Source organism: Entelurus aequoreus, linkage group LG10, assembly GCF_033978785.1.
Source record: "Entelurus aequoreus isolate RoL-2023_Sb linkage group LG10, RoL_Eaeq_v1.1, whole genome shotgun sequence".
Classification (NCBI taxonomy): domain Eukaryota; kingdom Metazoa; phylum Chordata; class Actinopteri; order Syngnathiformes; family Syngnathidae; genus Entelurus; species Entelurus aequoreus.
The window spans coordinates 32,357,658-32,500,157 of record NC_084740.1 but is presented as its reverse complement, the minus strand read 5'-3'; the positions used below and the strand labels follow the sequence as shown (position 1 = coordinate 32,500,157).

The 142,500-nt window shown below is 40.1% G+C and overlaps 4 protein-coding genes and 2 long non-coding RNA genes across 10 annotated transcripts; 4 read left to right on the top strand and 2 right to left on the bottom strand.

Annotated features, from left to right (window-relative positions):
- The first annotated feature begins 4,992 nt into the window (after nt 1–4,992).
- On the top strand, nt 4,993–5,961 carry LOC133658472 (claudin-4-like). Its single transcript, XM_062060548.1, has one exon. The coding sequence runs from the start codon at nt 5,119–5,121 to the stop codon at nt 5,773–5,775; it is 657 nt and encodes a 218-aa protein (XP_061916532.1). The 5' UTR covers nt 4,993–5,118; the 3' UTR covers nt 5,776–5,961.
- A 20,190-nt stretch (nt 5,962–26,151) lies between these two features.
- On the top strand, nt 26,152–27,229 carry LOC133658471 (claudin-3-like). Its single transcript, XM_062060546.1, has one exon. It carries the CDS (start codon nt 26,244–26,246, stop codon nt 26,889–26,891), a length of 648 nt encoding a protein of 215 aa, XP_061916530.1. The 5' UTR covers nt 26,152–26,243; the 3' UTR covers nt 26,892–27,229.
- A 21,742-nt stretch (nt 27,230–48,971) lies between these two features.
- LOC133658467 (THAP domain-containing protein 5-like) lies at nt 48,972–67,918 on the bottom strand. Its single transcript, XM_062060544.1, has 5 exons — nt 67,666–67,918; nt 56,752–56,935; nt 54,313–54,959; nt 51,621–51,807; nt 48,972–49,286 (listed from the first exon to the last, which is right to left on the bottom strand). Exons 1-5 carry the CDS (start codon nt 67,737–67,739, stop codon nt 49,185–49,187), a joined length of 1,194 nt encoding a protein of 397 aa, XP_061916528.1. The 5' UTR covers nt 67,740–67,918; the 3' UTR covers nt 48,972–49,184.
- A 137-nt stretch (nt 67,919–68,055) lies between these two features.
- LOC133658469 (uncharacterized) lies at nt 68,056–99,188 on the top strand. Of its 4 annotated transcripts, XR_009827474.1 has the most exons (6): nt 81,626–81,818; nt 85,576–85,683; nt 98,461–98,556; nt 98,785–98,880; nt 98,953–99,046; nt 99,117–99,188. It is a non-coding gene; the product is annotated as an uncharacterized LOC133658469 (long non-coding RNA). The 4 variants fall into 4 exon arrangements; XR_009827473.1 differs by lacking the exon at nt 81,626–81,818 and adding an exon at nt 68,056–68,107 and having other exon boundaries at nt 98,461–98,880; XR_009827472.1 differs by having other exon boundaries at nt 81,603–81,638; nt 98,461–98,880.
- Nucleotides 71,853–110,254, bottom strand: ppp5c (protein phosphatase 5, catalytic subunit). 2 transcript variants are annotated; one of them, XM_062060542.1, is made up of 14 exons: nt 110,180–110,254; nt 84,105–84,175; nt 79,388–79,629; nt 78,872–79,019; nt 78,676–78,797; nt 78,531–78,596; nt 76,857–76,955; nt 76,676–76,781; nt 76,470–76,612; nt 76,264–76,351; nt 73,368–73,408; nt 73,101–73,279; nt 72,938–73,019; nt 71,853–72,853 (listed from the first exon to the last, which is right to left on the bottom strand). In XM_062060542.1, exons 1-14 carry the CDS (start codon nt 110,209–110,211, stop codon nt 72,791–72,793), a joined length of 1,482 nt encoding a protein of 493 aa, XP_061916526.1. In that variant the 5' UTR covers nt 110,212–110,254; the 3' UTR covers nt 71,853–72,790. The 2 variants fall into 2 exon arrangements, with proteins under 2 accessions (XP_061916526.1, XP_061916527.1); XM_062060543.1 differs by lacking the exons at nt 84,105–84,175; nt 110,180–110,254 and adding an exon at nt 81,506–81,657.
- LOC133658470 (uncharacterized) lies at nt 99,260–99,853 on the top strand. Its single transcript, XR_009827475.1, has 3 exons — nt 99,260–99,359; nt 99,431–99,525; nt 99,597–99,853. It is a non-coding gene; the product is annotated as an uncharacterized LOC133658470 (long non-coding RNA).
- Nucleotides 110,255–142,500: the final 32,246 nt, after the last annotated feature.

Sequence of the window (142,500 nt, the reverse complement as noted above, 5' to 3'; positions counted from 1 at the left end):
ATGTATAAAAAACGTAAGTCTGAAGCTGTTGAAAAATTTAAAGCATTGAAAATAAATAAAAATTACATATGTTTTACTTACAAAAATGTTTGAGCTTAACAGTTTTGAATTAAGTCGACTCAAGGGTTAAACACTGCAAGGTTAATTATTCGTCAGCTTTGCCTCTAAATATGCAGGAAACTTCCCTTCATTGATCACACGATTGTGCGTCAAACGCGCTGCGTTTGTTACTTCATATTTCACTCACAATGCAGCATTTTTGTGACTATGAGAAGGTGTGAAGCAGTAGCAGTCGTAAAGTTGCATAGTGCATAAATCAACCGGGGGTCAAATAAACCTTTTAAAACATGACGGCCTTCAAAGTAAGGACACTGATAAGACCCCCGTCCCCGTCCCCTCCACCACCTGGCACTATTGTGCGCACAGATAATTGTTACAATCGCCTTTTGCAGTCCCCGGATATTAAAATCCCCTTTTTGGCTACACGAGAAAGTCAAATTATTAGTAGCAACTCTCAGAACGATACAGTAGCACAATAAAAAAATGTGTTAAATGAATGCCTTAAAAGTGAACGCTATCATTTTTGTAATGTTTTTGTCATATTGGATCTCATTAGATGAGTAATGTTGTCTGCTGGTGTTTACCAGGAACACCAGTTATCAGTACAAAGCCTCCCTTCATAAAAGTGATGACGCTCAGTCTATCTCAACATGAAAGATTCTTTATGAAGGAGGAGCTGGTGCATGTATCCTATTAGCTTCAGATTAACGCTGTGTGCGTGCGTGCGTGTGTGTTTTGTAGACTTGAGGTGCTTGGTTGTGTTTGCGCTGCAAGTCAAGTGTGCAAGTGAAACACTCCACTGATGAGCATGAGTGGAGGCCTTACACCACAAGTGTCCAAAGCCTGTTTTTTTTGACTGGCCCACAGCATATCTTTAAAAATACAATTCAAGTACGTTAACTTTAAAAAAAAGAAAAAACAATTGCAAAAATGCCAATGTTGAGACGAATACAATAAACCAGTGGTGTCCAAAATGTGGCCTGGTGGCCATTTGTAGCCTGCAGCTCTAGTTTTGTTGGCCCGCAGGATATTGTCAAAATAAAATCAAACAAAAAAACAGCATTTAAATGTAAGATAAAAGAGCAAAATAATGTAATGTAATAAGAGATGTCCGATAAATACCGATATATACAGTCGTGGAATTAACACATTATTATGCCTAATTTTGTTGTGATGCCCCGCTGGACGCATTAAACAATGTAACAAGGTTTTCCAAAATAAATCAACTCAAGTTATGGAAAAAAAATGCCAACATGGCACTGCCATATTTATTATTGAAGTCACAAAGTGCAGTATTTTTTTTAACATGCATCAAAACAGCCGCTTGGAATTTGGGACATGCTCTCCCTGAGAGAGCATGAGGAGGTTGAGGTGGGTGGGGTTGAGGGTAGCGGGGGGTATATATTGTAGCGTCCCGGAAGAGTTAGTGCTGCAAGGAACCCCTTGCAGCACTTGTATTTGTATTTGTATTTGTTCTGTTGTGTTTATGTTGTGTTACAGTGCGGATGTTCTCCCCAAATGTGTTTGTCATTCTTGTTTGGTGTGGGTTCACAGTGTGGCGCATATTTGTAACAGTGTTAAAGGCCTACTGAAACCCACTACTACCGACCACGCAGTCTGATAGTTTATACATCAATGATGAAATCTTAACATTGCAACACATGCCAATACGGCCGGGTTAACTTATAAAGTGCAATTTTAAATTTCCCGCTAAACTTCCGGTTGAAAACGTCTTTGGATGATGACGTATGCGCGTGACGTAACCAGTGAAACAGAAGTATCGGTACCCCATTGAATCCAATACAAAATAGCTCTGTTTTCATCTCATAATTCCACAGTATTCTGGACATCTGTGTTGGTGAATCTTTTGCAATTTGTTTAATGAACAATGGAGACTGCAAAGAAGAAAATTGTAGGTGGGATCGGTGTATTAGCGGCGGACTACAGCAACACAACAAGGAAGACTTTGACTCGGATAGCAGACGCGCTAGCCGACGCTAGCCGCCGACCGCACGGATGATCGTGGTGAAGTCCTTCGTCCTTCCGTCGATCGCTGGAACGCAGGTGAGCACGGGTGTTGATGAGCAGATGAGGGCTGGCTGGCGTAGGTGGAGCGCTAAAGTTTTTATCATAGCTCTGTGAGGTCCCGTTATACTAAGTTAGCTTCAATGGCGTCGTTAGCAACAGCATTTTTAAGCTTCGCCAGGCTGGAAAGCATTAACCGTGTATTTACATGTCCCTGGTTTAATAGTATTGTTGATCTTCTGTCTATCCTTCCAGTCAGGGATTTATTTATTTTGTTTCTATATGCAGTTAAGCACGATGCTATCACGTTAGCTCCGTAGCTAAGTTAGCTTCAATGGCGTCGTTAGCAACAGCATTGTTAACCTTCGCCAGGCTGGAAAGCATTAACCGTGTATTTACATGTCCATGGTTTAATAGTATTGTTGATCTTCTGTCTATCCTTCCAGTCAGGGATTTATTTATTTTGTTTCTATCTGCATTCGAGCCCGATGCTATCACTTTAGCTCAGTAGCTAAAGAGCTTCGCCGATGTATTGTCGTGGAGATAAAAGTCACTGTGAATGTCCATTTTGCATTCTCGACTCTCATTTTCAAGAGGATATAGTATCCGAGGTGGTTTAAAATACAAATCCGTGATCCACAATAGAAAAAGGAGAGAGTGTGGAATCCAATGAGCCAGCTTGTACTTAAGTTACGGTCAGAGCGAAAAAAGATATGTCTTGCACTGTATTCTAGTCCTTAACTCTAATGTTCCTCATCCACGAATCTTTCATCCTCGCTCAAATTAATGGGGTAATCGTCGCTTTCTCGGTCCGAATCGCTCTAGCTGCATTGAAAACAATAGGAAAATATGAGGAGGCGATCAACTGACTACGTCACGCTACTTCCGGTAGGGGCAAGGCTTTTAATACCAATACCAAAACTTGCAATCTTTATCGTCGTTGTTCTCTACTAAATCCTTTCAGCAAAAATATGGCAATATCGCGAAATGATCAAGTATGACACATAGAATGGATCTGCTATCCCTGTTTAAGTAAAAAAAAATCATTTCAGTAGGCCTTTAAAGTTGTTTATACGGTCACCCTCAGTGTGACCTGTATGGCTGTTGACCAAGTATGCCTTGCATTCACTTGTGTGTGTGAAAAGCCGTAGATATCATGTGATTGGGCCGGCACGCAAAGGCAGTGCCTTTAAGGTTTATTGGCGCTCTGTACTTCTCCCTACGTCCGTGTACCACTCCGTACAGCGGCGTTTTAAAAAGTCATAAATTTTACTTTTTGATACCGATAATTTCCGATATCACTTTTTAAAGCATTTATCGGCCGATAATATCGGACCTCTCTAGTTTTAAGCGTTATTTTACAGAATAAAAAAATATCCAAATGGCCCCCGCATGCTTTGACTAGAACAATTTGAACTCCCCTGTTTTAGGTAATACTTAAAGGCCTACTGAAACCCACTACTACCGACCACGCAGTCTGATAGTTTATATATCAATGATGAAATCTTAACATTGCAACACATGCCAATACGGCCGGGTAGATTAGTAAAGTGCAGTTTTAAATTTCCCGCGAAATATTCTGCTGAAAACTTCTCAGTATGATGAAGTTTGCGCGTGACGTCACTGATTGTGCGGACATATTGGGACACCATTGTGGCCAGCTATTAAGTCGTCTGTTTTCATCGCAAAATTCCACAGTATTCTGGACATCTGTGTTGGTGAATCTTTTGCAATTTGTTTAATGAACAATGAAGACAGCAAAGAAGAAAGCTGTAGGTGGGAAACGGTGTATTAGCGGCTGGCTGCAGCAACACAACCAGGAGGACTTTGAGTTGGATAGCAGATGCGCTACCGTGAGTACGCAGCTTTGGCTTCCAAACATTTGATCGCTTGCCCGTCCGTGCGTGCCGCTATGTGCATGTCACGTACGTAACTTTGGGGAAATATATGTGCTGTATGAACTTTACGGAGGTGAACAGTACTTTGGGCTGTGGGATTGAGTGTGTTGTGCGGGTGTTTGATTTGTATTGGTGGGTTATATGGACGGGAGGGGGGAGGTGTTTGTTTTGCGGTATTAATTTGTGGCATATTAAATATAAGCCTGGTTGTGTTGTGGCTAATAGAGTATATATATGTCTTGTGTTTATTTACTGTTTTAGTCATTCCCAGCTGAATATCAGGTCCCACCCGCCTCTCACAGCATCTTCCCTATCTGAATCGCTTCCACTGCCCTCTAATCCTTCATTCTCACTTTCCTCATCCACGAATCTTTCATCCTCGCTCAAATTAATGAGGTAATCGTCGCTTTCTCTGTCCGAATCGCTCTCGCTGCTGCTGGCCATGATTGTAAACAATGTGCAGATGTGAGGCGCTCCACAACCTGTGACGTCACGCTACTTCCGGTACAGGCAAGGCTTTTTTATCAGCGACCAAAAGTTGCGAACTTTATCGTCGATGTTCTCTACTAAATCCTTTTCAGCAAAAATATGGCAATATCGCGAAATGATCAAGTATGACACATAGAATGGACCTGCTGTCCCCGTTTAAATAAGAAAAATTCATTTCAGTAGGCCTTTAAAGTTTATGAAAAACTTTGATTTTACAGTAAACAAAGGTGGTATAATACCGACAGTTCGACCATTTTATAGAATTGTTGACCGGCGTTCTAAATGTTGGAGCCCTGAGGTTCCACTGTCGTGGTTGACCAGTACCAGACACCCGCGGGTGCTGTTGTTCCCTTTCAATCATTCATGGGCCGCTTCTTGACCGCGTCAGTTACTCTTTAACTAATCCCGACTTGTGATAGCAGCTTTGTGTGTACTCTCCCCTCACCCAAACAGGTGGGAGCGCCACTGAGGGGTTGAATGATTAAGCCGAGGTCATTTCTTGTGCCAAGGCTGCGTTTTGGGACGCTCCGCCACAGACGGACAGTTTGAACTCTTCACCGGCCAATAATCAAGAGACTCCACCTTCCGCCGAGAGCAAACGTGCCGTCTATATGAGCGAGCGGCACGCTGACGGCACAAAGAGAAGATGCCTTCAGCGGGACAGGAGATACTCGGAGTGACGTTCGCCGTCCTGGGATGGAGCTTGTCCATTGCGTCCTGCGCTCTGCCCATGTGGAGAGTGTCCGCCTTCATCGGGGTCAACATCGTGACGGCCCAGACCACCTGGGAGGGCATTTGGATAAACTGCGTGGTCCAGAGCACGGGCCAGATGCAGTGTAAAATCCACGACTCCATGTTGGCCCTCAGCGGGGACCTCCAGGCCGCCCGCGCTCTTACCATCATCTCCATCGTGGTGGGCCTTGTGGGCCTCCTGCTGGCCATGATGGGCGCCAAGTGCACCAACTGCGTGGATGAGGAGCGGGCGAAAGCGCGGGTGATGATCGCGGCCGGGGCGGCGTTCCTCTTGGCCTCTCTGACCCAGCTCATCCCGGTGTCGTGGTCGGCGCACACCATCATCCTGGAGTTCTACAATCCGGCCATCCCCGAGCCCCAGAAGAGGGAGATCGGATCGGCTCTTTACTTGGGGTGGGCCGCGGCGGCCTTTCTGCTCATCGGCGGCGTCATCCTGTGCTCCAGCTGCCCCGCTCAGCCCGAGAAAAGGTACGGGCCTCCGTCAAAGATCATGTACCCCCCGACCAGATCCATGGCCCCCAGCGGCTATGAGCAGAGGGACTATGTCTGAACTGGAATGGACTTTTCATGGACAAACTGTAACTTTGTACCCACTCTTTCTTTGACACTGTGTTACAAACTAGTTTTGATGAACTCACTGTTTTGATACAAAAAAAAAAAAATGGAATCAATACTTGAATCAGTTACGAATTGGATCAAATGATTTTCTTGTTTAAATAAAGATTTTTTTAAGGGATTTTTGGATGCCTGAATCTTAATACTTCATTTTAGCAAGACATTTTGGACAACTGTATGCCTAAAGCAGGGGTGTCCAAAGTGTGGCCCGGGGACCATTTGCGGCCCGCAGCTAATTGTTTACCGGCCCGCCACACATTCTGGAAATGCTATTGCAAAAATAAATAAAAAACATTAAAAAAAAGTGGAGTGGGGTGAAATCTAACTAGAAAAAGTTGCAATGTTGACACAAAGTTTCCATGCAGGCTGTTTTTTTAATTTTGTCTATATTTATTTTGCCATTGCTAAAAAAAACAAAAAACAAACCTATTCAAGGCTCCAATTATTTCAAATATTTCACTTTAAAATGTTTTATGTGGAAAATATTGCATACATTGTGCGGTTGCCATACAAAAACATCAACGTTTTCTTTGACAAAAGAGCATAAAACATTGATTGATTGATTGATTGAGACTTTTATTAGTAGGTTGCACAGTGAAGTACATATTCCGTACAATTGACCACTAAATGGTAACACCCGAATAAGTTTTTCAACTTGTTTAAGTCGGGGTCCACTTAAATTGATTCATGATACAGATATATATTGTCATATATACTATCATCATAATACAGTCATCACACAAGATAATCACATTGAATAATTTACATTATTTACAATCAGGGGTGTGGGGGGGGGGGGGGTAGGATATGAGATATAAGAGTTGATTCTTTATTCGAATCCCGTCCCGACCAGAAATGCTCCGTGGGACATCACAAGAATTGACATCACGTAGCTCAGACCTGGGCATTCTGCGGCCCGCGGGCCGCATCCGGCCCTTTGTGCGTCCCTGTCCGGCCCGCGTGAGGCCAATTATAAATTACAAAATACATTTAAAAAAGTATCTATGTCGAGTGTGCAATACAACGGTGCTGCTTTTGTTTTGAAAATCGTTATTTGTATTACTTCCGTGTGGACGTATGCGTGATTGTGAGTGAATGTGAACAACTGCAATTACAAAATAAAGTTGAAAAAACATCTATGTCCTGCGCGCAATACAACTGTGCTGCTTTTATTTTGAAAAGTATTATTTATGGGCGTGTGTCCGTGTGTAACCTGCGAGTGAAGGTGCACAGCGACAAGTGATGCACGGTTTACACCCGAGACGCCAAAAAGAGAAAAGTTGATGAGGAATGGCGTGTTTTCAACAACACATGAACTGCAAAGCAACGTCCCCTCACCTAAGGTGCGTGCCTGCGCAATTGCGCACTGCTCAAGCGTCCGCTGCGCGCAGCAAGTATATGCCCCGCACCAAATCAAATCCCATCTGAATTCTAAGCAAAATAAACATATTTATTCTATGGAATTTTGCAATGCAACTTTGAGTGACAGTGACAACAAGCGGCCCTAACGGTGTTCGTCAACACCGTTCAATTATTGTAACGTCTATCCAGATGCTTCGAGGACAGGAATTATATCGATCACTTTATTGAACAAAACTGTTTATATTCGGACATAACCACACCAAAAACATGAGTAAAACAATTCTATCTCGAAAAACTAGTCATTTTCTGCCGTACAAACCAGGCCAAAACCAACTTGTCATCTGTCACCAACACGCATAGCACTAAACCACTGGTGCGTTTAAGGCCACACAAAAAGTCGGACAACTCAAACACCACACAAAGTTACACTATGACTCCTCAGTCATACGTGTGCTTATTTTACTGTCATTTATTATTAATGTTAATTTATATATATTAGTCATGGAATGCTGTTACACACACTATGTTGAAGTATTACTATTATTATTATTATTATTTATCTTACGGTATATATAAAAAATAATATTGAGCAAAATTTAATTGAAATATTGTCGATGTGGCCCTCCAGCAGTGCTCGGGTAGCTCATGCGGCCCCCGGTAAAAATTAATTGCCCACCCCTGACGTAGCTCAATCATTAGGCGCAGATACCGAAAGCAGGAAAACAATAGACGGGAAAAAGTGCTCCAAGGTGTAATAAAGTTCAAAACAAAAGCTATCATCCATCGAATAACTTTACTGAGAGATTTTAGCAGGGTAAAACACATGACGAACACTTTTACGACCAACCGGAAACATAGCAACCAGGCTAGCAACGCACCTCCTTTACGGCAGCTGTCGCAACGTTCTTAAAACAACCGCAGCACATACATATATATACAACATATCTCCCTTTTTTAACTTTTGTTTTTCTTTCCTTGTAAACAAAACAAAATCACACTGTAGATGTGTTGTCTGTCTAATTATTAATAATGCAGACGAGGCGTGTTGGCTGAGTTCTTGACGTTTACTTTCACAGCGTGGCAACATGCAACACTTTTCGGGGCTACCGCGCATGCTCGTAACTCCCGTTGCATGCTGGGTAGTGAAGTGAAGTGAAGTGAATTACATTTATATAGCGCTTTTTCTCAAGTGACTCAAAGCGCTTTACATAGTGAAACCCAATATCTAAGTTACATTCAAACCAGTGTGGGTGGCACTGGGAGCAGGTGGGTAAAGTGTCTTGCCCAAGGACACAACGGCAGTGACTAGGATGGCGGAAGCGGGGATCGAACCTGCAACCCTCAAGTTGCTGGCACGGCCGCTCTACCAACCGAGCTATACCGCGAAGTGTAGTTGTTATATTCTCTCGCTCATAACATTTTTCCCCCTATAAAGAAATAATGTTAACTCAATAAAGTGTATTTCTTTTTTTAGCTTTAACTTTTCATTTTTTAGCATTGTAACCACATTTGCAAAGAACTTTTCTCTTCATAGAATTTTCTTTCAATAAAGAAATAAAGTGCAAAAATGTCAAAGCATCATAACAAACAGTTATGTCAAATAGCAGCAGAAGTGCACTTTTTGGAGAGCTGTATTATTTTCAGTTTTGTGCCCAAGGGACTGATTTTATTTAACACTATATTATTATTTATACACCTATAGTGATCACAGAGACAGGTTGTTTTTGTGTTACTGTATATATTTGTTTCTCTGAAAAATCCCACTTAATATACTTTGGGTAACAACAGTCAATATTTATTTATTTTATTTTATTTTTTTAGGTGGGTAACAGTCAATATTTATTTATTTATTAGATTTTATTTTTTTATTATATAATAAAAGTGAGCTTTTGTTAAACCAAATATTGTGTGTTTTTTTCCAACAACCTATATGGACTCGATAAGAGAATCGATAAGGAATCGGTTCGATAAGAGGATTCGATAATAGGCTCGAACTCGATAATTCCTTATCAAACATCATCCCTAGGGAGGTGTAGTGGATTTTATAGACTAGGCTCAGTGCAACAAACAAAATAATAGTTCAAACGTAAAATCGACAGATATATCTGAAGTTGATCTCGTAACTTAAGTGTTGAAAGTAAAAAAAAAACCTAATAAAAATGTATCACTTTATGAGGGGGGCACCTTTTGGATCCCAAATATATTTAATGGGATTTTATTGATCTTTTCACTGTGATTACTCAAAAATAATAATGAATTAAAATCAATGGTGTCCTGCATTATTGATCTTTTTAAGGCTCTAATTACTTCACATCAAACATTGCTTTCTGAATGTTTTGGGCAGTGGGGGAAATACTGCATATTTCAGTTTTATTATAAAAACAAAGTTGTCTTTGACAGAAACGGCATAAATCCTTTTAGTTTTTTTAAACTTTATATCAACATGAAGTTGATATGCTGTAGAGATTTACTGTAAGCGTTAAATAAATTAAAAAAAAATAATAATTTGACTTGTTTTTAATATTTTAATGACTTCGACCCTTTATGGTCCCCGGGAGCCCTAAAGGTAAAAAAAATAAAAACTAATCCATATATTTTGTTATGGTTTGAAAATGAAAAATATCAAAAGGGCCCCAGCATGCTTTAATTTTTCTGTGTGCGGCCCTCAGTGGAAAAAGTTTGGACACCCCTGGCCTATGGGGACGGCCCATTTCTGCCACCATTAAGACCTGTGTGGATGGGTGTGGTTCAGTTTTAATACTGACAGCAGTTTTTAATTTACTTTTAGTCATGATCTTGTGACCAAAATGTATTTCAGTTTTAGTCATCTAAATTGATTTGGTTTAAGTCAACTAAATTCCTCTATATTTTAGTCGACTAAAATGACAATAAATTATATAATATATAAAGTATTAAGGATAAAGCATCTCTGAAGGTGTCTTAAAACCACTTTTGTTAAAAAGTTATTTCAGAGCTTTTGAGAAACTGAAAGACTTGCACTACATGAATATACCAATAAGTACATTTCACACTAACCTTACTGTGTGTTTTTATTTGAGCTAAAAATAAGCATTTGTTGAATAATATATGATGAAAATGGTCATATAAGGAAACAGACTAGTTTGAGTCTATATTGTGTATAACTACACTGATTGGCATCTCTTGGCATCTGTCTTGTATAAATACAGCAAGCAATGTTATAAATCTAAAACACACACATATATATATATATATATATATATATATATATATATATATATATATATATATATATATATATATATATATATATATATATATATATATATATATATATATATATATATATATATATATATACCAGAGGTGTGGACTCGAGTCACATGACTTGGACTCGAGTCATGAATTTGATGACTTTAGACTCGACTTGACAAAATGTAAAGAGACTTGCAACTCGACTTAGACTTTAACATCAATGACTTGTGACTTCACTTGGACTTGAGCCTTTTGACTTGACATGACTTGCTACTTTCCCCAAAACCTAAAGCTTAAAAAGTTATTTGGGAGCGCTCCGTAGCTTTCATTTTGTACGTGTCTGTCTATCAGCGTGTGTGCTGCGTGTCAGCGTGTGTGCTCTCAGTACAACAGCCAATCAAATTAGATCTACATTGTTTTCATCACACAGCATTGATCCAATCAAATTGCAGGACAACCAATGAACAAGAGTTGTCAAACAACGCGGCAGTGAGAAAGATTTATACCAAAGTTGGTTTCGTTCGGGTATAAAAAGTACGACTTGGTCAACGAATTGCCGTATGCAAATCACGCAGTTCGAATATTACAGACGGAGACGCAACAACTTCCAACTTCGTTCGACATTTGAAGTTGCACAAAGAAGGGTAAGTTTTGAATGTAAGATAACGTTTATTGGCTAAGTAACATTACTTTTATTTGCTGTGTAGTTAAATGAGTGAGGCTGTAAACTCACTGCTAACGTCATAACCATAGACATCTTATAAGGGTACACAGCATTGAGCGCTACTGCCTACTGGCGCAGACGAGATGCGGGGCCGCCATCTTGGAGTGGTGATCCGCTCCACTCAGTGCAATTCATTTGGCAGGAGCAATGAACTGTCAACGCATTTAATTCATTTTACCTCACTGAATACCACTCATTTTCACGCGCTTTTTTGTCATACGTGTAGCTATGATAACGGACACATGTTTTATTATTCATAGTTTGCTTAACAGTAATAGAATATTCTTATACGCTATAAGTGACCAAACGTCCGAGATTTAACCTGGGAATATAATCCCAGAGAAGGGGGGGAAAAAACGGTCAGCTATTTTTAAATTGAAGAAACAATATGATTACGTTATATATACATGCTACATAAACAATGTATGAATACATTAGATATCTATATATTTTATAGACCGTATCTCTGTTGCTGCAGCAGCAGAGAGTTTATTCTGTCGTGACACTTTGTATTGATATTTTGTATTACATTCTTCCCTTAAATTATCATGTTTACAGTGATTGTTATATATGTATTTTTTATGTATGTCGCTTTGGATAAAAGCGTCTGCCAAATACTTAAACATATATAAACACCTGAAAGTCTTTATATCTGCTAAAACCACCAATCTGTTTCACTAGATTCAGAATAAAACCAAATTCTGTTTTACCCAACAATGTTAGTATTTGAATATTGTTACTTGAAGACTTATTCCTGGTTACAATTATACTGTTAAGAAAGTATTGTCTTATATTTTGCCTAAAATGAGAATGCATTATAATCAATGGCGGCTGGTGAATTTTGTTTTAGGTGGGGCAGAAAGTTTGTAAACCAAACCCCTGTAGGGGCGTCATCCTCCCCCAGAAGATTTATTTGTGATTTTCACATACAAATATTGAAGATCTTTGCTCCTTCTCAACTCTGTGGTAATGTTATTTTCATAAAATACAACCAATAGTACATTAATGTTAAATCTTACTTGTGAAAAGTAATCCCCCGATTCCTATTTTCAACAGTCCGCTCATTTGAGCAGGAAAACGCTGAACACCAGCCCGGCATCTTTGTTTTCTACCTGTCAACTGTCAGTTTAGGCTGCTCGCCGGCTCCTCATCACCACTTCAAGATGCAAATTGCTCGCGTCACAGCAACCAATATTGCGTCTACTTATAAGATGTTTATGGTTATAACGTCAATTCAAACACGGCAATATGTTGCGTCCACTGCAGTTTGCTACCTTATTCATACTTTTTGTCAAGTGATTTTTTAAGCAGGGTTGCATGAGGTACCTATACATAACGTTACGTTAGTCAATGTATCACACACAGTAACATAACGTTAGACGGCGGTCAGCAGCACCGCGTATTTTAGCCACCTACAAAAAGACAAACATAGTCAAATAAAGGTCAGTTAAAATATATACTATATTAACAATATGTGTACATATTGCATAGGGCCCTGACATCTAAAAAGTACAACTCTGTTCATTGTTATGTTCATGTATTTGTTATGTTTTTCATGTGTACGCACACATCAACACACATACAGTATGAGATGAGATCAATGAGATAAGGTAAGAACAGAATAGAAACTGCTGTGGAACTAGTTACAATGCAATATGCCATGGAAATACAATGTTAACACTTTTGTACAAATAAGTACAGTTGCACTTGTTTTTGCAAATGTGTTTATTCTGTAAAGGAATGAGTTAAATGTTTAAAATTGTTTAAACTATTAAAATGACTGGTTAATAGTGCTATTATGAATTGCAATGTCAGTACTATTTTCTTTCCTGCTATTTCAAATGCACTTGTTTTAATAAATAAATACAGCGGTTTAAAAGCATACACAATCTGTGTAAAAATATTAGTCTGTGGTCAAAAGGACTTGAAAGGACTCAAAACTCAAAATGCAGGACTTGTGACTTGACTTGAGACTTTCCAGTCTTGACTTTGGACTTGACTCGGGACTTGCCTGTCTTGACTCGGGACTTGACTCGAGACTTGAGGGCAAAGACTTGAGACTTACTTGTGACTTGCAAAGCAATGACTTGGTCCCACCTCTGATATATACATACCTGTCTTTCTTTATGTGCTAGCTTGAAAAATGACCAATCTGGTGTTTTGGCTTGTCAAGTTGTGCGATTAATAACTGAACATTGTGCCGAGGACATCGATTAAAGTGCACTAAACAGGTATTTAGCTTATTAAATTGGTGCACAAGCTTGCCTATGGTGTACAAAAGTAGTGATAGAGTAAGCGGTCTTGCTCCTGCTCTACCTTCTTACTAACATTAATTCAGTACAGTATGAGTGATTTTTAAAATATTAGCTTCGGCCTGCTTAATGTTGCGAAAATGTTAGAGTTCAAGTAGGTTGTATTTTTACCGGAGAAAATAGAGCCGCGTACGTGTCTTGTTGTTTACCACGGCAAAGGTAAAGGGCGTCCATATTTGAGATCGACCAATTTTTTTTTTTAGAGCCGATGCCAATACTGATTATTAGTAGTCAAGGAGGCCAATAACTGATATTAGGAGCCGATTTTCATTTGCAGCAAAATTTTGCTAAACATCAATAGTATATTCGTCTGTTGACAAGGCCGTCTGAGCACGGCAGCTTAGCAGAAAGGAGGTCTGGTTATTACTAACTTACTCTGTACTTTTTTAAAATACTAAATACTAAGGATGTCCGATAATGGCTTTTTTGCCGATATCCGATATTCCGATATTGTCCAACTCTTAATTACCGATACCGAAATCAACCGATACCGATATATACAGTCGTGGAATTAACACATTATTATGCCTCATTTGGACAACCAGGTATGGTGAAGATAAGGTCCTTTTTAAAAAAAATAAAAAAATAAAATAAGATAAATAAATTAAAAACATTTTCTTGAACAAAAAAGAAAGTAAAACAATATAAAAACACTTACATAGAAACTAGTAATTAATGAAAATGATTCAAATTAACTGTTAAAGGTTAGTACTATTAGTGGACCAGCAGCACGCACAATCATGTGTGCTTACGGACTGTATCGCTTGCAGACTGTATTGATATATATTGATATATAATGTAGGAACCAGAATATTAATAACAGAAAGAAACAACCCTTTTGTGTGAATGAGTGTAAATGGGGGAGGGAGGTTTTTTGGGTTGGTGCACTAATTGTAAGTGTATCTTGTAGTTTTTATGTTGATTTAATTAAAAAAAATAAAATAAAAAAATAAAAAAACGATACCGATAATAAACAAAAACGATACCGATAACAGGCAAACTGGAAACAGCTTACAGCATACAGCACACAGGAACCAGGAAACAGCTAACAATACTCCAGCACTGACTGGAGGGCGAGGCAGGCTTAAATAGTAGCCGGCTGATTGACACCATGTATGGCCAGGCTGCCAATCAGCCGCAGGTGAGGGGAAACAGCGCTCAGGGAGACAAGCAGGAAACTGAACCAAAAATAAAAGCGCTGACAGGAAATAAAACACAAACACACAGGAAAAACTCAAACATAACCAACCTGTCAGTGACAAGCCTGACATACTGGTATCATATGTGTATATATTGTATCTGCTGATGTATTTATGTTGTAGTTGTTTGTATGTTTATATATGTGTATATATATATATATATATATATATATATATATATATATATATATATATATATATATATATATATATATATATATATATATATGTATATATATATATATATATATATATATATATGTGTATATATATATATATATATATATATATATATATATATATATATATATATATATATATATATATATATATATATATATATATATATATATATATATATATATATATATATATATATATATATATATATATATATATATATATATATATATATATATATATATATACAGTGGGGCAAAAAAGTATTTAGTCAGCCACCCATTGATTTTCAATGGGTGGCTGACTAAATACTTTTTTGCCCCACTGTATATATATATGTAAATATATATACACTACCTTTCAAAAGTTTGGGGTCACATTGAAATGTCCTTATTTTTGAAGGAAAAGCACTGTACTTTTCAATGGAGATAACTTTAAACTAGTCTTAACTTTAAAGAAATACACTCTATACATTGCTAATGTGGTAAATGACTATTCTAGCTGCAAATGTCTGGTTTTTGGTGCAATATCTACATAGGTGTATAGAGGCCCATTTCCAGAAACTATCACTCCAGTGTTCTAATGGTACAATATGTTTGCTCATTGGCTCAGAAGGCTAATTGATGATTAGAAAACCCTTGTGCAATCATGTTCACACATCTGAAAACAGTTTAGCTCGTTACAGAAGCTACAAAACTGACCTTCCTTTGAGCAGATTGAGTTTCTGGAGCATCACATTTGTGGGGTCAGTTAAACGCTCAAAATGGCCAGAAAAAGAGAACTTTCATCTGAAACTCGACAGTCTATTCTTGTTCTTAGAAATGAAGGCTATTCCACAAAATTGTTTGGGGTCACCCAAACTTTTGAACGGTAGTGTATATATATATATATATATATATATATATATATATATATATATATATATATATATATGTATATATAGATATACCTGTCAGGGTAAATAGCATCTCAAAGACCTCAACGGTGGAAGTGGCGGAGGATGACACTGCATGTCACAACGGCACTGAAGGCGGATGAAGGCTGCAACAGAGGGTGGTCTCCAGTCGTCATGGATCCATGCCACTGGATCAAGGCCCCTCTCTGCCAAGGACCGTGTGGTGGCTGCAGGCGCACCAGTCTCCCCACGCTAAAAGACGTCACGCGCAGGCGTCCTCCCGAATGGGAACCCATCCATTCTGAGGACAGTCATACTCGACTACGAGTGACTGCCGATGATGATGATGATATATATGTATGTGTGGGAAAAAATCACAAGACTATTTCATCTCTACAGGCCTGTTTCATGAGGGGTTTCCCTCAATCATCAGGAGAATCTCCTGATGAGTTAAAACATTTTCTTGAATAAAAAAGTGTCATGTCTGTTCATGTTTTTGTTTTGGCCATGTGTCTGTTTTTTGGACTCTTTTTAGTTCCTGGTTGCACTTCCTTGTTTGGTTTGGTTTCCATGGTCACCCATTAGTTTTCACCTGTCTTGTCACGCACCTGTTTCACGTTTCGAGTCACACACCTGTTTTCACTGATCATGTCACTGTTATTTAAAGCCTGTCTTTTTCTGTTGGTCTTCCTGGCGACATCACCTTCTCCACACAAATTTATGCTCTGCACCTGTTTACCCTAGTTCTTGTTTCATCTCATGCCAAGTAAGTTTTGATTTAATGTTTATAGTTTTTATGCCCAAGTGCATGTCTTTTGTTTTTCATAGTCAAGTTTTTACCTCCGCTGGGAGCGCCTTTTGTTTATACCTTTTTTGAGTTTTGTTAGTGTAGAATAAAATCATGTTTTTACCTCCACGCCATGTTTGCTTCAGTTCGTTTGCATCTCGGGAAAGCAACCCACGCAGGAAACTGCATCATAGTCCATGTTCTGACATTATGTCGCCAGCAAAAAGCTATCCCGCAAACGACTGGCAATCGATGGAGGAAGGAAAGTGGGAGGCACTAGGAGCCATGGCGGATCAAGACCTCATGTGGAGTCCAAGCGGAAAACTTATTCCGATAAGCTCCGTGTGGCCCAACGACGTTGGCAGGTCGCTCCATTCCCGGAAGCGCCGGCAAAAGCGGAAGCCATCAGGAAGAGCTTCTCCGAGCCGGCAGGATGCGTCATTCCTACAAGCTCCTCCCACTCCGGGCGAAAGCAGGCTGCTGCCAGCCCTGCTGCTCCAGGATGACGTCACGCCATCACCAGAGGATGACATCACAGCTAAAGATTTTTTTTCTTTGAACTCTTTTACTTTCGATCACCTGCCCTCAACAAAGGACTCTGTTTCTTTGATCAAACATTATCAGAACATGATTTTGGACATTAGAGCAAGTTCCTCACAGTCACCCAGTTTTCATGCCCCGCCCCCCAGGACTCAAGCCACGCCCAAGTCACAAAAAAAAAAATTTTTCACCCACTCATCCCAGGTACAAAAAGAAAGACATTTTGGACAATTTATAGGGGAGGATTTTACCCCCCTCCTGACCTCCCTCCACCCACCCCAAAAAACGGTTCCAGACAGCGGGGAGCGCGTCTGGTATCCGCTCCTTGAGGGGGGGGCTAGGGCTGAGAACGTTTCAGGTGGGGTGGCTCAGCATCACCATGCCAAGCCACAGCCTCCAGCACGGCCGCCACCACCAGTCTTTCGGCCCGCCAAGCCACAGCCTCCAACACGGCCGCCGCCACCCAGCTAGGCCACCTCCACCGAAGCCACAGCTAGCACCTGTATCAGCACCAAGTCCAAGGCTAGCTCCAGTGCTGCCGGTAGCAGCACCACGCCAAGTACCAGCACCACGCCAAGAACCAGCACCACGCCAAGTACCAGCACCACGCCAAGCACCGGTACCAGCACCACGCCAAGCTCAGGTAGCTGCTCCACGCCGCCAAGCTCAGGTAGCTGCTCCACGCCGCCAAGTGCCGCCAGTAGCTGCTCCACGCCGCCAAGTGCCGCCAGTAGCTGCTCCACGCCGCCAAGTGCCGCCAGTAGCTGCTCCACGCCGCCAAGTGCCGCCAGTAGCTGCTCCATGCCAAGACTCAAGCCAAGACCCACCAAGCCAAGACTCAAACCAAGACCCTGACCCCCGAAGCCAAGACCAAGACCCTGACCCAAGCCAAGACCCTCCAATCCGCCAAGAACCACGCCGTCAAGAACCACGCCGCCAAGTACCGCCATGCCAAGACCCCCCAAGCCGCCAAGAACCACGCCGCCAAGACCCAAACCAAGAACCACGCCGCCAAGAACCACGCCGCCAGGACCCACGCCGCCAGGACCCCCCACACCAAGACCAAGACCCACGCTGCCAAGACCAAGACCCACGCTGCCAAGACCAAGACCCACGCTGCCAAGACCATGACCCACGCTGCCAAGACCAAGACCCACGCCAAGACCAAGACCCACGCCAAGACCAAGACCAAGACCCCCACGCCAAGACCAAGACCCCCGCCAAGACAAAGACCCTCGCCAAGACCCTCCAAGCAGCCAAGACCCTCCAAGCGGCCAAGACCAAGCTTCGCCGCCCGAAGTGCCACGCCAAGCTTCGCCGCCTGCTTCGTCTGCTGCACCCGCACCTGCGGCTTCAACGCCTGCAATGACGACGACGCGCCTGCCTCCTCGCCTGCCACGGTTGTGGCCACTACCTGGTCGTCCGCCACGCCAAGTGTTCCCACCTCTTCGTCGGCCACGCATGTGGCCCTTCCCGGGTCGCCCGCCTCGCCTGTGGTGGCGGCGTTCCACTCGCCGCCGCCACATGACTATGCCTCAGTGGATTCGGGGCCACTTGGCCTGGCGACCCACCGCCATGTCCCCCTCCCGCCCTCCCATGACTCTTGATCCTGTTTTGTGTTTTGTTTTTTGGACATCTGGGATCTGTCCGTAAGGGGGGGGTTCTGTCATGTCTGTTCATGTTTTTGTTTTGGCCATGTGTCTGTTTTTTGGACTCTTTTTAGTTCCTGGTTGCACTTCCTTGTTTGGTTTGGTTTTCATGGTCACCCATTAGTTTTCACCTGTCTTGTCACGCACCTGTTTCACGTTTCGAGTCACACACCTGTTTTCACTGATCATGTCACTGTTATTTAAAGCCTGTCTTTTTCTGTTGGTCTTCCTGGCGACATCACCTTCTCCACACAAATTTATGCTCTGCACCTGTTTACCCTAGTTCTTGTTTCATCTCATGCCAAGTAAGTTTTGATTTAATGTTTATAGTTTTTATGCCCAAGTGCATGTCTTTTGTTTTTCATAGTCAAGTTTTTACCTCCGCTCGGAGCGCCTTTTGTTTTTACCTTTTTTGAGTTTTGTTAGTGTACAATAAAATCATGTTTTTACCTCCACGCCATGTTTGCTTCAGTTCGTTTGCATCTCGGGAAAGCAACCCACGCAGGAAACTGCATCATAGTCCATGTTCTGACAAAAAGAAAGTAAAACAATATAAAAACAGTTACATCGAAACTAGTAATTAATGAAAATGAGTCAAATTAACTGTTAAAGGTTAGGACTATTAGTGGACCAGCAGCACGCACAATCATGTGTGCTTACGGACTGTATCCCTTGCAGACTGTATTGATATATATTGATATATAATGTAGGAACCAGAATATTAATAACAGAAAGAAACAACCCTTTTGTGTAGATGAAAACCCCTCATGAAACAGGCCTATAGAGATGAAATAGTCTTGTGATTTTTCCCACACATACATATTACGCTCTACCACGGTATCGAGCACTATTTTTTTTGGATAATCTAATTAAGACATATATATATATATATATATATTATTATGATTGAATTTTGTCTTTGTCAACATTTTGTCTCATTTTTATTTGTCAACTATAGTGTCAATGAATTTCGTCATTGTTTTAATCAACCTGCATTTGTTTTGATTAGTTATCGTCCTATTATAGTCAGGGGAAATAGGTTGTTGACGATAACTAAGACAAACATCTTTAGTCAGCAACATTTACACTGGTTTGGCTCGTTTAACTATACGCCACCTTCTAACTTCACGTGTGACAGAAGGCTAAAGCGGGATATTCATATTAAAATGGTGAAACGGGTGCAAAAATAAACAGAGGCTTCGCTACACGTGCACGAACAGCCGTCCCGCTGACTGTTTGCTCCGAGATAACAAGAACGTCCGTCTGCTTTGTCTGCTTACTGACAAAGGACCTGTTTCATGGTCGAGGGAAGGGAGGAGGGGCACTATAGGAACCAAACATCAGACACCAAGGTAGGGAAGGGAGGGGGGGGGGTATATCTAGGGAGATGGTCATTAGTCCAAAGAATTTCAAGGGCATCCCGCAGACAGACAGCGATTAAAGGCCATAGAACACTGTTGGCAGGTGAAAGCTCCAAAGTTCCCCTGTGAAACTGGAGAAAACATTCGACCTTCCATGACTTCGAAACAAATCGAAAATTAAATGTGTCGCCTTCAAATTCATTTGTGGATAAATGATGTCATCGCTCTTGTTTTTCCAAACAAAAACCAACATGCGCGAGACTTTTTCCCCATTGTGCATGTGTAGGAAACAGAGGAATGTGGAATTGTAACTGCATATAAAGTCTCTAGAAACACTAAATAACGCCATATTTTTTATTTTGCCATATAATGTACATGTTTCACACTCCCAACTAAAAACTAATCTACAAAACCCAAAACCAGTGAAGTTGGCACGTTGTGTAAATCCTAAATAAAAACAGAATACAATGATTTGCAAATCCTTTTCAACTTATATTCAATTGAATAGACTGCTAAGACAAGATATTTAATGTTCGAACTAAGAAACGTAATTTTTTTTTGCAAATAATCATTAACTTAGAATTTAATGGCAGCAACACATTGCAAAAAAGGTGGCACAGGGGCATGTTCACCACTGTGTTACATGGCCTTTCCTTTTAACAACACTCAGTAAACGTTTGGGAACTGAGGAGACACATTTTTGAAGCTTTTCAGGTGGAATTATTTCCCATTCTTGCTTGATGTACAGCTTAAGTTGTTCAGCAGTTGGGGTATTTTAGGCTTCATATTACGCCACACATTTTCAATGGGAGACAGGTCTGGACTACAGGCAGGCCAGTCTAGTACCCGTACTCTTTTACTATGAATCCACGCTGTTGTAACACGTGGCTTGGCATTGTCTTGCTGAAATAAGAAGGGCTTTGATTGATTGATTGAAGCTTTTATTAACCTTGTAGATTGTTATAGTAAAAATAGATTAAGCTTTGTCAGTGTGCCGTGTGTTACCTAGTTTCCCCTAGGGCAGGGGTGTCCAAACTTTTTCCACTGAGGGCCGCACACTGAAAAATCAGAGCAAGCGGGGGCCATTTTGATATTTTTTTATTTTAAAAACCAATACAATATATGTATAAAAAATATACATTAAGGCCTCCACTCAGGCTTGATCCTGGGGACCCCAAAGGGTTTTGGTCCAAAAAATATTTAAAATGTGTCATTATTCAGTATTATTATCTCTAGATCAACATTAGGTCTATCTGTCAATATAACGTTTTTAAAGATTTAAGTCGTATGCTCGTTTTGTCAAAGAAAACCTTGTTTTTTTATCGAAAAAAAACACAAAATATGCAATATTTTCACCCAATAAAATTTTTAAGAGGAATATTTCAGATTATATAATAATTGGAGCCTTAAAAAGGTCAATAAGTTATAACACCATTGATTTTAATTCATTATTATTTTTTGAGCAATGACACTTAAAACAAATCACACAAAAATTATTGGGGAACCAAAAGGGTCCTACTCATTAAAGTGTTAAAAAATAAATTATACATTTTTTTACTGTTTACTTTTAACACAATAATCTCGAGATCAACTTCAGATCTATCCGTCAATTATACGTTGTGTTGTTGTTTATGTTTTTTGTTTGTTCGTTTTAGGCCCTTCTTTTTTTTTTTAAAAAAAAAGCTACATTTTTTATATGGCAAACATAAAATATGCAACATTTTCCCCAAAACATATCTCACAGTGCAATATTTAATGTGACGTAATTGGAGCCTTGGATAGGTCAATAATTCATAATAACATTGATTTTGATTCATTATTATTTTTTAAAGAAAGAAACAGCCTGCATGGCAGCTTTGTGTTATTAGAGTAAACATTGCAACATGTTCTTGTTACATTTCACCTGTTTGCTCTTTCATACCACTTTTTATGTTTTTAATTTTTTTAATCGTATTTTAAAATGGGCCGCGGGGCCATTAAAATATGACCTACGGGCCGCAAATGGCCCCCGGGCCGCACTTTGGACATCCCTGCCCTAGGGCAACAACATCAATATATGTTTGATGAAACGTGATTATATGCATGGGTGTATGTATGCATATGTGCTTGTATATGTACAGTATGTTAGACTTAGACATAGACTTCCTTTTATTGTCATTCAAATTTTAACTTTACAGTACAGATAAGAACACAATTTTGTTGCATTAGCTCGTTGTAGTGCAGGTTAAAAGAGCATTAAGGTGGGATATACTGTAAATAGATTACTGTACAGATAAATATATTACACTTTTGCATATGCATCCACGTTTATGGATGTATGTTATATTGTCTTTATATTCCAGCGAGTTAATCCATTTGTGGGGGGGGGGGAATTGAGGGGATTATTATGATGCGTTCAAGAGTCTTATGGCAGAAGAAGCTGTTACAGAACCTGGAGGTTCTGCTACGGAGGCTGCGGAACCTCTTTCTAGAGTCCAGCAGTGAAAACAGACCTTGGTGGCGGTGGGAGGAGTCTCTACAGATTTTCTGAGCCCTGGTCAGGCATTTGGCTTTTTTACGATTTCCTGTATGTACAATATGTGTGTATGTATAATAGACGATACGTTTAACAATTTTTATTTCTACGGTCTACATATTTTAACACACATAACGTAGGATTCTCTTTCCATCTTGTGTCTTTGCAGCCTGAGCACCAATCTTTTTTCACAGATGTGTGCGTAACTGTCAGTTTGGACGTACTAAATAAAAAGCTAAACAGCACTGGCAAAACGGTGATGATAAATCACACGGCGTGTGCGGTATGATATATTTGCATCTTCTAGTCTGGTATGGCGGGTGTTCTGAAGAGTTTTTATTTGGCATATTCACGGCAACTGGCACACTAAATGGGTTTGGCTCCTTAGCAATCCACTTTTGCACACGTTCAGCAGATCCGCTTGGCGCGTGCTATCAGGTTCGCACGTGTTTTAGTACACGCAAACCTTTAGTGAATCAGGCCCTTAGGTCAGTGTTTTTTAACGATTTATTGATTGATTGAGACTTTTATTAGTAGATTTCACAGTACAGTACATATTCTGTACAATTGACCACTAAATGGTAACACCCCAATAAGTTTTTCAACTTGTTTAAATCGGGGTCCACGTCCACGACTGTGCCACGGCACACTAATGTACCGTGAGATATTGTTTGGTATGCTGTGGGACATTATGTCATTTCACCTAATTGGGTTAAAATATTTTATGCAAACCAGTAATTATACTCCACAAATAATGTGCCGTTGTTGAGTGTAAATTAACCTGGAGGTTCTGAAAATGACATCATTTCTGTGATAACGAACCCTGGCCGCAGTTCTGTTAGGTACTCATCTGGACTGTGGAACCATTGGCACACATGTTTGTATGTCAGAAACTGACATTTGGGCTTTATGTTTTATTGTTTTTATGTTTTATTGTTTTGTTTTTAATGTTTTATTGTTTTCTTTTTAATGTTTTGTATTCTAATAATAATAATATATTTTACTTGTAAAAAGCACTTTACGTTGAGCAAGTAACCTCAAAGTGCCACAGTGTTAAAAAAAATAAAAGGAGAAAAAAAAAATAGTAATAATAATAATAAAAGATCATACAAATAAATAAAATATAAAACTAGAAACAGCCCTATAGCTAGAACCAGCATACATATCTATAAAAATCTATAAAAAGGCTTTTTTAAAAAGATGGGTTTTTAAGCCTTTTTTAAAAGCATCCACAGTCTGTGGTTCCCTCAGGTGGTCAGGGAGAGCGTTTCACAGACTGGGAGCAGCGGAGCAGAAAGCCCGATCTCCCATAGTCCGTAGCTTTGTCCTTGGAGGTTGGAGGAGGTTAGCCTGTTTGGAGCGGAGGTGTCGTGTGGAGGATTTGGGGGTGAGCAGTTCTTTAAGGTAGACGGGGGCATTTCCATGGAGGCACTGGTGAGTTAGTAAGGAGATTTTAAATTCAATCCTGAGTGGAACAGGAAGCCAGTGAAGGGATTTGAGAGTTTGTGTGATGTGGTCATATTTCAGCACTCTCATCCGGATCCTAGCAGCACTATTTGTAGTTATCTGTACTATTCTGTTTTTATATGTTTAATGGATCTTAAGGTCTGCAATAAAGATAAAAAAAAAGGGGTATATTGTCTAGAGCTCGGCATATCAGTAGGTGGCAGCAGGTAGCTAATTGCTTTGTAGATGTCGGGAACATGGTTTGTCATGATCACAATGTGCGGGAGGCAGCATGCAGGAAAAAAGGTATCTAACGCTTAAACCAAAAATAAACAAAAGGCAAGTGCTGCTAAGAAAAGGCATTGATGCTTAGGGATGGCTATGCAAAATGAAACTAAAACTGAACTGGCTGCAAAGTAAACAAAAACAGAATGCTGGACGACAGCAAAGACTTACAGCGTGTGGAGCAGACGGCGTCCACAAAGTACATCCGTACATGACATGACAATCAACACCAAAATAGGAGCGCAAGACAAGAACTAAAACACTAAACAGGAAAACACCAAAAACCTCCAAATAAGTCACGGCGTGATGTGACAGGTCATGACAGTACACCTACTTTGAGACAAGCGCTATAGTGATGCATGCTTGGTTATGGTTTGAATTCATATCCAACAATTGCGAGAACGACTTTTTACTGTCGATATCGGCTGCTGAGTTTCATTTTTGAATGTTTTCTGCTGGTGGTGTGCCTCTGGATTTTTTCAATCAAAAAAATGTGCCTTGGTTCAGAAAAGGTTGAAAAACACTGCCTTAGGAGTTACCAAGTGCAATAGTCCAGTAGTTGACAACAATTGTGACTCTAAAACAGGGGTATCCAAAGTGCGGCCCGGGGGCCATTTGCGGCCTACAGGTAATTTTTTAACGGCCCTACGGCACATTCTAAAAATACGATAAAAAAAAATAAAAAACATAAAAAGTAGCATAAAAGAGTAAACAGGTGACAATAAAATGTTGCTATGTTGACTCTAATAACACTAAGCTGTCATGCAGGCTGTTTCTTTCTTTAAAACATAACAATGAATCAAAAACAATGTTATAATGAATTATTGACCTATTCAAGGCTCCAATTAGGTCACATTAAATATTCCACTTTGAGATATTTTTTGGGGAAAATGTTGCATATTTTGTGTTTGCCATATAAAAAACTATGTTGGTTTTTTTTTTTAAAGAAGGGCCTAAAATGAACAAACAAGGAACATAATAAACAACAATACAAGTTATAATTGACGGATAGATCTGAAGTTGATCTCGAGACTATTGTGTTAACAGTTTTTTAAAAAATTACGATTTATTTTTTAACACTTTACTGAGCAGGACCCTTTTGGATACCCAATCATTTTAGTGGGACTTTTTTTTTTTTTTAAGTGTCATTGCTCAAAAAATAATAATAAATTAAAATCAATGTTGTTATGAGTTATGTTATGAGCTCCAATTATTTTATAATCTGAAATGTTCCACTTTAAAATTTTATTGGGGGAAAATATTTCATATTTTGTGTTTTTTCCATAAAAAACTGGGTTTTCTTTGACAAAAAGGGCATACAACTTAAATCTAAAAAAAAAAACAACGTTATATTGACAGATATACCTAATGTTGATCTAGATATTTAAACTTTGAATAATAATAATAATAATAATAATACTAAATAATGACATTTTAAAATTTTTTTTTTAACCTAAACCCTTTGGAGTCCCTGGTATCAAGCCTGAGTGGAGGCCTAAATGTATATTTTTTATACATAAATTGTATTGGTTTTTAAAATAAAAAATATCAAAATGGCCCCCGCTTGCTTTGATTTTTCAGTGTGCGGCCCTCAGTGGAAAAAGTTTGGACACCCCTGCTCTAAATGGTTGTTGCATTTGCCATCCCTCAAAAAAAGGCCTCACTGTGGCCCATTGTGAAGCTGCTCATGAAAGCTGAGAGTCTCTCCATGTCCTTCCTCCTCCTTTTTCTGGTGATGTCAGCTCCTCCAAGGACTCCTCCCATCCACCTGGTGCCGCTTTATAAAGCATGGTGCTCCCATCCAGGCTACACACACACGCAGCGCCGTCACCCATGCGCAGGCTGCAAACCTCCAAAGTGCCCGACTCGCCTCAGCCGTGACACCCGTGGAGCGTCGGCAGAAGGAGACGGAAGATGTCTGCGGGCTTGGAGTTGATCGGCATCTCCCTGTGCATCCTGGGATGGATTATCGCCATCGTGGCGTGCGCCCTCCCCATGTGGCGGGTGACGGCCTTCATCGGCAGCAACATCGTGACGGCGCAGATCATCTGGGAAGGCCTGTGGATGACCTGCGTGGTCCAGAGCACGGGGCAGATGCAGTGCAAGGTCTACGACTCCATGCTGGCGCTCTCCCAGGACCTGCAGTCGGCCCGCGCCCTCACCGTCATCTCCATCTTGTTGGCCATCTTGGCCGTGCTCGTCGCCATCACCGGCGCCAAGTGCACCAACTGCATCGAAGACGAGGCCTCCAAGGCTAAGGTGATGATCATCTCCGGGGTCTTCTTCATCGTCTCGGGGTTCATGCAACTCATCCCCGTGTCCTGGTCCGCCAACACTATCATCAGGGACTTCTACAACCCCCTGCTGACCGACGCCCAGAGGCGGGAGCTGGGCGCCGCGCTTTACATCGGCTGGGCGGCTGCCGCCCTCCTGCTTCTCGGCGGCGGGCTCCTCTGCTGCTCCTGCCCGCCACGCGAGGCCAGGTACAACAACTCCAGGATGGCGTACTCGGCCTCGCGATCCGCAGGCGGTCCGGGGCTGGAGAGGAAGGACTATGTGTGAGCGTGGACCCGGAAAAAGACAGTTTCCTTCCAGAATAACACGAGACTCCGCCATGAAGGAAGCCTTTTATTTTGTCTCGAAAGGAAGGAAACAGAAGCCGTGTTTATTTCCTTCAATCACGTAATTGACTGAACATTTTCACCCCGCTTCCAAAAACACACCTAATTTTCATCGACAGCATGACGTCATCTCAAGAGGAGGTGTAAAAAAACCCGGAGAGCTACTTTTTTCTAATAACAACAATAATAAAAGAACAAATAATAACACCTCATTGTTCACTGATATCAACCCACACTTTGTGTACTGTCTATAACTTTTTCAATAAACGTCATCTTTCAAGCTTGTGTTTCATCTTGTTTCTTTTCAACTTTGCAACGATGGTAATATATGCCGTCTCCTACCAGGTTTGAGGTTAAACACAGACTACAAGTAATGAGCTACAGCATTTGTTTACAGGTGCACTGCAAAAAATCAGTGTTCAAAAACAAGAAAACAAATTACAAAAATTAGGGGTATTTTATTTGAACTAAGCAAAATTATCTGCCAATAGAACAAGAACATTTGGCTTGTCAGGACTTTCCAAAACAAGTAAAATTAGCTAACCTCAATGAACTCAAAAATACCTTAAAATAAGTATATTCTCACTAATAACAACTGTGCTACTATATGAGTACATATTTTCTATTGTTTCATTGAAAATAAAACAGGCTGATTTGGCTGTCATTTGTTTTAATATGAGACACAATTGTGTCAAAATCATGATTTTTTTTTTACATGCTTGAAATAAGAAATTATGACTTTAAAAAAGTAGTTGTATACTTGTGAGAGTTGATGACACAGTTTATATTCTAGTTTCAAGCATGTTTTACTCAATATAGGTCATAAAATCTCAGCAAGTAGCTGTAATATCTTACTGAGATCATTTAGGACCAAAACCCTTAAACAAGTAAAACACTCTAACATAAAATCTGTTTAGTGAGAAGAATGATCTTATCAGACAGAAAATAAGCAAACATCCCCCTTATTTGAGATATTTAATCTTACTTCACCCTTGCTCCTGATGGGTGCTGGTTAGCGCCTTGCATGGCAGCTCCCGCCATCAGTGTGTGAATGTGTGTGTGAATGGGTGAATGTGGAAATACTGTCAAAGCGCTTTGAGTACCTTGAAGGTAGAAAAGCGCTATACAAGTATAACCCATTTATCATTTATTTATTTACTTAGATTTCAGTTTTTGCAGTGTGAAACATAAAGCAGGGGGTGTCGAAACTGCGGCTCATTTGCAGCTATTTTTTTTTAACATCTGGTAACACATTTTTAAATATTATTGCAAAACAAAACATTAAAAAGTGGAATAAAAGAGCAAACAGGTGTAATGTGACCAGAAAATGTTGCAATATTGTAACACAAAACTGCCATGTTGGCAGTTTTTTACTTAAAAAAATTCAAAACTTCCATCCATCCATCCATTTTCTACCGCTTGTCCTTATAATCAACATATAGATCTGAAGTTGATCTAGAGATTTAGGCGTTGAAAGTAAAAATAATATTTATTGATGTATCACTTTTTTAAAACAATTTCATGAGTGGGGCTTTTTAGTCTGATTTCTTTTGTTTTTTTTTGTCATTGTTCAAAACATAATAATAAACTAAAAGTAATGATGTTATGATTAGTTTTTATATTCAAGGCTCCAATTACTTTACATTAAGTATTCCACTTTGAGCATTTTTTTTGAGAAAAATACTGCATACCGGTATTATGTGTTTTTTTATTATGCAGTTGGGAGAGTGGCCGTGCCAGCAACCTGAGGGTTCCTGGTTCAATCCCCACTTTCTACCAAACTCGTCACATCCGTTGTGTCCTTGAGCAAGACACTTCACCCTTGCTCCTGATGGGTGGTGGTTAGGGCCTTGCATGGCAGCTCCCGCCATCAGTGTGTGAATGTGTGTGTGAATGGGTGAATGTGGAAATAGTGTCAAAGCGCTTTGAGTACCTTGAAGGTAGAAAAGCACTATACACTGCAAAAACTGAAATCTAAGCAAGATTAAATATCTCAAATAAGGGTGATATTTGCTTATTTTCTGTCTGATAAGATCATTCTTCTCACTAAGCAGATTTTATGTTAGAGTGTTTTACTTGTTTTAAGGGTTTTGGTCCTAAATGATCTCAGTAAGATATTACAGCTTGTTGCTGAGATTTTATGACCTATATTGATTAAAACATGCTTGAAACTAGAATATCAACTGTTGTAAAGCTGTGTCATCAACACTCACAAGTATAAAACTGCTTTTTTAAAGTAATAATTTCTTACTTCAAGGATGAAAAAAAAAATCATGATGCCGAGCGCATATCATTATGTCAAGATAATGGCACTAGCATTTACTTAATTTAAGAATATTTTTCAACATATTGAGCAAAAAGGTCTCTTTTTTTTTCTACCAAAAAAAATGCACTTGTTATTAGTGAGAATATACTTATTTTAAGGTATTTTTGGGTTCATTGAGGTTAGATAATTTTACTTGTTTTGGAAAGTCTTGACAAGCCGAATTTTCTTGTTCTATTGGCAGATAATTTTGCTTAGTTCAAATAAAATATCCCTAATTTTTGTATATTTTTTTCTTGTTTTTGAACACTGACTTTTTGCAGTGTACAAGTATAACCCATTTACCATTTTTCCCAATTAAATAGGATTTTTGACAAAAAATGGCATAAAACATAAAAATAATTAAAACTTTATGTCAACAGACAGACCTGACGTGGAATTATAGTTATTTCAGCAGTGAAAGTAAAAAAAAAAAAAGAAAAGGTAATTTATGCCCTATTTTTAAGACTTTAATGACTGAGTCTTTTAGGGTCCCGGGACCTTTAACATACACCAAAATAGAGGGAAGCCTGAAGGGTTACAATATATATTATATTGGTTTTGAAAATGAAAAATATCAAAATGGCCCCCCATGCTTTGTTTACATCATACAGTATTCACAGTGTTTCACTTTTTTGTTATTCCAAAATGTAATAAATACATTTTTGTTCTCAAAATTCTCCACACAATACCCCATATTGACAATGTAAAAAGGTTTTTAAAATATATTTTTTTGCATATTTTTTTAGAAATAACACACAAAATATCACACGTACATAAGTAGTCACATCATTTGCTCAATACTTTTGTCGATGCACTTTTGGCAGCAATTACAGCCTCGAGTCTTTTTGGATATCAAATCGAATCAAATCAAATCAAACTTTATTTGTATAGCACTTTTCACATGCACAGGCAAGTGGCCAGCACAAAGTGCTGTACAAAACAAAACAAAACAAATACAAATAACAATAATAGAAGAAGAGAAGAAAACACCCACTTGCACATACAAACACACACATACAGCACTATTGACAAGGCAAAAACAAAACATGGCGTGGCACTGAGGATTTGAGGTGAAACGCCACCTTTGAGGCATCAACACTCGAGAATAACTCAAATTAACGTGGTACATGTACATATATTTTATCACGTTTTATACTATATACATACACACATACATATATATGTATACATACATATATACATACATATATATGTAAACATTTAAATATAAATAACACAATAAAATAATAAAAAACAAATCATTAGTGAAACGCCTGATTAAAAAGGTGTGTCTTTAGCCTTTTTATTTTATTTTATTTAAATTAACGCTCTCTGCAGTCCTGAGGCTCTCTGGCAAGCTGTTCCACAGGTGGGGGCCATAGTGGCTGAATGTCGCCTCACCTTGGGTCTTTGTTCTGGAATTCGGTAAAAGCTAAAAGGCCAGTGCCAGAGGACCTCAGCATCCGCGAGGGTTGATACGGTAAAAGCAGGTCAGATAGATGAGAAGGCCATTAAGACATTTGAAAACTAATATTAGGACTTTAAAATCCCATGCGAGGGTCAGTTGCATAAATCCGGTGGCCATGGATGAAGTGCTGGCTGTCCCGAGTCGGGACCCCGGGTGGACCACTAGCCTGTGCATCGGTTGGGGACATCTCTGCGCTGCTGACCCGTCTCCGCTCGGGATGGTTTCCTGCTGGCCCCACTATGGACTGGACTCTCGCTGATGTGTTGGATCCACTGTGGACTGGACTTTCACAATATTATGTCAGACCCACTCGACATCCATTGCTTTCGGTCTCCCCTACAGGGGGCGGGGGGGGTTACCCACATATGCGGTCCTCTCCAAGGTTTCTCATAGTCATTCACCGACGTCCCACTGGGGTGAGATTTTCCTTGCCCGTATGTGGGCTCTGTACCGAGGATGTCGTTGTGGCTTGTGCAGCCATTTGAGACACTTGTGATTTAGGGCTATATAAATAAACATTGATTGATTGATTGATTGATTAAAATCCACCCTGAAGAGGACGGGGATTCAATGCAGCGACTTTAAAACTGGTGTAATGTGCCTCCGCCCTCTGGTCCTCGTCAGCAGGTGTGCAGCTGAGTTAAGATGGCACACCTATCTTTGGGCAGTTTCCTCTTTGCAGCACCTCTCAAGCTCCATCAGGTTGGATGGGAAGCGTTTGTTTTCATCCAGGATGTCTATAATTATTAGTGCATCCATTGGGGGTTAGTAGATCCGTCAATCTGTGACGTCACACACGGCCCACTGTTTAAAAAACAGACTGCATAGCACATATTATAAGTCGTATTTCATCAACATTGAAGGATCTTAGCCTGAGCCCCAACTCCTCGAACCTGACTTCAACCTAAGCGCAGTGGATTGTGCAGGTGTACCTAATGAAGCGGCCCGTTTGTCGACGGAGCATCGTCAGCCAGAGTGTCACACCCAGGAGGCGGGAAGCTGAAATATTGATGGACGCCTGATACAGTCAACATGTTGTGGTATCATCTTACTCGCGTATCGATGACAACAAAGACAGAGCTCGACACAGGCGGTGACGGTCACGGTAATTAAAGATGACTAAACACATCCCACCCTAAGCAACAACTATAATAATCATTCAAACACACTTTTGCTGAGCTCTGATCTTGCCACCTAACTGACAAACCACGATAAGATCCATTCAAATGATAAATGTAATATTAACTTGAAATATTATTCTATGTTTAGTACAAAACGACTACGTTAATATTAGTTATAGATAATGCTAGGAAGACCTCTTAATACAACTGCAATAATTAAAAATATTAATGTGTGCATTATTTAAATTATTATTAGTAGTAGTATATTATATTATTATATATCATATTAATATTATTTTATTATTTATTTGTTTACAACAGAGAAATAAATAAAAAAATATGAGGAACCCACTTCAATAATTGAAATATTTTAAAGGACAATTAATTTAGCTAAAGAACCAACAGAAGTGACTAAATATAAAAATGCAACAATATTAATCTGCATGACTTTTGTTGTCTTAAATCGCGCGTCGGGCTGGCGCGTGACCTGATCACCGTGACAACCTGTGACATCACCGAAACAGCCCTCAAGGTGTGCCTAATAATTCGGTTGGAGTACATATCGGTGACGGTAAAATTGCACCTCAATAAATCAATGAATGCTTAAAAAGTATATTTATTTTACTCGTTCTGTTAAAAAAAATTTGACTCTTATATCCTACAGATTCATATATCAATAACTTGTTTCTTCACTTCTTTATAATTTGCGTGATATTTCTCATTTGGAATGTTTCTGCTGGTTTGTGTGGCAATTTTTTTTGTTTGTGCCGTTACCGTTTTTAAGTTATTTTAAAATACATTTTCTAAAGACTGACATCATGCACAAACTCTCCACAAACATTTGTTTGTGCTGCAAACATCTTTTGTCTAACTATTATAGATTTGATATTATTGACTATTGCCTCCATGGAAATGCCCCCCTCTCCCTCAAAGAACTACTCACCCCCAAATCCTCCACACGACACCTCCGCTCCGGACAGGCTAACCTCCTCCAACCTCCGAGGACAAAGCTACGAACAATGGGAGACCGGGCTTTCTGCTCCGCCGCTCCCAGTCTGTGGAACGCTCTCCCTGACCACCTGAGGGCACCTCAGACTGTGGATGATTTTAAAAAAGGCTTAAAAACCCTTCTTTTTTTTAAAAAATCATTTTTTTTTAGATATATGCATACTAGTTTTAGCTATTTGGCTATTGTAATTGTAATTTTTTTTGTTATTATTTTTTTATTATCTTTTTATTTTAATTTTTTTTAATACACTGTAGCACTTTGAGGTTGTTTACTCAATGTAAAGTGCTTTTTACAAATAAAATCTATTATTATTATTAGGTTATTAACGTGTTATTATTCATAACTAGCCCCACCACCTTGACAAAACCCACCCAAACTCCTCCCTTATGTTGTGTTGCTAAACTATTATAGTCTATATATTATTAACTACTATTTATTATAGTTAATAGCATAATAACTACAGTTTTTGTGTGATTAACGTTTTGATTCACAACCCCCAAAGACAGGGGTCACCAACCTTTTTGAAACCAAGAGCTACTTCTTGGGTACTGATTAATGCGAAGGGCTACCAGTTTGATACACACTTAAATAAATTGCCAGAAATAGCCAATTTGCTCAATTTACCTTTAACTCTACGTTATTATTAATAATTAATTATATTTACACTTAATTGAACGGTTTAAAAGAGGACAAAACACACAAAAAATGACAATTACATTTTGAAACATAGTTTATCTTCAATTTCGACTCTTTAAAATTCAAAATTCAACCGAAAAAAAGAAAAGAAAAACTAGCTAATTGGAATCTTTTTCAAAAAAATTAAAAAAATAATTTATGGAACATCATTAGTAATTTTTCCTGATTAAGATTAATTTTTGAATTTTGATGACATATTTTAAATAGGTTAAAATCCAATTTACACTTTGTTAGAATATATAACAAATTGGACCAAGCTATATTTCTAACAAAGACAAATCATTATTTCTTCTAGATTTTCCAGAACAAAAATTTTAAAAGAAATTCAAAAGACTTTGAAATAAGATTAAAATTTTTTATTTTATAGATTTGACAGAATATTTTTTTTGAATTTTAATCATAATAAGTTTGAAGAAATATTTCACAAATATTCTTCGTCGAAAAAACAGAAGCTAAAATGAATAATTAAATTAAAATGTATTTATTATTCTTTACAATAAAAAAAATAAATTTACTTGAACATTGATTTAAATTGTCAGGAAAGAAGAGGAAGGAATTTAAAAGGTAAAAAGGTATATGTGTTTAAAAATCCTAAAATCATTTTTAAGGTTGTATTTTTTTCTCTAAAATTGTCTTTCTGAAAGTTATAAGAAGCAAAGTAAAAAAATTTATGAATTTATTTAAACAAGTGAAGACCAAGTCATTAAAATATTTTCTTGAATTTTCAAATTCTATTTGAGTTTTGTCTCTCTTAGAATTAAAAATGTCGGGCAAAGCGAGACCAGCTTGCTAGTAAATAAATAAAATTAAAAAAAAGAGGCAGCTCACTGGTAAGTGCTGCTATTTGAGCTATTTTTAGAACAGGCCAGCGGGCTACTCATCTTATAAATAATAAATGATAAATGGGTTATACTTGTATAGCGCTTTTCTACCTTCAAGGTACTCAAAGCGCTTTGACAGTATTTCCACATTCACCCATTCACACACACATTCACACACTGATGGCGGGAGCTGCCATGCAAGGCGCTAACCAGCAGCCATCAGGAGCAAGGGTGAGTGTCTTGCCCAAGGACACAACGGACGTGACTAGGATGGTAGAAGGTGGGGATGGAACCCCGGTAACCAGCAACCTTCCGATTGCTGGCACGGCCACTCTACCAACTTCGCCACGCCGTCTTGTCCTTACGGGCTACCTGGTGCCCGCGGGCACCGCGTTGGTGACCCCTGCCTAAAGACCACCACCACCACCACCGTGTCAAAATCTCCCCAGACTTGTCCCAAACATTTGTGCTGCAACATTTTTTCTTTCATTTTCACTTGGTGAAACATTCAATCACAGTGTTACTGTTCCAAACTGTGTGTAATGATACAGCGGCCAAAAATATTTAAAAAAATCTTGTTAAATGAAACCTCTGCCTTGTTTTTAACGAATACTTAGGCCTACAACGCTATCGTATTATAATGTTGGTCATTATGGTTGAACTTGGATAGCCAAGTGTTTTCTGAGGTGGTACTTGGAGAAAGAAGTTTAAAGGCCTACTGAAATGAATTTTTTTTATTTAAACGGGAATAGCAGATCCATTCTATGTGTCATACTTGATCATTTCGCGATATTGCCATATTTTTGCTGAAAGGATTTAGTAGAGAAAATCGACGATAAAGTTCGCAACTTTTGCTCGCTGATAAAAAAAGCCTTGTCTGTACCGGAAGTAGCGTGACGTCACAAGCGGTAGTGCTGCTCACAATTCCCGTTTTTTACAATGGAGTGAGAGAGATTCGGACAGAGAAAGTGACGATTACACCATTAATTTGAGCGAGGATGAAAGATTCGTGGATGAGGAACGTTACAGTGAAGGACTTGAAAGGCAGTGATGGACGTATCTTTTTTCGCTCTGACCGTAACTTAGGTACAAGCTGGCTCATTGGATTCCACACTCTCTCCTTTTTCTATTGTGTATCACAGATTTGTATTTTAAACCATTTTAGATACTATATCCTCTTGAAAACGAGAGTCGAGAACGCGAAATGGACATTCACAGTGACTGAACATGTAAATACACGATTAATAATTCAGCTTTGCGAAGCTAAAAACATAGAAGCTAACCTAGCTACGTAGCCAACTTGATAGCAGCAGTCTCAAATGTAGATAGAAACTAAATTAAAAAAAAACCTGACTGGATGGATAGACAGAAGACCAATAATACTATTAAACCATGAACATGTAAATACACGAGTAATAATATTCCGCTTGGCGAAGCTAAAAAAACAGAAGCTAACCTAGCAACGTAGCCAACGCGATAGCGCCAGTCTCAAATGCAGATAGAAACTAAATTAAAAAAAAACCCTGACTGGATGGATAGACAGAAGATCAATAATACTATTAAACCATGAACATGTAAATACACGATTAATAATATTCCGCTTGGCGAAGCTAAAAAAACAGAAGCTAACCTAGCTACGTACCCAACGCGATAGCGCCAGTCTCAAATGCAGATAGAAACTAAATTAAAAAAAACCTGACTGGATGGATAGACAGAAGATCAATAATACTATTAAACCATGAACATGTAAATACACGATTAATAATATTCAGCTTGGCGAAGCTAAAAAAACAGAAGCTAACCTAGCTGCGTAGCTAACTTATATGCGGCGGCGGGCGTTGTACGCTTTTGACGACACCCCGGCCGCCATCAGAGTCGGCAAGAAACATATATTTCCCCAAAGTTACGTACGTCACATGCACATATCGACACGCACGTACGGGCAATCGATCAAATGTTTGGAAGCCAAAGCTGTACTCACCATAGTGCGTCTGCTATCCTGCTCAAAACACAACACAACCTCCTGGTGTTGGTGTTGCTGTAGTCCGCTGCTCCACCGGCTCCAACTTTCTTATATGCAGTCTCCATTGTCCATTAAACAAATTGCTCAATCGCTTTATTAACAAGCGGTAACTGGTTGTAGTTCAAAAAGTAACGCACACACATACACGAGCTGCTGTTAGCCAAAAGTCACGATCACACACACTCAAGTTCTCCGCCAACTCACTCGCGCATGCGCGTTCCCCAAACCCTTAAAGACAGTACACTAATGCAAATATCACGGATATTACAGTATTGTACTTAGCCGCTAAGACACCGATCGATCCCACCTACAACGTTCTTCTTTGCAGTCTCCATTGTTCATTAAACAAATTGCAAAAGATTCAGAATACTGTGGAATTTTGTCAAAGAAAACAAGAGGCTTTTCTATCGGGTCCGATGGGGTCCAACCACTTCCGTTGCTTTTGTGACGTCACGCGCATAAATCATATCCAAAGGAGTTTTTCAACCGGAAGTGTGGCGGGAATTTTAAAATTGCACTTTATAAGTTAACCCGGCTGTATTGGCATGTGTTGCAATGTTAAGATTTCATCATTGATATACAAACTATCAGACTGCGTGGTTGGTAGTAGTGGGTTTCAGTAGGCCTTTAAGAACCATTGTTTGAACCATTATAGTTGTTATGTTTTTAATGAATGCAGCTGACCGAAAGGGACAAGCGGTAGTAAATGGATGGATGGTTGGATGTTTCATTATTCAAAACCAGCCCCCCTGACCTTTTTAAAACTGACCCAAATGTGTCCCATCTGTTTGTGCTGGGTGGAGATGTAATTTTTATTTATTTTTTGTGGATTATTTTTGTTTTTTGTTATGAACACGTTATTATACGTAACCAGCCCCACAAGATAAAAACTATAATAGTTGGACAAAAAGTTTTGAAGCACCAACTTATGAATATTTGCAATGATAAGGGGGGCCTACTTCACACAGGTGTCACAATGTGGTCTACATGCCGACACAGCAGACCTCAGTCAAACAACAAACATCCTCTTCTTTGCCTTGTAATTTTGTGTGTGCATGCGTGTGTGTGTGTGTGTTCTTGTATTTGTACCCTTCTTGAGACATCAACAGGGAAAAGTACCTTCCATATGAGGACCGGTGAACAAGTTAGGACATAAATAAATCATGGTCCCAGTACGGAAAACCATTGCATCTAATAGAGAATGTCTCATTTGCACCTCTGGTGGTGAAATCCATCAACATTAGGGTGGTCCCAAAAAGTAGGGATTTTTCTAATTGACTGTGTCGGTTTTAAAAGTGCCCCCTCTCTGGTCAACATATGAAATAACAAGTGTGTGTAAAAATTTGAAGTGCTCCCCCTCTGGCCAACATATGTAAGACATTGTGTGTAAGAAATTGAAATGCGCCGCCTTTGGCCAAAATTAATTTGAAAATAAAATAAAGTATGTATATCGAGACATGCTGTAATAACTTGAAATAATGAAGATTAAAAACCAATTGCAAAAAAACCAAACAAACAAAAAAAAAAAAGACTAAAAGCTTACCTTTTTTATATTTGCATAGTATGTATATATTATTAATGTTGTAAATACAAATCTTTATATATCTAGAAAGGGTGGTCCTAAAGAGGTAGGCATTTTTCGGAGGTCACAAGAAGGTAGCAAATGCAAGAATGTGTGTGTGCGTGCGTGTGTGTGTGTGTGTGTGTGTGTGTGTGTGTGTGTGTGTGTGTGTGTGTGTGTGTGTGTGTGTGTGTGTGTGTGTGTGTGCTCCACTGCCTCCACGGACCCCCAGGCATGTTTGACCAGTGTTAAGCTAATCATTGACTCTCACTGCACCCAAAATCACTTCTCGCATCTAAAAACACATGTATATTATTTTTATATAAATTATATTATATTATTATTATATATTATATTTATGTATATTATTATTATATTATATTTATGTATATTATATTACACTATTATTATTATATTATATTTCTGTATATTGTACCATATTTATGTATATTATATTATATCATATTTATGTATATTCATTGATGAGCTGCATGAGATCGACGCCGTGAAAGCAACACATTCCGAGTGAGTGGTCTCCTGCAAGGCGGCATTGTGTGTTTCTGGTCACGTTTGGTCAGCTATGGTCAAATGCTGCAGGTCACATGACCGAAACCGGGGAATGTGGAGGGCCGGCATGTTGCCTGGCACCTGAAGCTGGAATGAAAAAGAAACTTCCCTCCCCCCACCCATCCAGTGAAAACACACAAGCTCACTCCGTCTAGTAAAAACCCACTAAATGTTGTCACCTGCAAAAGTGTTTATGTAAACAATATAACTTGCTTTTTCTCGACGTCTCTCAGACCGGCTGACTGACGTCCACGTAGCTGAGATCGAAACCGAAACTATACCCTTGGCTTGCATATTTATTTGGGACTTTGTCCAGACAGAGAGGGAGAATGATGATAACAAAAATGTTTAACCTGCACCAGTTTGTTGACATATTTTCTGTCAAATATTTAATCACCATTAATCAAATTTTCTCCGTAGATAACTCATAATTATTCACAAAGCTTTGTTTTACTACTACTAATGATCATTCAGTCATGTTTAAGTTTTTAATAGTATCAACATGGCACTGGACAATTTAAGTTTAATTAGGTATGATACTTTGTAAACAGCTCAATGCAAAATGGACACAAACACTCTTTTACAGACACACAAACTTTGATGGGGGAGTTTGACAGCTAAAATACATTAATGAAGTGGTCTAATAAATATAACATAAATTCATGAAAACAAAAATGTGTTAAATTATTAATTAATTAATTATTGAAATAGCTAAATGTACTTTTATATTAAATACATCCATAACCCATTTAATAACACATTTATGTGTTCGATTTCAAATATAATTATTGACACGTTTAGGTAATTATATAATTATTATAATATATATATATATATATATATATATATATATGTATTATATAATAATTATATAATTATTTAAACGTTATTATATATATATATATATATATATATATATATATATATATATATATATATATATATATATATATATATATATATATATATATATATATATATATATATATATATATATATATATAATAATTATATAATTACCTAAACGTGTCAATAATTATATTTGAAATCGAACACATAAATGTGTTATTAAATGGGTCATGGATGTATTTAATATAAAAGTGTCATGTCTGTGTTCATGTTTTTGTTTGGCCATGTGCTGTTTTGTTTTTTGGACACTTCCTTGGTTCCTGGTTTCACTTCCTTGTTTTGTTTGTCACCATAGCAACCATTAGTTTCACCTGGTTCACATTGTCATGTCACGCACCTGTTCACGGTTAGTCACGCACCTGTTTTCACTTATCATGTCACTATATAAGCTTTTCTGTTTCTGTTGTTCGTCCTGGCGACATCACACCTTGATCTTCTCCACACATTTATGCTCTGCATCTGTTTACCATAGTTCTTGTTTCATCTCATGCCAAGTAAGTTTTGTTTATTGTTCATAGTTTTGTGCCCACGTGCATGTCTTTTGTTTCATAGTCTAGTTTTCTACTTCCGCATTTGTGCGCGCCTTTTGTTTGTACCTTTTTGTTTGAGTTAAAATATTAAACATGTCCTCACCTGCACGCCACGTATGGTCCAATTAATTTGCACCACGGGAGAGCAAACCACGCCACAGACCAAGTCGTGACAGATGTCGCCAGCATAAGATTTCTCCCGCAAGATTGGACAAAGGAACGTGGGAGGTCCTGCGCGCCATGGAAGCCGAGACACTCCGCCATTCCCCCATGGAGCGCAGGGATCTCATGTGGGGTCCGACCGGCAAACTGGTGCCGATCAGCTCCGTTTGGCCCGGGGACGTTGGCACGTCATCCCTGTCCCGGAAGCGGCGCTCCAGACCGAGGACGTCAGGGAAGGTGAGCGGACAGCACGCTGCGCTCCTGCAAGCTCCTCCCCCTCCGGGCGGAAATGGGCCACAGCCTGCCCGGCTTAGCCAGGATGACATCATAGACCAAGATTTTTTTTTCCTGAATTCTTTTTCTTTTGATCACCCGCCCCCCAGGACTCAAGTCACGCCCATGTCACAAAAAAAAAATTTCTCACTCACAAAGTCCCAGGTAGAAAAAGAGAGACTTTTTGGACAGTTTGGAGGGGAAGATTCTACCCTCCTCCCGACCTCCCTCCACCCACCCCAAAAGACGGTTCCAGACCGCGGGGAGCGCGTCTGGGATCCGCTCCTTGAGGGGGGGGGCTAGGGCTGGGAATTGTTCAGGTGGGGCGGGTCAGCTTCGTCATGCCAAGCCACAGCCACCAGCACGACCCCCACCACCAGTCTTTCGTCACGCCAAGCCACAGCCTCCAGCACGACCCCCACCACCTGTCTTTCGACCTGCCAAGCCACAGCCACCAGCACGGCCGCCACCACCAGTTTTTCGACCATGCCAAGATCCACATGCTCCACGCCCAGCTCCACGCCAAGCGCCACCAGTACCTGCTCCACGCCAAGCGCCACCAGTACCTGCTCCACGCCAAGCGCCACCAGTACCTGCTCCACGCCAAGCGCCACCAGTACCTGCTCCACGCCAAGCGCCGCCAGTACCTGCTCCACGCCAAGCGCCGCCAGTCGCAGCTTCACGACGCCAAATGCCGCCAGTCGCAGCTTCACGACGCCAAGTGCCGCCAGTCGCAGCTTCACGACGCCAAGTGCCGCCAGTCGCAGCTTCACGACGCCAAGTGCCGCCAGTCGCAGCTTCACGACGCCAAGTGCCGCCAGTCGCAGCTTCACGACGCCAAGTGCCGCCAGTCGCAGCTTCACGACGCCCAGTGCCGCCAGTCGCAGCTTCACGACGCCCAGTGCCGCCAGTCGTAGCTTCACGATGCCCAGTGCCGCCCGTGCCTGCCCCACGCCGCCAAGTGCCGCCCGTGGCTGCCCCACGCCGCCAAGTGCAGCCCGTGGCTGCCCCACGCCGCCAAGTGCTGCCCGTGGCTGCCCCACGCCAAGACCAAAGCCAAGACCAAGACCCGCCAAGTAACCAAGACCAAGAACCGCCAAGTGACCAAGAACCGCCAAGTGACCAAGACCAAGAACCGCCAAGTGACCAAGACCCGCCAAGTGACCAAGACCAAGAACCGCCAAGTGACCAAGAACCGCCAAGTGACCAAGAACCGCCAAGTGACCAAGACCAAGACCCGCCAAGTGACCAAGACCAAGACCCGCCAAGTGACCAAGACCAAGACCCGCCAAGTGACCAAGACCAAGACCAAGTCCAAGACCAACCATGCCAAGTCCAAGACCAACCATGCCAAGTCCAAGTCCAAGACCAACCACGCCAAGTCCAAGTCCAAGACCAACCACGCCAAGTCCAAGACCAAGACCAACCACGCCAAGTCCAAGACCAAGACCAACCATGCCAAGACCAAGACCAAGACCCCCGCCAAGACCAAGACCCCCGCCAAGACCAAGACCCCCGCCAAGACCAAGACCCACGCCAAGACCAAGACCCTCGCCAAGACCCGCCACGCCAAGCTTCGCCGCCTGATGCGCCACGCCAAGCTTCGCCGCCTGCCATGATGACGACGCGCCTGCCTCCTCGTCTGCCACGAAGGTGGCCACTGCCTGGTCGTCCGCCACGCCAAGTGCGCCCACCTCCTCATCGGCCATGGATATGGCCATTCCCGGGTCGCCCACCTCGTCAGGTACAGCGGCGGTCTACGCGTCGCCGCCACCTGATCCTGCCCCGGTGGATTCGGGGACACCTGGTCTGGCGACCCACCGCCATGTCCCCCTCCCCCCCTCCCATGACTCTTGATCCTGTTTTTTGTTTTTGGACATCTGGGATCTGTCCGTAAGGGGGGGGTTCTGTCATGTCTGTGTTCATGTTTTTGTTGGCCATGTGCTGTTTTGTTTTTTGGACACTTCCTTAGTTCCTGGTTTCACTTCCTTGTTTTGTTTGTCACCATAGCAACCATTAGTTTCACCTGGTTCACATTGTCATGTCACGCACCTGTTCACGGTTAGTCACGCACCTGTTTTCACTTATCATGTCACTATATAAGCTTTTCTGTTTCTGTTGTTCGTCCTGGCGACATCACACCTTGATCTTCTCCACACATTTATGCTCTGCACCTGTTTACCATAGTTCTTGTTTCATCTCATGCCAAGTAAGTTTTGTTTATTGTTCATAGTTTTGTGCCCACGTGCATGTCTTTTGTTTCATAGTCTAGTTTTCTACTTCCGCATTTGTGCGCGCCTTTTGTTTGTACCTTTTTGTTTGAGTTAAAATATTAAACATGTCCTCACCTGCACGCCACATATGGTCCAATTCATTTGCACCACGGGAGAGCAAACCACGCCACAGACCAAGTCGTGACAAAAAGTACATTTAGCTATTTCAATAATTAATTAATTAATAATTTAACAGATTTATATACATATATATATATATATATATATATATATATATATATATATATATATATATATATATATATATATATATATATATATATATATATATATATATATATATATATATATATATATATATATATTCACCGTAAATTCCGGACTATTAGTCGCAGTTTTTAGTAATAACATGGTAGGCCAGAAAATGATGAGTTGTTTGACATAGACAGGTTAACAACGACTGTGATATCTTAAATAATTGTGGTAATAATAATTGTATAATAAAGCCCTTAATAATGGTGTTATAAATCCTTAATAATGGCAATACATCCTTATTAACGGTGTTATAAATTCTAATAATGGTGTTATAAATCCTTCATAATGATGGTATAAAGCCTTAATAATGGTGGTATGAATCCTTCATAATGATGGTATGAATCCTTAATCATGGTGTTATAAATCCTTCATAATGGTGTTATAAATCCTTAGTAATGGTGTTACATAGCATTAATAATGGAGTCATAAATCCTTCATAATGATGGTATGAATCCTTAATAATTGTGTTATAAATCCTTTATAATGGTGTTTCAAATCCTCAATAATGGTGTTATAAAACCTTCATAATGATGGCATAAATCATTCCAAATGGTGTTATGAATCCAAAAGTTGGTGTTATATGGCCTCAATAATGATGGTATAAAGCCTTAATAATGGTGTTATTAATCCTTCATAATGTGTGTATAAATCCTTAATAATGGTATTATATGGCCCTAACGATGGCATAAAGCCTTAATAATGGTGTTATATATCCTTCATAATGTGTGTATAAATCCTTAATGATGGTGTTATAAATCCTTCATAATAATGGTATGAATCCTTAATGATGGTGTTATAAATCCACCATAATGATGGTATAACTCCTTAATAACGGTGTAATAAATTCTTAACAATGGTGTTATAAATCCTTAATAATAGCGTTATAAAGCCTTAATAATGGTGTAATAAATTATTAATAATGATGTTATAAATCCTTAACAATTGGGTTATAAATCCTTAATAATGGTGTTATACATTCTTAGTAATGATATAAATTCTTAACAATGGTGTTATAAATCCTTAATAATAGCGTTATAAAGCCTTAATAATGGTGTAATAAATTATTGATAATGATGTTATAAATCCTTAACAATTGGGTTATAAATCCTTAATAATAGTGTTATACATTCTTAGTAATGATATAAATCCTTAATAATGGTGTCATATGGCCTTAATATTGGTGTTCTAAATCACTCATAATGATGATATACATCTTTAATAAAGGTGTTATAAATATTTCATAATGGTGTTATAATTCCTTGATAATGGTGTTATAAATTCTTAATAATGGTGTTATATGGCCTTAATAACGGTGTTACGTACTGTAAGCCCTACACAGCCTGCTGCATGTCAACCTCACATAAGGAGAGAATTCAAAGCACGCACAGCATAATCCCCTAAATGATACTTTTATCTGCTGGTACAGTATCAGCAGTGATTAGATGTTTGCTACATGCTGGCCGACTGTAATGTGGTAAGACGAGCACCATGGACACAGCAGGTGTTTACTTTGTTCAGGCAAAACAAATCTGACCTTAAAAGGGGTTGTTGCAGTGACCTACAGTGACCTTCACACCAGGTGAGGCATTTATGCCTTTGGAGGGTTTAAGAAAATTAATAATAATAATAATGTTTTTGTCTCTTATAGTTATTGTTATTAACGTTTTATTATTCACAAATAGCCCCACCCAGCCATCCATTTTCTACCGCTTGTCCCTTTCGGGGTCGCGTAGGGTGCTGGAGCCTATCCCAGCTGCATTCGGGTGGAAGGCGGTGTACACCCTGGACAAGTCGCCACCTCATCGCAGGGCCAACACAGATAGACCCAGAGTAACAAGCGGTAGAAAATTGATTAGAAAGTAAAGATTTTAAAAAAATAACTAAAAAAATCAACAAAAAAAAAAAAAACAAAAAATATATATATATATATATATATATATATATATATATATATATATATATATATATATATATATATATATATATATATATATATATATATATATATATATATATATATATATATATATATATATATATATTATCTTGGGACTTCCCGCGGGGCGTATTTTGGACGCGGGCCAAATCCGGCCAGTGGGCCGTAGTTTGGGGACCCCTGAGTTAGACAGACGTAGCACAAACAAAGGAGGCACGTTTGGGGAGATTTTGACAAGGGGTGTCAGTCTGGTTGTGAATAATAACATGTTAATAACAAAGACTATAATAGTTAATAATGTAAACTCTATAACGGACAAAAAAAAAATGGTTGCAGCACAAACGAATGTGACAAGTTTGGGGAGATTTTGACAAAGTGGAGGGGGGTTGGATGACGTCACTAGTCAGAAAATGTATTTTGACAAAAAACTTAATGGCGCAATCCAGCCCAAACTAATGGTGGAGTTATTTTTAATATTTTCAATGATTGGACCAAAGCACCAACATGACACTTTATTGTAGACCCCAAGGAAGTGTTTTATATGTAGATGAATATAGCATGACCACTTTAGGTGGGCTTGGTGTAAAATGCAATTATACTTCTTGACTCCAGTAGGCGCTATGGAGCAAATATGCAATCTGATGGTTTAACAGCAACATCTATTTTGTGTTTATTGTTCAATTAAACACAAGAGAATGCCTTGTGTTGACTTGGAGGGTCAGATTGTACCGGCAATGTGTGTGCCTGTGCGTCTGTGTGTGTGTGTTCTTGTAGTTCTACTCTTCTTGAAACATCAACAAGAAAATGTACCTTCCATATGAGGAGGTGTGAACAAGTTAGGACATAAATCATGGTCCCAATAAGGAAAACCATTGCATCTAATAGAGAATGTCTCATTTGCACCCCTGGTGGTGAAATCTATCAACATTAGGGTGGTCCCAAAAAAGGAGAGATTTTTCTAATTGATTGTGTCCATCCATCCATTTTCTACCGCTTATTCCCTTTTGGGGTCGCGGGGGGCGCTGGAGCCTATCTCAGCTACAATCGGGCGGAAGGCGGGGTACACCCTGGACAAGTCGCCACCTCATCGCAGGGCCAACACAGATAGACAGACAACATTCACACTCACATTCACACACTAGGGCCAATTTAGTGTTGCCAATCAACCTATCCCCAGGTGCATGTAATTGATTGTGTGTCGGTTTTAAAAGTGCTCCCCCTCTGGTCAACATATGAAATAACAAGTGTGTGTAAAAATGTAAAGTGCTCCCCCTCAGGCCAACATATGTAATAACATGTGTGTGTAAGAAATTGAAATGCGCCCCCTTTGGCCAAAATGTATATTGAGACATACTGTAATAACTTGAAGTAAATAATGAAGATTAAAAACCAATTACAAACAAAATAAATTAACTATGAGCAGTGTTTTTCTCACAATGTGTCAACTTTTGTCTTATAAAATTGGGAACAATTTCTCATATTCTTTCTGTTTCTGCAATTTTGCAATATTTTCTCGTAAAATGATTACTTTTGTATGTAAAATTATTACTTTTTAATGCAAAATGGCTATATTTTGTCATATCAAATTCTGACTTTTATCACAATATTGCCAATTATTTTTGTCGTTCCTTTAAAATGGTGACATTTTTTGTGTAAAATGATTACTTTTGTCATAATTTTGACAAGTAAAATTCAGATCATTATTATAATATTGCCAAAATTTTAAGTTTTCTTATAAAATTGTGACTTTTGTCGAGTAAAATTACAACTCTTTTCATAAAATTGCCAAAATGTTGTAAAACTGCCACTGTTATTGAGTAAAATTCAAACTTTTATGATAATATTGCACAAATGTTCAGTTTTTCTTGTAACATTTTGACTTGCGTTAAGTAAAATTACAACTTTCATTTTAATACTGCCAAAATTCAAAGTTTTTCTTGTGAAATTGTGAACTTTTTCTTGTGAAATTCCAACTCATTTTTCACAACAAGCTTTTTTATATTTGCATAGTATGTATATATTATTAATGTTGTAAAAAGAAATCTTTATAAATCTAGAAAGGGTGGTCTTAAAGAGGTATAGGCGTTTTTCGGAAGTCTCAAGAAGATAACAAATCCAAAAAAATGTGTGTGTGTGTGTGTGTGTGTGCTGATGGAACATTTAGTTTATTAGCTCACTGCTGAGGCACATGTGAGTTAATGCTTGCTGATAAAAGCTTTCAGTCAGATGAAAAGACCAAAAAAATAAAAAATACCCTCCCTTAAATTCCAGCAGCGTGAGAGACTGAACTCGGACACTCGGGTCAGGATTGTTAAATCTTGTTAATAAGAGCACGAGGGTTCAAACAGCAACAGTAGATAGCTTTTTTACAATCCTGGACCAAAAAAACCCTTCGAAAATACATTTTTGTTACATTTATTTAAACTTACTGATTCATGCTGGAGTGGAAGAGGTGAAAAGTGTTCATAATGCTGACTCACTCTTGACTCCAGAGATTTGGACAAAACACAGTAAATAACTATTGCCCTCTAGCGGCCAATGAAACAATTGCAGGCAAGGGTGCGCAAACGTATTTCGCTAAACACATTCTGTAAAGAAATAAAAAAGGTTAAAATAAATCCAATATGGTTATAAAAAAAAGCTTACAATTTTAGATTATACTGTTAATAACTTTTGAGCAAATATATTATGCAACCTATTTTTATGGGCTTGCCTCTTTGTGATGTTAACGGTTATACAGTATATGCCTTGAGCTCTTATTTTGAAGGCGCTAAGAGCAGAAGTGGTGACACGTTGTAGTGGAGCTGAGGTTCTGAAAGGAAGGAAATAAAGCGGTCCTCGTGTAAAACTGGAGCTTCCGTGTTTGTTATTTTGTAGTTTTATACATTACAACGTGTCACCACTTCCGCTCTAAGCGCCTTCGAAATAAGAGCTCAAGGCATATACTGTATAACAGCTTATAACAAGAATTTAACATCACAAAGAGGCAAGCCCATAAAAATAGGTTACAATAATGTACGGTTATTTTGTGACATTCTGTGTCAAAAAAAATATTGGGATATTTTCTTAGTTAATTTAAGTGATGTTGTCAACTCAAAGTGTACCAATTTATAAGACTGGAGACAATGTATTGGTTACTCAGGTCACGGGGCAATACCGGAAACATTGTAGGGGGAACTTAAGGGCGGGGGACACAGGATATGATGACATGTGTTATGTGTTGGACACCAGGAAGTGACGGAAGAAAGAGCGGGATTAAAAAAGTAGAAAATTACAATAAGCTTTATTTGTGTATTATTTAAGCTTAGAGTGCACTAACTAATAAGTGACAAGTTGGGCACACAGCAGATGTAAGCCAGTAATTTACTGTGATTAATCATGATTACAAATAATCATTTGACAGCACTAGTTAAAAACCAATCCAATATGCTAAGCACATATTGCAGCTAGCAATGAAAGACTTTTATTATTCGTGCCAACATTTATATCTTTCTCATTCCTTTTTGGTCATTTTCGCTGTTTTTTTAAGTGATTGTATTTTTTAGAACGTGCATGTAATGGACCTTAGCCCTACTTTGGACACCCCTGATTTAGTTTAACAACAACCAAATAGAATTGAGTACAAATAATATCACTTAATACACTGGGCTGCAAAGATTAATCAATCTGGAAAAAAAGTTTTGATTTGTATTCTGTTGCTCTGATGAATTGTTTAATGATAGTGACTAATACAATTTTATAAACATCCTGACCGCATGGAGAGGCTGGAACTTTAAATATGCGGCCATATTTCCCAACCAGCTACTGCAATAACACACGAGTGGTAGTGTGTTTTGTTTTTAATAATACATACGTTAACGGTACAATTTTAATGTTGATGATGTGCATTTATTACAAAAAAGAATGAAAGTTATGGCAAGTGGAAGAATTGCCGATCATTTCAATTATTTCCCCTAAAATACACATTGAGGCTATAATGTGTGTTTTATCCGATTACTCGATTAATGTGACAAACTATTGATTGGATCAATGTCTTAACTTGAGATTTTTTTAACCACGGAGGAAAAAAAAGCGACACAAGCGGCGCTGAATGAGCGTTATATTTTAATTGGATTTCAGCTGAAACAAAAAGATGGCTGCGATGAAAGAGTGAAAACTTAAAAAAAGACATTCAATATTGTCCCCAGTTATCATCCAGAAGTGTGCAAATATCACAGTTTATCAAGCCACACCCGCGTTTCAAACGATTATTACAAAAATAACAGTAGTGTTTGTCTTTCTTTGGCCCCTGAGTGTGGAGACCTTCACAGCTTCTCCTCGCCGCCGTTCAGAGTGTAAAAATAGGCCGCCTCGTCTTCCTCGTAGATGATGGCCACAGTCTCGCTGGCGCTGGTCTGTATGTACGCCTGAGGAGAGACAGCGCCACACACAGAGTCACATATTTTTCGTATTATTTACAGCGGCCCGTCATTTCATTTAACTATTTACTGTGGCCTGTGAAAGGCTGGAAATGATAAAGCACTTTCTGGCTAAATGTATTTGTGCTTTCAACTTTGACAGAAAAACAAACTTCATGCATTTGCAATTGCATATTTTCAACACTTTAATATCATTTTATCTGAAATATCTGAAATTATCGCATCATTTGACGTGGCTCTCCACATCATTTAAATTGGCCAGTCACATAATTTAAAATGGCCAGACACATCATTTAATGTGGCCTGCCAAATCATTTAATTTGGCCCGCCACATTATTTAAATGATTAAAACTAGATTTTAAATCATAAAATAAATCTTCTATTAGATGATTATTAAAACTAAAAGACATTGTAGAATTGCATACTCTATTAGTGATGTTCAAAGCTAGAAATAAAGTTCTTCCGAAGGACTTACAAAAGTTATTTGTGTTCACGTCTGAAGATGAGAACCACAGAAGGCCGTATGATTTTAAACATCCAAGAGTGCGAACAAATTTGAAACAAATGTGCTTGTCTGTTGCTGGTGTGAAAGCATGGAATTCTCTAAAGAAAGACTTAAAAAGTTGCAAGAATATCTTTGAATTTAAAAAGAGTTACAAAAAGAGACAACTGGAATTATATCAAACTGATTTTTGATTTTGAATGGACGTGTCATTGTGAAAATGCTTAAACGAAAATTAAAAAGTATGTTGGAGTTCGGGTGTTGGTGGAGGCAACAGTGATAAAGTCATCTAAAATAATTTGTGTTAAAAAGGGGGCAGATAAATATAAGAATAGTATTCTTCCATCTGCTCCTTTCTGATCATGGAAATGTATTAGAAACAAAAAAACAATGAAAATGTCAACTGTACGTGGCTTGTATATCTGCATTTTCATGAAAGGAATAATACAAATAAAAAAAAGAGCCTGTCATATAATTTTAACGGGCCCGAGATATCATTTAATTTGGCTTGCCACATAATTTAAATTGGGCAACCACGCCATTTAAAATGGTCCGCCACATTACTTAAAGTGGCCCGCCACACCACTTAATGCGGTCCTTCACATTATTTAAATGCCATATCATTTACATTGGCCCGCCATATCATATAATTTGGCTCGCCACATAATTTTAATTGGGCAGCCCCGCCATTTAAGGCGGTCCTTCACATTATTTCAAGTTGGCTGCTGCATAATTTAAATTGGCTCCCCATATAATATAATTGTCCCGCCACGTCAATTATTTTGGGCCCCCATATCATTTAAATTGGCCCGCCAGGTCATGTCATCTAATGTGGCCTGCCATATCATTGAGCGTGGCTCGCCACGCCATTTGAAATGGCGGGCAACATTCATAATTTAAATTGGCCAGCCATATCACTTAATTTGGCCTTTCACTTAATTGCGGCCATTCACATCATTTGAAGCGGCCCGCCACATAACTTGTGTGGCCTTTCATTTGAAGTGCCCTGCAACATCACTTAATGCGGCCTTTCACATCATTTGAAGTGGCCCGCCACATCACTTACGCAGCCTTTCAATCATTTGACGTGGCCCGCCACATCACTTATGCGGCCTTTCACATTATTTGAACTGGCCTGCCACATCACTTAAGGCGGCCTTTCACAACATTATTTAATCTGGCCAGCCATAACACTTAAGGCGGCCTTTCACATCATTTGAAGTGGCCCGCCACATCACTTATGCGGCCTTTCACATTATTTAAAATTGGCCTGCCATATCACTTAAGGCGGCCTTTCACATCATTTGAAGTGGCCCGCCACATCACTTATGCGGCCTTTCAATCATTTGAAGTGGCCCGCCACATCACTTATGTAGCCTTTCACATTATTTGAACTAGCCTGCCACATCACTTAATGCGGCCTTTCACAACATTATTTAAAATGGCCTGCCATATCACTTAACGCGGCCTTTCACATCATTTGAAGTGGCCCGCCACATCACTTATGCTGCCTTTCAATCATTTGAAGTGGCCCGCCACATCACTTATGCAGCCTTTCACATTATTTGAATTGGCCTGCCACATCACTTAAGGCGGCCTTTCACAACATTATTTAATATGGCCTGCCATATCACTTAAGGCGGCCTTTCACATCATTTGAAGTGGGGCCCGCCACATCACTTAACATGGTCCTGCACATCATCCAATGTGGTCTGTCACATTATTACTATTTAATGTACGTCTGAGGGGAGTCGGCGCCACACATGGAATCACATGACTCGTCACAGGAGTCGCATTGAGCAAATGTCTGGCGTCCTCACCCTCTCCAGCAGCTGCAGTCGCTCTTCAGTCAGCAGGTTGCTTTGCCTCAGCTGGCTCACCGTCACCTCAAGGCCTAGAAGCTTCTCCAGGTGGCGCCGGTGCCGCTGCTGCAGAACTTTCACCTTCTTCTGCAGCTCGGCCACGATGGCCTCCAGCTGCTTTTTGCTCAGATGGTGCTTGTGGTAGCTGGGCAAGGCGGGGGAAACGAGATTGGAATGGAGTCCAAGCTATGTTTTGGACTCAATGCATCACACAAGAAACACATTGTCCTACACGACAATTATGAAGACAAAATGGCAGTGATCAACCATTTTAAGGACTTTGTGACGTATACAGTATTACCATCTACTTACTTCTATAAAACACATTTTAAATGAATTGGTTCTATTTGAGGCTTACCAGCATGTTGCCAGCATGCATTCGAACAACCGTGTTTTTCAGACCATAGGGCGAACAGGATTATAAGGTGCACTGCCGATGAGTGGGTTTATTTTCATACAAAAGGTGCACCGGATTATAAGGTGCATTAAAGGGGTCTGGTTGGTCATTGAAGCACAGTACATCTGACTATGGTAGCCGTAATGCTCCGCATTCCTTCAAGCGGTGTTGCTTCGTAGCTCAACAAAGTCGTACTAAAACATTTTGACAGATTTTTGAGCAGTACAGCTCAATGAAACAACGTTTTGGCGTATCTTGCTTATTTATCTAGCGTCATTTATTGAACAGGCGTCAACCTGCAGTCCGCACGAATCCATCAGAACCGTGGTTAGAGAGAGCCAACCCAGATTCAGGTGATCTCCTCAATGACTGTTAAAAAGGCAGTCGCGTGACTTCAGAGCGCCAGGATTGCTACCAACTTTGCTGCTGGTCCTATGCTGTACTGCACTTTCTCACGAGAAATTTATTTTATTTGAAGAGTTTTTCGCCACGTAAACATGCGCTGCTTGAAGCTAACAAAGGACCCGTTTACCTACATCCTCTTGAAGACCCATTTTTTACGATTGTAAGACAAGATTGCGGATGACTATTGGACCAGAAGCCACATACGGCTGCGGAATGGAGAACTGAACATAGCTGCGGTAGTGACAGCGTTCTCTTTATGCGAGTGGCTCGCGAACAATTATGTTGATTTCAGTTTTGGAGGGTATTCTAATCTTTCCAAGGAAAGTTTTTAACAGCTGAGAGCTGAAAAACTGCTCCCCGCCAAGACATGGCTCCTCTTGGGACTTCACTGGAATCCCTATGAAAATATGAGGTATACATTTATCTGCCAAACATCTTTTCAATTGATTGATTCGCACACTGATTTTTTTTAGACTCACCGAGTGCCTGTTTGTTTGTTTTGTGATTAACAAGTCGAGTTGTAGGTCCAAAACTAATGAAGATTTCTGCAAAATCAGAGTAATACGTTTATTTTGGATCGTTGAGTATTTTCTGACGTAAATTGCGCTGACAGGAGCATTAGTCAGCCTGCTGGTGACTTAACACGGCATGAATGTAGAGGCGTAGTGCATCAAATACGGCCACTAAATTGCCACAAAATTATACTTTGACAAAATAAAATCACTTATTTTTTCAATTCAACACGATTCTCGATTCAAAAACGATTTTTTCCCGATTCAAAACGATTCTCTATTCATTCAATACATAGGATTTCAGCAGGATCTACCCCAGTCTGCTGACATGCAAGCAGAGTAGTAGATTTTTGTAAAAAGCTTTTATAATTGTAAAGGACAACGTTTTATCAACTGATTGCAATAATGTAAATTTGTTTTAACTATTAAATGAACAAAAATATGACTTATTTTATCTTTGTGAAAATAATGGACACAGTGTGTTGTCAAGCTTATGAGATGCGATGCAAGTGTAAGCCACTGTGACACTATTGTTCTTTTTTAAAATTTTTTATACATGTCTAATGATAATGTCAATGAGGGATTTTTAATCACTGCTATGTTGAAATTGTAACTAATATTTATACTGTTGTTGATAATATTCATTTTTGTTTCACTACTTTTGATCTGTTCTGTGTCATGTTTGTGTCTACTCTCATTTGCTCTGTTTATTGCAGTTCTGAGTGTTGCTGGTTTGGTTTTGGAATTGGATTGCATTGTTATGGTATTGCTGTGTATTGTTTTGTTGGATTGATTAATTTAAAAAAAATAAAAATAAAAATAAAATAAAAAATTTAAAAAATAAAAAAAATTTTTTTTTTAAATGAGAATCGATTCTGAATCGCACAACGTGAGAATCGCGATTCGAATTCGAATCAATTTTTCCCACACCCCTAATATTTAGACTTATAATTTTGTTTGATTTTGTCAGGAAAACTAACGCCAGAAGGACTGAAATTGCATGCTTACGTGCACAGCCGCACACGTTATCGGTAGCAAAGATGGCGCTCTTATTCAATTGGCCATACTCGCTATACACGGCTCTAGAATCTCTTATGTGTGAATGCCAACTACAGGTCACACTTATCATTAAACCATGTACCAAATAAAATTGCTTTGAGGTCGTAAGCACAACCAGAATTAGTACGTTATAAGGCGCACTGTCCCTTTTTGAGAACATTAAAGGATTTTAGGTGCGCCTTATAGTCCGAAAAATACGGTATGAAATTCTGTGTTAATAACAGAACATGAGTAAAATATTGCCTAAATTAAATCAAACACAGAATACATTTCTCACCAGTGCTCCTCCAGCTGGTGGTCTTGTCCCCGTGTGACGGCGGCATCCTGCTGGTTGTAGCCTCCATCTGCCCCAAAGTTGCGGGAAAGCAACGGCATCATCGCGTGTTTGGACACGATAGGTAGAGTGGATGTGATGGGCTCGGGGCTCAGGGCGGACGAAAGCACCATGTCCTGGGAGACCAGCAGATGGGCGCACACGTCGCTGGGGAGGACATTGGGTATGGTCTCAAAGTAAGCGATGACCTGCGTTTCGTGGTCTTGCTGGACGTGGCATGACTCCGCCGTGGGGATTTCTTCCGTTGTTGGGTCTCTGAAAACAAGTCTGTGGGCGGAGGTGGGAACAGTGACGGCGCTCTCGCCCAGCAGCTCCTCCTGGCCGTCACAAGACAGAACCACCACCTCGCCGTCGCCGTGATCATTGACCGAGTGCATTACCGTCAAAGACAGGTTTGCGGTATTTGAACCCATGACCACAGCCCACTGCTTGGATTCTGGACCCTCCCCCGACTCCCTCAGGTTGATCCCATGCATCTGTGACGAGTCAACTTGTTCTACCGTTCTGTCCACTGATGGTGCAAGACTTGGATTAGTGTTTGGGCAAAACACTTTCACTTTCTTCTGAGTACCATCCATCACTTTGCGTTTCTATGAGGATAACAAAAAACAATGTTTTTGCAGAGGCTACATATGGAAGGAACTACTACCTGTACTTGCATTAGAATATAAGTGGACATTCCCAATCTACTAGATCCCATGTGTCAAACTCAAGGCTTGTGGGCCACATCTGGTCCGCCACGTCATTTAAAATGGCTCGCCACATTAAATAATGTGGTCCATCACATTATTCAATGTGGTCCCTCACATTATTTAATGTTTATTTGGCCCATCACATTATTTAAAGTGGTCATTCACAATGTTTATTGTGGCCCATCACATCAACAATGTGGTCCTTCACATTATTTACAGTAATCCATCACATTATTTAGTGTAGTCCATTACATTATTTAATGTGGTCCAGCACATCATTTAATGTGGTCCATCACATAATTTTTAATGTGGTCCATCACATTTTTAATGTGGTCCATCACATCATTTAATGTGGTCTATCACATTACTCAATGTGGTCCATCGCATTATTCAATGTGGTCCATGACATTATTCAATGTGGTCCATCACATTATTTAATATGGTCCATCACATCATTTAATGTGGTCCATCACAACATTTAATGTGGTCTATCACATTATTCAATGTGGTCCCATCGCATTATTCAATGTGGTCCATCACATTATTTAATATGGTCCATCACATCATTTAATATGGTCCATCACATCATTTAATGTGGTCCATCACATCATTTAATGTGGTCCATCACATTATTTAATGTGGTCCATCACATTATTTAATTTAGTTCATCACAACATTTAATGTAGTGCATCACATCATTTAATGTGGCCCATGACATCATTTTATGGTCCATCACATTCAATAATATGGTCCATCACATTATTTATGTGGCATGTGAAAAGCTGGAAATATTAAAGCACTTTCTGGCTAAACATATTTTTTCTTTCAAATATGTCGAATTAACTGCGTGCAACTTTCTACACTTTATTATCATTGCAACAGAAACGATCCGTCCTGCAACATTAATTATTTTGTACCACCACTCCATTTAATGTGGCCCACCATGTGATTTATGTGGCCTGGGAAAAGGCTGGAAATAACAAATGCACTTTCTTGACAAATGTATTTGTTCTTTCAATTTTGACAGAAAAATTAACTGCATGTAATTGCATATTTGTATACTTATCCGACTGTGCAGCACTTTTTTTTTGTTTAAATATGTGCTTGACCTCCTCAGTGGCCTTGTGGTTGGAGTGTCCGCCCTGAGATCGGTAGGTTGTGAGTTCAAACCCCGGCCGAGTCATACCAAAGACTGTAAAAATGGGAGCCATTACCTCCCTGCTTGGCACTCAGCATCAAGGGTTGGAATTGGGGGTTATATCACCAAAAATGATTCCCGGGCTCGGCACCGCTGCTGCTCACTGCTCCCCTCACCTCCCAGGGGGCGAACAAGGGAATGGGTCAAATGCAGAGGACACATTTCACCACACCTAGTGTGTGTGTGTGTGTGAGACAATCATTGGTACTTTAACTTTAACATCTTGACTTGTGATATCCTTCAAACTGTAGTTAAAAAATATAATAATCAAAAACAGCTATTATACGTTTATATTCATATATTCACTGTTACAAGCGGCCCTCTGAGGGCAGCCATGATTGCGATGGATAAAATAGAGTTTGACACTTGTGCACTAGATGAAGTAAATATACTTGCAGATTGTACAAAGAAGCATATATAGTGTGACTGGACGTTGTGTGTAGAACTAGTGGATTAAGACGGTGGTCCAGTCATGTTTTGTTTTTGTCTTACCTCGGCTTTCCGGAAGACGGTGGGCACGGCGTCACTCTCGAGGTAACGGATCCCCCAACGTACTTTGAAGCACGGCGCCGCAAAGTGCTCGTGGCAGATGTACTGGTGTCGTGAGGGAGTCCAGTTCTCCCGTCCCATGTTGCTCAGCCACAGCTGCAGCCGCTCAGGGTCCTGCAGGGGGAACCTAGGATGAAGCGAAGGACAAACTTTATGAATGATGTCGCCTAACTTGCATAATTCGCTGTGACACATTTGAATTAGGGATGGGCGATATGGCATAAAATCTATACTGCGATCTATATTGCAAAGCTATAACAATATATGTCACGATATATTATTTGGTATATAAATTATAATAGAACCATTTTAAACTGGGTTACAAAGGCTCCTCATTTGGCTACTGACGTATTCGGGAACATATTGCGTCATTTGCGGTGATATTTCCACAAAATGGTTATTAATCTATTTCTACTGTTAATATCTGGTTAATTTCTGTTGTAACAAGGTTCTATCTAGAGATGTCCGATAATATCGGCAGGCCGATATTATCGGCCGATAAATGCTTTAAAATGTAATATCGTAAATTATCGGTATAATTTATTTATTTAAAAAAAAAATTAAATCAACATAAAAAAACACAATATACACTTACCATTAGTGCACCAACCCAAAAAACCTCCCTGCCCCATTTACACTCATTCACACAAAAGGGTTGTTTCTTTCTGTTATTGATATTCTGGTTCCTTCATTATATATCAATATATATCAATACAGTCTGCAAAGGATACAGTCCGTAAGCACACATGATTGTGCGTGCTGCTGGTCCACTAATAGTACTAACCTTTAACAGTTAATTGTACTCATTTTCATTAATTACTAGTTTCTATGTAACTGTTTGTATATTGTTTGACTTTCTTTTTTATTCAAGAAAATGTTTTAAATGTATTTATCTTATTTTTATTTATTTAAAAAGGACCTTATCTTCACCATACCTGGTTGTCCAATTTCGGCATAATAATGTGTTAATTCCACGACTGTATATATCGGTATCGGTTGATATCGGTATCTGTAATTAAGAGTTGGACAATATCGGAATATCGGATATCGGCAAAAAAGCCATTATCGGACATCCCTAGTTCTATGTAAAGTTCTGCTAAAATTATTGTAAGGCGGATCCTTATACATTTACATTCATAAATGATCAGCTGTTACAAGTGGCCCTCCAAGGGGAAGCCATAACTCAGTGTGGCCCTCAATAAAGATTAGTTTGACATCCCTGTCCTACGGTGTTTAGTGTATCGCAGTGTTTCTTTTCCATAGGGCTGGGGCCCATTAATGGGCTGTGAGCATCTACTAAAGGGCTGCCAAATTTTTTTTTCCTTAGCTGTGGTCTGTATGGGCCACAGCGTTAGTCAATAGCAATACACTTTTACACCACTTGTGGCAGTAATGACAATAGCAAACAGAAGTCTAGAGCAAAATCTGGAACTTTTTAGGCGCAAACATTATGACTAAAGTGGTAAAGCTGTGTTTTCATTTACATTTTCATTTTGTCTAATTTTAGTTAAACATATTATCTATTACTTTAGTCTAACTTTATTTATTTTGGCACTGCATAACTGTACTTTTCATCAGTTATTTAGGAGTCCCTCCTTTTGCAGTATATTTGATTAGTATTTATTGTTGTAATCAACCTGACCTAAGCCTAACTTGATATTATTTGTAGTTAACACATTCTTAATATTATTTGATAAGGTTTAAGTTCTTCTCATTCATTGCGTTTTCTTTATTTTCATGACTATTTACATTTTAAATTGTGACCGAAGGCATCACAACTATGAATGGACACAAGTGGAGTTATGTACTTAACAAAAAAAGGTGAAATAACTGAAACATGTTTTAAAGTTAAAAAAGTTAAAGTACCAATGATTGTCACACACACACTAGGTGTGGTGAAATTTGTCCTCTGCATTTGACCCATTCCCTTCTTCACCCCTTGGGAGGTGAGGGGAGCAGTGAGCAGCAGTATTCTAGTTTCTTCAAAAGAGCCACCCTTTGCTCTGATTACTTTTTTGCACACTGTAGGAGCCAAATAGAGAGCCATACTTGAATCCATGTTTATATTGTTATTTTTGAGTGATTGATTTGTGTATGTCAGTGTGCACCGTTTGCAGGTGGTGAAAAGTTCCCACGCAGGCCTATAAGGGGCAGAAGTGCGCTGGGCGCGTGATTGACAGTCGGGCACCAGCATACCGTCTTTGACCTCACCTGTCTGTAGACCTCACCTGTCTGTAGACCTCAGCTTTATATAAGCTACAATTTATTTTGTTTCCCAAATATTCTGTTACTTGATTATTGTAAATATAACAATCTTCAATTGCGCTGCTGGATCAGTTTGAATTAGTGGATGGAAAGCGGGAAAAGGAAGAATACGTGACAAGGAAGGCTGTGTATGGTGTGAGTCAGACAAGATGCCCGCGCCACAAGTGGAACAAACATTTGAAACAAAGGGGTTATAGGAACAATCACTTTCAGTGTTTTATGCCGCTACAAGTTGTCAAAGACGTGCTGTGGAAGTACAGCCGACAGGATTGCGCACCAAGCAGGAAGCAAGGCCAAAGCGCATGGTGCAGGAACAAAGGACTTCTTTCATTAAGGTTTGTGATAAACCATCAAACTCATTCGTTAAAAGGACTCTATAGTAATATCAAGTGAGTTTTTCTGGACATTATCATGCAAGAAATGTTTATTTTTGGGACCGCGATCACCGCGTAATGATTTTTAAAAGTTACATTACAAACATTTGGTGACGGGCTTACGCGCGCGCGCCCGACGGCCCGTGAACGGACATTTAATTCCCAAAAAGGATAAAGACTATTTTTGGAATCTTTTATATTCACTTGGAAGTGTAAACATTTTTTGATGTACCAAGTGAAGGATTTTTGTTGATTAAAAGAGGAAAATGTCAACTAATAATTCAGCCGAAGGAGGAGAAATGACGACGATTGCGCAGGAGGCTTCTCGTGTGCGCGCCGCCAGAATAGGCAAAATGTCACACATAACAAGGCGAATGAACATTGTGCACAATTTGATGGTGGATACAGAGGCTTTAAAAGAAGTGAAAATAAATATGAGCAAGTTTAATGAATTCCTAATGGAGTTTAAATCTCTGCACAGATCATATTCTGAAAATTTAGAGCCAGACGAGCGAAGGGCTGATGACCAAACATGGTATCAGCCTAAAATTGCTCTTATAGATGCCTTTGAAGTTGAGGTGTCCCGATGGATATCAGATCTTGAAAACCCCTCAACCCACACCTGTGCTCCTCCACCCGAGGACATTGTTATATTTAAAGACAGAGATTTAATAACTGGTCATTTAAAGACAATTTAGAGGAGGCGGGCAGCCTATATAGGCATGAACTAACTGGTCACCCAGGCATAGTGTCAACCAGGGTGGCATCAGTCAAGTCCTCCAGTTCAGGACAGTCATCCAATAATTCCTCTTCATCATTGCGGATTAGAGCGGAGGCGGAAAAGGTTGCTTTGACAGCCAGGGCAGCAAGGTTGCAGGAAAAGTATAATATTGAAGAACAGGAGTTAATGTGCAGGAAAAAAGAGAGGCTTTGGAGTTAAAAACAGAAATAGAGGCGGCTAATGCTAAAATTAACTACTTGAGGGAAGTAGAAGGTTTAGAGGTGCATGGTGCAGATCAGAGAGCAGCAGTTACAGGGGTAGCATTTGATCCATCAAGGTGTGGTTCACCTGTGGGAAGCCCAGTGGTTAGGCCCAAGGAAGGAGTTCAGATTCAGTTCCCCACTACTCTGTTCGATGCATCTATACCCCAAGTTCCACCTGCCAGCTTCCAACCTCAGCAGGCCCCAACTCAACCGCAGCAGGTCCCAGTTGTACCTCTGCAGGCCCCTTGTCAGCCTGCCGGTCTCTATCCCCAGCAGGCCCCTGTTCACCAAGCTGTGCCTGCCAGTTTCCAGTTCCAACCTCAACAAGCCACCCCCAGCTCAACACAGAACAATCAGCTGATCAAAATTCTGGAAGCCCAAAATGAACTGACTAAGATTCTTGTGAAACAGCAGCTTCTGTCCACCCTCCCACAAGGAAGTGTTCCCTTCTTTGATGGAAAAATCTTGGAGTACAAGTCATTCATCCATTCCTTTGAACACATGGTCGAAAGTAAAACGGACAATGACAGGGACAGGTTGCAGTTCCTCATCCAGTACACAAAAGGCCATGCTCAAAAGCTAGTCAAAAGTTGTGAATATATGTCACCAGACAGAGGCTACCAGAAAGCCAAAAGGTTATTAAAAGAGAACTTTGGTCATGACTTTAAAATTGCTTGTGCATACCTAGATAAGGTCCAGACCTGGCCTCCAATTAGGGCAGAGGATTCCAAATCCTTGCAGGAGTATGCCATGTTCCTCAGGAGCTGCTGTAATACCATGGAGGAGACGGAGTACATGGACGAACTAGACACAGTGGCCAATATGAGAAGCATTGCGTTTAAGTTGCCATTCAAGCTGAAGGAGAAATGGCGCAACAAAGCCTATGAGCAGCAGGAAGAGCACAACCGCAGGGTGAGGGTTTTAGACCTGGTTAGCTTTATAGAAAAGCAAGCTCGTGTGGCAGCCCATCCAGTCTTTGGAGAGCTAAGGGTACAGGAGCAGTCAGCAATAGGAAAGGCTAACGCTAGACCCTCGGTAAAGCCACAACACTCAAAGCCAGCTGGTAGTAGTTTTGCCACAAGTATTACTATTAGCCCAACGGAGTCCAAGCCAGAGTCTGACTCAGAGCCCATTTGTCTAACTTGTAAAAACAAACACCCACTAGAGTTGTGTAGATGGTTCATTAAGAAGAAGCACAGAGACAAGCTTAGTTTCCTAAAGAGCCAGGGCATGTGCTTTGCCTGTCTTTTAATAGGGCACATGAGTTCTGTTTGTCCAAGTCGTCAGACATGTAGACTGTGTAAAAAATCTCACCCAAGTGTTTTACATTATGACAGGAAAGACAAGGCATCGAAAGAGGTAGAAAAGCCCTTTAGAGATGCAAGCAGTGCAGGAGCAGAGCTATGTGGCCATATAGGGGCCGGGGACCAAGAGAGTGTTCTGTCCATTGTCCCAGTCAAAGTTAAGGCAGGGAAGGGCAGAAAGGTCCTCTCAGTTTATGCACTCCTTGACCCTGGATCCTCCGCTAGCTTCTGTTCTGAACAGCTTATGGCCCAGTTGAAAGTAAAAGGAGTAAAGACCCATATCCTACTAAGGACCATGAATCAGAAAAGGTCTGTCCCAACTCACATGGTAGCTGGGCTGGAAGTTTCTGCACTGGACAGCAATCATTTCCTACCTCTTCCTGTTGTCTTCACACAGAAAGAAATGCCAGTCACCACAAGCAGCATCCCCAAACAGGAAGACATAGCCCCATGGCCATATTTAGGCAACATTATACTCCCGAGCATCAGTTCAAAGGTGGAGCTGTTGATAGGCACAAATGCTCCAAAACTGTTAGAGCCATGGGAGGTTATAAATAGCCATGGTGGGGGTCCACATGCAGTGAGAACGCTATTGGGATGGGTGGTTAACGGGCCATTTAGAGGTCAGAAGAGACAGGCAGTGAGTGCAACTGTGAACAGTATTTCAGTTGCAAATCTGGAGGAGCTTTTAATTTCCCAGTATAACCTGGAGTTCAGTGAGGTAGTGTCAGAGGAAAAGACTAAGCTGTCAGTAGAAGACAAACAGTTTTTAGAGATAGCCAATGAGGCAGTGCTACAGGACGGACACTACAGTCTGAAATTACCCTTCAGAAAGCCCACGGTCAACCTGCCCAACAACCGCCCAAGTGCCGAACAGTGCCTCCAAAGCCTGAAAAGAAAAATGGAAAGGAACCAGCAACTCAAACAGGAGTGTGTTGCATCTCTCAATGACATTCTGGAAAGCCACTATGCTGAGGAGGTGCCAGAGGAGGAGCTCAGCCAGACAAAGGTTTGGTACATACCGCACCACAGAGTGTACCACCCCAAAAAGAAGAAACTCAGGGTGGTTTTTGACTGTGCAGCCACCTACAAAGGTGTATCCCTCAAAACAAAGCTGTCTCAATGGAGGTATGTAGGCAGTAAGGACAATCCAGCTGACGATGCCTCCAGAGGGCTGAGTACCAGCAGATTGATGCAGCAAAGAAGATGGATACATGCCCCTGACTTTTTATGGAAAGCCAAAAGGAAAGTTGGCCTGCACAGGAAACATGGGGCTCCAAGTCAGTGTTACAGGATGACCCAGAAGTCAGAAAGAACACTACTGTCTTCACTACAGTGGTAAACACTGAAACCCCCATAAACCAGCTGCTTTCCTCCTTTTCAAACTGGAAAAAGCTCCTTAGAGCAGTGGCATGGTATCTGAAGATGAAGAACATTCTAAGCTTGCTTGCTAAAAGGAAAAAGGAACTCCTCTCAGGTCAAACTGCCACCCGTTCACACAGCTACAACGTGAACAAGGAACTCAAAACTTTCAGGTCCACACTTGGTGGACAGTGCCTCACAGTGGAAGATGTCTCGCAGGCCGAAAAGTCAGTGATCATCCATGTCCAAAGACAATCATTCCCTGTGGAGATGGCAACACTCAAAACGGCTTCATCTAGTGTTCGTAAGAGCAGCAACATCAGCAGGTTAGATCCCATGCTAGATGAAGGCATGTTAAGGGTAGGGGGTAGGTTGCATAGATCTGCAATGCCTGAGGAAGCCAAGCACCCCTGTATCCTCCCCAAAGATGCTCATATCTCAACTCTCATCCTGAGACACATTCACGAACACACTGGACACAGTAAAGAACCACATGCTTTCTGAGCTCCGAAAGAAATACTGGGTGGTAAAGGGAAACTCCGCAGCAAGAAAGGTGATTTCAAAGTGTGTTGTGTGTCGACGTGTGAGAGGAAAAACAGGAGAGCAAAAAATGGCAAGTTTACCCCAAGAGAGAATCCTCCCTGACCTCCCTCCCTTTACTAATGTCTGGTTAGACTACTTTGGCCCAATCACAGTTAAAAGAGGGAGGAGCCTAGTCAAAAGGTATGGGGCCCTCTTTACCTGTATGAGCAGTAGAGCGGTGCATTTGGAGGTAGCCTACACACTAGATACTAACTCATGCATCCATGCTGTAAGGAGGTTTGCCTGTAGGAGAGGACAAGTTAAGCACATTCGATTCGACAATGGCACTAACCTGGTGGGAGCTCAAGCTGAGCTCAAAAAGGCCCTGAGTTCACTAGATGACAGGAAAATCCAAGGCTCCCTTCTCTCTGAGGGAATTCAGTGGACATTCAATCCACCCGCAGCCTCCCACCACGGTGGAGTCTGGGAGAGGCTCATCAGGTCTGTCAGACAGGTACTCAACTCTACTCTCCACCAACAAATCATTGATGATGAGGGCCTGCACACCATCTTTTGCGAGGCAGAGGCAATCCTCAACAGTCGTCCCCTCTCCACAGTCTCCCCAGATCCACAGGACTTAGAGCCGCTGACCCCAAACCACATTCTCCTTCTAAAAACTCAACCCATCATTCCTCCTGGCACCTTCGAGAAAAGGGATCTCTACGCCAGGCGCCGCTGGAAACAGGTCCAGTATATGGCTGACCTTTTCTGGCACAGATGGACAAGGGAGTATCTGGCGCTTCTGCAGGAAAGACAGAAATGGACCCAAGTGAGGAACAACCTGCAGCCAGGAGATGTGGTCCTGGTGGTCGACCCCACAGCCCCACGGGGCTCCTGGCCATTGGGCAGAATACTGGAGACTCGGCCAGATGGAGGAGGCCTGGTCCGGTCAGTCAACCTCCAAACAAAGACTTCAGTCATCGAAAGGCCTATCACCAAGCTGTGCCGCGTCCTGGAGGCTGAGGGCTGACTGGTCAGTCATGGAGACCAGACCACAAGACACGCACAAGGGACGTAATGTATATACTTTATTTTCTCTCAAGGCTTTGCCTTTTGTTTGTTTATTATGGAATAGGCTCCTCTTTTTTTTTGCATTAAATTAATGAATGTGATTGAGTCTGTAAAGATCAATCAGGGGCCGGTGTGTAGGAGCCAAATAGAGAGCCATACTTGAATCCATGTTTATATTGTTATTTTTGAGTGATTGATTAGCCTACTACGGAGCCCCTAAAGGGACATGGGGTAATTTTTTATTTTTTTTTAGGTATGTATCTCGTGCGCACGAGGAACTATCTTGTGCTCACACAAAAGTTTCTTGTGCGCTCGAGATACTTTCTCGTGGCACGAGATGTTTTCCCGTGAGCACAAGAAACATATAGGGACATGGGGAAAATATTTTTTTAAGATATGTTTCTTGTGCTCATGGGAAAACATCTCCTGCGGACGAGAAACCTTCGCGTGAGCACGAGATACATATCTAAAAAAAAAAACAATTCCCCCATGTCCCTTTAGGGCAGACCTGGGCAATTTAAGGCCCGGGGGCCACATGCGGCCCATTAAGCTTTTCAATCTGGCCCGCCGGACATTCCCAAATAATTTTTTTAGATCTTTAAGATGGAAACTGTAGCTGCCATTATGATGTGCAGTGATGTTTTATAAAGACCGGAAGTCTTCAACTATACAAAGTATTTAAATGGTTAGAATCTGCGCTTTTGAATTATATACCAGTTACTATGGTAATCTAATTAGTTACTATGGTAATGCAAGTCACAGCAGCTCAGACGAGGCACCAAGCAGTGTGGGTGGGAGCGTTTCTACAGAGTGATTCCAGAGCCTGAAATGTGGGTGTCAGGGACAGACGCGGAAGGAGATTTTTACAACAAAGTTCTACAAGAAAAGTGATATGTCAGATTGTAGTGTTTTGGGGTTTTTGTACCCTTCACATTCATATTTCCCCGTGTTTGTTGCACTTTTGTTGTGTTTCGCTTGATTGTAAAATATGTAGATGGAGAGGGGGTGTGACGTTATGTTGTCAACATTCAGTGTTTTATCGTTCAGAGTTAATATCGTAAATCCCACATTCTTTATATTCATGTACATTCTGGGTGTCTCATTCAGTAAAACATTTAAAATTCCATTCCGTTTTTTTATAACGTTTTTAGCTTTTAGACATTATTGTGAGGTTTTGTATTAGTGTTCCTAAAAATAGGACCCAAACACACACATATTGTACAGCAGATTGTCACAGTTTATATGTGTGTTATATATATATATATATATATATCTATATATATATATATATATATATATATAGATATATAGATAGATAGATAGATAGATAGATATACCGGCCCCCAGACACATTTTTTTCTCTAAATGTGGCCCCCAGGTCAAAATAATTGCCCAGGCCTGCTTTAGGGGCTCCGTAACATTCTCTCGATGAGTTTCAAGAGGTAGTCACCTGAAATGGTTTTCACTTCACAGGCGTGCTTGAAGCTCATCGAGAGAATGCTAAGAGTGTGCAAAGCAGTAATCAGAGCAAAGGAGAAACTACAATATAAAACATGTTTTCAGTTATTTCACCTTTTTTTTGTTCAGAGCAAAGGAGAAACTACAATATAAAACATGTTTTCAGTTATTTCACCTTTTTTTTGTTAAGTACATAACTCCACATGTGCTCATTCATAGTTGTGATGCCTTCAGTGACAATCTACAATGTAAATAGTCATAGAAATAAATAAAAAACGCATTAAATGAGGAGAAGGTGTGTCCAAACGTTTGGCCTGTACTGTATTTAATGAATACGGTTAAAATCGAGAATAAGATTTCTAATTCAGTGTTAGTATTTGAGTGGGCACCTGGCCCTTCTGTAGTGGAAAAGTTGGGCCCAAAGGTCAAAAAGATTAAGAACCCTTGGTGTAGCATATTTAGCTATTCCTTCTCTTCTAGTGATAATACTTGAAAAAACAAAAAACAAAGACCAAATTTGTTTGTGGCAGGCATGGGAAACACTACAATTAGAGATGTCGATAAATGCTTTAAAATGTAATATCAGAAATTATCGATTTTTATTATCGGTATCGTTTTTTTTTTATTAAATCAACATAAAAAACACAAGATACACTTACAATTAGTACACTAACCCAAAAAACCTCCCTCCCCCATTCACACAAAAGGGTTGTTTCTTTCTGTTATTAATATTCTGGTTCCTACATTATATATCAATATATATCAATACAGTCTGCAAGGGATACAGTCCGTAAGCACACATGATTGCGCGTGCTGCTGGTCCACTGATAGTACTAACCTTTAACAGTTAATTTTACTCATTTTCATTAATTACTAGTTTCTATGTAACTGTTTTTATATTGTTTTACTTTCTTTTTTATTCAAGAAAATGTTTTGAATTTATTTATCTTATTTTTATTTTTTAAATGACCTTATCTTCACCATACCTGGTTGTCCAAATTAGGCATAATAATGTGTTAATTTCACGACTGCATATATCGGTATCGGTTGATATCGGTATCGGTAATTAAGTTGGACAATGTCGGATATCGGCAAAAAGCCATTATCGGACATCCCTAACTACAAATAATAATTGATGAGTATGATATTAAATATGAAGTTTAAAGGGGAATGGAGAGGACAGATGTATACACAGTAGAACTCCAATTACTTGAGAAGCTCCACTTCAAATTATGTAACGGATCAGTAAACACAAGCAGTGATTGAATCGAAACTTAGAGTCTTAAAGGTCAAAACAAGACACAACGAACCCAACTCCTTCATAAAAGCAGAAAATACCAACATCCGTGTTATTATTACTAATAAAGTCTCAATCAAATTTCGACACTAGACAGGCCAAGCAGACATTTCTATACAGACATGTGTTGATAGTCATTTGAAGAAGACGCGCCTTGTCACCACGACGACCTGAGAGGCAAAGGACTCAAACAAACCCAAAACCCAGCTCGCTAACTTACTTGTAGAAACTTTTCCGGTCGCTGCCGCCCGCTGAGTCATTTTTACAGTTGGGCACCGCGCAATATTTCGGCATGTCGTCCTTCGTCTCGTCGTCGTTGTTGTGTCAATAAAGTGTCTGCGCGTCCACAACAAGGTGAAACTCGTGCTGTATTGACAAGGCGCGGCGCATAGTTGACGCGCCAGGATCAGCTGTTTGGACCACTGGCGTCATATTAAAGCGCCTGTCACTGTACGACTCACTGGCGCCAAAAACACCTCAGCGATGTTGTTTCCCATTCCTTTTCATGTATGTGCGAAACTTGTTCCTCCAAACACGTTAACATCAGTTTCATGTCTGACTGTTTTTTTAAATAATGTTTTCTGCTTGATAGACGACGCATGCAGAGTTTAAACGCCAAGAAAAAGACACATCCGGTGACGCGGCTGGAAGTGATCTATGAGGTGTGTCAAAGTGATATACATATCTTGGTGACGACTCAAAAAGTCGTACATTGTATTCGTCAATGTTCTTTTGAAAACGAGAGGCAATGTAATTAATATTACGGGGAATGGGTGAGGGCGGACCTACGTCACTTCCGCCTACCAATCCCCTAGCAACCGGGAATTCGTTGAAAACAAACCAGCTCACAGCGAACACAGCATTGACATAAAAAGCATTTAACGAGCGTTGTGGCTTGGAAGTCGGCGTTAAATCCTTCATTTACGCATTTTACTTATTCGCATATCGGGTGAAAAAACAAAAATGTATTATTTGCGTCAGACTCGTCTCAGTGAACTTTAAAGCTTCTCAGGCTTAGCTTAGCTTGCTAGTTAGCTTAGCCTGCGCGCTACTAAGAAAGAGACGCGGAAGTTATCAACAACAAGATCAAGTGTTAGTGTATAAAATATTGAGAGATTTGAGGGCTACATGTATTGAATGGCAACATGAAAATTATAGGGTTTATTGGTTTTTAAAAACCCAACTGTTAAGTGCAAATTTAAACGAAACCGGTTTTCGAAAATAGCTAGCTAGGCTATAGACTATATAGTATATTACTTACTTAACTTAATCCTCTTCTTCCCGGATGGGAAATAAGGCTTCGACGACTCTACGCCATTCATCTCGCTGCTGTGCTCGTCTCTGTGCCTCGCCCCATGTAAGCTTCATCTCTTTCAGCTCCCCTTCAACTGTTCTTCGCCAGGTGTTCTTTGGCCGCCCTGGCTTACGTTTTCCCGGTGGTGTCCATCTTAACGCTGCCTTTGGTATCCTCTCGCTGTCCGGTTTTCGAAAATAGCTAGCTAGGCTATATATTATATAGTATATACCGCATGTTATTTTTGTACAACAACAACTTCAGCTGTCGAACGTTATAAGGTACAAATTCAACAAGTACAACATTAGCACGGACGTATAGCCAAGTTGTGGTTAAGAAGGTGGGTTTTTGTTCCTTATATTTACAAGAAACGAAGTGATCCGAACACACGACCCGGGACTTTGGGGGACTCCAGTGAGAACCGTCCTCGTTTTCCAAGTGTAAAGCTGCGAGCCATTTATCTCGTCTCTGTGGGCTTTTATCACGCTTTGGCAGAACAAAATACAACCTTTGTTTTCCCTGTTTCCAGTTGTGGTTAGCACAACCAAAAACAACACAGTTTTTCGGCATTTTGGAGGCAGAATGACGGGTTTAACCAGCGTAGGTCGACAGGTTAAAGAGTAATGGCAACGGTTTGTTTTCAACGCCAGTCTGGTTGCTATGGCTCGAAGAACCCGTATGTAGCTCAGTTGCCCGGATGTCGGCCCTCACCCATATATTAGAATCGAACTTTCGTGTTTGAATATTTTCAGCGTGTTTACGATGAGCTAGCATGCTAATGTATACGATGAGCTAGCATGCTGCCGTGACGTTGCAAAAACTGCGTCTTGATTTACCGACCAAAAGTAAACTCAAGTAATTTACCGTTCACTGAAATGTCTGTAGTCATAACATCAATTCAATGCACAGAAGAAAAAAAACGTCATCAATTAAATGCACAGAAGAAAAAAAAACTTCTCAGGCCCAACTATTTGCCAAGAATTGTTTAAAATACAATTACCGTATTTTTCGGAGTATAAGTCGCACCGGAGTATAAGTTGCACCTGCCGAAAATGCATAATAAAGAAGGGAAAAAAACACAAGTCGCACTGGAGTATAAGTCGCATTTTTTGGGGAAATGTATTTGATAAAATCCAACACCAAGAATAGACATTTGAAAGGCAATTTAAAATACATAAAGAATAGTGAACAACAGGCTGTCATATGACGCATAAATAACCAACTGAGTGAGAACGTGCCTGGTATGTTAACGTAACATATTATGGTAAGAGTCATTCAAATAACTATAACATATAGAACATGCTATATGTTTACCAAACAATCTCCATCCATCCATCTATCTTCTTCCGCTTATCCGAGGTCGGGTCGCGGGGGCAGCAGCCTAAGCAGCCTCTCCCCAGCCACTTCGTCCAGCTCTTTCCGGGGGATCCCGAGGCGTTCCCACACCAGCCGGGAGACATAGTCTTCCCAACGTGTCCTGGGTCTTCCCCGTGGCCTCCTACCGGTCGGACGTGCCCTAAACACCTCCCTAGGGAAGCGTTCGTGTGGCATCCTGACCAGATGCCCGAACCACCTCAACTGGCTCTTCTCGATGTGGAGGAGCAGCGGCTTTACTTTGAGCTCCCCCCGGATGACAGAGCTTCTCACCCTATCTCTAAGGGAGAGCCCCGACACCCGCCGGAGGAAACTCATTTCGTCCGCTTGTACCCGTGATCTTGTCCTTTCGGTCATAACCCAAAGCTCATGACCATAGGTGAGGATGGGAACGTAGACCGACCGGTAAATTGAGAGCCTTGCCTTACGGCTGAGCTCCTTCTTCACCACAATGTATCGATACAGCGTCCGCATTACTGAAGACGCCGCACCGATCCGCCTGTCGATCTCACGATCCACTCTTCCCTCACTCGTGAACAAAACTCTGAGGTACTTGAACTCCTCCACTTGGGGCAAGATCTCCTCCCCAACCCGGAGATGGCACTCCATCCTTTTCCGGGCGAGAACCATGGACTCGGAGGTGCTGATTCTCATCCCAGTCAGTTCACACTCAGCTGCGAACCGATCCAGTGAGAGCTGAAGATCCTGGCCAGATGAAGCCATCAGGACCACATCATCCGTAAAAAGCAGAGACCTAATCCTGCAGCCACCAAACCGGATCCCCTCAACGCCTTGAATGCGCCTAGAAATGCCAAACAATCTGTCACTCCTAATCGCTAAATCCGATGAAATCTTATACGTCTCTTACGTGAATGAGCTAAATAATATTATTTGATATTTTACCGTAATGTGTTCACACATAAGTCGCTCCTGAGTATAAGTCCCCGGCCAAACTATGAAAAAAACTGCGATTTATAGTCTGAAAAATACGGTAATTGAGAAACTGGTCAGGCGGGCAGGCTCTACGATCGGAATGAAACTGGACTCTCCGGTGATGGTGGCAGAGAAGAGGACTGTGGAAAAACTAGGGAGCATCATGGATGATGCCAGTCACCCTCTGCATAGCGTTATCAGTAACCAGAGGAGCCTGTTCAGTGCTAGACTGCTTCATCCCAAGTGCAAGACTAATAGACTCAAAAACTCCTTCGTCCCACACGCCATCAGACTGTACAACTCCTCTCTGGAGGGGAGGGGGGTACTAGGATGACAGGGGACGCAAAGCAATAATAATACTGTAATAAACTGCAACAAAAAACAGTGCAATAAATTTTAAAAGGTGCAATATACACATCACATCTTTTATATAATCGACAGTATTACCGTTTTCTAAATGTTTTCCTCTTCATAACATGGTCACTACAGCCTAGTTTATCTTGCTATATTCTTACCTTTTACTGTTATTTTTATTCTTTGTTACTTTTTATTTTTATTCTTAATCAATTGTATTTCCATTTTTACCTCCATTATTTACTTTAAATTATTTTAAATCTGTACACTGCTGCTGGAATTGTAATTTTCCTGAAGGAAATCAATAAAGTACTATATGTATCTTAATTAAATTGTTTCCCATACATAAAAACTAAAAAAGTGGAAACAACAAATGCTTTAAGTGTTGTACATAAATATATTGATTTTGAATTATTGCTGTCCCCCACAAATGACCCACACATTTCTAAAACTACTGGATTGATTTTTTGTATTTTTTTTTTCTCCAAACATTACATGGAATCTCAAATGATACAGTATATATACACATTTTTCTATTTATTGTATTTCTTTACCTAAAAAGTAGAGGGTCATTAGCCAATGCAGCTGTGCGTTTCAACTAAGACAGGATACATTTTGGACGTTTTGTGTATTGGAGAACTCCACAAGTCAGTCACAGGTCATCGAACATGTTGAGGAGACTGGAGCAGTGTCTGTGTAGGGCCAACACCAGAACTGGTTGGGACAGTGAAGAGTGTGCAAGCTGTCGGGGTGGTAAGACAGAGAGCAGCAGTATTTTCCTCCGTGGGAAACAGTGCAAATTAAACGTTACCACGTCTGTTCTAGCTAAAACCCCACAAATGGCAAACAGCACCTCTGTGTGGACCCAGAGTCAGTCTCTCTTTGTGAGCTGGGATCTTTTGTACATTGAGTTTTCATATTCCTGTCAAGTAATAAAACATGAAGAAAATGACATACTGGTTGGAGACACAATGATGGAAATGCCATCCTTAAGCGTTTCAGATGTGCGCACATGCTAACAGTATCTCTTGGAGTTACTCCTTGTGAAAACTTGACAATCATTCGACTACAGATCTTTGGTACGGACCTGAAATTTGATTCCATCTGCTGAGTACATCAAACCTTTAAAAACCAAGCAGCTCCAAGGAGACACGTCTGGGATATTGGATTTGTGTACGAGGCGAGCAGACTGTGGAAATGGGGATTTTCCAGTTTGAACTGATAAACTTGTGGACTGGGCGGGTCTAAGCGATCTCCTCCCATCTGAACTACACCGCACCGTGAATAGGGAGCGGGATCCCTTAGGCCAAAGCTGGAATCGAGGACACAAAGATTGAAGTGTGTTGCTTCAGGTCAGACGGGAGGTTGTCCTGACGAACCAGCGCCGCTTCTACATCATCCCCAACTGCATCAGCGTGTTGGCGTATGCCATGGGCTTGACATTCGGATGAGGCTGGAAAGAAGAGTGATGACGTCACTTTAACTGCTGAATTAAAGTGAAACAGGAAGTTGTCATGCGGTGGACGGTGCTACTGACCACAGCAGTGAACTGGTGGAACTCTAGCTTGAGATCAGATCCCCTGAGGTGGATAAAAGCTCCTTTGTTTCCCATCTGGTCACTGTTTGGAGCAGAAGACGACACACGTTACGAGCGAGTAGCCCCAGTCGCTACTGACTATGCTCTAAAAACGGGTACGTACCAGTAGTTGGGTGCTGAGAAAACGGTGATGCACTTTCCTGAGTGAGTGACCTCGTAACCCTCAGCCTTGACCTCGTGACTCCGGATGATGTAGTCCAGTTTGTTCTGATCCAAGAAGCGCTCTGTCACGTCCGGACCAAACTGACAGCTCACCCCTCGCTTGCTGATCGACCGGCCGTTCTACATCAAGCACATGCTTATTAATTAGTTCACGTTGGATTGAATGGGAAACAGGAAGACACAGATGAGGTTTTCGGGCGGTGCTGACCTGAGGTTGGGGGTCTGACCAGAGAAGGTCACACATGGGACCTGCAAGGGAAAGGCAAGGAAGATGTTGAGATGTTCTTCATTATAATCATCATTAGGAATGTGGCAATGATCAGCCGATTTTAATAAAAACTATGTCATCGCCATTGTCTATTAATGACTTTTAAAGCCGATCCCCTGTGACAGACATTGTATTTTATAGCCCCTCACCTGACAAGCGGCTAGCAGCTAATTATGTCTCCCCACACAATGTAGCTGCTTCCCAAGTTAACAATAATCACTTCTATTACTGCAAATAAACTACACTTCTTAGTACCATTTAGGGCTGGGCGATAAAACTATAACAATATATATTGCGATAAGACATGTGATCAATATCAATAGAAAATGGGGTCGATAGAACGTTCGATAATTTCACTGAGTTCTGTTAGAAAAAAATAGGAAGAAAGGCGGGGGTGTAGGCAGAGGAAGGGCTTTGGCCTCTCGACCTATCACGGCCAAGCCTGAACCGCAAGGCATTCTGGGAAATGCTAACAGGAAAAAAAAATAAAAGAAGCAACAACTGCTAGCTGACGACGAGGAGTGAAACGAAATGGGAATATGAGTGCGGCAGCACGAGAGGAAATTGTAAATAAAAAAGGAAACGTCACGTCACCAGTATTTTGGATTTTTTTGAATCCGATACGAATCAGAGTAATACTGTCTGCAAACTTTGCAAGGTCGTCGTCCCGACCAAGTCTGGGAACACGACAAACTTATTTTACCACCTGGGCCGCTCTCACCCGCTGGAGTACAGCAGTATCAAACAGCCACAACCATCTACATCAGCCGGTGCAAGTGGAACAGCACAGAAGCGGCAACAACAGACCACCATCGTCTCGATGGTGGTCAGTTGTTGCCGCAGACAGTATTACTCGGCAGCAGTGCCATACGACAAAAATTCAAAACGTTATAAAGAAATAACGGATGCAGTGGTGTATCAATTAGCGAAGGACATGCTACCGCTCAGCATAGTTGAGAAGTCTGGGTACAAGAATCTCATACACGTGCTCGACCCCCGTTATGTTCTACCTGGCCGAAAGCACTTTTCCAAGACAGCTATTCCTAAGCTTTACACAATGTGCAGGGAATCCGTGGAAAAGGAGATACTGAAGTTGGTTTGATTTTTCCATAAATGACTGAGGAGGGTAACAGGTTTGTTTTGTCACAGATGTTCAGACGCAAGTTTATTCCGATGTTTACAATATTCTGTAAGACATGTTTGTTTCTGCTTGCTTAATGTGACTGTTATTTATTTGCATATATTGTTACCAATATGGCTTTAAAGCTTGAGTTGTGCACTACTAATTTCTTAATTACAATACTTTGCACATTTTGTTGGATTAATCATTTATTCAATGTCAATATTTGCACATCGACCAGTATTTTCATTTATTTGACTGTGTTTCATAATGCTGACCTCGTTCTAAAGGTTAAAGGTTATATTTAAAATAAAAGTATTTAAATTCAGCCTTTTTTCTCCTGGTCTTTATTTAGAATAGTTTTTTTTTTTTTAAATAAATAATTATCGATATCGACTGATATGAAACACTTATATCGTGATACATTTTTTAGTCATATCGCCCAGCCCTAGTACCATTCATTATCAACTATCATTATAAAGAGAAATGAAAATATGAATGTATGATGTATCATATGGTATCTGTATATATGTAAAAAATAAACTTCAATCATAATCATTAGAGAACGAGGCTAAACATGTTACACACCGAAAGCAAGTCAGGCGCAGGCATGCTAATAGCTAAACTAACTGCTAAACTAGCTTTAAACACCACCAGTAAATAAGTGCTAAGAAAAGTTTAAGAAGTGTAGATAGGTGTGTGTTACAGCAGATATTAACAAGGAGATTAATAAGAGAAAAATATAAAAACAGCTGTTGGTGTGTCAGCATTATGGCAATCAATACGTGTTGTGTGAGAGAAAGGCAGCTCAATCCAGAAATTGATGTCCATATGAAAGGTATTATCAGTGTATGATCGATATTAGAGTGATTGGGTCGATATTGTTACTCTCAAAAAATGTTTCTTTAATGTTTCCAAAATCAGCGAATAATTCTCTGAACTTAAGTCATATTTTTTTATACATATAAAACACTTCTTTGTGGTGTACATAACATGTAATGGTAGTTATTTAGTTAAAATTTTGCATAGATATGTTTGACAGACCATTTTGAAGCCGCTTTATGAACATCTCTTCAGGATACACCGTTTTGTGGGCGGCCTTAATTACATGGCTCTACTTCGACTGCATCTTCTCCCCGTCAGCCATGTTGTTGTTTTTAGCGCTTCCATAGAGAGTCTACTGACAGATATAAGTTAGAACTATACGCTACTTTCTATTAGAAATGGCAACAGCAGAGGATGCATGTACATGTACGAGCCAGTCTTCCCCACAATGAGGAAAGAGAAAAAAAGGATCTTATTGACTACAGCGTCGGATTACAATGGGGGACTCACGCAAAGCATTTTGGGTAAATTTCTACCATATATGGAAAATCCGCTGACATCACTTAAAATAAACAACACAAATGGGGCAAGGAAGACAATATCTCCGCAATGCCTCCATGGTTTGATTTCATATTTTCAGGACTTACGCAGATCCCAAATACAAAAATACAGGTACCAATAGGTAAGAACGGTTGGTTTTGCATAATAGGTTCCCTTTAAGGAGGGCAAAAATCGATTGATTTAAAACACTCGTAGATAGTCGTTTTTGAATGTATTTAGTTATTGTGTACTGTTGACCTTATTTTGATTAAACAATTGTACGTAATAAAAGATATGGAACCTTGATCGGAACATCCTTATTCATCATCTTCAACTACTAGGAGATCATACCTGAGTCTGGAGGTTGTCGGTTCCTTTCGATCTTTCTGAGGTCTTCCAACGTAACTCCATCTTCACTGAACAGTCCCCCGTGCATCACCTGAGGCGCAACATGTCATGGGTGTTAATATTTTAACCGTTCCATAAAGTTTTGCTTTATTGACATGTGCTGTATGGCGTGTTAAAGCATGTTTTAGGTAATATAGCACAATGCTCACCAGTATTTTGTTGTTGATACACTGAGCAAGCGGCAGCCACTGGAAGACCTCACTGAATAGCTGGAACATCTGCGCTGTGTATTTGGCCTTGACCTCGCCCTCAAAGCCGTACATCTGGTTCATGTTGTCCGTTTCGTGGTTACCTGCAAGTCAGCCAACCTTAGCTCACAACTCCAATCGAAACAGACGAACGTGTGACGCCTCACCTCGAAGCAGGTGAAAGTTGTCGGGGTAGAGCAGCTTGAATCCAAAGAGGGTGAGAATGACCTCCAGAGAGAAAGAGCCACGGTCTACAAAGTCACCATTGAACAGCTGCGTTCACTTGAGTTAAGAACTTTAGTTGGAAGCACAAACTGAAGGCTGCGGCAGTCAGACACAAAAGGATACGTAGGGATTGCTCTCAGTCGGGAGGCCGTTCAACTCGAAGATGTTGAGGAGATCATAGTATTGCCCGTGTGTGTCGCCACAGATAGTTATTTTTTCTGGCTGTTGGATGACAGAACAGATTTAAGTATTTCATGAAGGAAATAAAAAACAAATTGAACAGTTCACCTCAGCTTTATCTCGTACTGTGATGCTAACATGCATCAAATGTGAACTGCTTTTAGAGCTGCAGCTACCGATTATTTATGTAATCTATCGATTAATTTGTTTGATTAATCAAATAAAAACACACTGTCTCGCCTCAATGCGTCTTTTAGGGAAAATAGCCGGAATAAACAAGGATTTTTCTAATGACATCTTTCTTTCTATAAATGCACATAACATTGAAATTTTGCCAAGGGAGCATCACTATACACAGTATTATATATATAAAAACATGAAAATATGTATGTAGTATGGTAAATTGAGTGACAATGTATTTTACAATTTAACACACACATTTAAAAAGGTATTAATGGGAGGTTTGATTTTTGGACAAACAACTCATCAGCATTAACATAAACAGTAGATGCTAACATGCTCTCACATGTTTACATGTGATTGAATAAAACATTAATTCCTTATGTAAGTCAAACATAAAACAGCGTTCGATACCAAAATAGACTTTAACCTATAATATAAAATACTTCCGGGGTTGTGACCTCCGTTTACATTTCGTCAAGTCAAAAATATACCTTCTCGCTGGCTACTAATAAATGCCCTACAAGTACAACTGGTTCGGAGCCAACAGTGTTCGGATTGTCATCCAAATATGATCAGCAGCAAAGTAGACAGTCGTTAACGTTGTGGCTCGAAGAGCAAACAGAGGTGACAACAAGTAAGCTAGCTAAATAATTAGCTAACTAGTGGGCTTGTTTCAGTGCTCCTGGTCGTCTCCCAGTCCTGCAACTCAGTGCGGCTGAGGCAACCGTTCAACATTTTTTGTTTATATCTTATTTGTATTAATATTTCATTTTAAAAAATGTAGAAGTATATTTTGTTGTGAAAATCAATGTTTTTAAAAAGGCGGATAACGCGGATATCCGCGTTTTTGCAGACAGAAAGGGACAAGCGGTAGAAAATTGATGGATGGATGGATTTCGCATGCCTGCACTTAGTAGGCTGTCAGCGTTAGTCGAGCTAGCCGCGGGCTACAAACAAAGTACACCATTTAAAAAAAACAAAAACATGTCTGTTTATTTTACGTTTTGGGTAAGCACAAAAAGTAATACGTGTTATTTTCGGAGGAGAAGCGCTGTGATCAAAGTATTTTAAAGTAATAATGGATGTCTCTTTTTTCTGCTTACAAAATGAATGAGTCTTGAATCTTGTCAGTGCTCATATGGATCAATTCCACCAATTTTACTTATTTAAAAAAAAAAAAAAAAAAGTTTCCAGTTTGTTTATGTACAATCCCTTTTTATCAGTTTTTGCTCCCTATCGCACAGTACTACAAATACAGTACAGCTATGCAGACAAAAGCTTTAGCCAGCAGAAATGGCAGCCACAGCCCGACAATCCATCCCCTTCCACTTATCATTTCCTAAAATCACGTGCCCTTTCGAGCCGTATCATGTGCACTCTGTTGCAACAGTCTGCTTTACTAGCTATCTTGAGAAGTTTGAAAGACATTCTCACCTCTTTTATCGCAATGTCAACAAGACTTGGTAGTTTGGATAAAAGATCTTTAACTTGCACCAAAATCTGTAAAATAGAACAAATAACTCATTGCATGCACAAAAGTTTCCTTCATTGTGTATTTTTAAGCAAGTAAAGTGTTTACCTGATACGCACACTTTCTGTGCAGTTTCTTCTGCTCTTTAAACCATTCCATCATTTCCTTCATGAACTTCATCGTGACCTTTCCATCCTCCAGTTTGGGCCCGGCGTAGTCGTCCTCGATCGCTGCCGTGAGAGAGAATTGTCATTTCAGAGCAAACATGTAGGAATGCATGCATTGTTTTTATTTGTACACTCACTCATGCTTTCAATGTCCAGAGAGTCGACGACTGACTTTTTGATCTCGTCGCTGGCGATGGCTCTCTCGAAGGCCTTCTGTTTGACAATCTTGTTGCATTCCTGATATTTCATTTTTGCATCCTTGTCGTTCGGTCGAACACGCACCACCTGTCATGACATTACACATTATAAAATGTTTATGTATTGATTCATTGGTCCAAGTGCTATTTTAAGGGGGCTTAATCCAAAAATGAACATCCATCCATCCATTTTCTACCGCTTGTCCCTTTTGGGGTCGCGGGGGGTCCTGGAGCCTATCTCAGCTGCACATTATTTCTTATATTCCAATAAATGAAACAACACCAGATACGAATTGATGCCAGTTCTTGCACGCTCGACCACTTTGGAATTATGACTGGATTACAGGATAATCCCCGTTTCAAACTGTGGAGATTAAGATCCACACACATGCTTAACCTGGCCAGGTCTATATGGTTCTTTCTTCCTTACTCAGTTTCAGGTTCTGCTGTTCTTACCGTCTCATAGTCCTTTAATGCAGCCTTGAACTTGCCCAGCGCCATGTTGGAAGTGGCCCTGCGGTAATATCCTTTGATGTAATTTTTATCTATATCCAAGGCCTTGGTCGCATCCGCCAAGGCATAGCCGTAGCACTCAGTGCGCAGGTATGCCAGACTGCGGTTACTGTAGTAGATGGCATTGGATGGATTGAGGTCCAAGGCCTCTGAGTAGTACTTGATTGCATTATCATAGTCTTTATCTGCAAAACACAAAGCACATTTTCACTGGATAAAATACTACTATACTATACTTGAGACAGTTTGCAATCAAGACATTATAGTCTATCTGCAACAGTTAATAAACAGTTACAAAGCTGACCAATGATATGTTTAGGGCTGCAACAACTAATCGATTAAATCGATTAAAATCGATTATAAAAATAGTTGGCGATTAATTTAGTCATCGATTCGTTGGGTCTATGCTATGCGCATGCGCTGAGGCTACGTTTTTTTGTTTGTTTTTTTAACCTTTATTTATAAACTGCAACATTTACAAACAGCTGAGAAACAATAATCAAAATAATAGGGGTGTAACGGTACGTGTATTTCTATCGAACCGTTTCGGTACGGGGGTTTCAGTTCGGTGCGGAGGTGTACCGAACGAGTTTCCACACGGACATATTAAGTAGCGTACTGCACGTTGTGTAAACAATACTCAAAATGCCGGACATTTGAGGCATTTAAGAAACTCCGCACTGACAGCTCCGCAAAATAGGACATGTCCGGTGAAAAGAGGACGTATGGTCAGTCTATCGTAGCCCGTTAGCTGCTAGCAAAAGAGGACATGTCCGGGCTAGGTCCTGACCATACGTCCTCTTTTCACCGGACATGTCCTCTTTTGCGGGGCTGTCTGGGCGGTGTTTCTTAAATGCCTCAAATGTCCGGCATTTTGAGTTAGGGTTGCGTGCATTTTCAATGTACGCTCAGGGTTAATAAGGTTAAAAACAAAACAAATTGTGCGTACAGCAGCATTCGTGAGGGAGGGGGAGAGACAGCGAGAGCGAGAGAGTTGTGATAAACGCGCATGCGTCGTCAGGCTCTGCTTTTTATCGATAGATTTAATTTTTTATTATCTATAAGGGGTGTCAAAAGTGTGCAATTTTGTAACATTTTCCTTGTTTTATTTGGCAAGTTGAAAGAACATGGCGCCAGTATGCTGTGTTTTTTTTCAATAAAATACTGGAAAGGATAGAAATGTAGTTTGTCTCTTTTATCCGATTATTAATCGATTAATTGAAGTAATAATCGACAGATTGGCGAAGTTGGTAGAGTGGCCGTGCCAGCAATCGGAGGGTTGCTGGTTACTGCGGTTCAACCCCACCTTCTACCATCCTAGTCACATCTGTTGTGTCCTTGGGCAAGACACTTCACCCTTGCTCCTGATGGGTGCTGGTTAGCGCCTTGCATGGCAGCTCCCGCCATCAGTGTGTGAATGTGGAAATACTGTCAAAGCGCTTTGAGTACCTTGAAGGTAGAAAAGCGCTATACAAGTATAACCCATTTATTTATTTATCATTTATTAATCGATTATCAAATTAATCGTTAGTTGCAGCCCGAGATATGTTGATCATACACTCAGAATATCCCCCAAAGACAAAGTATTACTTTAATTGTTAATGTGTTGTATTCCCATTAGAAAAACGCTATAAATAACATGTGTAAGTGTGGAAAAATCGATATAGCGTGACACCTTTAATTATGGTGGTGGGGCTCACATGCTTCCGTTGGCCATTAGAACATTCTAGCAACTGCTTCGAACAACGTTTTATACATTTTTATAACTTATTGAGTAAACGATGGCAAATTGGCCTGTGAAATACATGTATTTGCATTTGGCAATAACCACGCGGTGTACCTCAAAGCCGAAGAGGATAACCGCTCTCAGGAGTTCAATGAATGGGCTTCACACTTTAGCACGCTCGCTGCGCACTGCTAGCCTAGCTTCACATTGACGTGTGGCTGTTAACTGTAGCGTTTAACCGCAATAGTTAACTCTCAAATGCAAACGCTAGATAGGCTATATTTTGCCTTAAGCCACCAATTAAAGCCACTGACTTGACAGTGTTGCCAGCTCACCTTTAAAGTATTTATTAGCCTTCTCCTTGAGTAGCTCAGCATCGTTTACTACCTCCGCCATCTTCTTCTCGCTGCCGTATTCCGATGCTTACACCATTGACGATTGCCGCAAAGTAGCAACGTTGCCAGATAGGTAATGGCAAATTATCGCACCGGAAGCGGAAAATTATCGCACAAACGTTGAGCAAGACTATTTAGTATAGTGTAACATTTTCAAATACCGTTTATAGTGTAGCTCATGATGCGGTTTTACCTTTAAATAGACAAACAGCACCGTCGGAGGGAGAACAGGCCCCCATGTGGCTGTGGGAATGTACGTGAGACTTTACAATGCACAACATCAAGTTGGAAGGCGCGGTGTAGGTTGTATCCCGTTTGCGTTTGCTGATACCCATGTGTTGAAGGAGAAACATTATCGCATTTGATGAGAAATGTGTCATTAATCATCCTGGGGGAAATTGTCGTACACATGCAAACACTATCGTACGTCTGGCAACGTTGAAGGGATATTTTCCTTGACGGACAATTTGTAAATAAGCGTTTTATGAGTTTACTGAATGCTTTAAAACTGTGATGAGGTGGCGACTTGTCCAGGGTGTACCCCGCGTTCCGCCCGAATGCAGCTGAGATATAGCTCCAGCGACCCCCCCGCGACCCCAAAAGGGACAAGCGGTAGAAATGGATGGATGAATGCCTTAAGTGAAAAAACGGGGGACATTATTGCACTGTTATTATTATTTACAAAGCAGGATGTTTTTATGTGAAGTTTGGTACTTTAACGTTTTCTACAACACTAGCAATGATGACATTGGTTTTGATTGATTGATTGATTGAAACTTGTATTAGTAGATTGCACAGTTCAGTACATATTCCGTACAATTGACCACTAAATGGTAACACCCAAATAAGTTTTTCAACTTGTTTAAGTCGGGATCCACGTTAATCACTTCATGGTAATATTGGGTACAGTGAGGTCCACAAGTATTTGCACACCCTGCAATTTTGCAAGTTCTCCCACTTAGAAATTAGGGAGAGGTCTACTCTGAAATGTTCATCAAAGATGTATTTCCACTGTTAGAGACATAATCTAAAAAGAAAAATCCGGAAATTACATTGTATTATTTTTTTAATGATTTATTTGTATATTACTGGGGTTCATAAGTATTTGCACACATGAGAACATCAGTGTTAATATTTATTTTAGAAGCCTTTTTTTTGCAATTACAGAGGTCAAACGTTTCCTATAGTTCTTCACCAGGTTTGCACACACACAACAGGGATTTTGGCCCACTCCTCCACACAAATCTTCTCTAGATCTGTCAGGTTTCGGGCTGTCGCCGAGCAACACAACATTTTCTATTGGATTTAGGTCTGGAGACTGGCTAGGCCACTCCAGAACCTTGATATGCTTGGTATGGAGCCACTCCTTGGTTATCCTGGCTGTGTGCTTCATGTTGGAAGACCCAGCCACGACCCATCTTCAATGCTCTGACTGAGTGAAGGAGGTTTTTAGCCAAAATTTTACAATACATGGCCCCTTTCACCCTCTCCTTAATACAGTGCAGTTGTTGTGTCCCCTTTGCTGAAAAGCACCCCCAAAGCATGATGTTTCCACCCCCATGCTTCACTGTAGGGATGGTGTTCTTGGGATGATACTCATCCTTCTTTTTCCTCCAAACCCGACAAGTGGAGTTTATACCAAAATGTTCTATTTTGGTCTCATCTGACCACATGACTTTCTCCCATGACTCCTCTGGATCATCCAGATGGCCATTGGCAAACTTCAGACATGGGCTGATTTAAGCAGGGGAACATTCCTTGCGATGCATGATTTTAAACCACTACGCCGTAGTGTTCTACTGATAGTAGCCTTGGAAAGAGTGGTCCCAGCTCTCTTCAGGTCATTCACCAGCTCCTGCCGCGTATAGTTCTGGGCTGATTCCTCACTTTTCTTATCATGAGTGATGCCCCACGAGGAGAGATCTTACATGGAGCCCCAGTCCGTGGTAGATTAGCAGTCATGTTTAGCCTCTTCCATGTTCTAACAATTGCTGCAACCAAGCTGCTTCCCAATTGTCCCATAGCCTTTTCCAGCTTTGCGGAGCTCGACAATTTTGTCTCTGGTCTCTTTTGGCAGCTCTTTCGTCTTGCCCATGGTAGCAGTTGGACCTTGACTGACTGTGGGCTGCACAGGTGACTTTAAAGGCCTACTGAAAGCCACTACTACCGACCACGCAGTCTGATAGTTTATATATCAATGATGAAATCTTAACATTGCAACACATGCCAATACGGCCGGGTTAACTTATAAAGTGACATTTTAAATCTCCTGGGAAATATCCGGCTGAAACGTCGCGGTATGATGACGTATGCGCGTGACGAAGTCAGAGTAACGGAAGTTATGGTACCCCGTAGAATCCTATACAAAAAGCTCTGTTTTCATTTCATAATTCCACAGTATTCTGGACATCTTTTGCAATTTTTTAATGAACAATGAAGGCTGCAAAGAAGACAGTTGTAGGTGGGATCAGTGTATTAGCAGCGGACTACAGCAACACAACCAGGAGGACTTTGTTGGAGCGCTAGCCGCCGACCTCACCTTGACTTGACTTCCTACGTCTCCGGGCCGCCAAACGCATCGGGTGAAGTCCTTCGTCCTTCTGCCGATCGCTGGAACGCAGATGAGCACGGGTGTTGATGAGCAAATGAGGGCTGGCTGGTGTAGGTGGAGAGCTAATGTTTTTAGCATAGCTCTGTGCAGTCCGGTTGCTAAGTTAGCTTCAATGGTGTCGTTAGCACAGCATTGTTAACCTTCGCCAGCCTGGAAATAATTAACCGTGTATTTACATGTACACGGTTTAATAGTATTGTTGATTTTCTATCTACCCTTCCAGTCAGGGGTTTATTTCTTTTGTTTCTATATGCAGTTAAAGCAAGATGCGATCACGTTAGCTCGTAGCTAAAGCATTTCGCCGATGTATTGTCGTGGAGATAAAAGGCACTGAATGTCCATTTCGCGTTCTCGACTCTCATTTTCAAGAGGATATAGTATCCGAGGTGGTTTAAAATACAAATCTGTGATCTACAATAGAAAAAGGAGAGTGTGGAATCCAATGAGCCCTTGTACCTAAGTTACGGTCAGAGCGAAAAAAGATACGTCCATCACTGCCTCTCAAGTCATTCACTGTAACGTTCCTCATCTACGAATCTTTCATCCTCGCTCAAATTAATGGGGTAATCATCACTTTCTCGGTCCGAATCTCTATCGCTCCATTGTAAACAACGGGGAATTGTGAGGAATCCTAGCTTCTGTGACGTCATGCTACTTCCGGTACAGGCAAGGCTTTTTTTTTTATCAGCGAGCAAAAGTTGCGAACTTTATCGTCGATTTTCTCTACTAAATCCTTTCAGCAAAAATATGGCAATATCGCAAAATGATCAAGTATGACACATAGAATGGATCTGCTATTCCCGTTTAAATAAAAAAAAATAATTTCAGTAGTTAATGGGCTCAAAGAGATGGTGGGTGGGTGATTAGTTGTGGGGTAAAGGTGGACTTTTTTTTTTAAGTAGACTGACAGCTCTTTGAGAGTCATAATTCTTGCTGATTCTCATGTGTGCAAATACATATGAACCCCAGTAACATACAAATAAATCATTAAAAAAATCATACAATGTGATTTCCGGATTTTTCTTTATAGATTATATCTCTAAAAGTGGAAATACATCTATGATGAACATTTCAGACCTCGACCCCGAACGGGACAAGCGGTAAAAAATGGATGGATGGATACTGGAATTTAAACATGAAAAAATGGAAGCATTCTGTAATTACGTATGTATGCGTTTTGCGTTTTGAACCAGCAGAGGGCGTCAAAGTCAATATCATCCTCATTTTAACTGGCTAGTGTTTGTGATTGCAAATGATCAGGTCAACCACGCGGTGACCTGAAGGATGACTTCATTTTTTTCTGATTGATGTCCTGTGCAATGGCAAATAAAAAAAACAAGCCTCAGAACAAAGTACAACAAAAAAAACACAGCTTTGATTTATTTTGTTCTTCTTCCAGGTGCCTCCAGGGGTGAGGATGTTGCTGAGGATGTTTCCTGCCATCTGAACCCAGCAGGTGGCCTCCGGCCTCCGCAGATGTCAGAGAGAAGGGACAAACAAAGTGCAGGTGCTCATCCACACAACTTCTCTCACACAGCGTCTGACACATTGTCGCCTCAATTAAGTGCTTTGCAAAAAAACATCACGCGGCCTGAGGCTGCGGCTCAATTTTCCTTTGCCAGAACTCGACTGGTCGGACTAATGAGAGTGGCGCCCGAGGAAGGAAAATGCAGCTTTTTATTTAAAAGTTTGTGGCTGTCTTCGTTAATGAGGAGAATATGAGGCCTTTAATAAATTACTATGACATAGAGGATACAGCCCAGTCCGGTCTCCTGCTCTGACTCACAAAGCACATCCCACAGTAAAGAGTAAGAGTCGGACCAGCCAGGTGAGTCACTGTGACCCCTGGTGAACGCTTACTAACCCCACGGTGAGTTCACTTTCCCTCAGCCGGATTACCCATGACTAGTGTCTCCCTCTGAGTCGTAGAACACGTCTCGCTCGCTCTCCGATGGTTTTACTAGTACAAGAGCGAAGGTGGGATGACTTTGACTGAGATTGAGGTGACGTGACCGCCCCACGCGAGAGTAAACGCAGACAGTGAGTGGGAGAGACGGTGTGGGAGGGAATCTGGCAAGCCGGGAGCACGGAGGAGGGAAATCGCTGTCCTCTTGGGTGCACGATGCTCCGGCATTGGAGGTCCTGAGAGAGTTAAAATACACAAATGCTGTAGTGTGGAGTTGAGGGGGCAAGCACATGAGACAGATGAAGGCTGCTGGGAATGTGAGTGACATTCCAGGGCGGCGAGCCAACGAAGGTTGAGGCCTAGAGTGAGGGCGGTGTATGTTACATAGGCCCGACCTGGACCTTTCCCCTATTTATTATTCTGTAGCATGTACAGCCACCACTGAATTGGGTTGTTTCTAACATCTCCAGGGGCTGTTTTCCAAAGACTTCCTCCCCGGAGCTGAAAGATAAGATGAGAAGAAGTGTGCAGATTCTTTCCAACGTTTACATACTTTAGGAGTCCTTTATCTTATCTTGAGTTATGCAATCTTAAATACTTAATACATCACGGGTTATCAACATTTATGTCTGTGGCCAGGCAAACTTTTTTACGCAACACTGGGAGGAACTCAGCGAGTGAGTTCATGATGTACAAACCAATAAAAATAAACACTAACAAAGAGTATTTGCTGTATATCACGGATTAGTTGCTGCCTAGGGGGTGCCCACGTTCGACTGAGCTACAAGCATTATATCCCGCCCTCTTCCTGGTCTGACCATGTAAGCTCCGCTGGAGGGTCAAATGTAGAGATGGGTACTGAATTCTGTGCTTTTATAAGTACTGACCGAAGTGCATAGGTGCTACGGCGCGACTGACTCATGTTAAATCAAACTACCATTTTTCCATAACTTTGTTGCAAGTGACATTAAATCCGGGAAACAATAAGCCAAGCACTCAGTGCGGACTCAGACGGACTGACTCAAGGTAATTTTACAATTTCCCATACCAACAAGGCAAAAAGAAGGTGCTCAAAAGTACAGTAAGGCTATGTCTACACTAAGTCGTTTAACCCCTTAAACAAATAATTATTTAGCCTCAGCCCCGTTTCAGCCACACTAAATCATCGTTTAAGGTCCCGCTCCTCGGACAAATTTTTATACGGGTAAGTCAGCCGTGTAATTCTTGAATCTCCGGCACTTAGCTTTGTATGGACTCATTGATCGTTTACAAAGTGAGTTCGGAGAGGAAGTGACGGCAGAAAGACCCCGCCCACACAGGAAAAGACATCAGAAAGAACGCGCCACGGGCAGCTTCATAACAAAGATGGAGGCGGATCATCCAGACATGCCCGTGTTTCTCCTTCTTCTACATGTACTGACGCTTTTGGAAATCACAAATCAATACCTTAAGAGAAGGCAACAGGCGATTGCAGCTATTTCAGATACAACACCTCTCAGACGGCAAGAGAACTTTCTAATGTCCGGGTCAGCTGTGAGTCTATTTACCGAAAAAGACGGTCCCTTCCTCCCGTGGATGTGATCGTGATAGCCAGTGTGTGACTACAAATATTGCTTTATGGATGTGACCGTGAAATGGCCAGGCAGCGTGCATGATGCCTGCATCTTCGCTAACTCCGCCATTAGCGTACAGCTGAAAGATGGAACCAAACCCTCGTGTCCCAAACAACTCCTGGAAGATGAAGATCCGGTCCCTGTTTTTCTTTTGGGTAACCTAGCTTATCCCCTGACGCCATATTTCACGAAATAATACCCCAACGGCGGAGTCAACCCACAACAACAATACTTTGGGTATTCTCTGTCTAGATTAATTGTTGTAATTGTTGTAAAATGTTCTTTATCGCATTGTGTACTTTCTCATGTCGATTAAAGATTTGATTAATTTATGATGGCTCAGATGTGATTCACTACAATAGGGCCCACAGCACACAGGATTCTAGTTAATTGAAATACCACAACACTGGATATTGTTCAAAGGAGATACATTTTAATTTAAAAACTTGCACACAAAACAGCAAACAAATGTAAAATGCACAGCAAACTATTTACAATATAGCTCTTTTAAACAACTTCACAGTGAAGTAAAGTCATTACTGGAGAGCAGATGGACGCTTTTTTTTCTTCGCGCATACGTACTAGGTCGCGTTGCGCCGGTGGACGGAGGGTGGCGGGGGTCTTACACGGTGGCATTGTTGTGTGTGGACACGGATAAGATTAGGTGTGATTTACCCTGGATAACTTTAGCCGGTTTAGTGTAAACGGGGCCTAATCCAATCCAATCCACTTTATTTGTATAGCACATATAAACAACACAAATGTTTCCAAAGTGCTGCACAACAATATTAAAAACAATATTCAAATATTATCCTTAGCTCCACCAATGACTGAATAAAAAATATATATATATATATAAAACCAATATAAAAATAAATATGATTAAAACGATTTTAAAGAGTAAAAACAATTAAAACAATAAATAGAAATCAAAATTTAAAAGCACAGAGGACCACACAACTCACGTAGTGTTAAAAGCCAGAGAATAAAAGTGGGTCTTAAGACGAGACTTAAAACACCACTGTGGGAGCAGTTCGAACATGGAGGGGCAGAGTGTTCTAGGGCTTAGGGCCGACCACAGAGAAGGCCCTGTCTCCCCTGGTTTTAAGTCTCGACTTTTAACAGGGGCCAGGAAACGCGAGCACATAACCCCAATTCTTGAGACTTTGCACTGGCTCCCCGTTCATTTTAGAATTGATTTAAAAATGTTGCTGTTTGCTTTTAAAGTTTTGCATGGACTGGCTCCTCATTATATCTCGGACCTCATCCAAATTTACACTCCTGCAAGCGCTCTGAGGTCCGAGAGCCTTGCACACAAATTTGGATGAGGTCCGAGATATAATGAGGTGCCAGTCCATGCAAAACTTTAAAAGCAAACAGCAACATTTTTAAATCAATTCTAAAATGAACAGGGAGCCCGTGCAAAGTCTCAAGAATTGGGGTTATATGCTCGCGTTTCCTGGCCCCAGTTAAAAGTCGTGCTGCCGCGTTCTGGACTAACTGCAACCGGGAGGGAGCTTTTTGGCTAATGCCAGCATAAAGTGCATTGCAGTAGTCCAGGCGACTTGAAATAAAAGCATGCACGACATGTTCAAAAAGGTTAAAAGATAACAACGGTTTTACCTTTACTAAAAGACGAAGATGATAAAAACACGATTTTAAAACGCCATTGACTTGTTCGTCATGTTTAAAATCACTGTCTATAGTGACGCCAAGGCTGGTGACTTGCCTAAGACTCCACTTTTCAAAAGATACTAGCTCGATGCTAATTTACATTGGGTTTGCCATAGACATGCCACTGAATAGCATTTGCAATTTCAACACTTGCAAATTTGGTAACGAATACTACAGCCAAGATGCAAGTCATAATCAAACAGCTGGTGTAAGTACAATATTAACAGTACTTTGTAGGGCTCATCTAAAGAAAATACACATTGAACTTAAAAATAAAATAACTTATAAGCTGAATTGTGTTTCATTTTATCCGTTAAACCATATCCAATTACATTTCTAATCCGCAAAGTATGTGAAAATATCGTCTAAACAGCCACAAAGCGCTAGAATTTAAAATGGCTTGAAATGGAATATTCCGCTCCAAAATACTTTGGCAATTTTCGTAGATTGAGGATCTGATGATGTCACGGTGGGAACTCCTCTTCACTCTGACCATATCAGCAGATCAGTCATAGTGGAAATACACAAAAATGGGAAAGACATGTGCTGTTCATCATTTACAATCCCTAAACAAAAACACATTATTTTTTTAATGCGTTTTAAAAAGTAAAAAAATCAGCTAACAATGGATTCAACGGGGGCTCCTCTATTCTGCCCACAAAGCCCTCTGAAAAACATCCAAAAACCACCAACAGTACTCCATTTACATCTTGTGACCGTAATATTAACCAAGCATTAGCGATATTTGTTATTATAAGTGCTAACGTTAAGGACCTATTTTTAACGGAGCATTGATCACAGAGAGCGAACTAGCTTATGCTGCTATATTGACATACTGAGTCGGCCAGTGTCCTGCTGCTGGTGGTGGCTTTTTCCATAATTTCATGGATAAATGTCTGCCGTTCAGATATTATTTCAACATCCTTGGCTGTAGTTAGACTCATTTTGCTTCGTATGGTGCAGACTATAGCAGTGATACGCTCTAACTGCCCCACCACGTCGACTACATGCTTGGTCATATTGTTGGTGATTTCTTTTTTTAGTTCAATGAATATCATCCACTTCTTCTCAACATTTCTCCCTCACACTCACTTAGCGACCAGATACTCTGTTTGGGTCTTAAGGGTTTCAGTGTTACATTGGTTATGCCAACTAATGGCAGGGATTCTTGTAATTTAAAATGTTGCTTGCAATTTAAAGCATAACAATTAGCCGAGGGACAGCTCTTATGGCAAAACACTATTAAGTTACTAGATCAACATGTGTAGGTGACACAGGGCTCTTATATCCAAAAAAAATAACAATAAAGAATTGTACATAATTGTCAAAAATTGACTTATTCTATCACATTTCCCAAAAATATGTGCATGGTCGCCCTACGATGAGGTGGCGACTTGTCCAGGGTGTACCCCGCCTTCTTTTATAATTTTGGCAAAATAATAGAATAAAAAATGACACAATATGTTATTGCATACATCAGCAGACAAATTAGGAGCCTTTGTTTGCTTACTTACTACTAAAAGACAAGTTGTCTTGTATGTTCACTATTTTATTTAAGGACAAAATTGTTGTTCGATTGCAAAAAAAAACATATGTAATATAATACCGTAAGATTTTTTGTTGAAATATAGCCAATAATGCCATTTTTTGTGGTGTCCTTTATTTAGAAAAGTATCAAAGTATCGAAAAGTATTTAAATACATTTTGGTACCAGGACCAAAATATTGGTATCGGGACAACCCTAGTCCATACATAATATTATGTCCTCAAATAAAATCTCTACCACATAAATAATCTTCTTTCATAGCGCCCTCATTATGGGATCAAATATAACTGTTTTGTTCTCATTTTGCATGTATAGTCACCACCAGCCGCATGCGGGGGGGTCATATTTATTTGAACCATCTGTTTATTCCCCCAGTGGGCAGGACTTTAGAAACAAAATTGAACATTAAGAAGAAAATGTATCCTCTCTCACACCCCCCTTCGCTATTTCCTTCCCCCAGCTCTATCTTGTTGGGTTCAGACGTTCGGTTCCTGGAGAAGTCTGCATTTCCAGGTCCCCTTTGAGTCGTAAATGAGTCGCGCCCCTCCCTCCCGTCCCCTCAGCGTGGCCGCTGTGCAGCCAACCTCCTGTTCATCAGTAAATCAACATCCTGAGGTGACACATTGCACGCTGAGCTGTGGGGGAGTGAGAGCTCGGAAATTTCATGTAAGCAGGAAAAAAAAGAAATATGGCGCGCTACCTGCCTGAGGAGCCTGGTGCTACTTTATTTTTTAATACCTTTCCACATTAAAAGCTGTTTTTAAGCGGGGGTAAAGAAAGGATCTGCTCATTTAGCTCCCAAAGTCATTAAAAATGGACTGGGTTATAAAAATAAGCCGGCAGACTATATTATACATGGTCAACGATAGCGAAGCACACCATGAGTCACACACGGACCGCGCGGGCTTGTGAAGCAAAAGGTAGAAAATGGCAGATAATTAAAACAAATAAAAACTAATTGCTCAGGGAATTGAAAGCAGACCAGATTCCTCGTAAATTAGATTAAGATGGAAAATGATGGCGCTCAATGAGCTCAGCTGAAAAGTCTGACCTTACTAGGCCGATCTGTGGTTATTAGCAAAATCCACCACTTTATATTTCCAACCGTTTTTATTTCACGCTTGCTTTTTAGTACGTCTATGTCATCTCTTAGGACCCCCCCCCCCACCACCTCCTCCACTGTTCCTTCCTGGTCACATTCTCACGGACCTCGTGCCAGTCCTCCGCTTCGTCTCGACTTGTGGACGCATCGTCCCGAACAGGAAATGAGGAACTGAAGCAAACAGACCGGAGTCTACTCGCCGGGCCCAAGAATGCAGAAGGCCACGGACGTGTGAGAAGAAGCTGGAGGTGAAAATGTGGTTTTATTCCGAACGGGAGTGAGATGGGGGAAGGAAAAGGAGGCGTATGATCGTTGCAGCCAATAGTTGACTTCACGACTGACGCACACTTCGTTGAAAGTATGACATCGAATCCAGTATGTAGCTGACGTGAGGAGACTTATGGACGTTAGTGAGGATTTATGTGTGCGCATCACAAGCTTTGTTACTCAACTTCCCCACCATGCATTGCCTCCTTTCAGACTGTGCAATGAAGGGATTTGCGTCATTGGTCAGGGAAAACCTAAATTCCCTCTTTATCTTGCTACCTTATGACAAGAAACACTCGCAGAGCGTCTTCCCAGAGTTGCAAACGAGGGGAAAAACAATTTATCCACTTTTTGTGGGGGTGTGATCATGTGGAACAGTGGGCTCTGGGCTTGAACCAGTGACCACAAATCCCCACCGAATTAGAGTTGAGTGCAACAAAATTGCGCTAAGAAGCTTTCAGCTGGATATCCAGCGCAGCTCTTAAAGGGGAACTGCACTTTTCTTTTTTTTTCTTTTGCCTATTGTTCACAATCTTTATGAGAGACAAGAAGACCATTTTTTTGCATTTGAACTTGCAAACATCTTCTTGTTGTTGGTGGCTAGCAATGCAGCAAATGGGAGCAATCTATTCTACGTGTAAATCACTTTTAAAATGCATTCAAAAACCGTCATCGATACTTCATTTACGTTCCGTAACCTACAGTATATGCCAAAAGTTTGGGCACACCTCCTCATTCAACGCGTTTTCTTTATTTTCATGACTATTTACATTGTAGATTGGCACTGAAGGCTTGATGCCTCCTCTCTATTCCCCTTTAACCTTCATAATTAATATCATACTAATCAATTATTAATTGTAATAATAACACAGATGTTGGTATTTTCTGCTTTTATGGAGGAGTTGGGTTTGTTGTGTCTTGTTTTGACCTTTGAGACTCTTTAAATTTCGATTCACTCACCGCTTGTGTTTACTGATCCGTTACATAATTTGAAGTGGAGCTTCTCAAGTAATTGGAGTTCACCTAGGTATACATCTGTCCTCTCCATTCCCCTTTAACCTTCATATTTAATATCATACTAATCAATTATTAATTGTAGTGTTTCCCATGCCTGCCACAAACAAATTTGGTCTTTGTTTTTTTTTTTGCAAGTATTATCACTAGAAGAGAAGGAATAGCTAAATATGCTACACCAAGGGTTCTTAATCTTTTTTACCTTTGGGCCCAACTTTTCCACTACAGAAGGACTAGGTGCCCACTCAAATACTAACACTGAATTAGAAATCTTATTCTCGATTTTAATCGTATTCATTAAATACAGTACAGGCCAAACGTTTGGACACACCTTCTCCTCATTTAATGCGTTTTTTATTTATTTCCATGACTATTTACATTGTAGATTGTCACTGAAGGTATCAAAACTATGAATAAACACATGTGGAGTTATGTACTTAACAAAAAAAGGTGACATCACTGAAAACATGTTTTATATTCTAGTTTCTTCAAAATAGCCACCCTTTGCCCTGATTACTGCTTTGCACACTCTTGGCATTCTCTCGATGAGCTTCAAACACACCTGTGAAGTGAAAACCATTTCAGGTGACTGCCTCTTGAAGCTCATCGACACACACACGCCTTTGATTCCGGAAGTCGGACACACATTTGTTGCCAGAAGTCAGAAGTGTGCTGCTATGGAAACGGAAATGGATGTACTAAAAAACAGTCCTGGCAATGATAAAATGATCAAAATACGGTAAATATTGTACATATTACATATTGTTGTGAATGTGTCTGTTACTACATTATATACAGTCGCGGTCAAAAGTTTACATACACTTGTAAAGAACATAATGTCATGGCTGTCTTGAGTTTCCAATAATTTCTACAACTCTTATTTTTGTGTGATAGAGTGATTGGAGCAAGCTAGAATTAAGGTTTTAGAATGGCCTTCCTAAAGTCCTAACTTAAACGTGTGGACAATGCTGAAGAAACAAGTCCATGTCAGAAAACCAACACATTTAGCTGAAGAAGCAAAACAATGCATACGTACAGTCTTTTTTCTCTTCTCCATAAAATAAATATTTTAATAATATATATATCCTATGTGAAATGAACATCATTTAAAAAATACTAAAAGGTCACCAAAATTGATACATTGAATTCGTTTTAAGCACCCCTTTAAGTCCTCTAGCGGGTATGAAATTATAAAATGATGTTGCTGAATCGACAAACCTCTACTATCTTTTATTTCTGAATGTCCAAAATGTTGACACACACACAGGACTAAGGATTCTCTGTATATCGTCCGCACCGATCCTGTCAGTTTGCACCTCCTTCTGACACATGCTCAAATAAAACGCTAAACAGTTGTCGCAAAAATGATAATGAGTGTTGATAAATTACATTGCGCGTGCTGTATAATATATTAGCTTGTTCTCCTCCCAGTATTGTGGGCGTTTTGCTAATCAGCATATATTCTGCATATTAAGACAAAAAAGCAAAATGGATTGCACGCCTTTTTCTGCTCACTTAACAAACGTAATCCACTTTGCACACGTTTAGTAGATCAGCTTTGCGCGTGCTATCAAGTTTTCAAGTTTTTTAGTACAGGCAAACCTGCCCTTGTGTCTTGATCCCCGTTTGCGTTATTTTCGTGCAGAATTTGAAACTATGATCCAATATGTCTGCCTGTAGCAATGCAACTGAAGAAGGGTTCAGCCTAAATACAATTCCAAATGAGGGGAATGTAAAGAAAGTATGGACCTCACCAATTCAATTGCGAAATGGAACAGACCAAGCGAGAGGAGTGTAATGTGCAGCAATCATTTCAATATTATTAACTTCGAAGAAGAAGGGTTAGGGTCGGAGTTTGGATGGAAAAAACAAATGTGATCCTAAAAATTATAAGCACCCTCAAGGAGAGAAAGACGCAGTCAAAAAACGGAGAAAGAAGGGCAGACACGGCACACGAAAATGAGAGAAAAAGAAAGTAATCTGTTAGAATTATATTTTGTGTCCTCTTCTACTGATGTTTTCCTCAAGATGCCTGAGGAAACACAGTCCGCAAATGGCGATTATTTTTTACATTTATTTTTTGCTCATAATGTTAACCATATCAGTTTAGAAGTAATCATGGACCAGGGCGACAAAAACATGCGATTATGTAATCGAAATTTCAAAAATGCGAGGAAATCTCGAGATGACGTCACACCATGAGGGGGCGGAGTGTGGCAACGTAAAGGGGGCGTTCCAAGTACAGTTAGTTTTCTACCCATTACTCAAAAACTCATTGATTTCATGGGAGATTACTGCCAGATTACATGTCAGGGTTAATTAAAATTTGACGTGCGGTCTGGATGCTCGTTGATTTTCAAATAGATCCGGGGACCGGGAGTTTGCCACATGTGTCTTAAAGTGTCAGGAACTGAGGTTTACCGCTGGCATCCGTAACACATGCGTCCCAATACTTTTGACCAAACGGTGTAGTTTGTCAGCCACTAAATACACTTTTGACCCAGGGTGCCATGGCGACAACTAAAACGCTATTTTCTTTACTGCGAGCCAGTTATTCGAGGCATCAATCACGACTGTTGCCTTAATAAGCAATGTTAACAGAAAGTTTAAGAGCCTCACTTATGACTTTTTGTTTTGTTTTCACAGCTGTCACCCATGAAGTTTGTGGACGTTCAAACAGCTCACTTGGAGTCAGACAGGGCAGCGTGTGTGTTTACTTGCAGCCACACCACATAGTCGTACTAACGTGTCAGACAGCAGAGCTCATAAAACAAGTCCCGGTCCCAGGATTATCGATCAAAGTCAGTGGCGCACCGACAGGGCTTTCATCCGCCCCTGCGGTCGCCATGTTGGCACCCGAGGCGGTGGCGTGTTGTTGTAGCTCGTATATTTTGCTACCACTGGGCATGAGAGCGCTGCATACACGGGCAAGCTTTCCCACAGAGAGGACCCCCTCTCCTCAGACCACAAGCAGGAGTGAGTCAGGGTGTGTGTGTGTGTGTGTGTGTGTGTGTGTGTGTGTGTGTGTGTGCGTGCACAGAGCCTCATGTTGCTTACACTTCAATGGGCTGCTGAAAGCGAGGTGATGAATAGAGAGAAAGAAGCAGGTTGGTGAGGAAACCACCTGAAACGTGAGACCGTGTGGTGAGAGGGCAACATCAAACAAGTAAAAACTCTGTTTGCCGTGAGGATGGATTCAAAACAGCGTCGTTTCGGAAATGTAAAATAATCCACAGAAAAATGCATTTGACTTTAAATATTATTTACTAGGGTTGTGAATCTTTGGGGACCCCATGATTCGATTCGATTCGTGGGGGTGACGATTCAATTCAGACTCCATTCTTGATTCGAAACGATTCTCGATTCAAATCTGTACTTTTTTTTAATAACGTCAGATGCCAGTTCTATGATTAACTACATTCTTCCATGAAATAGGTCTGATCAGTTTCTATTAGTGTTGTCCCGATACCAATATTTTGGTACCGGTACCAAAATGTATTTCGATACTTTTTGGTACTTTTCAGTACTTTTCTAAATAAAGGGGACCACAAAAAATTGCATTATTGTCTTTATTTTAACAAAAAATCTTACAGTACATTAAACATATGTTTTTTATTGCAATGGAAGAACAATTTTGTCCCTAAATAAAATAGGGAACATACTAAACAACTTGTTTTTAGTAATAAGTAAACAAACAAAGGCTCCTAATTTAGTCTGCTGACATATGTGTCATTTATCATTCTATTATTTTGTCAACATTATTAAGGAAAAGTGGTAGAAAATGGATTATTAATCTATTTGTTCATTTACTGTTAATATCTACTTACTGGTGGGGCGGTGGACCATGTAACATGTAATGATGGTTGGTCAAAATTTTTCATAGATTTTGCTGTAAAGACTTATCTTTAAGACACTTTCTGGTTGCTTCCAAAAACGGTTCATTTTGAGAGGCGGTGTTGTTAGATGCAAACAAAGCCCTCCTTACCACGCCCCCAAACGCTGACTAAACTTCGGTCCCTGCCCCGCATTTATGTTCGGTACAGTATTAGTTTTTTGTTTTACTAAGACCGTATGGAATATGGACACCAGTGATAGCCACCAGCCATTTAATTTTTACTTGACTTTTACTACAACACAACATCCCAGATGACACAACGAGACCAGCAACTCACCGTGGTTCCGCGTCAGCACAAAGAGTAAGGAGACGACACGGTGGACAAAAAGTAAGGAAGCCCGACCGGGAATTTCTGGTACAGTACACTGGCTAAAGTAAACTTCTACAGAGTTTATCCCTCTCCAATGCTAAATCCTGGACATATACCTGTGTATATCAACGATAAACTGCTTTTCTATTCTATATTATGTTTATTATTTCACTGCCATGTGTGGGCAGATCGGGCTCGCAGGCCAAATGAAAATCTACATACACAGTCTGGATGGAACAATCGAACACTAAAATAACTTCTCCATCATACTATCTCATGTACATCTAATTTAATACACTTAACAATCGACGCCGCAGTGGTATTAAAACGATGCATTGCACGAACCATTTATACTAAAGGTTACAGCTTACTACCAAAAGTAGGGACTATAACTTCAACTGTCAAAGCTTGTCTGTAATAAATAACACATTAATGACCTTGCGACATTTTAGCAAAAATTATTTTCGTAAAATATGCATTTTCTTCCAATTTCAGGTTTTGTCGGGACTCCTGATGACGTTTTGAGACATCTCCTACAACTACAGCACCAGAATTGTGCTGCTGAAGCAAATCCTTTTTTTTGTTTTTTTTGTAAAGGTCCCACCTTACGACATTTTAGCAAAAATGTTTTTTCGTAAAATATGCATTTTCTTCCATTTTTGGGTTTTGTCGCGACTCCTGATGACGTTTTGAGACATCTCCTACAACTACAGCACCAAAATTGTGCTGCTGAAGCAAGTCCGTTTTTTTGAATTTTTTTACGACATTTTAGCAAAAATTTGTTTTCGTAAAATATGCATTTGCTTCCATTTTCGGGTTTTGTCGGGACTCCTGATGACGTTTTGAGACATTTCCTACAACTACAGCACCAGAATTGTGCTGCTGAAGCAAGTCAGTTTTTTTGAATTTTTAGTAAAATTATTTTTTCGTAAAATATGCATTTTCTTCCATTTTCAGGTTTTATCGGGACTCCTGATGACGTTTTGAGACATCTCCTACAACTACAGCACCAGAATTGTGCTGCTGAAGCAAGTCCGGTTTTTTGAATTTTTTGTAAGGGTCCCCCCTTACGACATTTTAGCAATAATCTTTTTTCGTAAAATATGCATTTTCTTCCATTTTCAGGTTTTGTCGAGACTCCTGATAACGTTTTGAAACATTTCCTACCAGAATTGTGCTGCTGAAGCAATCAGTTTTTTTGAATTTTTTGTAAGGGTCCCCCCTTACGACATTTTAGCAAAAACATTTTTTCGTAAAATATGCATTTTCTTCCATTTTCAGGTTTTGTCGGGACTCCTGATGACGTTTTGAGACATCTCCTACAATTACAGGCCCAGAATTGTGCTGCTGAAGCAAGTCCGTTTTTTTGAATTTTTTGTAAGGGTCCCCCCTTATGACATTTTAGCAAAAAAATGTTTTCATAAAATATGCATTTTCTTCCATTTTCAGGTTTTTTCGGGACTCCTAATGACGTTTTGCGACATCTACAACTACAGCACTAGAATTGTGCTGCTGAAGCAAGTCCGTTTTTTTTGAATTTTTTGTAAGGGTCCCCTTACGAAATTTTAGCAAAAACATTTTTTCATAAAATATGCATTTTCTTCCATTTTCAGGTTTTGTCGGGACTCCTGATGACATTTTGAGACATCTCCTACAACTACAGCACCAGAATTGTGCTGCTGAAGCAAGTCTGTTTCCCCCCTTACGACATTTTAGCAAAACGTTTTTTTCGTAAAATATGCATTTTCTTCCATTTTCAGGTTTTCTCGGGACTCCTGACGACGTTTTGAGACATCTCCTACAACTACAGCACCAGAATTGTGCTGCTGAAGCAAGTCCGTTTTTTTGAATTTTTTGTAAGGGCCCCCTTACGACATTTTAACAAAATTATTTTTTCGTAAAATATGCATTTTCTTCCATTTTCAAGTTTTGTCTGGACTCCTGATGACGTTTTGAGACATCTCCTACAACTACAGCACCAGAATTGTGCTGCTGAAGCAAGTCCGTTTTTTTGAAATTTTTGTAAGGGTGCCCCCTACGACAGTTGAGCAAAAATGTTTTTTCATAAAATATGCATTTTCTTCCATTTTCAGGTTTTGTCGGGACTCCTGATGACGTTTTGAGACATCTCCTACTAATACAGGCCCAGAATTGTGCTGCTGAGGCAAGTCCGTTTTTTTTAAATTTTTTGTAAGGGTCCCCCCTTACGACATTTTAGCAAAATTATTTTTACGTAAAATATGCATTTTCTTCCATTTTCAGGTTTTATCGGGACTCCTGATGACAGAATTGTGCTGCTGAAGCAAGTCCGTTTTTTTTGAATTTTTTGTAAGGGTCCCCCTTTACGACATTTTAGCAAAAATGTTTTTTCGTAAAATATGCATTTTCTTCCATTTTCAGGTTTTGTCGGGACTCCTGATGACGTTTTGAGACATCTCCTACAACTACAGCACCAGAATTGTGCTGCTGAAGCAAGTCTGTTTCCCCCCTTGCGACATTTTAGCAAAAAAATGTTTCCGTAAAATATGCATTTTCTTCCATTTTCAGGTTTTGTCGGGACTCCTGACGACGTTTTGAGACATCTCCTACAACTACAGCACCAGAATTGTGCTGCTGAAGCAAGTCCGTTTTTTTGAAATTTTTGTAAGGGTCCCCTTTTACGACATTTTAGCAAAATTATTTTTTCGTAAAATATGCATTTTCTTCCATTTTCAGGTTTTGTCGGGACTCCTGATGACGTTTTGAGACATCTCCTACAACTACAGCACCAGAATTGTGCTGCTGAAGCAAGTCTGTTTCCCCCCTTGCGACATTTTAGCAAAAAAATGTTTCCGTAAAATATGCATTTTCTTCCATTTTCAGGTTTTGTCGGGACTCCTGATGACGTTTTGAGACATCTCCTACAACTACAGCACCAGAATTGTGCTGCTGAAGCAAGTCCGTTTTTTTTAAATTTTTTGTAAGGGTCCCCCCTTACGACATTTTAGCAAAATAATTTTTTTCATAAAATATGCATTTTCTTCCATTTTCAGGTTTTGTCGGGACTACTGACGACGTTTTGAGACATCTCCTACAACTACAGCACCAGAACTGTGCTGCTAAAGAAAGTCTGTTCTGTTTTATTTTTTGTAAGGGTCCCGGTACCTTTCAGAGGCGGTATAGTACCGAATACGATGAATTATGTCAAAAGGCATTAATAATGTAACAACGGGGTCAAATTTTACTGCATGGATCGTACTCCCAAAATGCAGACGGAACTCTGGTTGTAAGGTGCAGGTAAGGAAATTATTTATTGTTCATAAATCAGGCAGGAAATGCAGATAAACAAAACAAGCGTGCTGATAGCACGGGAAGCAAAGCTAAGGAAAAGGCCAGCGTAAAAGCTTAGCATACAAACTTTGACTGTACTTGAATGTATAATAGACTGTATTTATATTATTCACATGTGAATTATGCTGTATAATAGACTGTATTTATACTATTCACATGTAAAAAATACCTACAGTAAGTGTTTATTGTGAGCTAACTGTGGTGCTGAATTTCCCCCAGGGATCAATAAAGTACTTTCTCTTCTCTTCTATTCTATTCTAAACAGGCATAGGAATCAAAAAGTAGACGTCGTAACTGTTGCGTAGTGCAAACAAGAAAGCCAGACTGAGCGTGACGAAAAACGAGAATAGGTAGCTCTCTGATTAGTGTTTGGCAGCAGTTGAGCGTCCCGGACACTAATCAGAGGCATGTGAAACTAGTCAGCACCCATGGTAACCAAAACACACAGACTCAAGGGTGCTGAAAACAGAATTGAGGGAGTCAAAACTAAACTAAACATGATCATGATCGGATCATGACAAATAAATAATGTTCTTTTCGCATACCTCTATAACTGATAACAGTAGATCAGCCGGGATACGCTCATTTGAAAATTTGATTTACAGCTCTGAAATGTTGTTATTATTTTCATTTTGATGCCCCGCCCTCTACCGTTTGACCAATTAAAAAGTCCGTGAGTGTGTCACATCCAGGTTGCCTGTTACGCACCACCCCCTCCGTCTGGCTACTGCCACTGGTAAAGTTACTAAACATGTAAGACCTTAGTAAATCTAAAAGGCCTCGTTACGATTCTCAAGTTATTCATGACAAAGCCAGGAACAAAATAAGGATTTGTATCGGGGATGCCTTTGAAAGTTGGAGACGATTGAAGGCGTAGAAGATGTTTTCATCTGACGCCATTCTTGCTAATTTCCTCCTTGATAAGTAAGTAAGGCATTTACGTTTTCTTATTATTTGTAATAAATGGAAATGGACGTTTCGTATGTAAACTATATTGTCCAATACAGTACAATCTATGATGTTTGTGCAATGAATGCTTAGCATGCTCGCCCGGTCAATGACACATCGACATATAGGCTAACGGGGGAAATATATGTCCGTTAGCCTGTATGTTGATGTGTATTCCAACTGACAGGGCAAAATATATTTTCGATAAATAAAACCTATGTGGATATGGGTAGTATCAGTGCCTATTTCGTTCTCAGTTTGGACATGCTAAGAGGAAGGAAGACAGCTCCAGTGTGGACTCAGAAGACGCAACTGGGCTCTGGGTACGTGCAGGCTTCCTGCGGAAGACGTCGGTGGCGAGGGAGAGGCCTGGCTAGCAGCTAGCAGCAGCTAGCAGAAGCAAGACCACCTCGCGACGACGGGACCGGTAGGTGACGGCGGCGGCGAGTGACAGCAGCGGGGCGGCGAGGTAGAGGCCCGGCTAGCAGCCAGCAGCAGTGGGATCACCACCCCACCACCTCACGGCGGCGAGATCGACAGCTTTCTTGCGGCGGCGTGTGATAGCAGCAGAGCGGCGAGGGAGAGGCCCGGCTAGCAGAAGCGGGACCACCTCGCGACGACGGGACCGGCAGGTGACGGCGGCGGCGAGTGACGGCAGCGGGGCGGCGAAGGAGAAGCCCGGCTAGCAGCCAGCAGCAGTGGGACCACCACCTCACGGCGGCGAGAGCGACAGCTTTCGCGCGGCGGCGTGTGACAGCAGCAGAGCAGCAAGGGAGAGGCCCGGCTAGCGGCTAGCAGCAGCTAGCAGAAGCGGGACCACCTCGCGACGACGGGACCGGGGACAGCCTTGGCTGAAGGCGGTAAACACCCGCGACAGCCAAAATCAACATGGGGCCAAAGAAGGTGCTCTCTCCTGATGAAGGTGAGGAGATAAGGCGATCACTTGAATTTTTAACAGCAGAGGTATCAGCAATTAAGCAGTACCAACAGACAATTATGCAGCTGGTGGAGGAGGTAAAAATTCTACGAGTCGAGAATGATGCAAAAACTTTACAAATAGAACAGTTAACAGACCGAGTGGATGAACTGGAACAATACACAAGAATAAATGACGTTATTTTGACCGGGCTTAATATTAAGCCCCGTTCATATGCTCGGGCGGTGACCGCCAATGGTGGAGAAGAGCCCGGGAATTTGGACATCTCCACAGAGAGGCAAGTGGCAACATTCATGGAGTTAAAAGGCATATTCATGGACATGGCAAATGTGGAAGCTTGCCACCCACTCCATAAGACGAAAGATAATTCGGCACCAGTAATAATAATGAGATTTGTCAATAGGAAACATAAAACCGCATTACTAAAACAAGGGAGGAAGCTGAAAGGAACAGACGTGTACATAAATGAACATTTAACAAAGAAAAACACAGACATAGCCAGAAAAGCACGTAGCTTAAGAAAACAAGGAAAAATACAACAAACATGGACAGCAAACTGTAAAATATTTATTAAACTAAATGGAACACCAGAGGAAGCAAGAGTAATAGTCATAAGGAAAATAGCAGAGCTGGATAAATATCAATAACGATAAAAAAATTAAACACAACCATGACACAAACAAACAATAATCAATCAAACAGAGAATTTATAACCTTTTCCAGCACCGACTATAACAGGACGGAATTGGACAGTGCTATAGATCCAGACATACATTTTTTTTCTCACATGGACAATAATTGTTTATATTATACAGAAGTACAGTACAACACCAACATTAATTCCAATAACAAACTGTCAATTATTCATATTAACTGCAGAAGCTTGTATGCCAATTTTAACAATATGAAATTATTTTTGGAACACTTTAAAGAACCTTTCAAAATTATCGCTGTATCAGAGACATGGATGGATCCAAAAAAAGGAATGGACTTTGGACTAGAAGGATATGAACTCAATTATATTAATAGAGTAAATAAGAATGGAGGCGGAGTTGCTGTATATGTGATGAAGGACTTCCATTACAAGGTGGTAAAAGACATGTCACTGGCTATTGACAATGTTTTAGAGTGTATAACCATTGAGATATGTCATGAAAGAAATAGAAATGTATTGATCAGTTGTATATATAGGGCACCCAACTCAAGTATTGAAGGATTTGAAGACTGGCTTAAGGGAACTTTCAATGGAATCAGTCAAAAAGTACTCTTTTTTATGTAGAGACTTCAACATTGATCTCTTGAACCCCAACAAGCAAAAGTCCATTAATGATTTCACAGATACAATGTATAGTATGAGTTTGTATCCTCAAATCACAAGGCCAACCAGAATTGCAAGTCACAGTGCTACACTTATTGACAATATATTCACTAATGTCTTTGATAATAATATAACAAGTGGACTGTTAACAACCGACATCAGCGACCATCTGCCAGTCTTTACTATTTATGATGGGAACTACAGGAAGAAGAACATTGACAAAAAGACATTTCAAAGACTATGTACAGAGGAAGGAATGATTTTCTTCAAGAAGGATCTGAGGAAACAAATTTGGGACAATGTATATAATGAAGATGATGTAGATCAGGGGTCACCAACGCGGTGCCCGCGGGCACCAGGTAGCCCGTAAGGACCAGATGAGTAGCCCGCCGGCCTGTTCTAAAAATAGCTCAAATAGCAGCACTTACAAGTGAGCTGCCTCTATTTTTTAAATTGTATTTATTTACTAGCAAGCTGGTCTCGCTTTGCCCGACATTTTTAATTCTAAGAGAGACAAAACTCAAATAGAATTTGAAAATCCAAGAAAATATTTGAAAGACTTGGTCTTCACTTGTTTAAATAAATTCATTAATTATTTTACTTTGCTTCTTATAACTTTCAGAAAGACAATTTCAGAGAAAAAATACAACCTTAAAAATGATTTTAGGATTTTTAAACACATATACCTATTTACCTTTTAAATTCCTTCCTTTTCTTTCCTGACAATTTAAATCAATGTTCAAGTAAATTTATTTTTTTTATTGTAAAGAATAATAAATATATTTTAATTTAATTCTTCATTTTAGCTTCTGTTTTTTAGACGAAGAATATTTGTGAAATATTTCTTCAAACTTATTATGATTAAAATTCAAAAAAATTATTCTGGCAAATCTTGAAAATCTGTAGAATCAAATTTAAATCTTATTTCAAAGTCTTTTGAATTTATTTTAAAATGTTTGTTTTGGAAAATCTGGAAGAAATAATGATTTGTCTTTGTTAGAAATGGTCCAATTTGTTATATATTCTAACAAAGTGTAGATTGGATTTTAACCTACATAAAACATGTCATCAAAATTCTAAAATTAATCTTAATCAGGGAAAATTACTAATGATGTTCCATAAATTCTTTTTTTAAGTTTTTCTCTTCTTTTTTTTCGGTTGAATTTTGAATTTTAAAGAGTCGAAATTGAAGATAAACTATGTTTCAAAATTTAATTGTCATTATTTTCATGTTTTCTCCTCTTTTAAACCGTTCAATTAAGAGTAAATATCATTAATTATTAATAATAACATAGAGTTAAAGGTAAATTGAGCAAATTGGCTATTTCTGGCAATTTATTTAAGTGTGTATCGAACTGGTAGCCCTTCGCATTAATCACTACCCAAGAAGTAGCTCTTGGTTTCAAAAAGGTTGGTGACCCCTGATGTAGATGATGCATATGGGAATTTTGTCAACACCTTTCTAACACTCTATGATAAACATTGCCCATGGAAAGAACGTAGTAAGAAGCAAAAGAAAAACAACCAACCGTGGATGACAAAAGGACTGAAAAATGCTTGTCACAAAAAACCCACATTGTATCGAATATTTATAACACAAAGATCTATAGAGGCAGAAAATAAGTATAAGAAATATAAAAACAAGCTAATTGGTATACTACGAACATGTAAGAAGGAATACTACAGTCAATTATTAAACAAGAACAAAAACAACATGAGAGCAACATGGGGCATCCTAAATAGCATCATTAAAAATGGTGCTAAGAAAGATTACCCCCAGTACTTTCTAGATGGACATACAAAAAATGACAATATGAACCAAATAGCTGAACGTTTCAATGATTATTTTGTTAATATCGGAACAAATCTGGATCAAAGAATTCCAAATGCAGATGATGGGTCAGTTGAGGACTTGAGTGAGCTCATAGACAGAAATCCCAATTCCATGTTTCTTAAAAGTGTAACAAAAGAAGAAATAATCAAAATTGTAAAAAATTGTAAATACAAGACTTCAACTGACTGTCATGGAATAGATATGGTAACGATAAAAAAGGTTATAGAAGACATTTCAGAACCTCTGACGTATATCACCAATGTATCATTTTTAACCGGAAAATTCCCAGACAAAATGAAAATTGCAAAAGTCGTACCAATCTATAAGAATGGAGACGTACACCAGTTTACTAACTACAGACCAATTTCATTACTTCCACAATTCTCCAAAATCATGGAAAAATTATTCAATAGTCGATTAGATTTATTTATTAACAAAAGTGGGACGCTCGTGGAGAACCAATATGGATTTCGAGCAAATATCTCAACATCAATACCATTAATTAAAATAACAGAGGAAATTACCAATGCAATAGATGGTAAAGAATGTGCGGCAGCAGTATTCATGGACTTAACAAAAGCATTTGATACAATGAATCATGATATTTTAATACAAAAATTAGAACGATATGGCATCAGAGGTTTGGTATTGAACTGGGTAAGAAGCTATTTAACCAACAGGAAGCAATATGTGAAGATGAGTGAAAATATGTCAACACGGCTAGATATATCCTGTGGTGTGCCGCAGGGATCAATACTGGGACCAAAATTGTTTAATCTTTATATAAACGACATTTGTAAAGTTACAAAGGACTTAAAGTTAGTTTTATTTGCAGATGATACAACTGCTTTCTGTTCAGGAGAGAACACACAGAAGATAATACAAATAATAACAGAAGAAATGAACAAATTAAAAAGATGGTTTGACAAAAACAGACTATCTTTGAATCTCAGTAAAACTAAAATAATGCTATTTGGCAATAGTAGAAAAGAGCATCATACGCAAATACAAATAGTAGACATCGAAAGGGTAAAAGAAACCAGATTTTTGGGAGTATTAATAGATGATAAAATGAACTGGAAATCTCATATACAAAACATACAACATAAGGTAGCAAAAAACATTTCAATAATGAATAAAACAAAACACGTCCTGGGCCAAAAATCACTTCATATTCTCTACTGCTCACTAGTGTTACCATATCTGAGTTATTGTGCAGAAATATGGGGAAATAACTACAAATGTGCGCTACATTCGTTAACCATGTTACAAAAAAGATCAGTTAGAATAATACATAATGTTGGATATAGAGAACATACAAACCCTTTATTTATTAAGTCAAAAATATTAAAGTTTGGTGATTTGGTAAAATCGCAAACAGCTAAAATGATGTACAAAGCAAACTATAACCTGCTACCAAAGAATGTACAACATTTCTTCTCAACTAAAGAGGAGAAATATAACCTTAGAGGAAAAAATAATTTAAAACATTTATATGCACGTACAACACTTAAAACTTTTAGCATAACAGTATGTGGAATTAAATTATGGAATGGATTAAGTAAAGAAGTTAAAAATTGTACTGACATGATCCAGTTTAAGAGGTTGTTTAAATTAATAGTGCTTACAAAGTACAAAGAAGAAGAATTATGAGAAAAACTTCCAACCTTATTGAAAATATTCTTCATCTCAGTATGTTAATAATGACTGAATTAATTAATTACATATTACAAACTGTTGTATATACTAATTCATAGATGTTATTTTATTATATAAAAAGGTCAGTAAATGATTTTATATAATTGTAAATGCTTTGAAGTGGGAAAGGGGTAGGATTAAATAAGCTTTGCTTCTTCCTACTCCTTTTCGGGCATGATGTAAATGAAATGATATGAAATTGTGTGATGTATTATGATGTAAATGTGTTCATGTTCGAAATAAACTAAAAGAAAGAAAGAAAGAAAGAAAAGTTTGCTGATACGCTGAGGAAATGGGTTCCAACATTAGCATGGCTGTCATGGCAATGTGAAACGTATGGAGAGAGCCAAATCACATGATAAAATAAATCCTAATTTGTGTTTGCATATTGTGGACTACATGTACCCAGTTATATGGCAATCTGAAACGTTTGAAACAGTAGCCTACCTTGGTAAAATGTCTCCTCTTTAGTTTTGTGCGTACATTAGGCTGCTAAGCATGCTCTACTTATTTTCACCAGTACAACCATTGCTAGTGTTCGTTTTAGTCTTTGTTTTCTGATAGTACTGACAATAACCATATGATTGCCATTTGTTGTCATATTGTATGAAGGCATGACCTACTTTTTCCTAAAAATAGCCTAATTTCTGTGTAAAATGTGTTGGTTAGATATTGGTTATCGACAAAACGAACGGGACAAGTGGTATTAAATGGATGTATTGTCTCTTCAGCTATTACGGTCCCAGCACCTCAATCCCTAGTAAAAGGCAGTGGAAGTTTGAAGTTCCTGGTTTTGTTTAATAAAATGCTTCCCAACCATTAAATAAAGTCAAATACAAATAAGGCAATAAGAGAAGTATCCAACACTTTCTAAAGTAAATCTGTACCGCAAATATGGGCATCTACATCAACAATATAATTTGCCTGATTGGCTGGACAGGGCAGAGTGAAAAAAATTAAATATTAGATTTTCTGGAATCGATTAAAGGGGCTGTTTGCAACTTCTTCACATTAACATAAAAAAAAAAATTATATATATATATATATATATATATATATATATATATATATATATATATATATATATATATATATATATATATATATATATACACATATATATGTATATAACACGAACACCATCGGCTAGCTTATGTTACAATTGTTGGTTTAACAGAACACATTTGTTTGAAATGTGTCTATATTTATGTAATACAATTTTTTACCGGCCCTACTGTGTAGAATTTTTGGAAAATTAGCGCCCTCTTAAAATCTGTGTATATGTTGCAAAAAGCTCCTTTAAGAATCGTTACAAAAAGGAATCGCAATTAATTTGAAACTCCATTTTTTGACACCGACTATTATTTACTGTAAACTATTATCAGATGCTATTTTAGCAATCACAAGCCTAAAAACCAAAAGCAAATGCCTCGGTTTAGCAGTTTTTCTTATAGAAAACCCATATTTTACGTGTTTTGGCCTTTGAATCACATTAGGTTTTGGAGCCTTTGGAGAACTCCAGCCGAGGTGAAACTTTTTTCTAAAACTAAAGCAAGACGAGATCTGTGTATGGATGGGTAAAACTAGTGATGGGTCCGGCAACACCGATGCATCGGCGCATGCGTCGAGCTCATAGAGCGATACCCTGTGTCGGTGCGCGTATCGCTTTTAGAAAGTCACGTGACCGAACACGAGCTGTTTTGGTCACGTGACCGCTCATGAGCTGTTCTGGTCACGTGACCGCTCATGAACTGTATCGCACTGACGCCTGCGCGTCAAACTGTTTATTAGGAAGCGGCGCAATGCGTGTTGTTGACGAACACCGTTAGGGCCGCTTGTTGTCACTGTCACTCAAAGTTGCATTTCAAAATTACCCAGAATAAATGTGTTTATTTTGTTTAGAATTCAGATGGGTTTGATTTGGTGCGCGGCATATATTGGCTGTGCGGCGCACGGTGTGCGCGGAGGACGCCTGAGCACTGCGCAATTGCGCAGGCGCGCACCTTAGAGGGAATGTTGCTCACAGGGCACAGAGGAGGCGTCAGTGCGATACAGTTCGCGTATCGGTCACGTGACCAAAGCAGCTCATGATCGGTCACGTGACTTTCTAAAAGCGGTACGCGCACCGACACAGGGTTTCGCTCTATGAGCTCGACGCATGCGCCTATGCATCTGTGTTGCAGGACCCATCACTACTGTTACTAGAGAAAGGTACAGGTATGACGGCGTGGCGAAGTTGGTAGCATGGCCGTGCCAGCAATCGGTTACTGGGGTTCAATCCCCACCTTCTACCATCCTAGTCATGATACATGTTCACATTATTTGACTGTATCTAAAAAAGATAAAAATATATTTTTATTTAAATGAAGATATTAAATAATCCTAAATGAAATACAATGACTTGGTTTATATTATTGTATATACTAGGTCATAAAATCAGTGTCAGTTGAGTCGGTCCATAGGTTGCCTGTAGGGATTTTTAATGTCCAGCAGATGTCAGTATTTAGTGACACAGTATCGACACAGTATCAATACAGTTTTGCAATGTGTCGAAACGCTTCATGAGGCCTCATCAACCCATCACTAGGTAAAACTAAGCTTTTGTGCTTGCCTTATAAGAAATGTGCTGTCAGGAGTTGGCATGGCTGCGGTAGTTGTGACCTCAAGGTGCAGGAGACAGGTGACGAAATGCAGGCCAGAGTCTTGATTCTAGCACAAGAAAGTGCAGCAGGGCAGGCTGGCTTATAAGGAAGCCTGATTGGCAACCATGAATAGGTGTGCTCAGGTTGCCAATCAGGGACAGGTGAGGGAAACGGCGCTCAGCCCGAGCTAAAATGAGTTTGACACCCCTGTGTTACATAATTATAGTTTTTTTTAAACACAAGAATGGAGGAAATGTGACACTATCCATGTTTGTGTGGACATGACCATAGTGGGAGTTTATGTAATTTCGACTTAAATACTGTATCACCAACATTCAGTAAGTGTAAAATATATGTAAACAAATATAACATTAAAAGACCTTAAGGCAGGGGTGTCCAAAGTGCGGCCTGGGGGCCATTTGCGGCCCGCAGCAAATTGTTTACCGGCCCGCCACACATTCTGCAAAAATTGCAAAATTGATAATATTGCAAAAATTTAAAAAAACATTTAAAAAAAAGTGGAGTGAGGTGAAATCTAAAAAGAAAAAGTTGCAATGTTGACACAAAGCTGCCATGCAGGCTGTTTTTTTTCTTTTGTCTTTGTTTATTTTTCTTTTTTTTTGCCATTGCTAAAAAAAAAAAAAAGACTAAAAATCTATGTTATAATGAATTATTACTCAAAAAATATCACTTTAAAATGTTTTATGTGGAAAAAATATTGCATATATTGTGTGGTTGCCATAAAAAAATATCAAAGTTTTATTTGACAAAAGAGCATAATACAAACAAAATAATAGTTCAAACGTAAAATCGACAGATATATCTGAAGTTGATCTCGTAATTTAAGTGTTAAAAGTAAAAAAAACCTAATAAAAATGTATCACTTTATGAGTGGGGGACCTTTTGGATCCCAAATATATTTAGTAGGCTTTTATTTAACATTTCACTGTGATTACTCAAAAATATTAAAGAATTAAAATCAATGGTGTCCTGCATTATTGATCTTTTAGGGCTCTAATTACTAAATACTGCATATTTCAGTTTTACTATAAAAAACAAAGTTGTCTTTGACAGAAAAGGCATAAAACCTTTTTTTTTTTTTTACAACCTGAAGTTGATATAGAGATTTACTGTAAGCGTTAAATAAAAAATAATAATAATTTGACTTATTTTTTACATTTTAATGACTGACACCGTTTATGGTCCCCGGGAGCCCTAAATGTTAAAAAAAAAAAATCCATATATTTTGTTAAGGTTTGAAAATGAAAAATATCAAAATGGCCCCCGCATGCTTAAATTTTTCCGTGTACGGCCCTCAGTGGAAAAAGTTTGGACAACCCTGCCTTAAGGAGAGACTCCATGATCTATATGCTGAAACATAGGACGTGTGCACATTTGCACAATCAATCAATCAAACTTTATTTATAAAGCACTTCTCATAAAAGAAATGCAATGTAAAGTGCTTTACAAATTGAAAAAAATACCTTATCACATACGCACGCAAATACCAAACACAAACACACACACATGCAGACATACGCAACTATATGAACAAATTAATGCATGGCTGAGTACAGAGGTGACATGTGAGAAAACACTATCACAGGAGCCATCTGCACCAGGAGGCCCCAATGCTGATAACCCCCTGAGTTAGAAAAGTTAGAAAAGTAAAAATAATAAAACCTGTTAAATAGTTAGGAAAGTAAAAATAATAAAACCTGTTAAATAGTCAGAACCATGAGTAGAGATAAAGGATATAATACAAGTAAGACATATGAAGTTAAAACAAATACAAAAATAATAATAAATAAATGAATAAAAGATCTCCCAAAAGTCAAAAGCCAAAGTATGTGGTGACAAAGATGCTCTAAAGTCAGACAACTTGCCATCTAAAATACCAGCTGTGAGGCACAAAGACTTTCTGCAACTATCCATTCTCACACTGACACACCATCCAGGATGTTGGGTGGAGGGAGGTTCTGCGGGGGGGCGTTTCCTCTTCCTGTTGCTGTTGGACTTTCCTGTCAGTTAGTATTAACTACTAATAGAACTCTGGGTGCCTTCCAGACTACCCTTCTTTAATCTCTGGAGAGTTTGAGTCCTCCCAGTGAAGTATGAGATCACGTCCTGTGCGCCACCAGGGCGGCCAGCGTGGGGATGGGAGCGTATTCAGGCCGCAGGTACATGAGGAGGACACGTGTTATTCAGATGGCGAACAAGCGCCGACGCTCGACATGAACGTCCTCTTTGTCATCAGACACTTTAGCATCATCGAATTCTTTGTTGACGCTGGTGGGGAAGATGAGCTGTTTGTTTGTGTTTGTGTGTGTGTGTGTGTGTGTGTGTGTGTGTGTGTGTGTGTGTGTGTGTGTGTGTGTGTGTGTGTGTGTGTGACCTACTTCATTGAAAGGAGCCTTTTGTTTCCTGCTCACACTCGTTACTTCGTTTTCTCTGTCATTCGACCAGATACGACCTTGTTAGGGCGACATTGGCATGCACTCCTTCAGCACCCCACCCCAGAACTCCCTTCATCATCTGCTTAACTCGGTGTGATGTTCAGAGTTTCCGCCGTCATGGCAACAGGAACAAGCAGCGGCAGGGTGTGTTGTTAAATCTAACCACAGCACATTTAAAACGCCCCAACGGTGGCTTCTTAAACTCTCCAAGGTGTTTGACGTCCGTCACAAAACTAGTGAAGTATTTCAATGAAGTGCATGCAGGGAGGGGGGGGGGGGGGGGGGGGGGGGGGGCTGTCACTATGTAGAATATTCTCATCAGATATCACTGCTGACTGTGTAAACTCGACTGTGGCCACTCCCCGTTTATTTAGACTGCAGTGCCAAATAACTGCCTGGCAGTACACACAGCTAAACATCAGCTTTATTAGATAGACGGATTAGTGTTTATTACAATCTAATATATATATATATATATGTACATACAGTACAGTGCATCTGGATAGTATTCACAGTGCTTCACTTCTTCCACATTTTATTATAAAGCAGCTAGGGCTGGGCGATATATCGATATACTCGATATATCGCGGGTTTGTCTCTGCGCGATTTAGAAAATGACTATATCGTGATATTCGAGTATACGTTCTCACCATACTTGCAAACCCTCCCGTTTTTACCGGGAGACTACCGGTATTCAGCGCCTCTCCCGATAATCTCCCGGCAGAAATTTTCTCCCGACAAACTCCCGGTATTCAGCCGGAGCTGGAGGCCACGCCCCCTCCAGCTCAATGCGGACCTGAGTGGGGGCAGCCTGTTCTCACGTCCGCTTTCCCACAATATAAACAGCTTGCCTGCCCAATGATGTCATAGCTGTAGAATGATCGAGGGTGAGTTCTTGGTTTCTTATGTGGGTTTATTGTTAGGCAGTTTCATTAACGTCCTCCCAGCGCGGTTACAACACACAACAACAGCAGTCACGTTTAGTCTACCGTAAAGCAGTTTGTCTGCCGTAAACAGCAATGTTGTGACACTCTTAAACAGGACAATACTGCCATGTACTGGATAGCCTCCAGAACACTGAAATTCAAGTATTTATTTTATTTATATGTATAATAAAATACATATATATATATATATAGCTAGAATTCACTGAAAGTCAAGTATTTCATACATACATATATATATATGTATATATATATGAAATACTTGAGTTGGTGAATTCTATCTTAAATATATTCCCCTCTTAACCACGCCCCACCCCCGACCACGTCCCCCCCCCCCTCCCGGTATCGGAGGTCTCAAGGTTGGCAAGTATGGTTCTCACGCAGTTGCTTTTAGCTGCTGGCATTACACTACAGGCTCTTCTCACTCTTTCTAGTCTCTCCTTCTCACAGAGACATAAACAAGCGCACCTTCTTACATACGTCACATACGTATACGCCCTCGCGGAGCAGAGAGGTAGCAGCATGGGTAACTTTAGCTGTGGTGCGAGTGGTAATACGAGAGAAAGAAGGTGCGAATCTGGTAACAAATGAAGGAATAATTAATTCCCAAGAAAAGCAGCACGGGTCCATCGTCTGGCGGTGGTTTGGCTTCAAGTGGGAATATGTCGAACAGACAACCGTAATTTGTCAAGCGTGGGGCAAAAGCGCAGCTGCGTAATGCTACAAAAAGTAGCATTACTGCTAATATGTAGCATCATTTGAAAAGTCACCTGCTAGAGAATGAAGAGTGCTTACTCCGCATGTCACCATCTCCGTTCGGTGCCACACCAACAAAATGCAGAGGCAACCATTTCCACATCAACAACGTATGAAAAAAATAGTCCACGACATGGTGGTTCCAAACTTCTTCCATTTACGGATGATGGAGGCCCCTGTGCTTATTGGGACCTTCAAGGCAGCAGATATTTTGTACACCCTTTCCCAAATTTGCGCCTCGAGACAATCCTGTCTCGAAGGTCAACCAACAATTCCTTTGTCTTCATTCTGCCATGCACTGTCAAGCGTGGGTCCTTCTATATAGACAGGTGTGTGCCTTTCCAAATCATGTCCAACCAACTAAATTTGCCACAGGTGGAATGTCTCCAAGTAAGCTGTAGGAACATCTCAAGGACGGTCAGTTGAAACAGGACGCACCTGAACTCACTTTGAGCTTCATGGCAAAGGGTATGAATACTTATGTATATGTGATTTCTTAGATTTTAGTTTTTGATAAATTTGCAAACATTTCTAAAAACAACCTTTTTAACTTTGTCATTATGGGGTATTGTGTATACAATTTTAGACATAGAAAAATTGTATTGATCCACAAGAGAAATTGTTCTTTGAGGACAAAAAATAAAATAATTATATTTTGGAATAAGGCTGTAACATAACAAAATGTGGAAAAAGTGAAGTGCTTTGAATACTTTCCGGATGCACCATAGTCTTTGTGTTTATCCAGAAATGTCCAACAGTTTTATAATCATTAGACCACTACTTCTTACTGTACAGTATATAGTGGGGTGGGCATGATAAGTTGTCGGAAGGGGGCGTGAGAAAATAATACACAAGTCTTCAGCTAGGTGGCATGTAGGTACTGGTTTCAACAACTCTGTAAATTGGTTTGTAGAGATAAATAAATGAATATTATTAGGTTCTCAATCGTATTTCAATTTAGGGGAGGCGTGAAAAAAAATGATGTCCCGCTCGAGGTGCATGACAAAAAAAATATTGAGAAGCGCTGCTGTAACTAAAGGCTAGGCTGCACTGTATTTTTGGTTGTAAGTAGTGTTGTACCGATACCAAAATGTACTGTATTTCGATATTTTTCAGTACTTTTCGATACTTTTCTAAATGAAGGGGACCACAAAAAAATTGCATTATTGGCTTTATTTTAACAAAAAATCTTACGGTACATTAAACATATGTTTCTTATTGCAAGTTTGTCCTTAAATAAAATAGTGAACATACAAGACAACTTGTCTTTTATTAGTAAGTAAACAAACAAAGGCTCATAATTTAGCTGCTGACATATGCAGTAACATATTGTGTCATTTATCATTCTATTATTCTGTCAAAATTATTAATTACTGTTAATATCTGCTTACTTTCTCTTTTAACACGTTCTATCTACACTTATGTACACTAAAATGTAGTAATCACTTATGTTTCTGTTGTTTGGATACTTTACATTAGTTTTGGAAGATACCACAAATTTGGGTATCGACCCGACACCAAGTAGATATAAGGATCATACATTGGTCATAATTTAAGTCCTCATGTGTCCAGGGACATATTTCCTGAGTTTATAAACATAATATACATTAAAAAAAAACGAAAGAAGATGTTGTGATGCCAAAAAATATCGATTATAGTAGTATCGACTAGATACGCTCCTGTACTTGGTATCATTACAGTGGATGCCAGGTGTAGATCCACCCATGGCGTTTGTTTACATTGTCACGCCGGTGAGCTACGGTGTGTAGTGCAACATGTTTAGCTATTCTGCGTCCTGCAGAGATGATACTTGTAAGAAACGTACTTTATTTGTCGCCATGGAGGCGAGGATTAGTGATTTAGAAGTAGCTAAAACACTGCCGACTGCGGCTGGAATTTAGCCGCTAGCTAGCTAGCCATGTCTTAAAGCACCTCTTCCTGAGGGCATTTCGGTGTTATAACTTCACCTTTATCTTTAGTTTTTAAGCCAAAATGCGTCCGTTCTCCCTTTTCTGTCTACACACTGTGTCTGTTTGTAAGTACTCTGTGATTGTGCGCTGCCGAACATGCTCCTCTGCTCGTAAAATCAGCAATGTCACGACATGGTTGACTGGTACTTTACAGAGGCGGTATAGTACCGAATATGATTCATTAGTATCGCGGCACTATACTAATACCGTACAACCCTAGTTGTAAGTAAATGTATTTTTGTCCCTTACTTAAAGGCCTACTGAAATGAATTTTTTTTATTTAAAAGGGGATAGCAGATCCATTCTATGTGTCATACTTGATCATTTCGCGATATTGCCATATTTTTGCTGAAAGGATTTAGTAGAGAACAACGACGATAAAGATCGCAACTTTTGGTATCTGATAAAACAAAAGCCTTGCCCCTACCGGAAGTAGCGTGACGTAGTCAGTTGAAAGGCTCCTCATATTTTCCTATTGTTTTCAATGCAGCTAGAGCGATTCGGACCGAGAAAGCGACGATTACCCCATTAATTTGAGCGAGGATGAAAGATTCGTGGATGAGGTACGTTATAGTGAAGGACTAGAATGCAGTGCAAGACATATCTTTTTTCGCTCTGACCGTAACTTAGGTACAAGCTGGCTCATTGGATTCCACACTCTCTCCTTTTTCTATTGTGGATCACGAATTTGTATTTTAAACCACCTCGGATACTATATCCTCTTGAAAATGAGAGTCGAGAATGCGAAGTGGACATTCACAGTGACTTTTTATCTCCACGACAATACATCGACGAAACACTTTAGCTACGGAGCTAACGTGATAGCATCGTGCTTAACTGCATATAGAAACAAAATAAATAAATCCCTGACTGGAAGGATAGACAGAAGATCAACAATACTATTAAACCATGGACATGTAAATACACGGTTAATGCTTTCCAGCCTGGCGAAGATTAACAATGCTGTTGCTAACGACGCCATTGAAGCTAACTTAACTACGGAGCTAACGTGATAGCATCGTGCTTAACTGCATATAGAAACAAAATAAACAAATCCCTGACTGGAAGGATAGACAGAAGATCAACAATACTATTAAACCATGGACATGTAAATACACGGTTAATGCTTTCCAGACTGGCGAAGATTAACAATGCTATTGCTAACGACGCCATTGAAGCTAACTTAACTACGGAGCTAACGTGATAGCATCGTGCTTAACTGCATATAGAAACAAAATAAATAAATCCCTGACTGGAAGGATAGACAGAAGATCAACAACACTATTAAACCTGGGACATGTAAATACACGGTTAATGCTTTCCAGCTTGGCGAAGCTTAAAAATGCTGTTTCTAACGACGCCATTGAAGCTAACTTAGTAACGGGACCTCACAGAGCTATGATAAAAACATTAGCGCTCCACCTACGCCAGCCAGCCCTCATCTGCTCATCAACACCCGTGCTCACCTGCGTTTCAGCGATCGACGGAAGGACGAAGGACTTCACCACGATCATCCGTGCGGTCGGTGGCTAGCGTCGGCTAGCGCGTCTGCTATCCGAGTCAAAGTCTTCCTGGTTGTGTTGCTGTAGTCCGCCGCTAATACACCGATCCCACCTACAACTTTCTTCTTAGCTGTCTCCATTGTTCATTAAACAAATTGCAAAAGATTCACCAACACAGATGTCCAGAATACTGTGGAATTATGAGATGAAAACAGAGCTATTTTGTATTGAATTCAATGGGGTACCGATACTTCTGTTTCACTGGTTACGTCACGCGCATACGTCATCATCCAAAGACGTTTTCAACCGGAAGTTTAGCGGCAAATTTAAAATTGCACTTTATAAGTTAACCCGGCCATATTGGCATGTGTTGCAATGTTAAGATTTCATCATTGATATATAAACTATCAGACTGCGTGGTCGGTAGTAGTGGGTTTCAGTAGGCCTTTAAAATGTTCCGTGTGGGAAATTATTACTGTGCCTACCGCACCGAGATGTTTCATACCTGAATACATGTACGGTTACACCCCTACTGTCAAAATAAAGTACGACGTCAATCAAAACGGAAAATGAATATTTTACTGAAGGCACAGTTTCAGATTGTGTACCTGAACTTTTAAGAGAGTTTGTGCTCTTTTGTGATTGAGACGGTACGGAATAAACCAAGCACTTAAATTCGCAGGAAGTGGGTGTCAAATAAAAGGATGACTCAGCTGACTTCGACCTCCAACGCCCCCGACAATCCCAAAACACCCCCGCCCTCTCTAATTAAACAAGCCACTTGTTTGTTTTTTCGCCCCGTCTGAGCGTCTCCGTGTGCGCCCTTTTGAGAGGAGAGCATCCCGGGATCATGGCGGCGATGACTCATGGCGCTCTCCTCCACCCATCGCTCTTGTGCACTTGAGCTCACAAGGTGTAGTGGAGTAGAAAACAGCTGTGTGTACACCGAGGCAGCATCGTCTGCTTAGGTGTGTCAGGACTGCGCTTTGTCAGTTGCTTTTTTTGTGTTATAGAGACATCCGTACACACATGTTGCTTCAAAGGATAGCGTGTGTCATAAACACAGAGAGACTGGGAAGGAGGAATGTGTTGTTCTTTGGTAAATTCAAAGCCGGCGCAGTAGGGAGGGGCGGAGGAGAGATTTTCGGTTTGAGGGGTTTAGAATTGACCCGCGCAAAACTTTTGCTGTGTGCCAAATCTTGCACTTCCCTACTAAAACTAAGTAGTATTGAATGCATGAGTGCGTTCAAAATGAGAAGTATGCAGTGCACCGTCAGTACCCGCTGGGTGCACGCGGAACAGTCGAAATGGTGAGAGCGTAGTGTGGACACATGCCATCCTCAATAGACGCCATCTTTGCAATGCGGCGGAAAGTTTAGATGTAAACTCGAAACGTCTCATTTGAAGTAGGGGCCACACACGAGCAAGACATATGAATCACAAATTTGGGTTTGATTATTGTACGATCAAAAAGTGGGGAGAAAACTGGCAGATATTGGCTCTGTCCAGGGCCAGTATCTGCCTGTGCACAGGGCCCCGTGATCCATGGGGGACGCCTGCCTTGCATGAATAAGCGCATGTAAAATGTCAATTAATGAATGATAGGGTGGTGCTTCATAGGGCTGGGTGATATACCGGTATTACGGTTGATACCGGTCAACGTTCCCTCTAAGGTGCGCGCCTGTGCAATTGCGCACTGCTCAAGCGTCCTCTGCGCACGGCAAATCTATGCCACGCCCAAAATCAAATAAAAAAAATAAGCGCATAACAATTTTCGACACACGGACACGACAGAGAAAACAGTTTTCGTCATTATTGTTCAAATAGTGTAACGTCTGTCGAGACGCTTTGAGGACATGAATTCCATCGATCACTTTACTGAGCAAAACTCTTTATTGTCGGCCATAAACACATCACCAAAACATTAGTAAAAAAAAAAGATATCTAGCAAAACTGGTTATTTTCTGCAGTACAAACCAGACCAAAAGCAACTTTGTTAGATCAACAGCAGCCGCTCGCTCTTTCTCACTTGAGCCAACACAAGCACATATGGCACTTAGCCAGTGATGCGTTTACAGCCACACAAAAAGTCGGACAACTCCAACACCACACATAAAGTGTCCTTCCAGGTCGTTACACTATGTTTTACCAATAAATGTGTGCTTATTCTAGTGTCATTTATTAGGAATCTTAATTTATAAATATTAATCATGAAATGCTGTTAGTATATTAAATAAATACTAATAAAAATATATTTTTTACAAACAGGAAGTTGCAGGAATGTACACATGATCCCCTACTTACATCTCATTGTGCAACATGTGCATGTTTTAATGGGAACTACATGCAATGTCTGAAAGGGGTACAAACTATTTCCAAAGCAGAACCTCCACCCAGACAACAATACAAGTACACAGTTCATGAAAAACAATATTTTTTTGTTATTGGCATTGTAAGTGGGCCTAAACACTTATATTAGAAATGGAAATGACTGCTGTCATTTGATTATAATAATAAGAGAATGTTGTCTGTCTATCTATGTTGGCCATGCGATGAGGTGGGGACTTGTCCAGGGTGTACCCCGCCTTCCCCCTGAATGCAGCTGAGATAGGCTCCAGCACCCCCCGCGACCCCGAAAGGGACAAGCGGTAGAAAATGGATGGATGGATGGAGATTGAACTTGTTATTTAGTCAGGTTTGGGACAGGTGTGCTGCTGGTGTAGCCACAGTGTGCACATCTAATGTTGCTCACATGGGCTCCACTGAATGCTCAGGGAGTTTTTGCGTTTGCTCACACACTTGAAAAATTAGAGGGAACATTGATACCGGTATATTTTAGAAAGAGATATACAGTACAGGCTAAAAGTTTGGACAAACCTTCTCATTCAATGCGTTTTCTTTATTTTCAAGACTATTTACATTGTAGATTGTCATTGAAGGCATCAAAATTATGAATAAACACGTGGAGTTATGTACTTAACAAAAAAAGGTGAACTAACTGAAAACACTGAGTTGGCCCTAGTGTGTGAATGTGAGTGTGAATGTTGTCTGTCTATCTGTGTTGGCCCTGTGATGAGGTGGTGACTTGTCCATGGTGTACGCCGCCTTCCGCCCAAATGCAGCTGAGATAGACTTCAGCACCCCCCGCAGACCCGAAAGAGACAAGCAGTAGAACATGAATGGATAGATGGATGTTTTATATTCTAGTTTCTTTAAAATAGCCACCATTGCTCTGATTACTGCTTTGCACACTCTTGGCATTCTCTCGATGAGCTTCAAAAGGTAGTCACCTGAAAGGGTTTTCACTTCACAGGTGTGCTTGAAGCTCATTGAGAGAATGCCAAGAGTGTGCAAAGCAGTAATCAGAGCAAAGGGTGGCTATTTTGAAGAAACTTGAATACAAAACATGTTTTCAGTTATTTCACCTTTTGTTAAGTACATAACTCCACATGTGTTCATTCATAGTTCCGATGCCTTCAGTGACAATCTACAATGTAAATAGTCATGAAAATAAAGAAAACACATTGAATGAGAAGGAGAGTCCAAACTTTTGGCCTGTAATGTATGTATATTTGAGACAATACCACAATACCAGTATCTTTTGATGTGCCTATATTACGGCTATTCGTTATTTGCCGGGGGCCTGGCAGCCACCGTAGCTGAGGAAGTGTGCGGTGCGCGTCCGAAGTCTTTACCGACGTGCGGCGGCTAATCTTCATTAATCAGAGTTAACACAAGCCGTCAGAGTCGACAAACTGCCGCTGCTAACTGCTAAAGCTCACAAAAACAGTTTAACTGAAGTCAAACGTCGCTTGGCAACAGACACCGCCTTTTAAAGGCACACACTTCTCTGAACTGCATATGACTTACATATATGTGAAGGTTTTTTTCAAGTAAAGCAATAATTACTTCCCCTATTAAAGAGTAATTGTATTAGTAGTTAAATTACTTTTTTAGTTAAGTATCAAGTAACTTTATTAACTACTTTTTAAAAGTAATTTTCAGAACACTGTTAGTAACAGTAATGTTGTGCTGAGTTTAAATTCGAGACTTCGAGAGACTCGGAGTAGAGCCGCTGCTTGGAAAGGAGCCAGCTTCGGTGGTTCGGGCGTCTCGTGCGGATGCCTCACGACTAGGGAGGTCCTCATTGCACGTCCCACTGGGAGGAGACCCCGGGGAAGGCCAAGGACCAGAGGGGGGGATTACATCTCCTCTCTGGCCTGGGAACGCTTCGGGATCCTCCAGGAGGAAGTTGCTAATGTTGCTCTGGAGAGGGAAGTCTGGGGGTCTCTGCTGGAGCTGTTGTCCCCACGACCCGATTCCGGATAAACGGTTGAAGATGGATGGATGGATGGATGGATGGATGAGTTTAAACTAAACACTTTTCACATTTTGTTTAAAATACCGATATATATTGTTTACCGCGATTTGGCCTAGAAATACCGGGTCCATATCGCCCGGCCCCAGTGCTTCATATGAAACATTATTGCAAACGTGTTCTTAGCCCCTTCCTCAGCTCTGGTGTCAGTCCTGGTCATTCCTGGTCAGTTAAATAGCCCTGCTCTCGGGTCTAGACTCCAGTAAATGTAAGTACGGACAGGTGCAAACTGATACAGCAATTGCATCGGGCGAACGGTAATGCTGAGTGGTTTCAATCCACTCTTAAAAAGTGAAGGAAAAAGAAGAAGTGAGTCAATTTTGTAGAGGTCATTCCCGGTAAATTGAGCACTGAAAACTTTGCCACAAGTATATAGTACCGTGTACATATGCCCATCCATCCATCCATTTTCTACCGCTTATTCCCTTCGGGGTCACGGGGGGCGCTGGAGCCTATCTCAGCTACAATCGGGCGGAAGGCGGGGTACACCCTGGACAAGTCGCCACCTCATCGCAGGGCCAACACAGATAGACAGACAACATTCACACTCACATTCACACACTAGGGCCAATTTTAGTGTTGCCAATCAACCTATCCCCAGGTGCATGTCTTTGGAGGTGGGAGGAAGCCGGAGTACCCGGAGGGAACCCACGCAGTCACGGGGAGAACATGCAAACTCCACACAGAAAGATCCAAAGCCCGGAATTGAACCCCAGACTACTCAGCACCTTCGTATTGTGAGGCAGACGCACTAACCCCTCTGCCACCGTGCTGCCCATATGTGTACTGACAGAAGTATTTGAGACAGCAGTTGTCCACTTTGTCATCATGACCATGTGACACCCCGTGTGACTCTGTAGCCTCTTTTAAACAGAGATCCCGCAACTCTGACTCCGGTCAGCTTTAATCTCTATTTAATATTTGAGGTATAGTTAATGAAATATATAACATATTGTTCGGGCTTGAGAAGGTGACTACCAGCGTAATGTTCCTATGGCCTCCAGCTCACACAGGCATAAAGGGCAATGAATTTGCAGATCAGCTGGCGCAGCAGACACCAATTCTAGAGTAGCACAGAGAGGTACAGCTCAGTAAAGCAGAGGCAAATTCATTAATTAAAGGAAATCTTTTGAAAGAGTGGCAATAACACTGGGACATGAGTACAGCAGGAAGACACCATTATGCAATACGGAACTCAGTACGGGAAGAACTGTAAGGGGGAGCACAAAAGAAGAAGGATTAGAATAGGACACACCAGACTGACCTTATAAACTAACACCCAGCAGGGTTCAATCATTCATTGTGAGAAGTACAGTACAAAAAGGACAAAACTAAGAGAATAAGTTAGAAAATATGAACAGAAGGAGGTTACTCTCAAAGTGGTACTAAGCAGCAACCACAATTTTTTAGTAAGTTTCTAGAAGAGACGGGTAATGGAATAGAATTGAGTATAATAATGTATGAATGTGAGGGAGGGAAAAGGGAGGGAATTCTGGTTTACACTCCAATACAGTAGGTGGTGGTAATGCACATTTAACGTTGAAGAAGAAGCAGCAGCAAAACATTCGTAGATCAACAGTCGCTTTTGCCTTCATACTTAGAATTGAGGGTCCTAAATACTGTCTGGTTTCACGTCTAAAATACTCGTCAGACTGACACAATTGCTTTCAAAACAACAGGAGAAGTGAGTGTTGAGTGTAAAATCCACACATCTTCTGACACTACCTAGGATGTTTGTGTGTGCGCGTGTGTGAGCGTGTGTGTGTGTGTGTTTGTGTGTGTGTGTGTGTGTGTTCTTGTATTTCTCCCCTTCTTGAGACATCAACAAGGAAAAGTACCTTGCATAGGTAGCAAGGTACCAACCGAGCTATACCTTGTAGGGCGGTATAGCTCGGTTGGTAGAGCGGCCGTGCCAGCAACTTGAGGGTTGCAGGTTCGATCCCCGCTTCCGCCATCCTAGTCACTGCCGTTGTGTCCTTGGGCAAGACACTTTACCCACCTGCTCCCAGTGCCACCCACACTGGTTTGAATGTAACTTAGATATTGGGTTTCACTATGTAAAGCGCTTTGAGTCACTTGAGAAAAAGCGCTATATAAATGTAATTCACTTCACTTCACTTCACTACCTTCCATATGAGGACCGGTGAACAAGTTAGGACATAAATCATGGTCCTAATAAGGAAAACCATTGCATCTGGTAGAGAATGTCTCATTTGCACCCCTGGTGGTGAAATCTATCAACATTATTGTAGTCCCAAAAAGGAGGCATGTTTCAAATTGACTGTGTGTCGGTTTTAAAAGTGCTCCCCCTCTGGTCAACATAAGAAATAACAAGTGTGTGTAAAAATTTGAAGTGCTCCCCCTCTGGCCACCTTATGTAATAACAAGTGTGAATGGATGAATTGAAACGTGCCCCCTTTGGCCAAAATTAATTAAAAAAACTAAATAAATATGTATATAGTGACATACTGTAATAACTTGCAGTAAATAATTAAGTTTAAAAACCAATTACAAACAAAAAATTAAAAACATTTTTTTTTTTACTGAAAGCCGTCTTTTTCTCACAATGTGTCGACTTCTTTCTTATAAAATTGGGAACAATTTCTCATATTTCTGTTTCTGTAATGCAATATTTTCTCGTAAAATGATTACTTTTTTAAAGTAAATTTATTACTTTTTTAATATAAAACTATTACGGTTTAATGCAAAATGGTGACATTTATCATATAAAATTCTGACTTTTATCATAATATTGCCTATTTTTTTGTTGTTCTTGTAAAATAGTGACATTTTTGGAGTAAAATGATGACTTTTGTCATAATTTTGCCAAGTAAAATTCAGATTATTATTATAAAGTTGCCAACATTTTTACGTTTTCTTATAAAATTGTGATTTTTGTTGAGTAAAATTACGACTCTTTTCATAAAATTGCCAAAATGTTAAGCTTTTCTTGTAAAAATTGTGACTGCTATTGAGTAAAATAAAACTTTTATCATAATGTTGCACAAATGTTCCGTTTTTCTTGTAAAATTTTGACTTGCGTTGAGTAAAATTACAACTTTTGTTATAATACTGCCAAAATTCTAAGTTTTTCTTGTCAAATTCCAACTCATTTTTCACAAGCTTTTCTATATTTGCATAGTATGTATATATTATTAATTTTGTAAATACAAATCTTTATATACTGTATCCAGAAAGGGTGGTCCTAAAGAGGTAGGCATTTTTCGGAGGTCTCAAGAAGGTAACAAATACAAGAGTGTGTGTGTGTGTGTGTGTGTGTGTGTGTGTGTGTGTGTGTGTGTGTGTGTGTGCGTGCGTGCGTGCGTGTAGGGAGCAAAGAGATGAATAATGGCGTGTGAGCTACAGGCTAAAATTACTTGACACCACTGAAGGTCACTTTGGGGTTCAAGTTAGGCCCTTTGACCTCGTCGCGTTTTACGAGCTTCTGTGTCATCATGGCTCCGTCCAACCAGCTCCGTCTAAAACTACACGTCCAAGGCCCTCAGCGGTTGTGTGTGTCACTGGTAAAATGTTTATTTAGTTTTGTGTGGAATAAGTTTGGTATTGGTATTAGTTTATGCATCCAACATGTGTGAAATGGAGTAGGAAGAAGCAGATCTTATTGAATCCTGCACCTTTCCTGCGCATTTCTTCACTTCCTGTCTCAATCTGTAAAACAAACAAATGATTAAATAAATACTAATAAAATTCACATGAGTAAGATAATAAGTGCTGGTTTACATAATTTGCTCAATTTGCACAAATACCTTTGTATGGGTGGATAATAGTGATGTACCGATCGATACTGAAATATCGAGACCGCCGATACCGGATTTTTATACTCTTATATTGATCCTCCAATAAAACTATCAATACTTTTGATACTTTAGGTCAGGGGCGTCCAAACATTTTCCATCAGGGGCCGCATACTGAAAAGACAAAGTACGCAGGGGCCATATTGATATATTTTCGTTTAAAAATGCTATAAACAGAGTGTCAGCTTTGTATTGTAGGTGACTAAGTATATTATTACCAATTATTATTAGGTCGACATTTCAGCTTTTTGTCATTACATACCGATTTATTGCTCTTTTTTTCTTACATTTTTCTTATTGTTTTTTTGCCCCATGTACAGTAATAATTTAATGAAAATAACAATAATAATACGGTTGTGTAACTGCATAACCTAGTCAGCGTGTCAAAATTCTGCCTTCACGAAACATTAATGTTCACATAATAAACATTTAACAATGTTTATTATGGTTGGTGTATGTTTTCAAATTAATAAATAAGTTAGTATTATTAAATGTTTTAATTAACTAACCTAACTTTGTTTATATTTTAAGTATATTTCATTTTTATTTTGAGAGCTTCTAATATTTTGGATCAGGGGTGTCTAAACTTTTTCCACCAAGAGCCACATACTGAAAAGTCAAGCATAGAGAGCCATTTTAATATTTTTTAATAATAAAAACAAATAATTATGCGTTATAAGTGACTGTTATTATTAGTTTAAAAAGTTCAGCTTTTTCTCATTACATTATGATTGTTTTGCTCTTCTTACATTTTTACTGTTTATTTTTTTTAAAATAGATATGTTATTTGAAACACCTTAGGTATATTTGCACAAAGTATCGGTATCGGATCGGGATCGCTGATACCAGCGCAAATATTACTCCTGCTCCGGCCTGGCTGCACCAAATGATAATATAAATACATTTAATAAAGTCAAATACAAAGAAGGCAACAAGAGAAGTATCCTACACTTCTCTTTTGTAAAGTAAATCTGAACAGCCGATATGGGCATCTACATCTACTATATTTGCCTGAGAAGCTGGACAGGACAAAAAAAAAAAATATTACTGGGAAAAAAAATCAGTGGTATTGCACATCACTATTAATAGACTCTGAAAATGGGGAATCAAGTGCCCAAGCAAAGAACCTCACCCATTAGTGACGCAGTGCTTTTTTTTATTGAGTATAATAACTGCAAATTAATCCAGCATGGGGCCAAAGAAAGTTGCAAGTGCCAACACTTTGATGAAGAATGTGAGAAACATTACTGAATTCAAGAAACAAAGTACAAGGTAGAGCAAAAAGAGGAAATGGGGAGATGTAACTGGAGTGACTCAAAGCATGTTTTCGCAGCACTCAGGCATACTTTCCCTTTGTACGTACGCTTCACTTTGAAGAGTTCCATCCCGTGTGGCTCCGTGATGACACCCTGATGATGATGATGATGACATGAAGGCGCACACAGCTAACGTTAACAAGATGTTTGGACAAGATGGTGAAACCTGTCTTTAATAGCACATCTGTGTGGTCTTCTTCAGCTGCCATCTCGCCCTCATTTGTGTTTTCTACCTGCACGGGCCGTCAATGTTTTGTTCTGGCGATGACTCAAAATGGTCCGTGCGTGATCTTCAAAGAGCTGCAAAAACGTTGGCAGCGAGATTTAAGGGAATACGTGAAGAATAGAAATGTGACAACGCCGTCAAAGAGTGCGATAAACATCTGGCAGAAATCTGCAGGTGTTATGAAGGGGGGGGGGGGAGGGGGGGTGACGACAAGCAGAGTGGTGTACAACAGGCGCCATGACTGCTACCAAGGACGTATGCAATTGCTGTGGTTTTTATATTTAGGTCTAAACATACTCCAGCTCATAAACTTACAATAAAACATGCTTTTATTTTGTGAATGTATAATTTGACACACTCTGCTAATACGTTCCCGCAGTGTTTCGTACCCAGCGGGCACTCTTACACGCACCCGACGGCGCAATAAACAAATAAATACACAGAACGACCAAGAACAATTACTTATTACGCTCATTTTGCCAAAATCTTCATTAGTTTTGAAACAACAATCACAGAGAAATTGTGACTTTTGTGTGTCAACTATGGTGGCCGCCTCCAATGTATTTGTAACATGCGAAGTGAACAAGTGTGTCAGGACTGGGTCTGTGGCGTGGTTTGTTCTCCCGTGGTGCAAAGGAAAATTGGCGCGTGCGAGGCGTGAATTTGAATACATGTTTATTTAACAATAAAAAAGAAATAAACAAAAGGCGCTCACAGAGGAGGTAACAAACTTGGCTATGAAACAAAAGACATGCACGTGGGCACAAAAACTATGAACAATAAACACAAACTTACTTGACATAGAGAACTGTGACACGACATGAAGCAGAGTGCTGAATGTGTGAGGACGCCAGCACGAACAACAGGAAAACAATGGACTTAAATAACACAGACATGATTAAAGACAGGTGCGTGAGTCGTGAGGACAGGTGAAAACTAATGGGTTGCTATGGTGACAAACAAGAGTGCACAATGAGTCCAAACGTGGAACAGGTGAAACTAATGGGTAATCATGGAAACAAGACAAGGGAATGAAAAGCAGGAACTAAAAAGAGTCCAAAACCAAGTAGAACATAACTTAAACAAAACATGATCACACAGATGCGACAGAGCCCCTCCCTTAAGGACATATACCAGATGTCCACAAAAATAAAAACAAAACAATGATCAATAGTCATGGGAGGGCGGGAGGGGGACATGGCGGTGGGTTGCCAGACGACGTGTCCCCGTATCCACCGGGGCATAATCAGGTGGCGGCGACGCGTAGACCGCCGCTGTAACTGACGAGGTGGGCGACCCGGGAATGGCCATATCCATGGCCGATGAGGTGGGCGCACTTGGCGTGGCGGCCGACCAGGTAGTGGCCACATCCGTGGCCGACGAGGAGGTCGGCGTACCTGGCGTGGCGGACGCCCATGGACTGGCCACATCCATGGCCGACGAGAAGGCAGGCGCTTCGTCGACGTGGCAGACGCAGATGACGAAGCTTGGCGTGGTGCGTCGGGCGGCAAAGCTTGGCGTGGCGTGTCCTGGCAGCGTGGGTCTTGGTCTTGGCAGCGTTGGTCTTGGCAGTCTTGGTCTTGGCGTGGTGTGTCTTGGACTTGGTCTTGGCGTGGTGGGTCTTGGACTTGGTCTTGGCTTGAGGGGTCTTGGACTTGGTCTTGGCTTGAGGGGTCTTGGACTTGGTCTTGGCTTGAGGGGTCTTGGACTTGGTCTTGGCTTGAGGGGTCTTGGACTTGGTCTTGGCTTGAGGGGTCTAGGCGTCGTGGAGCTGCGACTGGCGGCACTTGGCGTCGTGGAGCTGCGACTGGCGGCACTTGGCGTCGTGGAGCTGCGACTGGCGGCACTTGGCGTCGTGGAGCTGCGACTGGCGGCACTTGGCGTCGTGGAGCTGCGACTGGCGGCACTTGGCGTCGTGGAGCTGCGACTGGCGGCACTTGGCGTCGTGGAGCTGCGACTGGCGGCACTTGGGGTCGTGGAGCTGCGACTGGCGGCACTTGGGGTCGTGGAGCTGCGACTGGCGGCACTTAGCTGCGTGGAGCAGGTAGCGGCACTTGGCGTGGAGCTACCACGGGTGGCGCTTGGCGTGGAGCTGCGACTGGCGGCGCTTGGTGTGGAGCAGGTACTGGCGGCGCTTGGCGTGGAGCAGGTACTGGCGGCGCTTGGCGTGGAGCAGGTACTGGCGGCGCTTGGCGTGGAGCAGGTACTGGTGGCGCTTGGCGTGGAGCAGGTACTGGTGGCGCTTGGCGTGGTGGGGCTTGGCGTGGAGCTGGGCGTGGAGCAGGTGGAGGTGGCCTAGCTGGAGGTTGCGGCTTGGCAGGCCGAAAGACCGGTGGTGGTGACCGAACCGGAGGTTGCGGCTTAGCAGGCCGAAAGACTGGTGGTGGTGGTCGTGCTGGAGGCTGTGGCTTGGCGTGACGAAATACTGGTGGTGGTGGTGGTCGTGCTGGAGGCTGTGGCTTGGCGTGACGAAAAGCGACCCCAACTGAACAGTCCCCAGCCCTAGCCCCCCCCTCAAGGAGCGGATCCCAGACGCGCTCCCTGCGGTCTGGAACCGTCTTTTGGGGTGGGTGGAGGGAGGTCAGGGGGGGGGGGGGGGGGGCAGAATCTTCCCCTCCAAACTGTCCAAAATGTCCTTTTTTTTCTAGATGTGATTGAGTGGGTGAAAAAAAAGAAACCTGTTGTGACATGGGCGTGGCTTGAGTCTTGGGGGGCGGGGCATGAAATTTGGGTGGCTTGGCTTGACATGCTCTTATTTCTAAAAACATGTCTTGGTAATGTCTTATCATGTCTTTAAAGTCCTTTGCTGGAGGTGAGGGATCACAAGAAAAAGTCTTGAAAAAAAAATCCTGGTCTGTGATGTCATCAGGGTGACGCCGGGCTGCCTGTGGCTTGCTTCCGCCCGGAGGGGGAGGGGCTTGTGGGAGCGGCGTGTCCTGCCGGCTCGCGGAAGTCTTCCCTCGTCCTTGGCGACGCTTTCGGGACGGGAACGACGCGCCGATTGGCACCAGCTTGCCTCCATTCCCCCACATCATCCCCCTGCGCTCCCTGGGGGAAAAGCGCAGCGTCTCGATCTCCATGGCGCGCAGCACCTCCCAAGAAGCCTCATCCAAACTGACCAACTTTCTTGCGGGAGAATTTTTCTGCTGGCGTCCTACTGTCAGGACTGGGTCTGTGGCGTGGTTTGTTCTCCCGTGGTGCAAAGGAAAATTGGCGCGTGCGAGGCGTGAATTTGAATACATGTTTATTTAACAATAAAAAAGAAATAAACAAAAGGCGCTCACAGAGGAGGTAACAAACTTGGCTATGAAACAAAAGACATGCACGTGGGCACAAAAACTATGAACAATAAACACAAACTTACTTGACATAGAGAACTGTGACACGACATGAAGCAGAGTGCTGAATGTGTGAGGACGCCAGGACGAACAACAGGAAAACAATGGACTTAAATAACACAGACATGATTAAAGACAGGTGCGTGAGTCGTGAGGACAGGTGAAAACTAATGGGTTGCTATGGTGACAAACAAGAGTGCACAATGAGTCCAAACGTGGAACAGGTGAAACTAATGGGTAACCATGGAAACAAGACAAGGGAATGAAAAGCAGGAACTAAAAAGAGTCCAAAACCAAGTAGAACATAACTTAAACAAAACATGATCACACAGATGCGACAAAGTGTATATTTGTACTTATTTCCCCATATTTCTGCACAATAACTCAGATATGGTAACACTGGTGAGCAGTATAGAATATGGAGTAATTTTTGGTCCAGAATAGTGTTGTGCCAATACCAATATTTTGGTACCGGTACCAAAATGTATTTTGATACTTTTCTAAATAAAGGGGACCACAAAAAAATTGCATTATTGGCTTTATTTTTAACTAAATATCTTACAGTACATTAAACATATGTTTTTTAATGCAAATGTGTCCTTAAATAAAATAGTGCACATACAAGACAACTTGTCTTTTATTAGTAAGTAAACAAACAAAAGTTCCTAATTTAGCAGCTGACATATGCAGTAACAGATTGTGTCATTTTCCATTGTACTATTTTGTCAAAATTATTAAGGACAAGTGGTAGAAAATGACTTATACCTGTATATCTACTTGTTCATTCACTGTTAATATCTGCTTATTTTCTATTTTAACATGTTCTATCTACACTTCTGTTAAAATGTAATAATCACTTATTGTTCTGTTGTTTGAGACTTTACATTAGTTTTGGATGATACCACAAATTTAGGTATCGATCCGATACCAAGTCGTTACAGGATCATACATTGGTCATATTCAAAGTCCTCATGTGTCCAGGGACATACTTCCTGAGTTTATAAAAATAACATACATTTAAAAAAAACCAAAAGAAGATTTTGTGATGATAAAAAGAATTGATGTAATCATAGTAGTATCGACTAGATCAGTGTTTTTCAACCTTTTTTGAGGCAAGGCACATTTTTTTCATTCAAAAATCCGGAGGCACACCACCAGCAGGAAACATAAAACAATTTAACTCCACCAGGTGCCTTATTCTGAGTTTGTTGGTGTTTTCCTGTGTGTAGTGCTTTAGTTCTTGTCTTGCGCTCTTATTTTGGTGGCCCTTCCTGTTTTGTTGGTGTTTTCCTGTAGCAGCTTCATGTCTTCCTTTGAGCAATATTCCGTGAACCTGCTTTGTGTTAGCAAGCAAGGCTATTTACGTTGTTTTTATCCTTCTTTGTGTGGACATTGTTGATTGTCACGTCATGTACGGATGTACTTTGTGGACGCCGTAAGTTTTTGCTGTCGTCCAGCATTCTGTTTTTGTTTACTTTGTAGCCAGTTCAGTTTTAGTTTTGTTCTGCATAGCCTTCCCTAAGCTTCAATGCCTTTTCTTAGGGGCACTCACCTTTTGTTTATTTTTGGTTTAAATGGTAGATACCTTTTTACCTGCACCCTGCCTCCCGCTGTTTCCCACATCTACAAAGCAATAACACCTAACCCTAACCCAAAAGTGTATTACATGGTTACTTTTCCGAGCTCTAGACAGCACCGACACTCAACAACAACACATCATTTGCAGACTATAATTACTGGTCTGCAAAAAATATTTTTAACCCAAATAGGTGAAATTACATAATCTCACACGGCACACCAGACTGTATCTCACGGCACACTAGTGTGCCGCGGCACAGTGGTTGAAAAACACTGGACTAGATACACTCCAGTACTTTGTATCATTACAGTGAATGTTGGGTGTCGATCCACCAGTGAATGGCGTTTGTTTACATTCAGGAACGACGTCATGAGCTACGGTGTGTGGTGAAGCATGTTGGGGCGGCATGGTGTGGGGTGGCATGGCGTGGTGGGTATGCAAACCAAATATAACATCATATTTGCATGAAACTAATCTTGCTGTGAGTCTGCGGTCAATTCCACATTTTTTGCAACCTAACAAAGAACTGTGCTTGGATTTGTGCATCAACATCTAAATTGTTTTCATACGTAATGTCACGACAGGGTTTTCGCAGCTTACTGCGGGGTTCGTTCTCTCGAAATGCAGACGGACCACTCTGGACATGGCGTGCAGGTAGGAACATGATTTAATTATCAAAACTCAAAGAGGTACAAAAAACAGAAAACGAGCCGACAGAACAACGTGCCTGATCGCACTCGAAGCTAAAGCTACACTTAGCATGGACTATGGAGAAGAAATAATCACGTAACTTTGGCATGAAACAAACAACTTACGTAGCAGGTTGCATGAAGCAAATAATGACGCCAGGCCGACTGACCGGCAAAGGCAGGCTTAAATAATGTCTCTGATAAGTGCTCGGGAAGCAGGTGAGCGGGCGAACACTAATCAGACGGGTGGAAATAATAAGTAACCATGGTAACTAAAACAAACAAGGGTGCACAAAAACAGGAACTAATGAAGTCCAAAACTAACAGAACATAGCAAAACATAATACGGACCACGGATCATGACACGCACCATGTTTTCTGGATTTGAACCTATGTCCATTTTTAGTAGGAAATCCACACAACTTCTAATACATGAGACCACTAGTCCTTTTAGTAGGAAATCCACACAACTTCTAATACATGATACCACTAGTCCTTTTAGTAGGAAATCCACACAACTTCTAATACATGAAACCACTAGTCCTTTTAGTAGGAAATCCACACAACTTCTAATACATGCAGTGGCGGGCCGTGCCTTTCCCCCCAAGGTCTTTCAGTGATTTCCTACTTAGTCCGACTTCAATAAATACCTCTCAAAATACCATAATTTATGTCGCCACATGACCACGGCTTGAAAATTATATATACCGTATTTTCCGCACCATAAGGCGCCCCGTGTTATTAGCCGCACGTTCAATGAACGGCATATTTCAAAACTTTGTTTACATTAGCCGCCCCGTGCTATTAGCCGCACCTACGCTACGCTAAAGGGAATGTCAACAAAACAGTCAGATAGGTCAGTCAAACTTTAATAATATATTACAAACCAGCGTTCTAACAACTCTGTTCACTCCCAAAATGTAATGTGCAAATGTGCAATCACAAAAATAGTAACACTCAAAATAGTGCAGAGCAATAGCAACATCAATAACTCAACGTTGCTCGAACGTTAATGTCACACAACACACAAAATAAACATTTAAAGCTCACTTTCTGAAGTTATTACTCATCCACAAATCCATCGAATTATTCTTCTTCGGTGTGCTTCACTTGTTTTTTGACACCATCTGTGATGTGGACGCGCATGCAGTTGTAGATCAACAGGGACGTAGGTGCGTGAAAAAAGTCACCCGGTGTCTTCGCTCATCTTTTCTTCATCCATCCATCCCTTCGAGTTAGCTTTTATGATGACGCCGGCTGGAAAGTTCTCTTTTGGCAAGGTCTTCCTTTTGAATATCACCGTGGGTGGAAGTTTCTGGCCGTTAGCATGGCAAGCTAGAACCACGGTGAAGACGACTTCTCATTCCCTGTGGTGCGAATATTCACCGTACGTGTTCCCGTTGTATCCACAGTGCGGTTCACAGGAATATCAAAAGTCAGTGGAACCTTGTACGCGTGTCTCTTAGTAGGAGACATTTTGTGGTCTTTACAGAAACACACAAATGAAATGAAACGTAATATCCGCGCGCTTCTTCTTCTACGGGGGCGGGTGCGGTTGCTTACAGTAGAAGAAGAAGCGCTTCCTCTTCTATGGGGCGGTTGCTTACCGTAGAAGAAGAAGCGCTTCCTCTTCTACGGGGAAAAAAGATGGCGGCTGTTTACCGTAGTTGCGAGACCTAAACTTTATGAAAATAAATATTAATATTAATCCATATATAAGGCGCACCGGGTTATTAGCCGCATTGTCAGCTTTTGAGAAAAATTGTGGTTTTTAGGTGCGGCTTATGGTGCGGAAAATACGGTACTTGCGCACTACTGTGTATTGAATCACCTTAATTTGTCACTAGTGTACAAAACTGGCTTTTTTTTGGCGCATTTAAAAATCAATAAACCCGCATCGGACGTGGTACTGTCAAAATAAAAAACATATTCAATGTGAAAAAATATATTTGAACTCACTATTTGTAAAGCCATTGGTACCGCTCGTTGTTGGTTGATTCAAGTGGAAGTGGCAGGCAAACCATTTCACCGCCAAGACAGCTTAACTCGTTTCCGGGGTCGGCCGAACTCATCTCACAAGATCTAGACTCTCTTTACATATCCTTCTTGAAAATGGCCTTGCAAATATATATCTGTCAACTAATCAACGTTTTGCTCTGCTTCTTTTTTGGTTTAAAAAGCGAGTACCGCTTATTTCTCCGCTGGCTCCGGTGCCACTTTCTGCTTTCGTAAATCACAACTTGTTATTGGATCCTTGGGAGTGACAAGTGAGTATCCAATCGCAGTCACGTTCAACGTAAGGCTACTATCAACAACTTCTGATCTGATCGGCTATCGCAACTGTCTGTTAACTGAATGTCCACAATTCGTTGGTTTAGAAAGCCTTGGATAAAAGCTAACTTAAAAAAGCGGTAGAAAGTGGATGGATGGATTTATGTTAGGCCAGAAGAGAAAGCTTAGCTGGCCCTGACGGCACACCACTGACTACATGAGACCACTGGTCCTTTTAGTAGGTAATCCACACAACTTCTACGACATGAGACCACTGGTCCTTTTAGGACAGGGGTGTCCAAACTTTTTCCACTGAGGGCCGCACACGGAAAAATTAAAGCATGTGGGGGCCATTTTGATATTTTTCATTTTCAAACCATAACAAAATATATGGAATTTTTAAAATTTATTTTACATTTAGGGGTCCCGGGGACCATAAAGGGTCTCAGTCATTAAAATGTTAAAAATAAGTCAAATTTTTATTATTATTTTTTATTTAACGCTTACAGTAAATCTCTATATGAACTTTTTAAAAAAATGTTTTATGGCTTTTCTGTCAAAAACAACTTTGTTTTTTATAGTAAAACTGAAATATGCAGTATTTAGTCATTAGAGCCCTAAAAGATCAATAATGCAGGACACCATTGATTTTAATTCTTTAATATTTTTGAGTAATCTTAATGAAAAGATAAATAAAATACCACTAAATATATTTGGGATCCAAAAGGTGCCCCACTCATAAAGTGATACATTTTTATTAGTTTTTTTTTTTTTTTACTTTCAACACTTAAGTTACGAGATCAACTTCAGATATATCTGTCGATTTTACGTTTGAACTATTATTTTGTTTGTTTTATGCTCTTTTGTCAAAGAAAACTTTGTTTTTATATGGCAACTAAACAATACATGCAATATTTACCACATAAAACATTTTAATGTGAAATATTTGAACTAATTGGAGCTTTGAAAATAATTCATTATAACATGGATTTTTTGGCTTTTTTTTTTTTTGGAGCAATGGCAAAAAAAGAAAAAGAAAAAGAGACAAAAGAAAAGAAAAAACAGCCTGCATGGCAGCTTTGTGTCAACATTGCAACTTTTTCTCGTTACATTTCACCTCATTCCACTTTTTTTAATGTTATTTTTTATTTTTTGCAATAGCATTTCCAGAATGTGTGGCGGGCCGGTAAACAATTAGCTACGGGCCGCACTTTGGACACCCCTGTTTTAGGACAAGCGTATGGCAGCCATGTTTGCCGCTGTACACCATTTGTAGCAACGATGACTACAGGCTTGCAGCTGCAGCAGGAGATCAAAGTGTGCCAATCAGGAATTGCACCACTTAATGACTTGCTGCTTTCCAACCTGCCGATGAGTCACGAGGCCAAAAATAGCTTTCTGAGACCTGCGCTGTGTCAAATCAGCTCACATGTTTGCGTGTGTAGCTTTGATGGTCAGCAGGTAAAAATGTTACTGGGCCCGGTTCCATTTCAGTCACGGCAGATGAGAGAGGAGGAAGTGCAGAACACAGATGCTCTAATCCAGGGGTGTCCAAAGTGCGGCCCGGGGGCCATTTGCGGCCCGCAGGTCATTTTTGAACGGCCCCACGGCACATTTTAAAAATACTATTGAAAAAAATTAAAAACATAAAAAGTGGTATAAAAGAGCAAACAGGTGAAATGTAACAAGAAAATGTTGCAATGTTTACTCTAATAACACAAAGTTGCCATGCAAGCCTGCATAGCAACTTGATTCTATAAAAAATAATAATGAATCAAAATCAATGTCATTATGAATTATTGACCTATTAAAGGCTGCAATTATCTCACATTAAATATTCCACTTTGAGATATTTTTTGGGGAAAATGTTGCATATTTTGTGTTTGCCATACAAAAACTGAGCTGTTTTTTTTTAAAGGGCCTAAAACAAAAAACAAACAACAATTAAATGTATAATTGACGGATAAATTTAAGTTGATCTCGAGATTATTGTGTTCAAAGTAAACAGTAAAAATAATTATAATGTATTTTTTAACACTTTAATGAGTAGGACCCTTTTGGATCCCCAATAATTTTAGTGTGATTTGTTTTTAAGTGTCATTGCTTAAAAAATAATAATGAATTAAAATCAACGGTGTTATGAGTTATTGACCTTTTTAAGGCTCCAATTATTATATAATCTCAAATATTCCACTTAAAAATTTTATTGGGTGAAAATATTGCATATTTTGTATTTTTTCCATTAAAAAAATGGGTTTTCTTTGACAAAAAGAGCATACAACTTTAATCTTTAATAACATTATATAGACAGACAGACCTAATGTTGATCTAGAGATTTAAAACTTGAATAATAATAAAAATAATAATACTGAATAATGACACATTTTTTATATTTTTTTGACCAAAACCCTGTGGGGTCCCCGGGATCAAGCTTGAGTGGAGGCGTAAATGTATATTTTTTATACATATATTGTATTGTTTTTTTAAATAAAAAATATCAAAATGGCCCCTGCTTGCTTTGATTTTTCAGTGTGCGGCCCTCAGTGGAAAAAGTTTGGACACCCCTGCTCTAAAGGGTCCAAAAAAAACATAGGAGAAGAAGTGTGGCAATTAAGACTTAAAACATTGCCTGTACAGTTAAAACACGTTTTATAAATGTGACAGTTTGACCCGAGAATTAGTATTAATTATACATACAGTAAACCTTTATCCATGTTTTTGGTGGTAAATACATTTCCGTGAAATAGTATAATTATTATTTATAAATCTAACATTTTAATAACCTAGAGCACAGGTGTCAAACTTGCATCTGGCCCGCCACATCATTTTATATGGCCCGCGAAAGCTTGGGAAATAATAAGACACTTCATCTTTCTTGCATGTTGCAAGTTATTCTTAACTGAAAATTATCGTATTATTTGGTGAAATAAGCAATTCAATTATTTTGATCAACGTTACCCTTTTTGAAATCAAATCTACAATAGCAGAAATGTAACATTTGCCTGTCACCTTGACTTGTGATGTCAAAGCAGGTTTGTTGGTAAACAATGATAAATATTCAAATGGATAGGCAATTGTTTAATATTATTATACTCTACATTGATATGATTACACATGTTTCGCAGCTACAAGCTGCCCTCTGAAGGCACTGTGATGTGGCCCATGATGAAAATGAGTTCTACACCCCTGACCTAGAGCATGAAGACTGTTTACAACAGGGGTGTCCAAACTTTTTCCACTGAGGGCCGCACACGGAAAAATTAAAGCATGCAGGGGGCCATTTTGATATTTTTAATTTTCAAACCATAACAAAATATATAGATTTTTTTTTTTTAACATTTAGGGCTCCTGGGGCCTGTAAAGGGTCTCAGTCATTAAAATGTTAAAAACAAGTCAAATTATTATTGCCTATTATTATACATGCCTTTTCTGTCAAAGACAACTTTGTTTTTTATAGTAAAACTGAAATATGCAGTATTTCCCCCACCGCCCAAAACATTCAGAAAGCAATGTTTGATGTGAAGTAATTGGAGCCCTGAAAAGATCAATAATGCATGACACCATTGATTTTATTTTCATTATTATTTTTGATTAATCACAGTGAAAAGATAAATAAAATCTCACTAAATATCTTTGGGATCCAAAAGGTACCCCGCTCATAAAGTGATAATTTTGTATTATTATTTGTTTTACTTTCAACACTTAAGTTACGAGATCAACTTCAGATATATCTGTCGATTTTACGTTTGAACTATTATTTTGTTTGTTCTATGCTCTTTTGTCAAAGAAAACTTGGATGTTTTTATATGGCAACCACACAATACATGCAATATTTTTTCCACATAAAACATTTTAATGTGAAATATTTGAAGTAATTGGAGCCTTGAATAGGTCAATAATTCATTATAACATTGATTTTGTGTCTTTTTTTTTTTTTTTGAGCAATGGCAAAAAAAGGAAAATAAAGATAGACAAAAGAAAAAAACAGCCTGCATGGCAGATTTGTGTCAACATTGCAACTTTTTCTAGTTAGATTTCACCTCATTCCACTTTTTTAATGTTTTTTTTTATTTTTGCAATGGCATTCAGTGTTTCCCATAAACTGCCAAGATACCTGTGGCGGTGGGGGCGTGGCTATGGGCGTGGCCATGGGTGTGGTTATGGGCGTGGTCACCATGACATCATCGAGTAATTTGCATAATTTACTACAATGATTTGATTTTCTCTAAAAAGGCTCAAAAAATGTATACTTACTAATTAATAATAACAGTTTTGTCCATCCATCCATCCATCCATCCATTTTACAATATAATTACAACACTTTATGTACATATTTATATACAGATTTGAACAATAAGTTATTCACTGAAATATATTTATTAATTGTGGTTCTTACAAAAAATATATCTTATAAAATATAAAAGCTAAAATGTCTCAAAGCTCTGCCCCTTTAATTAGTGCATACTAAATAATTTTACTTTAGCCTACTACTACAACCATATTATTTACCAGCAACATAAAGTGAAACAGAGGCAGAGGTGTCCTGCCACAGTCAGTAACAAATAAACAGAAAACAGTAGTGGTGGTAGATAGACACAGAGCTTCATCAAACATCTGATCCACTGAACAAAGAGCTCCAAAAATCCTGAACTTTAGACTGCCATCAGTTTTACTCCCTACACTTAACCATGTGTTTCCTACTGCCTGCAGACTTTGCACCCTTTGTTATATACACATGTTGTGTTTCTAATATAAATACATTTAATAAAGTCAAATACAAATAAGGCAACAAGAGAAGTATCCTACACTTCTCTTTTGTAAAGTAAATCTGAACAGCCGATATGGGCATCTACATCAACTATATGCTTTGCCTGAGAAGCTGGAGAGGACAAAATTATTATTATTTTTTAATTTTTAATTTTTATTTTTTTTAATTTGTGGCGGACGTAATTCTTTTGTGGCGGGCCGCCACAAATAAATGAATGTGTGGGAAACCCTGGCATTTCCAGAATGTGTGGCGGGCCGCTAAACAATTAGCTGCGGGCCGCAAATGGCCCCCGGGCCGCACTTTGGACACCCCTGGTTTACAACTTTTTAACTATTTTGCCTGGATGCGCGAAAAACTTTAACATGTCATGAAACAACTTCCAAATTTAGAAAACACATGAACATCAGAAAACACAGGAACAATCAGCGAAACAATTTCCAATATCAGAAAACACATTAACAATCAGCGAAACAATTTACAATTTGAGAAAACATATTAATTGTCATGTCTGTGTGATCATGTTTTGTTTTGGTTATGTTCGGTTTGGTTTTTGGACTCTTTGTGCACTCTTGTTTGCTTTTGTTTCCATGACAACCCATTAGTTTTCACCTGTCCTCACGTCACACACCTGATTCATTTGGACTCACGCACCTGTTGTTAATCACGTCACCACTATTTAAGCCTGTAGTTGCCAGGCAGTCAGCCTGGCGACATTGCACATTCATGCTCTGTACCCCTGACACTCTTGCTTCATGCAATTTCATAGTTCATGCTGCCCTGTTCACGGCACAGTAAGTGTTTTCTTGGTTTTATGTCCATAATTCTGCCTTTGTGCTAGTTTATGTTTATACGCTAAGTTTGTACCTCCGCCTTGTGAGCGCCTTTTGTTTGTTCCTTTTTTTGAGTAAAATTAAACATGTATTTACCTTCACGCCTTCACTAATGCTGGGTGACAGGAAACTAGAAAGGGGAGTGATTAACCAAAACACCTGATGGGAACACTAATTGAAAAACTAAGACAGGTGAGGAGAATCAGTGCCCATGGAAACCAACAGAAAACAGGGAAAGAGGGTGCACCCAGGAAACAGACTAAAACAGAAAAAATAACAAACCCAAATCATGCCATGACCCGGGTGACGGATCATGACACACTGTATGATCCTGTAACTCAGTGGTTCTCAAATGGGGGTACTTGAAGGTCTGCCAAGGGGTACGTGAGATTTTTTTTAAATATTCTAAAAATAGCAACAATTCAAAAATCCTTTATAAATATATTTATTGGATAATACTTCAACAAAATATGAATGTAAGTTCATAAACTGAACATCAAATCAAGTAGGCTATTCCATTCATTACAATGCAACAATGCAATATTCAGTGTTGACAGCTAGTTTTTTTGTGGACATGTTCCATAAATATTGATGTTAAAGATTTCTTTTTTTGTGAAGAAATGTTTAGAATGAAGTTCATGAATCCAGATGGATCTCTATTACAATCCCCAAAGAGGGCACTTTAAGTGGATGATTACTTATACAGTATGTGTAGAAATCTTTATTTATAATTGAATCACTTGTTTATTTTTCAACAAGTTTTTAGTTATTTTTATCTTTTTTTCCAAATAGTTCAAGAAAGACCACAACAAATGAGCAATATTTTGCACTGTTATACAATTTAATAAATCAGAAACTGATGACATAGTGCTGTATTTTACTTCTTTATCTCTTTTTTTCAACCAAAAATGCTTTGCTCTGATTAGGGGGTACTTGAATTAAAAAAATGTTCACAGGGGGTACATCACTGAAAAAAGGTTGAGAACCACTGCTGTAGCTACTTGGTATCGGATTGATACCCAAATTCGTGGTATCATCCATAACTAACGTAAAGTATCAAACAACAGAAAAATAAGTGATTATTACATTTTAACAGAAGTGTACATAGAACATGTTAAGAGAGAAAGTAAGCAGATATTAACAGTAAATGAATAAGTAGATACATTTTCTACCGCTTGTCCTTAATTATTTTGACAAAATAATACTACTGCCTACGTCAGCATGCAGCTAAATTAGGAGCCTTTAAATTAGGAGCCTTTATTTGTTTACTTATTAACAAAAGACAAGTTGTCTTGTCTGTTTACTATTTTATTTAAGGACAAACTTGCAATAAGAAACATATGTTTCATGTACCGTAAGATTTTTTGTGAAAATAAAACCAATAATGCAATTTTTTGTGGCGCCCTTTATTTAGAGGAGTACCGCAAAGTATCAAAATAATTTTAGTACCGG

What these genes read in the sequence shown, in the direction of transcription:
- LOC133658472 (XM_062060548.1), top strand. Translation starts at nt 5,119, where the DNA reads ATGCCTTCAGCGGGACAGGAGATACTCGGAGTGACGTTCGCCGTCCTG.
- LOC133658467 (XM_062060544.1), bottom strand. Translation starts at nt 67,739, where the DNA reads ATGCCGAAATATTGCGCGGTGCCCAACTGTAAAAATGACTCAGCGGGC. An exon ending in CACCAGCTGGAGGAGCACTG is followed by an intron (nt 51,808 to 54,312) that starts GTGAGAAATGTA and finishes CGCCTTGCCCAG; the next exon opens with CTACCACAAGCACCATCTGA. An exon ending in GACTGCAGCTGCTGGAGAGG is followed by an intron (nt 49,287 to 51,620) that starts GTGAGGACGCCA and finishes GTCTCTCCTCAG; the next exon opens with GCGTACATACAGACCAGCGC.
- ppp5c (XM_062060542.1), bottom strand. Translation starts at nt 110,211, where the DNA reads ATGCCAACTCCTGACAGCACATTTCTTATAAG. An exon ending in GACAGCACATTTCTTATAAG is followed by an intron (nt 84,176 to 110,179) that starts GCAAGCACAAAA and finishes TCTGCGTTCCAG; the next exon opens with CGATCGGCAGAAGGACGAAG. An exon ending in CAACTTTCACCTGCTTCGAG is followed by an intron (nt 76,613 to 76,675) that starts GTGAGGCGTCAC and finishes GCTGACTTGCAG; the next exon opens with GTAACCACGAAACGGACAAC.
- LOC133658471 (XM_062060546.1), top strand. Translation starts at nt 26,244, where the DNA reads ATGTCTGCGGGCTTGGAGTTGATCGGCATCTCCCTGTGCATCCTGGGA.